Source organism: Dasypus novemcinctus, chromosome 21 (genome assembly GCF_030445035.2).
Source record: "Dasypus novemcinctus isolate mDasNov1 chromosome 21, mDasNov1.1.hap2, whole genome shotgun sequence".
Taxonomy (NCBI): Eukaryota; Metazoa; Chordata; class Mammalia; order Cingulata; family Dasypodidae; genus Dasypus; species Dasypus novemcinctus.
The window spans coordinates 54,902,546-55,042,466 of NC_080693.1; the positions used below are offsets into that span (position 1 = coordinate 54,902,546).

At 48.4% G+C, this 139,921-nt stretch overlaps 7 protein-coding genes across 13 annotated transcripts in view; 3 read left to right on the top strand and 4 right to left on the bottom strand.

Moving 5' to 3' along the window:
• Nucleotides 1–3,973: 3,973 nt before the first annotated feature.
• On the bottom strand, nucleotides 3,974–11,741 carry RSAD1 (radical S-adenosyl methionine domain containing 1). Its single transcript, XM_004446555.5, has 9 exons — nucleotides 11,119–11,741; nucleotides 10,588–10,721; nucleotides 10,283–10,487; nucleotides 7,644–8,009; nucleotides 7,378–7,441; nucleotides 6,859–7,006; nucleotides 6,589–6,643; nucleotides 5,798–5,901; nucleotides 3,974–5,651 (listed from the first exon to the last, which is right to left on the bottom strand). Exons 1-9 carry the CDS (start codon nucleotides 11,551–11,553, stop codon nucleotides 5,534–5,536), a joined length of 1,629 nt encoding a protein of 542 aa, XP_004446612.2. The 5' UTR covers nucleotides 11,554–11,741; the 3' UTR covers nucleotides 3,974–5,533.
• A 7,877-nt stretch (nucleotides 11,742–19,618) lies between these two features.
• On the bottom strand, nucleotides 19,619–74,159 carry ACSF2 (acyl-CoA synthetase family member 2). Of its 3 annotated transcripts, none has more exons than XM_004446558.5 (16): nucleotides 74,007–74,159; nucleotides 32,610–32,805; nucleotides 32,132–32,260; nucleotides 31,886–31,939; nucleotides 31,282–31,400; nucleotides 31,009–31,174; nucleotides 30,432–30,527; nucleotides 30,123–30,280; nucleotides 29,757–29,848; nucleotides 29,446–29,522; nucleotides 23,291–23,398; nucleotides 21,934–22,085; nucleotides 21,058–21,199; nucleotides 20,850–20,960; nucleotides 20,589–20,657; nucleotides 19,619–20,356 (listed from the first exon to the last, which is right to left on the bottom strand). In XM_004446558.5, exons 1-16 carry the CDS (start codon nucleotides 74,132–74,134, stop codon nucleotides 20,306–20,308), a joined length of 1,848 nt encoding a protein of 615 aa, XP_004446615.1. In that variant the 5' UTR covers nucleotides 74,135–74,159; the 3' UTR covers nucleotides 19,619–20,305. The 3 variants fall into 3 exon arrangements, with proteins under 3 accessions (XP_004446615.1, XP_058139980.1, XP_058139981.1); XM_058283997.2 differs by having other exon boundaries at nucleotides 21,073–21,199; nucleotides 74,007–74,157; XM_058283998.2 differs by lacking the exon at nucleotides 20,589–20,657 and having other exon boundaries at nucleotides 19,988–20,356; nucleotides 74,007–74,157.
• CHAD (chondroadherin) lies at nucleotides 25,342–40,335 on the top strand. 2 transcript variants are annotated; one of them, XM_071210602.1, is made up of 4 exons: nucleotides 25,342–26,181; nucleotides 27,897–28,060; nucleotides 28,332–28,477; nucleotides 40,236–40,335. In XM_071210602.1, exons 1-3 carry the CDS (start codon nucleotides 25,408–25,410, stop codon nucleotides 28,471–28,473), a joined length of 1,080 nt encoding a protein of 359 aa, XP_071066703.1. In that variant the 5' UTR covers nucleotides 25,342–25,407; the 3' UTR covers nucleotides 28,474–28,477; nucleotides 40,236–40,335. The 2 variants fall into 2 exon arrangements, with proteins under 2 accessions (XP_071066703.1, XP_004446614.1); XM_004446557.5 differs by lacking the exon at nucleotides 40,236–40,335 and adding an exon at nucleotides 28,707–28,812.
• An 18,404-nt stretch (nucleotides 74,160–92,563) lies between the features above and the next one.
• LRRC59 (leucine rich repeat containing 59) lies at nucleotides 92,564–109,585 on the top strand. Of its 2 annotated transcripts, none has more exons than XM_058284003.2 (8): nucleotides 92,564–92,835; nucleotides 95,908–96,048; nucleotides 97,777–97,836; nucleotides 99,785–99,943; nucleotides 100,166–100,270; nucleotides 103,288–103,360; nucleotides 106,044–106,217; nucleotides 107,655–109,585. In XM_058284003.2, exons 2-8 carry the CDS (start codon nucleotides 95,944–95,946, stop codon nucleotides 107,897–107,899), a joined length of 921 nt encoding a protein of 306 aa, XP_058139986.1. In that variant the 5' UTR covers nucleotides 92,564–92,835; nucleotides 95,908–95,943; the 3' UTR covers nucleotides 107,900–109,585. The 2 variants fall into 2 exon arrangements, with proteins under 2 accessions (XP_058139986.1, XP_004446617.1); XM_004446560.4 differs by lacking the exon at nucleotides 92,564–92,835 and adding an exon at nucleotides 95,412–95,761.
• Nucleotides 109,579–117,245, bottom strand: EME1 (essential meiotic structure-specific endonuclease 1). Its single transcript, XM_058284001.1, has 9 exons — nucleotides 117,169–117,245; nucleotides 114,811–115,618; nucleotides 114,598–114,725; nucleotides 112,621–112,707; nucleotides 112,403–112,524; nucleotides 111,551–111,680; nucleotides 111,205–111,320; nucleotides 110,309–110,498; nucleotides 109,579–110,058 (listed from the first exon to the last, which is right to left on the bottom strand). Exons 2-9 carry the CDS (start codon nucleotides 115,592–115,594, stop codon nucleotides 109,882–109,884), a joined length of 1,734 nt encoding a protein of 577 aa, XP_058139984.1. The 5' UTR covers nucleotides 115,595–115,618; nucleotides 117,169–117,245; the 3' UTR covers nucleotides 109,579–109,881.
• MRPL27 (mitochondrial ribosomal protein L27) lies at nucleotides 117,243–122,393 on the top strand. 3 transcript variants are annotated; one of them, XM_004446562.2, is made up of 5 exons: nucleotides 117,249–117,311; nucleotides 118,362–118,524; nucleotides 119,244–119,375; nucleotides 119,709–119,776; nucleotides 121,975–122,393. In XM_004446562.2, exons 2-5 carry the CDS (start codon nucleotides 118,434–118,436, stop codon nucleotides 122,179–122,181), a joined length of 498 nt encoding a protein of 165 aa, XP_004446619.1. In that variant the 5' UTR covers nucleotides 117,249–117,311; nucleotides 118,362–118,433; the 3' UTR covers nucleotides 122,182–122,393. The 3 variants fall into 3 exon arrangements, with proteins under 3 accessions (XP_004446620.1, XP_004446619.1, XP_058139987.1); XM_058284004.1 differs by having other exon boundaries at nucleotides 118,362–118,473; XM_004446563.3 differs by lacking the exon at nucleotides 118,362–118,524 and having other exon boundaries at nucleotides 117,243–117,311.
• Nucleotides 122,394–128,755: 6,362 nt separating this feature from the next.
• XYLT2 (xylosyltransferase 2) overlaps nucleotides 128,756–139,921 on the bottom strand; it is a 13,469-nt gene continuing 2,303 nt past the window's right edge. The window contains exons 2-11 of the mRNA XM_058284000.1: nucleotides 135,567–136,059; nucleotides 134,653–134,828; nucleotides 134,157–134,359; nucleotides 133,652–133,732; nucleotides 133,332–133,548; nucleotides 133,070–133,246; nucleotides 132,560–132,825; nucleotides 132,089–132,284; nucleotides 131,224–131,557; nucleotides 128,756–129,898 (exon numbers count right to left, since the gene is read on the bottom strand). Of these exons, the coding sequence (XP_058139983.1) occupies nucleotides 129,576–129,898; nucleotides 131,224–131,557; nucleotides 132,089–132,284; nucleotides 132,560–132,825; nucleotides 133,070–133,246; nucleotides 133,332–133,548; nucleotides 133,652–133,732; nucleotides 134,157–134,359; nucleotides 134,653–134,828; nucleotides 135,567–136,059 (2,466 nt within the window). The 3' untranslated portion in view covers nucleotides 128,756–129,575. The remainder of the gene's footprint in view (nucleotides 129,899–131,223; nucleotides 131,558–132,088; nucleotides 132,285–132,559; nucleotides 132,826–133,069; nucleotides 133,247–133,331; nucleotides 133,549–133,651; nucleotides 133,733–134,156; nucleotides 134,360–134,652; nucleotides 134,829–135,566; nucleotides 136,060–139,921) is intronic.

The window sequence follows — 139,921 nt, forward strand, 5'->3', positions numbered from 1 at the left end:
TGTTCTACTCATTTTAACTTGCCCCTTCCCTCAGCATAATATGACATCTTAACCCAACAGAATAAATCTCTGAGAATTTCAGGCACAGTGGCAAGACAATTACGTAGATATTTTAAGGCAGGGTGTCCTTTTAAGAGCTTCAAATTTTAACCTATAGTTTCAAATATGGTGCCTTAAGTACAGAATTTATTAATCATCTTACTTCAGTACTGCCACAGAATTCATTTCTTTTCGCAGCTAGCAATTACTTAAGGAGTGCTCATTGGGAAACGGATGTGGCTCAACCAATTGGGTTCCTGTCTACCATATAGGAAGTCCAGGATTTGATGCCCAGGGCCTCCTGGTGAGGGCAAGCTGGCCCATGCAGCAACTGGCCCACGTGGAGTGCCGGCCCATGCAGAAATGCAGCCCCGCAAAGGAGTGCCACTCCATGCTGGAGTGCCGGCTGATGCTGCAAGCCGGTACAACAAGATAATGCAACAAGAGACACAGAAGAAAGAAAATAAGACATAGCAGAACAGGGGAGCTGAGGTGGCACAAGAGAGTAATCAACTCTCTCCCACTCTGGAAGGTCCCAGGATCGGTTCCTGGAGCCACCTAATGAGTATACAAGCAGACACGGAAGAACACACAGTGAAATGGACACAGAGAGCAGACAACGGGGGGAATGGAGGAATGAGTATGGGGGCGGGGGGGGAGAAATACATAAATCTTAAAAAAAAAAAAAAAAGGAGTGCTTGCGAAGTATGCTGGACAGTGTTAGGCCCTGAAGAGGTTTGAAAAGAAGTTCAACATCTACCTGTCTGTCCACCCTTCTGCCTAGAGGGGGGATAAGGTGGATGCAACCTGAGGAGCCATCCTTTGTCTCTGAGGATGGAGCAGATACAGGTACTAGAGGCAATGCAGGTCAGCTCTGCATTGCTTCTCTCCAAATGTCTTTCAGAAAAGAAAAAAAACTTTTATCTTGTTTAGGCAGAAAAAGAAAAGAGAGAGAGGAGAGGAGAGGAGAGGAAAGGAGAGGAGAGGAGAAAAGAATAGAAAAATGCTCTTTAGATTGGAATCATTTGGAAAAATCAATCATGCTTGGTATTGACGAGCTTGTAGAGAAATGAGCACTAATAGCAAGCTGGCAGTCCTGTGAACCGGGCACACTTCCTGGAGGGCATTTTGCCATTGTGTATCCAAACAGAGGATGTGCTTATACTGAGAGTCAGCAAGTCCATTTCTTGGAATTTATCCTGCACCTAAGGAAATGATCAAACCAGTGCACAGAAATATTTATGTAAGCTGTTCATCACAGGGTTTAAAATAACAAAAAAATAAATTCTCAGTTTCATCAAAAGGAAATGGTAAACTAAATTTTGGCGCAACCATGCAGTGGAAACACAATGGAGCCACATTAAAAAATAGGATATAGATATAAATTTGACATGGGAAGAACCCACCACAGATCAGGCAAAACAAGAGTACAAAGCAAGAGATATATTATCCCACTTTTGTAAGATTATATATCAAAATATGTTCATTTGTAGATTTTTCAATTAATTGTAAGAATTTCTGGACAGATACATGCCGGATTCTTAACAGTGGCTATTTTTGAATGGCAGGATTACAGATCGCATCAGTCAGCTTAGCCTCAATTACTCGGCAACAACAACCTTCTCCCTCCCTCCCCCAATCTACTGGTTTACACCAGCAAATGTTGGTTTCTCCTTTTTGTTCATATCTATTGTGATCAGCCACACCCTGCTCAGTATCTTCTCTTTGGGACTGGGACTGACAAAACAGTTCTGTGTGAACAGGAGCTCACAGGCTGGAGAGATGAGAGCAGGGACCCCCCGCTGGCTCTTACAACCCCTGCTGGGCAAGCCACGTGGCCTCACCAGGTTCACCAGGGCAGGGATGTATAATCCTCCCACAGGCCTTGGGGGAGAGGATCCCCAGGAGAGGTGGCAAATATTTTGAACAATAATACAACCTATTACCCAAGCTGTCCCATCCTATTGTTTAAAGCTCTGTTCTTTGCGGATGGCGTGGAGAGGGTGCAGTTCTGGCTCAGGAAGAGATGGGGCCTTAGTCCTCAGCGGTAGTGCCCCACAGAGGGAATATACAGACCTGGAGTCCAGCTACCAAGCTCCAGGCAAGATGGCAGCTTCAAGACTGAGGCATAGAGGCCAGAGAAAGTACAGGATCTGGCTTCATTGAAGAGGCAGGACAATTGGCATGGCCCCAGAGTAAGTAAAAAACAAGCAACAGAATATTCTAGATATAACAGAAAGTTCTGGATGTCCAGAAGTGCCTGGCCAGCTCTGCTGCTACTTCTGACTGACATGACTTGAGAAAAGTTAGAGAATGTCTTTCAATGTGTGCCCCGTAAGGAGAGCTGCCCAGCATGAAAGAAAGCGCAGCCTGCCCAGGAATGGCGCCGCACACACAGAGAACTGACACAAGATGACGCAACAAAGAGAAAAAACACAGATTCCTGTGCCGCTGACAACAGAAGCAGACAAAGAAGACCCAGCAAATAGACACAGAGAATAGACAACCGGGGTTGGGGGGCAGGGAAGGGGAGAGAAATAAATAAAATAATAAATAAATCTTTAAAAAGAAAAACAAAAAAAACTGCCAGTGTCCATCACACGGAAGGTTTCGTTCTTCAGGCTGTAACCACACATGCACACTATTACATTTCCCCCAACTACTCTCATCATCTCTCATGGTCAAAGTAGGATGTCCACCGCTTTGAACTGAGATCATGTACTTTTCAGTCCGGCAGGTGAAAAGAGGAAAAGCAAAGTCCCAATATGGAGGAAGAGAAACCCTCTGATGGATGAGGCAAGGACGACCCGGGGTGTGGAGGGGCCACGGTGCCCCCTTCCTCCTGGCCCCAGCCTCTCGGGAGGGCTGACAAGCAGGTGGAGGAGGTGACAGTAACCAGAGTCCCCAAACCTGGCTGATCGTGAGCATTTAGGAAGCACTGAAAACCTAGACTCCACTCCCTGGAGACTGACTCACCTGGGAACGTTGGGATCAGGCTGAGTCATGGAAGGTGATCGGGGCCACCCCCACCTGGCCCTGGCTCCCATCCAGCCCCACCACAGAGGCCTGAGAGGTGCCCCTGCAGGGAGGGCCCGGGCATCTCAGGTGGCACGAGCCCTGGAAGCTGGGGGAAACCTGAGAGAGCCCCTGTTATCTGATGTCACACCTGCTCCGGCCCCATGGTCACTGCTAGAATATCAAGATTGGGGGAAGGCTCCCCCATTCTGCAAGCTGGCCCCAAGCTGACTCTCCAAGACACCAGGGGCGGAAGAGCTAGTGAGGTAAATGTGCCCCTTTCCACTCCCAGTCCCTTAGCCCCTAATGTGCCCCAGGCCCCTAGAGCTCGCCCATATACCTTTACTGACGACCCTGGAATTTATCTCTTTACACATCCATTGACGCCACGGTGAGTTCCTTGAGAGCAGGACAGGTCGTATTGCTCTCTGCCTGCCCAGTCAGTGCCTGGCACAACATTAGTGCTTGCTAAATATTTCAAGAATAAAGGAGAGGTAGTAACACCATATTACCACAGGGTCAGAGGACTGACAGTCACACCCACTTGCCGAGCACAAGGGAAATGCACGTGTGTCACCTCTGGTGATGGGGAGTTACCCAGCCAGAGGCCGAGCTTAACACATCTCAGTTGCAGCAGTACTAAATTAATTTTGGAATCGTGGTACCCTTTGATATAAGGTATCAAAGTTACAGAACTTCTTAGGAAAATGCCCTTCTCTTTCATTCTCTCTCTCACACACACACAATTTCCAGTATAAGAGAATCAGCCCGTCAAAAAGGGGCAAGCTTTGTTAAATAAGAATGTCAGTTCATGAATGTAGAAGGAATGAGAGTAGAAATTATCATTTTGCAGCCCCCAACTTAATAATTGATATAGGCAAGGATCATTAAAGGATGTCAAAATCACTGGGCAAATGAGTCTTGGAGAACACAGTATTTATTTGGTCTGAAGGCATTACAGATAGTGTATTAATTTCTAAGAGAAAGGTAACTGGAGAGTGGGCAGCCGCCACCTCCACCCAGTGATCAACATCTGCAATACTGATAGTGAGCTGACCTGATATTACGTACCCTGAGGTACTCAATATCTATGTATAATAGTATTCTTACCAAAAATATTTAACCTAAATCCAATCATTAGGAAACATTTAGACAAACCCAGAATGTGAGAATGTAGCACATTCTACCAGACCAGTGGTCTGGACTATAAAAAAAAATTCAGTGTATGAAAAACAAACAAAAAGGAAGGGGGCTGTTTTCAAAGATATTTAATTGAAAGTAAAGCGTAAAACTTAATTACACTCTGTATCCCCCAGAAAAGCCATGTGAGAGACACAGGAGGATATCTGCAAATGGACTGCATATTGTTGCACTGTTAATTTTCTCAGGTTGATAACAGTATTGTGGCTTTATAGAAGAATGTTCTTTCTCTCGATGTCTACAACTCCCTTCCAAATGGTTTGGGGAAAAAATTACGTATATGTAAAGTAAATATGGCAAAAGAGGAACAACTGGTGCATCTCTGGGGTGACCACAAAGTCTAAAATACGGGCATTTTATTTTTCATAGATTGAAGAGGTTCGTGACGACATCATGTGTATTTGTCTGTTTCCAGACATTGCGGACACCCTGTCGATGAAAGACACGGGGTTTATATTGACCTCTCCTGTCGACTTGTCTGTGGGTTTGAAATCTTTGAAAATAAAATGTGGGGGGAAGGGAGAAGGAATCTCAGTCCTAGACCGAGCCTCTGGCCCCAGCCCAGAACTCCACATTCCAGGAAGGCCGTGGACAGAGGACAGGATCACAGTCAAGGCAGGTTCTAGATGGATCCATCCGACAGTTCAGTAAGACTGAGCCGCTTGTGCAGGGACAATGACAGCGGAGGATTACAGACACCGCGGGTCTTCCCCAATTCTTCCCGCTCTCCTTTCCTTGGCTCCACCTACCTTTGTTCCATAGACAGCTCAGGGGGAGAGGAGAGGACCGCTCCAGAGGGTCCACGTGGCTCCCGCCCCCGGAACATACGTTGGCTGCCTGAGGAGAAGGGGCGAGGCTTGCTCTGGTCTTGCCTACTGTTCTCAGAACCCAGCAGACCGCTGTGCTGGACAGATGCATGAGAAGCCTCAGAACCTCACTCCAGAGTGAGGAAGGGTTCTCTTGGGGAGGTGATTCCCCGTAGAAAGATTTCCAAGATTCATTACTTGGTACCAAAAAGGCAAACAGAGGCTGATGCAGGAGATGAGCACTTCTAGCTGAGGAACCCAGGCTGGTCTGAGGGTCCGAGATGCTGGGTGGGATGCCAGGAACTGGACCAGGAATGTGCTCCCCTCACCACACTGTGGCCGTTCCCCTGGGGATGCCAGGGCCAGGTGATGACCACCCAGAGCAGCACGTGCCAGCAGCAGAGTGATGTCCGCAGTGCCCGCCCAGCCCTCAAAGTCCACCTGGCACTGCCCCAGGGTACAGCAACATCTGGTCACCCTCCTGGCACAGGGGAGGGGATTCTTTGCTGCCAGGCCTCTTGGAGTCGAGGCAGGAGAGTCAGCAACAGAGAGTCCAGCACAGCCAGACCCTCCCAGGAGCACCGAAGACCCCTGGAAAACCAAGAGGCCTGGATGTGATTGCCTTGTCTTACCACTTTCAATCCCCACCCTCTCCCAGTGCCCCTCCTGAGCCTGTGGGTCTGTAATCCAGGCTCCCCAGGACCCCGCGCGCCCCGCCTCCCACGTCCCCTACACACCTGTGATCTAGCAGCAAGAAGCCCTGTTCCAGCAGCACCTTCACCTCCTTGTTTGCCCCAAACACGCCCCACAGGGTCAGCTGGGGCTCAAACTGCTGCCAGTGCTGGGAAAACCAGAAGGTCAGGGGGTGCAGGGCCCTGAGGGCGGGGCGCTGACTGAACTACTCCAGGCCATGTGTCCGGAGGCGTGGCGGAGGGCAAGGGAGGGTCCAGCCCAGCGCGAGGATCTCGGCGCCTGCCTCTGGAGCACTGCTCAGCCAGGACCAGGTCAACGGGCCAGCAGGGAGGTGGGCAGCTTCGCTCCCACACCATGTCCAGGCTGAACCCAGCTCCCTCCACTCCTCCCCTCTGCCTGTCAGGGTATGGTCAGCTCTGGCCAGGGCGCTGTGGTCCCGACTTCATCTGAAGCAGCAATGTGTCTTATCTGTCGTTATCTTTTGAGCTTATTTTCTGAGATTTCTCTGCTGCTTAAAATATTTGGAAATCCTTTATCTAGTCTATTTCTGCACATCGTGGAGAAAAATGAGGTTCAGAGAGGTGAAAAGATTTGTGCCCCAGGTTACGGTGGAACAGGGACTAGAACCCAGGTCTGGCAGCCTGGCCTGTTTTCCCCACTGCACTGCTGCCCAGTGCCTGCCCAGCAGGCCTTGGCTGGACCAGCCCAGCCTCCAGCTGCCAACCCTAGGGCTGTGAGGTGTATTTGTGTGTGTGTAGGGGAGGGGGGCAGAGAGAAACTGATTCTGCAAGGCTAAGGAGGAGGGAGGGGTGTACCACAGCCCCTGACCCCTTACCTGGTGAGTGATCCCCACGTCTGTACGTAGCCCCATGGCCAAAACTTCCTCCAGCCTGAAAGAAAAGGCATCAAGGAGTCTTGGAGAGACCTGTGCCTCTCTCACTCTGTAAACCTTATGTTGGGATGTGTATAGGGGAAGCTTCTGGGGGCCATGCAGAACGGTGTGTGGGTGGGCTGGGGGCAAGGCCGGGAAACAAAGGTGTGCATGTGGGGGTGGTCTGGGGGTGCAGGGGACTCCCGGTGAAGGACGCTGCTCTCAGATGCTCACTGTTCCAGCTGGCCCAGGGGGACCCGCTTCCGGGTGCCATGACCCCACAGTTGCACCTCCTTCATCCAGTTGTCGGGCTCCAGGGTCTGGATGCGAGCCTCCCGGGTGTGGGCCCCGGCCCCCTGGGGTATGAATCGCCCATGGGCCCCTGGAAACATCAACCACCACCACGTGAACCGCAGCTAACGCCGTGTGCTTACCAGGGTGAAATCAGGGTTCTCCAAGTGTGGTCCCTGAACCAAGAGCAGCTCACAAGTTAAAAGGCAAAGCCTCGGGCCCCATCCCAGACCCCCGGGGCAGGATCGCCCTCCTGGCGATCCTGATGCAGGCTGGAGACTGAGAACATGCTCAACAGTGCCCCGAGATCCACGCTCTCTTGCTGCACTTGATATAGAAGGAAAGAGACGCGGAGAGGTTAAGTAACCCAAGATCACTCAGCCAGAAAGTGGCATGCCCACGACACTCCTCTCCTGAGTCACTCCTTCTAGTTCCTGTAGTTCCTCTCGTCACGGGACTCACCAGGACCAACACCCAGGTACTGTCCACACTGCCAGTAAGTCCAGTTGTGGGTACTGAGCGCTCCCTGTGGGGAGGGAGGGAATAGTCAGCGCAGCCTGAAGAGGGTGGGCCCGTTTCCGCTGGCGTGAGGGGCAGATGGGTAGAATGTCCCACTCTCTCAGATCCTGGGTACACCCAGCAGACTCCTCGCCCCAAAGAACCAGCAGTCCCCTGGTCACACCCCAGCCCAGCCGTTCCTCCCTTCAGCTGTCAGCCCCAGGACGTACGTTCCGGGCGAAGTTGGAGACCTCATACTGGCGGAAGCCCGCCTCCCGCAGGGCTGCCCGTCCCTCCTGGTACATCTCGGCGGCACGCTCAGGGTCAGGGCTTGGCAGGGTGCCCTCCTGCACCTGGGTGAAGAGGCTGGTGCCCCGCTCCAGGGACAGCTGGTAGAGGGAGATGTGGTCGTCACAGTGGCACAGAAGCTCCTGCAGCTGCCCGAGCCATGGCTCTACACGCTGGGCGGGCAGCCCCAGCATCAGGTCCACAGACACGCGCCCAGGGAAGAGGCGGCGGGCGGCGGCCAGTGTCCGCAGAGCCTCGCTGGCTGAGTGTGTTCGCCCCAGCAGCTGGAGCTCAGTGTCATCCAGGGACTGGAGAGAGAGGGCTGGGGGTAAGCACACGGGCCAGCTCAAGAGTGGGACAGGGTCAGCCAGACCTTCCTGTGGACACAGATACAGGGGAAACCGCGGGGTACAGCACAAGCCAGAAGGCAGGAGGGTGGGATGGTCGAGCCAGAACCAAGGGTACCATTCACTGAAGGGCGCATGGGTCTCAGGTCATCTTTACAACCCTCTGATATTAGCATATCCTACAAGTGAGGAAACTGAATCTCATACTTGGCCAATGACGTACAGTTGCAAAATTGGCCTGGAATTCAGGACCAAGTCCAAAGCCAACAAACATACAATTTTACTTTTTATTTTAAAATATTTCAGACCTACAGAAAAGTTGAAGGAAAATCACCTAGATTCACCAACTGACAGCATTTTGCCACATTTGCTTTGTCTTTCTGTAAATACACACATTATTGTTACTAAGTTGAATCATTCAAGACTACGTTACAGACCAGCACGGTACAAAAGACCCTTCTGCAGTGATAGACATGTTCTATATCTGCACTGTCCAATTCAATAGCCCTGGCACATGTGGCTACTGAGCACCTGAATTAAATTTTAAGTTAAATTTTAAAAAGCTACATGCGGCTAGTGGCTACTATATTAGACAATACAGTTACAGATACTGTACCTCTTTACTCATTAATATTTGAATGTGTACGTCCTAAGAACAAGAACATTCTCTTACCTAATCACAATCCAATTACACAGTTTGGGAAATGTAACAGCGATACAATACCATTATCTAATAACCAGTCATATTCAAATTTGGCTAATTGTCCCCACAATGACTACAGTAATAATTTTTTCCCTCTACCTAAGTCCAGGATGCATTGCATTGCATTCAGTCATCATTCTCTTTAGTCTCCTTCAATCTGGACTTTCATGACTTTGACATTTTTGAAGAGAATAGGCTAGTTGTTTTTTTAAATGTCTCTTAGTTTAGATTGTCCTGATGTTTCTTTGCAATTAGATTCAAGGTATGTATTTTGGGCAAAAATGCCTTGGAAATGGTGCATCCCTTTCACTACATTCCATCAGGAAAAGACCCAGATCCCAAGCCTGATGATAAACAGGCCATGTATTAGAAGGTGGGGCATACTGGACAAGGACACAGGGGTCAACCTTATGTTTCCTCCTACTTAAAAACCTTCAAGGGAAGCGGATGTGGCTCAAGTAATTGGGCTCCCGCCTACCACAAGGGAGGTCCAGGGTTCAGTTCCTGGTGCCTTCTAAAGAAGAGAGCGAGCTGGTGTGGTGGGCAGGCATGGCAAGCTGACACAAGAAGATGACGCAACAAGAGACATAAGAAGAAAAACATGATGAGAGACACAACAGAAAGGAACAGAGGCTGCCAGTGGCTCCTAGAGAAGATGGGCAAGACAGGCAGGCATGGCCAGATGATGCAACAAGAGACACAGGAGGAAGAACATGAGAGACACAACAAAGCAGGGAATGGAGGTAGCTGAAGTGATTAGGCACCTCCCTCCCATATAGGAGGTCCTGGGTTCTGTTTCTGGTGCCTCCTAAAAAAACAAAGACAATGAGGGGGTGCAAACAATGAGAGGGTGGGGAGAGATAAATAAAATTCTAAAACAAAAACAAAACACCCTTCAAGGGCTTCTCTATTACCCCTAGGATAACACGCAACCCTTTAGTGTGGTGCTGAAGGCTTTTGGGCCCTGCCTTGCAGCCTGGTCTCCAGCCTCTCCAGTGACAAGGAATCACTCACAGTTCCTCCAAAACGTGCAAGTTTCTTCCACATCCTGTGCCTTTTCCTGGAATGCTGACCTTCCACATCCTCTTACCTGGGGAACTCCTCTTCTTCATTCAAACATCACCTCCTCCAGAAAGTCTTCTCGATTTCTCCTGGCTGAACTGCCCTTCAGGCTAAACACTGAAAGCCCCTTGTAGAGATCCCCTTTCTGGGCAGCACTTACCATTGTTTCAATAATCTGACTACATGCTTGTCTCCTCCTTGTGTCTACTCATTCATGTAACAAATCTTTTTTAAGCACCTACTACGTGCCACAACTATGGTGGGTGCTTGGAATACAGTGATGAACAAAAAGGGCTGCTCCCTGCCTCATGGAGTTTATGTGTCACCATCGACTTTGGAGTGCCTACTGTGTCCCAGGCCTGGGCACCCAGAAGGGTTCAAGAGAGGTTTACCCAGTGAGTGGATGCAACCACAGGACAGTGAGCCCAGAGGTCCAGGTGCACGGGGGTGGGGTGGGAGAGAGGGTCACCTGGAGGCCTATGGACAGTCTGTTGACTCCTGCTTTCCCAAATGCAGCCAGCCTGGAGCCTGGGGCCGAGGTGGGGTTGGCTTCCAGAGTGACCTCCGTGTCTGCGGGCAGGTGGGCTGCCTGAGCCACTGCCTCCAGAACAGCAGCCACAGTGTAGGGACTGGCCAGGCTGGGGGTGCCCCCGCCAAAGAACACAGACTCCACGCTGGGAGAAGAGGAGGGAGGAGATGAGATCTGGGGGAGCCCTGTCCCATCCATCCCCCAAAGTAATTCCCAAGACCCCACCTACAGCCACCAGTACCCACCACCGCACTCCGCTGAGCCGCAGCAGCGTCTGAGCCTCTGTCACCAGACAGCTCCGCACCGCCGCCTCCTCCACGCCGCGAGGGATGTACTTGTTGAAGTTACAGTAACTGCAGCGCTTCTCGCAGTATGGCCACTGGGGGCAGGGGACGAATGGGCGGGGTGAGTGGTGACCCCCTGCGCGCTGGTCACTTCCAGGGCTCAGCTGCACACATCCCTATCCTCATTCCGAAGCCCCTCGACATGGGCTACAACTGAACCGCACAACTCCACTAGGTAGGTCAGACTGGCATTACTATGCCCACTACAAACAGAAAACTGAGGCTCAGGAAGGAAATGACTTGGTAAAGGTCACCCAGCTGATGAGCACAAGACTAATGGTCTTCGGACTCCCTGGCTGGGTTCTGAGCGAGACATCGCCCCGCCAGGGTACCGTGTCCAGTCCACGACCTCTTCCGGGGCAGGGATAGATGGTAGGGGGTTCACAGTGTGTCAGGCCGGCGCCCCGCCCCCCTCCCCTGCCCCCCACTCACGTGGACGTAAAGCGCCGCGCGCTGGCTCGGCGGCACGGAGCTCGGCTGTCCTCCAGCGCCCTCCGCGCGGTGGCGCCTCCGGGCCGCCAAGGCCGCTGCCGCCCTGCAGCGGGCCCGGGCTCCGGGGAGCGCCATGGCGCCGAGCGTGGCGGGGGGCGGTCTGGTGCGCGGGACAGGAACCCCCGCCCAGGGGCCGGGCCGGGGTGGGGGGACTGCCCGGCGGAAGGAGGAGGGGCTGCGTGGCCACGCGCCGGGCGGCCCCTCTCGCAGAGACGCGCCGGCGGCCCCGAGCCTTATCTGCGGCGCCACCTCCTGGGCAGCGGCGTCCTCACAGGAGGCGCTTTCCCGCCTGTCCCAGGTGGCCTTGGAGACGGGGCTCCCCGGGGTAGGTTCCCATCTGGGAACTCTTGGTTCGTCCACTCCGTTACTTCCCATTTGGTGTGCCTGGCCCAGAGCTGAGCACTGGGGACACGCAGGTGCGGAAGTCCAGGCCGCAGTCGGCCAGGAATGAGGCAAACCGGGGGCCAACACGAATTCAACACCTGCTGCGAGGGCGGGCTGTCCAAAGAGAGTCCTGGGAGTCAGTGCGAAAATTCTAGGGAATCGCCTTAGCCCGGAGGGGTCAGATCAACCCTGGCACCTCGGGCTGTACCTGCTCTGAAGGGAGCTGGAGATGTATGAAGGAGAGGCAGAGTACAGGTAAGTGGCTGGGAAAGTTCCCGAAGAACTATCTCAAGAAGTGACTCTCAGCAAGGCACTGAAGCTCTGTTTCCTCCTTTGTCAAGTGGAGCTAGTATTTACTTCATAGAGATGTTGGGAAGATTTCAAAAGAAAATATGTTTACGAAGGCACCTAACATAGTGCCTTCCACCTAGCACCCTAAACACCATCATTTTCTAAAAATGAAAAGAGGAGGCTGCCACTGCTGGGGGAAGACATAGGGGAATAAGGGGTGTGGACAAGAGGAAAGCTCCCCTATAACTGGGTACTCATATGCCTTTGGGGCCCCAGCTGTTTTTATTTCCGGAGTCCATCTGCATCCTCTTTATCTGGCCCTGCCCATCAGGAGAGCTCAAGGTTTAATGATTTTTAAAAAATGAAAATTGTGTTGGTTGGGGTGGATGGGAACCATGGGGGTCATAAAGGGTCTGGGGCTTCTTTTTACTCTTTTTCTTTTTTTTTTGGAGGTACAGGGGATTGAACCCGGACCTCACACATATGAAGCAGGCGCACAACAACTCAGCTACACCTGCTCCATCGGGGGCTTCTTTTTGAGGTGATAAAAATGTTCTAAAATTGACTGCAGTGCCGATTGCACATAGCTGTGAACATATAACCATTGAGTTGTACAATTTAAATGGATGAATTGTTTGGTATGTGACTTATACCTTAATAAAGCTGTTTTATATTTTTAAGAGAATACTTATTACCTGACTAATCTGTCAACAGTATGAAAAAGAATTAAATGAAATTTAATTTTAAAAATTGGGTTGGCTATGATAAACAGTTTGGTGGGTCCTCAGAAAGTTAAGTGTAGAATTACCATATGACCCAGCAATCCCACTTCTAGGTATATACCCAAAAGAATTGAAAGCAGAGACACAAACAGGTACCTGGACACCCATGTTTATAGTAGCATTATTCACAATAGTCAAAAAGTGGAAGCAATCCAAGTGTCTATCACTGGAGAATTATTAAACAAAATGTGGTATGTAGAAATAATGGAATATTATTCAGACATAAAAAGGAATGAAGTTCTCGCACATGGTACAAAATAGATGAATCTTGGGGGGCTTCTGGGAAGATGGCAGACTAGAAAGACATGGGACTCTTCTTTTCTCCCAGAAAAATAGCTAGAGGACAGGCAGAAATAGGCGGAAAAAAATCTTCTAGGGTTTAGGGCACCAGGCCCAGAAGAGAGAGGGACAAAGGAGAAAATCACGATGGCAAAACTTTGAGTTAAAAGCTGATGGCAGCTACTGCCCATCACCCTCCTCCACACTAAAGACACTTTCAATGCTCAAGCCTCTAGGCTGGTGGCTACAGACAAAGGGGGCCACGGGGATTCACCTCCCCAGGAAAGGGGAGAGAGAGGGACATAAGCTAAGGCTGACTCAGCTTCTGACACACAAATTTGGTCTGCTGTGTCCCAGGAGCCCTTTCAGGCCAGGTGGGGTCACATCATTGTTTTCCCAGGGAGCGAGCAGGGTACTAAAGAGATCTGATGGGAAGCAGATGTGGCTCAACTGATACAGCATCCGCCTACCATAGGGTTCAAACCCAGGGCCTCCTGGCCTGTGTGGTGAGCTGGCCCATGCGCAGTGCTGCCGTGCACAACAAGTGCCATGCCACACAGGGGCGCCCCCGCCTAGGGGAACCCCACGCACAAGAAGTGCACCCCCCAAGGAGAGCTGCCCCACGTGGAAAAAGCACAGCCTGCCCAGGAGTGTCACCGCACACACGGAGAGCTGATGCAGAAAGATGATGCAACAAAAAGAGACATAGATTCCCAGTGCCACTGAGAGTGCAGCAACACAGAACACACACAGCGATGGACACAAGAGAGCAGACAATGGGGGGGGGGGGGGGGAGGAGGAAGGGGAGAGAAATAAACAAATCTTAAAAAAAAAAGAAAAAGAGATCTGACCCTCTCAACCTCCCTCTATACTAATCAGGACTGTTTGTTGAGGACATACCTCCCCAGGACAACGGAGAGAGAGGGACACGGCCTAAGGGTACCTCAGCTTTTTTTTTTTAACTGAGATTGTTTATTATTTTTATTCCCACCGCCCCCCCCCCCCCCCCAAGATGGCTTCCTCATGTATCTGCTTGCTTTTGCTCATCTTTAGGAGGTACCGGGAACTGGACCCAGGACCTCCTGTGTGGGAAGTGCGTGCCAAATTGCTTAAGCCACTTCTGCTCCCCTGACACAGCTATTGACCCACAGATTTGGTCTGCTGTGTCCCACGAGCACTTCCAGGCTGGTTGTAGCCACACCATTGTCTGCCTTGGGAGCCAACTGGAGATTAAAGAGATCCAGGACTAAAGAGATCTGAACTTCTCAATCACCCTCTCTATAATACAAACTGGGGCTGACTGTTGAGGACACAGAAGGAATGGAATTATTTCCTACCTGGGGAAAGGGAGGAAGCTGCCAGTGAAGGTTGGAGAACTGTCTGGGAGAATGTTTGAATTACAAGGCTCTTAGCCTCCAGGCAGGAACCTATAAAACATTGATCCATGTTGGACAAACACATTCCTACCAGGCATTGAAGTGAGAGGGCTGCCAAAAAAAAAAGCACGGGCAGCTATACTAATATTAGACAAAACAGACTTTAAATGCAAATAAGTTATAAGAGATACAAAAGGCCATTATATAGTAATAAACGGGACAATCCATCAGGAAGACAAACATCTACGCACCTAACCAGGGTGCCCCAAAATACATGAGACAAACTCTGGCGAAACTAAAGGGAAAAATAGATATCTCTCGTTAAGGCTTCAACACACCACTCACACCATTAGATAGAATAACTAGACAAAAAATCAACAAGGAAGCAAAGAACTTGAACAATATGATAACCAAGTTAGACCTAACAGACTTTACAAAACACTGCATCCAAACTCAGTGTGTTATACATTCTTCTCAAGTGCTCATGGATCTTTCTCCAAGAGAGACCACATGTTATGTCACAACACAGCTCTCAATAAATATAAAAAGATTGAAAATTATACAAATAATCATGATGAAATGAAATAGATCATAATAGAAGAGATAAATTTGCAAATGTGTGGAGGCTAAACAACATATTCTTAAATAATCAGTGGGTCAAAGAAGAAATTGCAAGTGAAATCAGTAAATATATTTAGACAAATAAAAATGAGAACACAACTTATCAAAACTTATGGGATATACCAAAGGCAGTCCTGAGAGGGAAATTTATAGCCCTAAATGCCTATATTAAAAAAGAAGAGCTAAAATCAAAGATCTAACCAAACAAGTGGAGACATTAGAAAAAGAACAGCACACCAATCCCAATGCAAACAGAAGGAAAAAAAAAATAGAGCAGAAATAAATGAAATTGAGAACAACACACACACACGCAAAAAAGAGAAAATCAACAAAACCAAAAACCAGTTCTTTGAGATGGTCAATAAAATTGATAAACACCTAGCTAAACTAAAAAAGAAAAAAGAAGATGCAAATAAATAAAATCAGAAATGAAAGGGGTGAAGTTACAACTGACCCCCACAGAAATAAAAATGATCATAACAGGATATTATGAAAAACTGTATGCCAACAAACTAGACAACCTAGATGAAATGGACAAATTCCTAGAAATGCACAACCTACACTGATGCTACAAGAACTTAACCAAACAATCACATTTAAAGAGATTGAATCCATCATTAAAAATCTTCCAATAAAGAAAAGTCCAGGACTTTCATAGGTGAATTCTACCAAGGATTTCGAAAAATATTAACACCAATCCTGTTTAAATGCTTCCAAAAAATTGAAGCCAACATCACTCTAATACCAAAGCCAAATAAAGATATCTCAAGAGGGAAGCGGATGTGGATCAACCAGATGGACGCCCACGTACCACACGGGATGTCCTAGGTTCGGGTTCTGGTGACTCCTAAAGAAGACAAGCAGTGCACTCACTGCAGTGAGCTAGATGCCGCACCCACCTCAGTGAGCAGATGCCTAGGTGAGCAGATGCCACAAGCCAGCAGACGCCACAGCCCTTGGGGAGTGGATGTGGCTCAGGCTGTTGGGCACCCAACTCTTGTATGGGAGGTCCCAAGTTCAGTTCCTGGTGCCTCCTGGAGAGGATGAGTAAACAATGAGCAGACAGATGAGGGAGCCATCTGGGGAAGGGGAGGATTAAAAAAAGATCGAATGGCACACAGTTATATATAAATTTAAAAAAATTTTTAAAAGAACTACAAGAAGAGAAAATTATGGACCAATCTCTCTAATGAACATAGATGCAAAAATTCTCAACAAGGTAATTGCAAATTGAATCAAACCGCATATCAAAAGACTTATACATCATCACCAAGTAGAATTTATTCCTGGTATGCAAGGTTGGTTCAACATAAAAAAATCAACGTAATACAACACATTAACAAATTGAAGGGAAAGAACCATATGACAAAATCCAGCATCCTTTCTTGATAAGAACACTTTGAAAGATAGGAATAGAAGGAAAAAGCCTCAATATGATAAAAGGTATATATGGAAAACCCAGAGCCAACATTGTACTAAATGGGGAAAGGTTGAAAGCTTTCCCTCTAAGGTCGGACACAAGACAGAGATGCTCATTGTCATCATTGCTATTCAACACTGTACTAGAAGTTCTAGGGAAGCAGACTTGGCGCAGGGGTTAGGGCATCTGTCTACCACATGGGAGGTCCGCGGTTCAAACCCTGGGCCTCCTTGACCCATGTGCAGCTGGCCCACGCGCAGTGCTGATGTGCGCAAGGAGTGCCCTGCCATGCAGGGGTGATCCCGCGTAGGGGAGCCCCAAGTCAAGGAGTGTGCCCCGTAAGGAGAGCTGCCCAGTGCAAAAGTGCAGCCTGCCCAGGAATGGTGCCGCACACACGGAGAGCTGACACAACAAGATGACGCAGCAAAAAGAAACACAGATTCCCGTGCCACTGACAAAGCAGACAAAGAAAAACATGCAGCAAATAGACACAAAGAACAGACAACCAGGGCGGGGGGGAGGGGAGAGAAATAAATATATCTTTAAAAATAATAATAATAATATTAAGTTAAAAAAAATAGAAGTTCTAGCTAGAGAACTTAGATAAGACAAAAAAAATAAACTAAACTAAAGGCATCTAAATAGGAAAAGAGGAAGTAAAACTCTCACTATTTGCAGATGACATGATCCTATATTTACACAATTCTGAAATGTCTACAGCAAAGCTACTTGAGCTAATAAATGAGTTCGGCAAAGTGGCAGGATATAAGATCAATACACAAAAATCAGTAATGTTTTTGTACACTGCTATTGAACAATCTGAGGAGAAAATCGGGAAAAATTCCATTTACCATAGCAACAAAAAGACTCAAATACCTAGGAATCAATTTAGCCAAAGAATTATGGGACCCATATGCAGGAAACTACAAAATGATGCTAAAAGAAATCAATGAAGACTTAAACAAGTGGAAAGGCATTCTGCGTTCATGGAGTGGAAGACTAAATACCATGAAGATGTCAATGCTACCTAAACTGATTTGGAGATTCAGTGCAATACAAATCAAAATTTCAACCGCCTACTTTACAGAAATAGAAAAGGCAATTACCAAATTCATTTGGAAGGGAAAGTGTACCCAAATGGCCAAAAGCATTCTTAAAAAGAAGAGCAACATGGGAGGACTTTCACTGTCTGACCTTGAAACATATTGCAAAGCTACAGTGGTCTAAACAGCATAGTACTGGCATAAAGATAGACACATCAATCGGTGGAATAGAACTGAGAGTCCAAAAATAAATGCTCACCTCTACTGCCAAATGTTTTTTGAAAAACCTACCAAGACCATGTTAACAGGACAGAACAGTCTCTTCAACAAATGATGCTAGGAGAACTGGATATCCATAACCAAAAGAATGAAAGGGGACCCCTATCTCACTCCCTATATAAGAATCAACTCAAAATGGATCAAAGACCTAAATACAAAAGCTGGGACCATTAAACTACTAGAAGGAAATGTAGGGAAACATCTTAAAGACCTTGTGGTAGGTGGTGGCTTCTTAGGTCTTACACCTAAACCTAAAGCACATGTAACAAAAGAAAAAATAGATAAATGGTATATCCTCAAAATCAAACATTTTTGCACCTCACAGGATTTTGTCAAAAGGGTAAAAGGGCAGCTGATTCAATGGGAGAAAATATTTGGAAATCACATGTCTGATAAGGGTTTAATATCCATGATTCATAAAGTGATGTTACAATTGAACAATAAAAAGACAAATGACCTAATTGAAAAAATGGGCAAAAGACTTGAATAGATATTTGACCAAAGAAGGAATTCAAATGGCAAAAAAAAAAAAAATACATGAAAAAATGTTCAATATCACTAATGATTAGGGAAATGCAAATCAAAACTACAATGAGATATCATTTCACGCCTATCAGAATAGCCACTAATAAATAGAGAACTACAAGTGTTGTAGAGGATATGGAGAGATGGGAACACTTATTCACTGTTGGAGGGAATGTAGAATGGTACAGCCTCTATGTATGGGAGACTGTTTGGCAGTTCCTAAAACAGATAAATATAGATTTGCCATGTGACCCTGCAATACCACTACTGGGTATACCCAGAAGAACTGAGAGCAGTGACACAGACATCTGCACACTGATGTTCATATCAGCAATATTCATATTGCCAAAAGTTGGAAACAACCCAGTGTCTATCAATTGATGAATGGATAAACAAACTTTGGTGTTTTCTCATGATGGAATGTTTTACAGCTGTAAGAAGAAATGAAGTCGTAAAGCATATAACAACATGGATGAACCTGGAGAACATTATGTTGAGTGAAGCAAGCCAGACACAAAAGAAAAATAATGCATGATTGTGCCACTATGAACTAAATACATTGTGTAACATATTGTATGATTTCATTTATGTAAAATTTAAATATATATCAATTTATAAAGATGAAATTAGATTAGTGGTTATATAGGGCTGGGGAAAGCATGCTAAGGAATGTAGTTTTTCATTTTGGGGTAATAATGGTTCTAAAATTTTTTGTGGTGATGAATACAAAACATTGTGGATACTAAAAGCCATTGATTATTCACTTTGAATAGATCATATGGTATGTGAATATATCTCAATAAAACTGTTGAATAAATAAATTAATAACTGTGCAAGAATAGCCAGAAAGAGCAGTTATGTTTAGCAGGGGAAACATAGATTGAGAGGTAACGAATTTTCTTGTTTATTTGTTTTTTATTATTATCATAAAAATAATGAAAATGCTCTAATAATGATTAAATTGATGAATGCAAGGGAAACGGACTTGGCCCAATGGATAGGGCGTCCGCCTACCACATGGGAGGTCCAAGGTTCAAACCCTGGGCCTCCTTGACCCATGTGGAGCTGGCCCACGAGCAGTGCTGATGCGTGCAAGGAGTGTCCTGCCATGCAAGGGTGTCCCCCGTGTAGGGGAGCCCCACGTGCAAGGAGTGCGTCCTGTGAGGAGAGCCGCCCAGCATGAAAGAAAATGCAGCCTGCCCAAGAATGGTGCCACACACATGGAGAGCTGACACAACAAGATGACACAACAAAAAGAAACACAGATTTCCAGTGCCGCTGATAAGGATAGAAGCGGTCACAGAACACACAGCAAATAGACACAGAGAGCAGACAACAGGAGGGTGGGGACGGGGAGATAATAAAAAAATAAATCTTATAAATAAATAAGTTGATGAATGCACAACTATGTGATTATACCAAATACCATTGATTGTACACTTTGGATGAATTATTTGCTTTATTAATACGTACCAATAAAATTGATTTGTTTAAAAAAATAAACTGGATTTTTTGTACTTAACAAAAAAATATATATATAGATGACCCTTGAGAATGAAATAAGCCAGATACAAAAGGACAAATATTGTATGATTTCACATAAAGTAACTAGAATATGCAAATTCATAGAGGCAGAAGACAGATTACAGGGTACCAGGGGCGTGGGTAGGGTTAGGGGTGGGAAGTGCGGAGTTAATGCTTCATGGGTACAGAATTTCTATTTGGGGCAGTGTAAAAATGTTGGCAATGGTTGGTGGTGATGGTAGCACAACATTATGAATGTCATTAATGCCACTTGAGCGTATACTAGAAAGTAAAATGTTTATGTTGTATATGTTATCACAATACAAATTGTTTTTAAAAATTGGATTGCTATCTCAAAGGGATGAGATGAGGATTAAATTAAGTAGATAATGCATCTCAAAGTACATAGCACCATCATTGACAAGGAATAGGAGATCTGAAAATACTAGTCTTCCCTTTGGTCTTTTCCCATCTCCATCCCACAGTAGCTGCTGTGAGAGTACACCAGCCAGAGATGGTCAAAGAAAAGAGCTCTTTACGCTAAATCACCAAGACAAGGGGAGTGTGAGGAGGAGGGCTTGGGCATCTTTTACCCCTTCTTGTTCACAGGTTCAAATGCTGTTCCATCTGCTCTCGAAGTTTGAATTTCTGGACCTAGAGGAAAGAGAGAGGCATTAGAGCGAGGCTGGGAACTCTGCCAGCTATGGCGACCAACCTGGGACCCAGAGGTTTCTCAGGCTTTAAGTGCTAAAACCAGGAAGGTCCTGACAAACTGGGATGAGTCGGTCACCCAACACCCTACTGCTAGCCTCTCAACAGACCCTTGCCCCATGCCACTTGGCCCCAGGCTGCCCTGCCCCTCTTCAGCCTCCTCTGCCTTACACACCTTTCCTGAGGTGGTGAGGGGGTAGCTTGTGACAAACACGATGTATCGGGGAATCTTGAAGTGGGAGATCTGCAGAGCAGAAGGAGGTGAAGCATGAGGCTGGGTGCATCAGAGGGTTGGGAGGATGGGGCAGAGGGCTGGGCTGGGCCAGAAAGTCAGGTGCACCAAAGGGTCAGAGCCACCCCCACCCCTGGCCAGGAGGCTGGGAGAAGTGGGTAAAGAATCCAGCAGAGTCAGTATGGGGTGGGTTGAGGTTCCCACCTTCCCGTTGCAGAAAGCCTTGATCTCTTCCGCTGTGGTCTTCTCCCCTTTTTTGAGCCGGATGCAGGCACAGATTTCCTCCCCCATTCGGTCATCCTTCACTCCCACCACCTTCCAAGATCAGAGACCAATACCAGATATCACCATCACCATTCCCCCTCTCCAGCTCCTGCGGTCTCACCTGGCTCACCCTGGCAGGGCCCCCCACCTGCACTTCCTGCACCTGCGGGTGCATGTGAAAGAAGTCCTCGAGCTCCGCGGGGTAGATGTTCTCACCGCCCCGGATGATCATATCCTTGGAGCGGCCCACGATCTTGCAGAAGCCCTGCTCATCCATCGTGGCGATGTCTCTGCAGGGAAAGCCCAGAAATGGCCTCCCTCCTCTGCCTTGGCTGGCTCACTCACCTACCAAACATTTATCGAGCACCTATTATGTGTCTTCCGCTGCTCTAGGCTCTGGGGGATAGAGCATGAACAAGACATATTCCTGGAACTTACAGTTGAGGGGAGGAGGCAGACAGATAAACTAATACCTATAAAATTTTCTCTATATACTTTTCATGTCTGTTTTTATCATTTATGTCTCAAATGTTTCTACCTTAAAGAGGCCTTCTCTGATCATCCAACCTAAGGAAAACCCCCTCCCCATCTTAGCCACTTTCTCTCCTGTGACCCTATTTTATTTTCATTAAGTCTGAAATCGCCCTGTATGTTATCTGTCTCCCTGCACCAGACATGTGGGAGGTACGAGCAGGGTCCTTCCCTCTTGCTCCCTATCTAGAATGGCGCTGGTAGGTCCATAACAAGCATTAGTTGAACTAACAACTGAGTGATTAAATCTTGACTCAGGTGCTCTGGTCACTGTTCTAAGCACTTTCAGTTGTTTTATGTTTGATCCTCCAAAACCCTATGCAAGAAGTACAGTTATCCCCATTTTACGCATTTTAGAAATTAAGTCTCCAAGAAGTAGTGGGGTCATCTTGACCACATGCCCTCGCTGTCCTAGTTTAATGCTCGCAGCTCAGTCTTGGGGCCCCCAGCCTCCCCTCAGCAGCACCCCCTCTCCCCTGCCCCATCCTCTCACCCTGTCCGATACCACTTGTCCTGCCCGACTGCTTCCTCAGTCTTCTGGGGCTCACCCCAGTAGCCCAGCATGACGCAGTACCCCCGGATCAGCAGCTCCCCGGGGGTGTTCAGCTCCACCATTGTCCCTGTCTCCGTGTTCACGATCTGGGCCTGCAACAGGGCAGCTTCAGGCTGGGGCCTCCCACCCCTGCGCTCTGGGGTGGGGACCCTCGAGGAGGCAGAAGCTTTGCCTTCCTCCCCCTCTAACAACGGGGACCTCTGGCTCTGCTCATCCCAATCCAGGGAAGGGAGACAAAGGCCACCAGTCAGAGAGCTGAGCTGGGCATCAAGGAAGAGTGGAGGCCCAGGCCAACCACTACCCAGGAATGGAGCGGGCAGAGAAGGAGGCCTGTGGAGGGCCAGGCCAGCTGAAGAATTAAAAACTGCACAGAAGAGGGGTCTCCCCTGACTTCCTAAGAAGCAACACATTAGGAAGCCAAAGAGGGTGGTGTGGCAGTGCCCGGTGAACAGGAAAGACAGCAGAGAAGCAGACTCTGAACACCCAGGAGAGACGGGAACACAGCCAGCAAGCCAAGGATGGCTTAGCATCCGCATGCCTCAGGGTCTGCAACTGTGAAATGGGGAGAATTAATTACGCCTGCCCTGTCTTCCTTACAGATGGGCATCCCAATGAGTGTGGCCGTGAAGCTGGTGGACAGAGGGGAGGGGGCTTAACGTCACTGCCCACTCCTCAAAGGAGGGCCGGCAGGAGAGAGTTGCAGGAGAGGAGTTTGCTCCAGGGGAAGTGGCTGCCTGGGCACACTGGCTGTGACCCCAAAGGAGCCAGGAAGCAGGGACGGAATCAAGCACCTGCTTTGGAAGCAGGATGGAGTCACGACTGTGAACTTGAAGATTGCTCTGGGTTGGCCTTTCAGATGCCAGGGACCCCCAGAGGGACAGGCTGCTTGGGAAGGTGTTTATGCCGAGTAGAAAAAAGGAACATTGCTGAAGTGAGAGGCAGGATCTGTGGTGGAGAAAGAGCTGTGTAGGAAAAATCTCAGTGCTCTTGCTCCCGGGTGAGGCTGCCCTGGCTGCCCCAAACAGACAGTGGAGCTTGGCAAAAACACACCCCAGACAGGAAGGGAGGCTGAGGAGCAGTTCAGCTGGCGGTTGCTCAGGGCTGCTGCTCCAGCCCTTCCCCTCTCAGGCCTCAGCCCACAGAGAAAATCCAGGCGAGGCCCAGGGAAGAGAGATCCTGCTGCTGGGGCCTGGCCCGCCACCGCCTCTGTGCGCCCAGAGATTCTGACTGAAAGCCACAGCTGTGGAGGGAGGCGGCGGCGGGAGGCGGGAAGGGCTGCCCTCGGGCTGCGGCTCACCTCGGTGTGAGGCATGACTCTGCCCACACCTTCTGCCTTCTGCCCCACAGTGTCGTCAGGGAAGTTCATGAAGGTCACAGGACTGTTCTCAGTGGTTCCATAAGCAACCTGGAGGGTACAGAAAACCGGGAAGCAGTGAGCTACCCTGAGGGAAAACGGGAGAGAACTCGTCAAAGGGGAAGGCGGAGGGCAGCGGGGTGGTGGGAGCAGAGAGGAGAGGCAGAGGTGAGGGGTCAGGAGGCAAAGGCTGGGGCACTGAACAGGCCAGACGCCTGCAGGGGCCCCAGATCCGAAATGACACTGAGAGCAAGAAGCCGTTCTCTCCCGCCTGGGCTCTCCCAGCCTCCTTGTTTCCCTGGAGCAGACATCCCTAGGCCTCAGACTTCTCTCCCCCTCCCCTTCCTGATTTCAGGCCACAACATCCCCTGCCCCTCCCTTCCAAGCCCAAGGTCCCAAAAACCTGACGAGAAAGCCAGCCCGCCTGGCCAAGCTGGGAGCAGCGCAGACGCGCCACCACCACCCAAAACCCGGGACAAGTGCCTGGCCTTGGGGTGGAGACCCTCTCCAGAGCTCTGAAGGGTTTCCTGTGAATTTCTTTCCGTCAAAATAAAAATGCAGCCAAAGCAGGGATTTAAAAAGCCGGTAGCTCCCCCACCCCCACCCTTCTAGTGGTTGGAACATCCTGAGCAACAGAAAAACCAAAAGCCAGCCTTGGAGGAGCCCAAACACCACCAGGGAACATTCTGGGCCAAGTATGTCCTGCCCCCCGCCCAGGCAAGGGGTAAAAAGAGCCTGTGAGAGAGGCCTGCCCTGGAGACAAGGCCCCACACGTGGGTATTGGGTGAGGGGCAAGGGGCTAGCCACCCTCTACTCTCCTCCTCCTCTCCCTGCCCATCTGCAAAGACCAGACTCTTTGTCTGTTGTCACCCATTCCCCCAGCTTCCCCTGTGTCATTTGGCACATAGCTGGGGCCTGGGAGACCTCGTAGTCTTAGTGCTTACCCTCCCCCTGCCCAGGGCACTCCCTCTGTCAAGTAGCCTGGAGCTCACCCTGGACCCAGCTGTGCCACCTTCCTCTTCCCACTGGCATCAGACACTGTAACTGGCAAGTGGGCACCCAGAGGACTGGCCAGCTGGGATGGGGCTGTCCCCTGAACCTAGGATCTGTCGGCCTGAGCCATCCAGTGCTGGTCTCCTGTGGCCAGGAACAGCCCCTCTCACCCATCCCACAGTCCTGGGGCCTCCACCCAGTACATCTTGGCACCACTCAGCCACCACCCTCAGAGACCCTTCAAGGGGCTCTGACCACTGGGGTGGGATGAAGGGTTCAGGATATTTTAAGGAGATTATGATGGGGGGGGGCAATGGTGCTTGTTCAGCTGTGGGGACTGGGTGCCTGCGGTCTCCGGGTGTGGTCTCCAGGTGTGACTCTCCCCTTAACCGCGCCCCCAGCCCTCCCTGCTTCCCACTGGGTTAGTCTGGCAGTCAGGACAGGGAGGGGAGGGGCTCTCACGCTCGGCCGGCGCCATACAAAGCCCCATTAAAGCGCTGCCCGCCGGCTGACCGCGGCGAGACTCGCGTCCGCCCGGCCGTCCAGGCGCGCTTCCTCCCTCCTTATGGCCAGGGCACCGGGCCCAGGGCACCGGGCCCAGTGTGTATGGGTTGGGGGGAGGGAGGCGGTGGCATGGAGACTCAAACTTGAGCAGCGCAAACAAATAAGTTCAGGGAACGCCTCCCACCCGTGTAAACTCTGGCCTCTAAGACACACCCATATCTACCCACACCTCTCCCCAGCCCCCCCAAAAAACATGGGGAAAGGATGTAGGGAGAGAAGCAGGATCTGAGAGCAGGGGGTTCGGGGGTCGAGGTTCTGGGGCCATGGTCCTAGCTGCACACGGTCTCCAGCTGGGGACAGGGTCCCCGACCAGGGCGCGGGCGCATGTCCGGGCGCGAGGGGGTTAAGCCCGGTGGCCTCGACGCTCCACGTAGGAGCTGGCTCCATCTGCCGGCTGCGGTCAGGGCCGCTGTATAAGTAGGGCAGGAGACCAGAGGGCCGAGAGCGAGCCGCTGCCCGCGCCGCGCCGCCGCTGCCCCGGCCCCAGCCCAGGCGTCCCCGCCATGGCCCGCCCGGTGCTCTTGCTCAGCCTCGGCCTCCTGGCTGGCCTCCTGCCGTCGCTGGCCGCCTGCCCCCAGAACTGCCACTGCCACGGCGACCTGCAGCACGTCATCTGTGACAAGGTGGGATTGCAGAAGATCCCCAAGGTGTCGGAGAAGACCAAGCTGCTCAACCTACAGCGCAACAACTTCCCGGTGCTGGCTGCCAACTCTTTTCGCGCCATGCCGAACCTCGTGTCGCTGCACCTGCAGCACTGCCAGATCCGCGAGGTGGCGGCCGGCGCCTTCCGGGGCCTCAAGCAGCTCATCTACCTGTACCTGTCCCACAATGACATCCGCGTGCTGCACGCCGGCGCCTTCGACGATCTGACCGAGCTCACCTACCTCTACCTGGACCACAACAAGGTGACCGAGCTGCCCCGGGGCCTGCTCTCTCCGTTGGTCAACCTCTTTATCCTACAGCTCAATAACAACAAGATCCGCGAGCTGCGCGCCGGGGCCTTCCAGGGAGCCAAGGACCTGCGCTGGCTCTACCTGTCGGAAAACGCGCTCACTTCCCTGCAGCCCGGTGCCCTGGATGACGTCGAGAACCTCGCCAAGTTCCACCTGGACAGGAATCAGCTGTCCAGCTACCCCACAGCTGCTCTGAGCAAGCTGCGGGTGGTGGAGGAGCTCAAGCTATCCCACAACCCTCTGAAGGCCATTCCGGACGGTGCCTTCCAGTCCTTTGGCAGGTACCTGGACACCCTCTGGCTGGACAACACCAACCTGGAGAAGGTGAGCACCTGGTTGCAGAGCTCTGCTCTGGCCCCTTCTTCCCTCCTCGGAGGCCCAGCCCAGGGAGCCAAAGCCACAGCTGGGCATCCCCTCTCCTCTGCCCTCTGGTTACCTCAAAGGCGAGAGGCCTGGGTGACAGGCTCTGCCACCTCTGCCCCTCACCTTGTCACACTCCCGTACCCATACCTGCCCAGCTGCCTCTGGCCACTGCCCTTCAGGAGTCACGCTTATAAAAGGAGCGAGGGGCTGCCCTGGCCCCACGAACAGTGCCCCCACACCCACCACTGTGGGCAGCAGCCACCTTTTCCTACTGGGCCTTCTGCCCCTCCCCTGTTGTTTTTTTTTTTCCTGTCTCCAGTAAACCTACCACCCCATAAAGGGAGGTTTGTTTATTGAGGAGCTTTCCAGAGGAGCTGGGTGAATCAGGCCCACAAAGAGACCCTGTTCCTGGTGGGGGCTGGGCATGTGTGCTAAGGTGGGGAGGGGGTGGGACTGGGGGAGTGAGAGCAGAGCAAATACCTGAGAAAGATGCTTCTCCACCCCACCCAGAGGCCCTGGTGAATCTGCCCTTCATTGCTCAGGTTCATTTAAACTGAGTTAAGGAAGGCTGGGCAAGGGGACCAAGGGCTACCCCAAGCTGCAGATACAGTGCCCGTGGGTTCCACAAGGGGGCAAGGCAAGAGCTGAGCACCCTGGACAACCCTTGGCACAAAGCTCACATGTCTCCCCAGGGAAAACTGGCTGTGCCTCACTTTCCCCCTTTGCCCACCTCCTGGCTGCATCCCCAGTCCTTCCTCCCCAGTGATGTCCAGCTTAGGACTGGAAAACTGTCCCAGTACCAGAGGCTTTAGCCTGGAGGTTTGGGTGGGAGCCAGGGAAGGTGAAGAGGACAGTGACCAAGGCAGTCTGTTTACCAGGGAACTTCACACCCCAACCCCCTGGGCCATAGGCATGGAGACGAGGGCAGAAGCCAATCTGTGTGGATAGATGGAGCCTGCTGTAACCTGACCTTCAGCCTACCCACCCCCCCTCCAGCTGAAGTCAGGGGCCCCCGTGTCCCACCAGAGCCAGAATGGCCTTTTAGTGGGCAGGAGAGGCGGGTGTCAGGGAAGGCCAGGCAGGAACCATGGCGCCTGGGCCAAGATGTGGGCACCAATAGAACATTTCCTCTGGAGCCACCCAACCGAGCCAAAGTCTCCACCAAGGAGGCTCCACAAATAGTGTCTGGCAGGCAGTGAGGGAGCTGTGAGGATAGAATTTGGGGCAAGTCCCAGCACCCTGGGGCTGTGGGAAGCCTGGGCCCACTGCCCACCCCACCAAACACTGACCGGTTTCACCGTGTGCCAGCTTGGGCCACTGGGGCCAAACTCTGGCCGCCTCCCCAGGCCGTGTTTGTGCAGGGTGTGTAGTGCCAAGGGAAGAGGAGCTGGGTGGGGTCCTGCAGCTACTGTTTACTTGCTGGTGTGACCCTGGGCAAGGGACTTAACTTCTTAGCTTCTGAGAGCCTCCGTTTTCCCCTCTGCACATTGGAAATAGCATCACTTATCTCAAAGGGTGCTTGTATAGACTAGGTCATCTGACTCAGACAACTTGGTCACACTGCTTGGAAAACAGTGGAACACCTCACAGTGCCAACATGTATACCCAGGGGAAGATGGGACGGAGAGGCTGGGGGCCGGGGCTGGGTGCTCACTCATGCCCACCCCACTTCCCAGTTGTCGGACGGCGCCTTCCTGGGTGTGACCACATTGAAACACATCCATCTGGAGAACAACCGCCTGAGCCAGCTGCCCTCCAACTTCCCCTTCGATGGCCTGGAGACCCTCACTCTCACCAACAACCCCTGGAAGTGTTCCTGCCAACTCCAGGGTCTTCGGCGGTGAGAACAGTCCTCACCCCCTCCCAGAACCCACCCGCATGTGATGGAATGGGGACACACTGGCCTTGTCCTAGGACCCCTGGGCATATGTCCTAGGTTGGCTACCTAAGAGGTGTGGGACTCTGGGAGCCTCAGTTTCCCCAAAGGTAAAATGAGGATGACAGCCCTAGACTATCCTGGAGCCAAGTCAGCCTGGCCCCATGGCTCACTGTCCCCTCTCCCAGCATTCCGCCTTCTCTTTCCCAACCCCAGCAACTCTCTGTTTCTCCAGGTGGCTGGAAGCCAAGGCCTCCCGCCCAGATGCCACCTGCGCCTCACCTGCCAAGTTCAGGGGCCAGCACATCCGTGACACGGCTGCCTTCCGCGGCTGCAAGTTCCCCACCAAGAGGTCCAAGAAAGCCAGCCGCCACTGAACAGGTGAGGCCCGGGCGGGCAGTTGCCCCACTCCCCTCTCGGAAGGTGCCAGCAAGTAAGGAGGCTGTCCTAGGATACTCCCTCCTCTCCATTTGCAGGGAGTCGGGGAGGCTGGGACACCGCCTAAGGGAGAAAGCCATCCAGCCCAGGACTCCCACCATTCTCTCCAACCACGGTGCGGCTCCCGCGCCCGCTGCTGGAGTCCTGACCAGCGATGCTTTCCTCCCCGCAGGTCCTGACCCAGCCAGTCCTGGTGACTGGCCTCTGCCTTCTGCTGGAGAGACTACTGACCTTCCCCCCCGGCCCCCCCAAACTTCTCCTCACAGCCTCTGCTGATGCACAGAGCTGCCCACACCTAGACTCGTCCTGGCAGGGAGGCCTCAGACACCCCAGTACAAACCCAGCTCCCCTAACGCTGTCCAGGAGGGGACACGGAGCCCCTCTGTGACCGTTATTCCTGGCCCACTACCATGACTCTCTTGGAAGAGATGTTGCTGAGACCCCCGGGTTCCCCAGATCCAGAAGGAGCTGCCCTCAAGGACGGCCACCCCTCCGAACTGTCCTTACCTCTGCTCCCCTCTTCCCACCATTTGGAAACAAACCTCAGATTCTCGCCATCCCCCCTTCCTTCCAGAAAGGGTCTTAAGCCTGTTTCCCAACTCCGCCAGCCCCTGCCCGCCAGGACGCTCTAGCCGGATGCCTGTGCTGTGCCACATATCCTCCCAGGCTGCAATCTTTCCCCAGATTTCTATAAATATAAATATACGGATGTATAATATTCCCTCCCCTGTCACTTACGTCCATGCCCCGGGGGCTGCTGCTGAGGTCAGCCTGCATTCGCCCACACCTGCTCCCTGCAGTGAGGGCTGGCCGAGGCGCCACGGCAGGGCCCAGGGCTTGTGCTCGTTCGTCCCTACTCCTGTCATCCTGGCCTGGCCCAGCCTGCCACCCTGGCCCCCGCCGCCACTCACCACCAGCTCCTTCATGTTCAGCTTGTTGATGAGGGCTCGGATCAGCTCTGGGGGCGTAGAGGACCCAGCGATGACACCTGAATCGGACAGAGGGCTGGCACCGCTCCCCCTCTCCCCCATTCCTATACCTGGCAACTGGCCTGGGCCTGGCCACCCGGGGGCAATGGGGAGTTGCCTCCCTCCCACCCACATTTCTAAAGTGACCTTCATATCCCCTAAAAAAAGACTGGAGCAGATCTGGCTCACCCAGGCCAGCCCTGGGGGGGCAAGTCCCAAGCAGCTCCCTCCCCACGCCTTGGGCCCCACCCCACCTCCATTCAGGGATGAGATGTCGTAGCTGGAGAAATCTGGCTGGTTCAGGACGTCCACGAACATTGTGGGGGTGCCATAGAGGAAGGTGCCTCTGTACAAGGGGAAGGATCTCAAAGTTAGGCTTGGAAGTGGAAAGGAACTCCCTCTCCTGTCCCACCCCACCCCGAACCTGCAGCAAGGGCCAAGGCCAAAGTTGCAGATCCAGGCAGGAGAAGCTCTTCAGAGGCAAGACCTGGTCCTCTCCTGGGACCCCCACCCCACTTCCCTGCATCTCCTGGTTGGAGGAAGGAGGGAGCTTTGAAAGGGGCAGGCCCCAGGGGCAGGGGTTCTCACCAGTCTGAGTCAGCCTGTCCACCAATGCCCACCTCTCTTTGCTGATGGCCTCCAGGGCCTTCTTGCCATCGAAGATCGGAGAGGACAGGATGAGGGTGGCACCATGCACCATGCACACCATCGTGCCGCCCACGGAACCCAGGCAGTGGTACAGGGGGCAGGGCAGGACCAACCGCAGCTCCTCTGGCTTCTGGAGATGGTGGCACGAGGCTGGGTTTGTCATGGAGCCAGCAGCCCCAGAAGCCAGTGGCAGGGGAGCCCAGCAAGTCCCCTCTCCCTCCCCGCCGCCGCTTCTCTTGGGGGTGTCAGGAAGCCCCACCCCGGGCCACACAGCCCCTCACCTTCTGGTGCATTCTCAGGCGCTCCCCTATCATTCTGGAGTTGTTGACGATGTTGTAGTGGGACAGTGTGGCCCCCTTGGGCCTGCCTGTGGTCCCCTGACAAGAAAGCAGGCTGTAGGCATGCCCCCTTCTCCCCGTCTCCTCCCCACCCTGGGTCACTGCATGAAAGTGCACTGGGCTGGGATCGCTGCCCCAGATCCACTGTTTGTGTGGATTCACACAAGAGCCACCAGATGCCTGAACGGTGCTGGGTTTGTGTTAGATCAGGTCTTGGGCCATTAATTGCATGGGCACATTCCTTCTCTGAGCCTCAGTTTCCCCCACTGCTAAATGAGGGGGCAGGTTCTATCAGCTTTGACCTGAGGTGGCTCAGTGAATCTGTCCCTGCCCTGGGAACAAGAGGGCCAGGAGAGGGTGACGTGCTGCCTTCTGGGGAAGAGAGGAGAGCTAGGACCGGGCACCAAAGCCTTGACTTCGGGGCAGCCCCGGGAGTGTGTCTGCACTCCTGCCCTCCTCTGCTGCCTCCCCACTGCCAGGAAGGGTCACAGGGCCAGAGGCTAGTGTGCCAGCAGCCTACCGAGGTGAACTGGATGTTGATGGGGTCATGGCAGGACAGGAACTGCTGGGCGTGCTGGAGCCGGGCCAGATGCTGCTCAGTGCCGCCGGCCGCCACCACCTCCTCCAGGAGAAGGGTCCCGGGCAGCGGGGCATCCACCGAGATGATGGTGGTCAGATCAGGGAGCCTGGGGGCGGCCAGGAGGGAGAGGTCAGGGCTGAGGGAGACACCAGGTCCAGCCCTGGGGCAGGGGAGGGGGTGAGGGAGTCAGGGCGGCTGCCAGAACACTCGCACCTCTGACTCTGCAAGGCCCCGGGCTGGGCCTTCTCCAGCTCTGGGCAGACTTGCTTCAGGATGTTGTAGTACTGCTGGGTCTTGAATTGCCTGGGGAAGACGAGGGCCTTGCAGCCCACCTGTGGGAGGAGAGACGCCCCCACCATTAGCAGGAAGGCTCTCTCATGCACATGCACCACACCCTGAGACACACATGCACACCATGCCCCCAACACTCAGCACCCACGCAGAATGCACACCACGCACACGACCGCCCTGACACACACGCCACATGCTGAGACACACACGCAGTGTGCCCTGGGAGCCACACAAACACACCCCCAACTCACACACATGCACCACACTCCAAGACACATTCACACACATATGTCACTCCCAAGACACACACACCATGCCCTGAGATACGTACACCAGGACACACACCAACACACACACATATACCGACACACACCGCAGCCTCAGGTCTGACCAGCCATGGAATGGAAGCCTCCCCCCTCCCGCACACAGCCAGAAGAAGGGCAGACTGTGAGTGCCACCCACCTGTGCGTGCCCCCCCTCACCCCTTGACTGCCCCCCTTGACCCTCCCCCAGGAAGGGGTCTGACCTTCTTGAGGACAAACTCGAGTTCCATAGCCTGATAGGCTGGGTTCACCGACACCTGGTGGAGACAGCAAGGGCGTGTCACCATCTCGGGCAGATCCTGTCCCTCCCACGGCCCCGCCAGCCACAGGAGGCAGAGAATCAGTGTGTAGTTAGCACCCTGTGCACTTGGGGCCTCCGCAGTGGGCTCCAAGAGAAACCATCCAGGAACATACCCATCCCAGTTTGTGCCAGGCCAGCCCCTCCTCACCAGAATGATGCCTGCCTGGGCGGTGGCCAGTTGCATGAGCACCCATGCATACGAGTTGGGTCCCCACATGCCCAGCCGGTCGCCCTTGCAGAGGCCGATGCTCAGGAGCCCAGAAGCAGCTTTGTCCACCTGGTGTAAACAGATGGGCAAAAGGGGTGAGATGGGGACAAGCAGGCAAGGGCCTATGACCCCCACCCTCAGCCCAGGGGTTCCCAAGCTCAGTGTGCAGATTCCCAGGCCTCAGTGGGTCTGGAGTGGAGCCTGGGAATATGCATAATTAACAATGACCCCGGGAACTTCAGGGCCCCCTCTGCCTCAGCTCTGTCCCCTTCTACCATACGCCAGGGTTGTCAGGCAGCCCCAGTGAGCCGTCCCAAGCCAAGGACCCTCCCTCGCCCTCACCTTCCTGGCTCTGCTCAGGCAGGGCATCTCAGGGGCTAGCATCAGCCCACTTGGAGGTTTCCAGGTCAGGACCCACCTCCTCCTTAAGCTGTGCAAAGGTCAGCCTGATGTTTTCCTGGAGGACGATCAAGGCCTCCTGGTCTGGGACCCTCTGTGCTGTGGCTTCCAGGCACTGCCCCACGGTCTTGCTGATGAGATGCTGGCTGGTGTGGCCCTGGACATAGCTGAAGCCTCCGAGGGGCAGGGGGGCCATGCGGTCCACATCTCCAGAACTGTGGGGAAAGGGGATGTGGACTTGACTGCACCAGGCTGGGCCTCTGGCACCAAGGGCCTGTCCAGCTGGGCTTACAATGGGTTGGGGACAATTGGGTCTGGTTCAGATCTTCTTGAGAACCCCTGATGGGGTTCCCCTTTTCCCTATCTAAGCTTAATCCCAAGGCAGCAGGAAGGGGTTTGCCCCAAGCTGGGGGCAAAGGGCCTTCCCTCTCCCTCCTGGGAGGCCGACGTACTCCAGGCAAGACCCCCATATCCACCAGGCAGGATCCTACAAAGTGTGATGCACCCGCACCCCCATTCTCTGCCTCCTGGGGAAGGCCACTGGGGCCCGTCCTGAGGAGCCAGCCAACTCGTGCTTGGACCCAGAGCTGGAGCTCAAGGTTCCTGGCTCCTTGGTGGGCCCGTCTCTCTCCTCTGGGCCTGAAGCTCAAAGGCTGAATCAGAGATTCAGGAGGCAAAACAGAAGCCCTTGTAAGAGAGGCTCCTGTCACCCGCAGGCCCACCAGGGGCCGAGCGCCACCTAGAAGCTGGGCACCTGCAGGTGAGGACACCCTCTGGGCTCCAAAGGGCCCCCAGGCTAGGAGCTCCCACTCACACCTGAGGCCGCAAAGTGGGGACGTTCCGTCTCTAGTAAGAGGCTGGGCCAAAGCTGCCAGCCTGGGCAGAGAGGATGAGGCAGATGTCAGCCAAGCAAGGGGCAGCCAGAGTCCGAGAGGGCTGGGCTGGGGGTGGCATGGAGGGGAGGAAGCAGCCTGCCCAGGAGCCGGCTTGGGTCCTCGGCTGGGCCAGGGCTTTCTCTTGCCGCTGGAACTCCTTGCTCAGGAGCCTGCTCTACCCACCACTTATTAACTGCAGGACACTGGGAAAATTATCCAGAGTCTTTGTTGATTCTTCTGCATAATGGGGATGAATAGACTCGTTTTGCCTATTTGATAGGTTAACATGAGGTCCAAATGAGAACAGGCCTGCTAAGGCGCTTTGGAAACAATGAAGTGCTGCAGAGATGGGCATTTTACCCTCCGTCTGTGCATTTACTGAGCATTCATCCACTCGACACCCACTCACTGTGCACCCAAACATGCCAGGCCCTGTGCTAGGACTGGAGAAAGAATAAGGCACAGCCCTTCCCTTAAGGAGCTCACTCTCCTGGAGGGAATTAGACCTATCAGCTCCTTGTGGGTGGAGAGAGCCTGGTCAATGCGGCAGATAGAGCCGAGAGGCGGCCTGCAGGGTGAACCCTGCCCTCAAATGCCCCCCTCCCATCGTCTCAGGCAGAGGGTCAGGATCTCACTCTCTACCCACTGGCTGTCCCATCCAAGCTGGGTTAGAGTGACCTCTCTTAGACCCGGGCTCTGGAGCCACCCAAACTCGAGCCTCTTCAGCCCTACAGAATAATCTTTTCTTTTTTTTAAAGATTTATTTATTTATTTAATCCCCGGTTGTCTGTTCTCTGTGTCTATTTGCTGCGTCTTGTTTCTTTGTCGGCTTCTGTTGTCGTCAGCGGCACGGGAATCTGTGTTTCTTTTTGTTGTGTCATCTTGTTGTGTCAGCTCTCCATGTGTGTGGCGCCATTCCTGGGCAGGCTGCATTTTCTTTTGCGCTGGGCGGCTCTCCTCACGGGCGCACTCCTTGTGCGTGGGGCTCCCCTACGCGGGGGACACCCTGCGTGGCACGGCACTCCTTGCGCGCATCAGCACTGCGCATGGGCCAGCTCCACACGGGTCAAGGAGGCCCGGGGTTTGAACCGTGGACCTCCCATGTGGTAGACGGACGCCCTAATCAGTGGGCCAAGTCCGTTTCCCAGCCCTACAGAATAATTAACCAGTGTTTACTCCTACAACAAATATGGAGGGAAAACCCAGCATGCTCCAGGCCCTGTGCTAACAGAGCAACAAGACCAAATACTGTCCCTGTCCTTGCAGAGCAGAGTCTGATGGGAAAGAGGGAGGCTGCGTCAGCCTTGGTCATGATGAATGAATATTCAGAACCTGAGACAAGCCTTTTTCAAAGAGAGGGATCAGGTCCTACAAGCACCTGTAAGAAGGAAACTGGGATCACCTGGGGGTTTCAAGGAACACTTCATTGAGGAATGTTGTCTGAGCTGAGAGCTGCTGAGGAAGAGAAGTATTAACTAGCAAAGCATGGGGAGGAGAGCATGTCCAGCAAAGGAAAGCTTGTGCAAAGGCCCCGTGGCTGGAAGGTACACAGTGTTTGAAGAATTAAAAGTGGTAGTGTGGGGAAGAAGATGTGGCTCCCGCGTACCACATGGGAGGTCCCTGGTTCGATTCCCAGTGCCTCCTAAAGAAGACAGCAAGCTGGCATGACAGGCAGGCATGGCAACCTGACACAACAAGATGACACAACAAGAGAAACAGGGAGGAAAAACATAATGAGACACAACAAAAACAGGGAACGGAGGTGGCTCAAGCAATTGGGTGCCTTCCTCCCACATCAGAGGTCCTGGGTTTGGCTCCCAGTGCCTCCTAGAAGAACAAGAAAGATGAAAAGACACGGCAAGTGCAAACAATGAGAAGGTGGGGAGAAAAAAAAAAAGTGGCTGTGTCACTGGAGTACAGAGCAAGGGGGAATGCTGGGAGAGGTGAGTGGGAGCCAGGCCAGGCAGGCCTTTCTCCCAAGAGGAGAGACAACCACTGAAGGATGTGGGTGAGAGGGATGACTGGGAGGTACACCCACCTGAGGTCACAGGGTCCAGTGTAGATGCTGACCCTGCAGCAACCTACTCAACCCAGGTAACACAAGGCCAAGAAGGGCCAGGCCTCATCCTGTCCCTGCAGAGTGAGTTAGGCCCAGAAACTCCAGGGTCTGGGATTAGGTGCTTTCCCCAGCCACAGGCCGAGTGAGCACACAGTATTTATGAACCGAAGAGGGAGGATGGAGAGCTGTTGAGACAGGATCCATGACCACAGACTGAGCCCCTCAACGGCCCTCCCCTACCCTGCAGGGGCATAGACAAAGCTTCCTCCGCCAGTGTCACTCCCCTCCAGGCTTGTAGTCCATGGAGAGCTATATCAGAACCATCGCAGGAGATTAAAGAGAATGCACATTCCTGGGCCCCTCCAAGGTCTACTAATTTGGAACTTCTGAGGACTGCACCGAGGTATATGCACCCCTCCCCCCCAGTTGTCTGCTCTCTGTGTCCATTCACTGTGTGTTCTTCTGTGACCGCTTCTATCCTTATCAGCGGTACTGGGAATCTGTGCTTCTTTTTGTTGCATCATCTTGCTGTGTCAGCTCTCCGTGTGTGCGGCGCCATTCTTGGGCAGGCTACACTTTCTTTCACGCTGGGTGGCTCTCCTTACAGGGCACACTCCTTGTGCGGGGGGCTCCCCTACATGGGGGATACCCCTGCATGGCAGGGCACTCGTTGCACGCATCAGCACTGCACGTGGGCCAGCTCCACACGGGTCAAGGAGGCCCGGGGTTTGAACCGTGGACCTCCCATGTGGTAGGGGGATGCCCGATCCATTGGGCCAAGTGTGCTTCCCGGTATAGGGCATTTTTAAGACTCTCCAAGTAATTCTGATGTAGGAGTGGGAGGAGGAGTGGCTCGTGGACTACACCTTTCTGGGGGATGGGGTGGGGGGATTTTTTATCATCTATATATATCATAAAATTTGCCATTTTAACCACTTATAAATGTATAAGTCAGTGGCATTAATTACATTCAAAATGTTGTGCTACCATCACCACCTTCCATTACCAAAACTCTTTCATCACCCCAAATAGAATCTATGTACCCACTAAGCAATAACTGCTCATTCCACCTTCCCCCTCAACTCCTGGTAACCAACCACGAATCTCCTTTCAGTCTCTATGAATTTGCATAGTCTAGATATTTCAATAAGTGGAAATACGTAATATTTGTCCCTTTGGGTCTGGCTTATTTCACTCAGCAAAATGGTTTCAGAGTTCATCAGTGTTGCAGCACGTATCAGACCTCCACTCCTTTCTGTGGCTGAATTATATTCCATTATATGGATAGGCCACATCTTGCTCTTCCATTCATCTGTTGATATGTGGACGGACCACTCTTTGACAACCACTCTACTGGCAATCCAAGCATCCCCAACCTGCCTTTCACTCATTTATTTAGTAAGCACCTACTGTGTCAGCCCTGTGCCAGGAGTTGCATTTATTTAGTAAGCACCTACTGTGTCAGCCCTGTGCCAGGAGTTGCATTTATTTAGTAAGCACCTACTGTGTCAGCCCTGTGCCAGGAGTTGCATTTATTTAGTAAGCACCTACTGTGTCAGCCCTGAGCCAGGAGCTACGGATGCAGTGATGAGTAAGACCCGGCAGTGTCTGCTCTCTCCTAGGGGTGCTCGGGACCTCGTCAGGTTTCCTCTCTCCGACATCCTCCCTTCCACAACTGCCACCTTGACACCTTGAGACTCCTGAACGAGCCTGGCTTCCCTCCTCCTGGCCCCGGCCATGCAAAGACGCACTTACTTCCGTCTGGCCAGCAGGTTGGGGCATCCCCCAGGCCCCAGGCTCTCCTCAAGACAAAGTCTTATCGGGGCCTTCCAGCCCCTCCCTCCACAGGCAGCCCCTCCCATTTCATACTCTCCTTCAGCTCCACCTGCTGCCCTGCGTACTTCACTCAGATCCCACACTTCCTGGGGCCCTCGGGCCACCCTCTTCTGAGATCTGTCAAGGTCTCAAGCAGAAAGCAGGTCCTCTTTCCACCCCGCTCCTGCCGAAGGGAGGTCCTGCTTGTCCCTCTAAGTCCCCCTCCCCTTCAGCCAGGGACTGGCTACCAAGGGGTGCTTCTTAGCCCAATGGGCCCCCGGGCCCTCAGCCGGAGGACTGCCAGGCACATCTGAAGAGAGTCAGGGTCAATGTCAGGGCCCACACCACCCCATGATGGCCCATGGACCCTGGAGCAGGAACGGTCACCTATACACAGTCCCGAGTTTATTTTATATTTTTAGCATTTTTAGATTTTACCAAATAATTAAGCAGATAGTACACACCCACCCTACCCCCACCCCTGTTTCCCCTATTATTAACATCTTGTAGTTGTTACAATTAATGAACTGATGCTCATTATTATTATTATTCACAATAGTCCATAGTTTCCATTAAGGTTCATTCTTTGTATTGACATGATCTACAGGTTTAGACAAATGTCCAGGGACATTTTTGTTTTTTTTATCAGGAGGCAGCAGAGTGGTGAGATCAGGTTGTTTCTACTCCTCCTAGGTCACCGCTCTGCTTGAAAAAGCAGTGTGATTTACCTCAGTTTCCCTCTCCAGGGCTTCTGCACCAAGGGCACTGGGTATGGACAGGGAGGGCAACTTGGGGAAAAGAACCTTCTGGATTAAGGCTAGGAACTCAGCTTTGTAGTTTGGATCCCCCAAGTATCAACCAACTCCTAGGTTAAATGAGCACTGGTTCCTGGGGATGGGGTGGGTCAGACAGTTTCTGGAGAGGAGGGCTCAAAGCTGCTCATGACCCCTGAGGTTTAAATAGGAGTGGGCCACTTGGCCAACCATCCACAGCTGTTGTGATAAGCAAGGACCATGGATAGCTCCTGTTCACTGACTGCTTATGCCTTGTGGGGGAGAATTTCTGGGAAAAACAAGGTGTGCAGTGCAGGGGGGTCCCCTGTAAATGGGAAAGGAGACCCTGTCATCTCATGGGAGAGTCTGTGAAGACAGGGGCCGATGGGAAGGCTATTCTGAGTTGGACTCCAGAGCCTGGGAGGCTTCTGTCTGCACCTTCTCGGAGGTCCTAATGGAATAAAGCCCTTGTTGCCTGCGGCAGCAACTTCAGCGACACATCCCAAATTCCCTTCTCTTCCTCTGGGTCTCCCTCTTCCCGTTCCCTGGAATGACCTTCCAAATAAATTACTTGCATACAAGTCCTTGTCCTTGGGGGAGGAGGGAATCCAAATTAAGACAACAGATTTCTCCTCTCTGGGCCTCAGCTTCCCCATCTACAAAGTACAGGGACAGGATCAGTGATTATTCTCAAATGAAAGAAGATATATCAAAATTTCCTGGGGGAAGTTTTCTCAAAGAGTTGTAGTGATCCACTGACCTAAGCCAAGCTACTGGGGCAGAAAGTGAAGAATTGTCAGACTCTGTGGTTCTGCCAGCTCTCACACCGAACCATTCATAGGTTGACAAACCTAAAGAACTGTGGAGATTGTTCCAGATGGCCACCATGACTCCCCTTAAGAGAGGCTGTGTAGGGAAGCAGCTGTGGCTCAAGCAACTGAGCTCCAGTCTACCACATGGGAGGTCCCGGGTTCAGTTCTCACGCCTCCTAGAGAAGATGAGCAAGACAGTGAGCTGGTGTGATGGGCTGGCACAGCAAGCTGACACAACAAGATGGTGCAACAAGAGACACAAAGAGGAAACACAATTGGAGACACAACAAAGCAGGGAGTGGAGGTGGCTCAAGCGATTGAGTGCTCTCTCCCACGTGAGAGGTCCCAGGTTTGGTTCCCAGTGCCTCTTAAAGAGAAGACAAGCAGGCACAGGGAGTAGATAGCGAGTGCAAACAACAGGGGGGAAGGGGGATAGGAGAAAGGGGTATAAACAATAAAATAAATCTTTAAAAAAAAAAGAGAGGTTGTGTATTCCTAACTTCTACCTCATAGGCACATTTTTGCTCACTGGGAAATAAGCATGCTCTTTTTGGGGGGCAGCCGGGGGGGGGTGTGCTGAAGTGGTACTTGCCAGAGCAAACATGTGGAGAAAACCTGCTTAAGAAAGAAGCCAATACAGGGGAAAGTGGAGAGAAGATATATGGAGAGAAAGACAGGCAGTGACAGGCTGAACCTTGAGTCAATCTACTCCGGACTTTATACTTTCAAAAGCCAATAATTTCCTCTCTAAATTTAAGCCAGTTTGAGTTGTTTCTGTTGCTTACAATTACTGAATCCTGACTCTACGCATTCCACATTCCATGAATAACCATTGTCCTTGAAGGCCTAGCGGGCCACTCCCCATGGCCAGACATCTGCATTCGGAGGTAGTAGAGTGCAAATCTCAGCCACTTTTTTGGTTTCAAAGCACTGAAAGTCCCCCAGGCCTTCTGCCTCATAATAGGCATCCTTCCATTCTCACAACAGCCAGAACCACATTTGATTTGGAACTTGGTTTTCCATTCACTCACCATGGTTTTCAGATAGACAGTAGCAAACTAATAGGCTGGTTCATTTGGGGGGAAAAATCCAGTCTGTCACGTGTGCTATCTCCTTTATCCTCACAGCAGCTCTGACGGGTGGTGCAACAGTGGCCATGGGGAACCAAGACTACCCTTCCCAGCTTCCCTGGCAGCCGGTGGCCATATGGTGAAGTTCTGGCCAGTGGGATTTCAGGAGAGGCGTGTGCAATTCCTGAAAAGAATCCTTTAAGGGAAGGGGCATGTTCTCTTTCTTCTTCCTCCCTGAAAGGAATGCTGCCTGTGCCAGGAAAGGATGGCAACCTTGGGCACGACGAGCAACAAGAGAGAAGAAGCCCTGAAGCCTTGGCAGGTGATGTGCTGTACCAGCCAGAGATGGACTATCTCCCAGACAGAGAAACTTACATCTCCTTTAAGCCACCGTTCATTTTATTTCTTTATTGCAAATAAACCTAATTCTAAAAGAATATAAATGGGCATTATGAACTCTCATTCTACAGGTGAAGTTGAAGTACAAAGAAGCCAAGGGACCTGTCTGGATGGTAAAGAGCCGAGTTAGAAGTGGAGAGCCCAATGCACCTGCCTCAGCATTACAGTTCTGCCTGTGCACACCCAGCCCTGGACCTGTGGAGAAGGGAGTGGGTGTGGGCAGTTCTTGTTCTTTCTGGCTGGATTAATCCCCTATCTAGTCATCAGAAACTGTTTAACCTCAGTGTATTTTCCCCACAATTCATACTATCCAGTCCCAAGAAACTGGAGCTGAGGTAGGGCAGGGTGGAGGTAGAAACAGGACAGACAGCTCTTCCAGAGTTAAAAGGTTCTAGAAACTCATATCAACATAATTCCCCATAAACAAGAACCACCCATCATTTCAAAAGCCCAAGAGCAAACAGAACTAATTCTTTTTCCCTCCTCCACTGTACACACCCAAATGCCTGAGCAAAAAAGCAGTCACTTCTTTTTTTCTTAAACACAGATCCCTTTTACAACCTGAAAAAGACAAAGAGATTTGGTTTTAGAAAAAAAGAATTTTTGTTTTTTTGTTTTTTAAGGGTGGGAGTGGGAAACTTAAAGAGCTAGAGGAGGAGAGCCTTCAATACCAGTTTCTCCCAACTCAAAGAACTAAAGTAAATAGTGAGGCCTCAGCTCTGGCAATTGGGTATTATAAACCCAAAGACCCTCAGAGGCCAGGTGAAATCCCTGCTAAGTAAATCAGCCAGTACAGTTCCACTAAAGGCACCATGAGAGAGTTATACATGAGAATTCTATCCCAGATCTTTTGCTAGATTTAATTTTAAAAGTCAGGAAGCATGGAGTGTCTTTTTGTTGTCATTTTTAAAAAGAATTTTCCTGAGAAGCGACTTGGCCCAACGGATAGGGCGTCTGTCTACCTCATGGGAGGTCCAGGGATCAAACCCCGGGCCTCCTTGACCCGTGTGGAGCTGGCCATGCCCAGCGCTGATGCGCGCAAGGAGTGCTGTGCCACACAGGGGTGTCCCCCGCATAGGGAGCCCCACGTGCAAGGAGTGTGTCCCGTAAGGAGAGCCGCCCAGCGTGAAAGAAAGTGTAGCCTGCCCAGGAATGGTGCCACACACATGGAGAGGTGACACAACAAGGTGATGCAACAAAAAAAAAACACAGATTCCCGGATCTGCTGATAAGGATAGAAGCGGTCACAGAAGAACACACAGTGAATGGACACAGAAAGCAGACAACTGGGGGGGGGGGGGGGGGGTGAGGGGGGGGCGGGGAGAAGGAACAGGAGAGAAATAAATAAAAAGTAAAAAGAATTTTCCTGACTTTTCAGTATCGTTCAACTACTGTGTTCATGCCTTCTTCCCAGTGCATGAGTAGCTGAAACATAAAGAGAGCTCAACTGAATGACTAAATGAATGAATTATAAATAATGTGCATAAAAGTTCAAATAAAAAATGGGCAAAAGACTTGAATAGACATTTCTCCAAAGATGATATACAAATGACCAAAAAGCACATGAATGTACTCCCATCTGAGTAAATCCAAACAGACCAACTCTGAGACACATACTAATCAGAACGTCAAATGCCAAAGACAAAGAGAGAACTCTGAGAGCAGCAAGAGAAAAGCTATGCATAATATATAAGGAATACCCAATAAGAATAAGTGATGATTTATCATCAGAAACCATGGAGGCAAGAAGGCAATGGTATGATATATTTAAGATACTGCAAATCACACACACACAAAAAGCTGGAGCAGCAATATTTATATCAGATGAAATAGACTTTAAAAGCGAAACTGAAGGACTCTTTATATATAAATAACAGGGGCAATTCATCAGGAAGAAATAACAATCATAAATGTATATGCACCTAACCAGGATGCCCCAAGATACATGAGGCAAACACCAGCAAAACTGAAGGGAGAAATAGATATCTCTACAATAATAGTTGGAGACTTCAGCACACCACCTCAGAACATCTGAACAGAAGATCAATAAAGAAACAGAGGGTGGCAGACTTGGCCCAGTGGTTAGGGCGTCCGTCTGCCTCATGGGAGGTCTGCAGTTCAAACCCTGGGCCTCCTTGACCCGTGTGGAGCTGGCCCATGCGCAGTGCTGATGCGCACAGGGAGTGCCGTGCCACGCAGGGGTGTCCCCTGCATGGGGGAGCCCCACGTGCAGGGAGTGCACCCCGTGGGGAAAGTCACCCAGCGTGAAGGAGGGTGCAGCCTGCCCAGGAATGGCGCCGCACACACAGAAAGCTGACGCAGCACGATGATGCAACAAAAAGAAACACAGATTCCCATGCCGCTGACAACAACAGAAGCAGACAAAGAAGATGACGCAGCAAAGTGGACATGGAGAACAGACAACCTGGGTGGGGGGGGGAGGGGAGAGAAATAAATAAATAAATAAATCTTTAAAGGAAAAAAAAAGAAACAGAGAGCTTGAACAATATGATAAATGGACTAAACTTAATAGACATATACAGAACATTGTACCCCAAAACAGCAGGATCTAAATTCTTTTCATGTGTTCATGGATCTTTCTCCAGGATAGACCATATACTGGGTGACAGAGTAGATCTCAATAAATTCAACAAGTTCGAAATTATGGGGACCCAATATGGCTCAGTAGTTGAGCACTGGCTTCCCACATATGAGGTTCTGGGTTTGCTCCCTGGCCCCAGTACCTAAAAAAAAAAAAGATCAAAATCATACAAAGCAATTTTTCTGCATAGCAGAATGAAGTTGGAAATCAACAAGAGGCAGAAAAAGGGAAAATTCACAAATACATGGAATTTAAACAACACATTCTTAAATAATCAGCAGGTTAAAGAAGAAATTTTAAGAGAAACTGATAAATATCTTGAGATGAATGAAAACAAGAACACAACATATCAGAACCTATGGGATGCAGTGAAGGCAGTGCTGAGAGGGAAATGGATAGCCCTCAATGCTTAAAAAAGAAGAAAGAGCTAAAATCAATGACATAACTACACACCTGGAGGAACTAGAAAAACAGCAAATGAATCCCAAAGCAAGAAAAAGGAATGAAATAATGAATATCAGAGCAGAAATCAGTGAAATTAAGAACAAAAAATAAATAAAGGCAGCGGATTTGGCCCAGTGGTTAGGGCGTCCGTCTACCACATGGGAGGCCCATAGTTCAAATCCTGGGCCTTCTTGACCCGTGGGGAGCTGGCCCATGTGCAGTGCTAATGTGCGCAAGGAGTGCAGTGCCACGCAGGGGTGTCCCCCGCGAAAGGGAGCCCCACGCGCAAGGAGCGCGCCCCGTAAGGAGAGCTGCCCAGCGCGAAAGAAGGTGCAGCCTGCCCAGGAACGGTGCTGCACATACGGAGAGCTGACACAACAAGATGACGCAACAGAAAGAAACACAGATTCCCGCTGACAACAGAAATGGACAAAGAAGACGCAGCAAATAGACACAGAGAACAGACAACCCAGGTGGGGGTGGGGAAGGGGAGAGAAATAAATAAATAAATAAATCTTTAAAAATAAATAAATAAAGAGAATTAACAAAACCAAAAGATGGTTCTTGAGGAGATTAACAAAATCAACAAACCCTTCACTAGATTGACAAAGAAAAAAGAAAGATGCAAATAAATGAAATGAAAACAGGGACATTATTACTGACCTCACAGAAATAAAAGAGATCATAAGAGGATACTATGAACAACTGCACGCCAACAAACTAAACAATGTAGACAAAATGGAAACATTCCTAGGAATATACGAACAACCTACACTGACCTTAGGAGAAGTAGAAGACCTCAACAAACCAATCTCAAGAGATTGAAACAGTCATCAAACAATTCCCCAAAATGACAACCTCAAGATCAGATGGTTTCACAGGTGAGTTCTACCAAGCATTCAAAGAAGATTTAATACCAATCCTATTCAAGCTCTTCCAAAAATTGAAGAAGGAATGCTACCAAACACATTCTATGAAGTTAACATCACCCTAATACCAAAACGAGATAAAGATATTATAAAACAAGGAAATTACAAATCCATTTTCCTAATGAATATAGACACAAAAATCCTCAAGAAAATACTTGCTAATCAAATCTGACAACGCATTAAAAAAATTATTCATCATTATCAAGTGGGGTTTTTTTTTCAAACATTTATTATTTATTTATTTCTCTCCCCTTCCCTCCCCCCCGCCCCAACTGTCTGCTTTCTGTGTCCACTTGTATTCTTGTCAGTGGCACCAGGAATCTGTGTCTCTTTTTGTTGCATCATCTTGCAGTGTCAGCTCTCCATGTGTGCGGTGCTGCTCCTGGGCAGGCTGTGCTTTTTCGTGTGGGGCGGCTCTCCTTGCATGTGGGGATCCCCTACGCAGGGGACACCCCTGCATGGAATGGCACTCCTTGCATGAATCAGCACTGTGTGTAGGCCAGCTCATCACATGGGTCAGGAGGCCCTGGGTTTGAACCCTGGACCTCCTATGTGGTAGGTGGACGCTCTATCAGTTGAGCCAAATCTGCTTCCCCAAGTGGGTTTTATACCAGGCATGCAAGGGTGGCTCAACACAAGAAAATCAAACAGCATAATACACCACATTAATAAAATCAAAGATGAAAAGTTGCCATGAGCTAATCGATTGACACAGAAAAGGCATTGAACAAAATCCAACATCCTTTCTTGATGAAAATTACAGAAGATAGGAATTGAAGGAAACTTTCTCAACATGATAAAGGCCATATATGAAAAACCCACAGGTAACATTGCACTCAATGGTGAAAGTCTGAAACCTTTCCCGTCAAGATCAGGGACAAGATGCTAGCTGCCATCACTGTTGTTCAATATAGTACTAGAGGTTCTAGCTAGAGCAGTCAGGCAAGAAAAAGAAATAAAAGGCATCCAAATGAGAAAGGAAGAAATAAAACTTTCACTATTCACAGCTGAACAATCCTAGGAAGTCCTAAAAATCTACAACAAAGCTACTAGAGCAAATGAACGATTTCAGCATTGTGACAGGGTATAAGGTCAATACACAAAAATCAGTGGTATTTCTATATACTAGTAATGTGCAATCTGAAAAGCAGGAAAAAAATTCCATTTACAATAGCAACTTAAAGAATAAAATATTTAGGAATGAAGTTAACCAAGGATGTAAAGCAATTGTATTCAGAAAACTACAATGCATTGCTAAAAGAAATTTAAAAAGAACTAAAAATTGGAAGAACATGCCATGCTCATGGATTGAAAAACTAAATATCACTAAGATGTCAATTCTATCCAAATTGATAGACAGATTAAATGCAATCCCAGTAAAAATTCCACTAGCATTTTTTAAACAAGTGGAAAATACAATTATCAAATTTATTTGGATGGGTAAGGGGCCCCAAATAGCCAGAAACATCTTAAAAAGGAAAAACAAAGTTGGAGGACTCTCACTTCTGGACATTAAATCATATTACTTAGCTACTGTGATTTAAAAAAATAGCATGGTACTGGCATAAAGACAGACACTTAGACCAATGGAACCGAAATGATGGTTCAGAAACAGACCCTCACATCTATGCTCAAGAGATTTTGACAAGCCTGTCAAACCTGCCCAGCTGGGACAGAACAGTTTATTCAACAAATGGTGCTGGGAGGAGAACCAGCAAGATGGTTGCAGAGTAAGGAGCTCCTAGAGTCTGCTCCTGCTACAGGGCAGTTAGTAAACACCCAGAGCTCTCTGGAGCTAGCTGAAGCACCTGTTTGGAGGCTCCAGGAGGCGAGAAGGGCATCCTGCAACATCCTTGAAGGAGTAGAAGGAGAAGACTGCCCATCTGCAGAGAAGACTCGTGAGTAGAGTGCTCCATGCCGTGGAGGCCGGTACCCATCCTCCACTGGAGGCACAAGCTGCCTCGGGAGCTGTTCTGCAGCCGGAATTGAAAGCTCCACTTCCCCAAAACAGGGGAGGAAGAGACGGTTGGGCACCAATTTCAGCTACTGATGAGTAAATTCAGCGGGCTACAGTATGTATACTCCTGAGAACAGCTAAAGTTTGAGCCTGTCCAGGTCGGAAAGAGGCTGGGAGCCACCATCTTAACTCCGCGCCTGACACAAGGGGAAGTGGGGTGGACTGAAAATCTCAGTGCTGATGGGGACCGGCTTCTTTCCATCCAGGTCAGATTGCAGTCTAACCTAGGCCCCAGTGCCTCCTCCAGCAGGGAGGAACCTGCGGGAGCTGCACCAGCCTCTCTGGGAAATTACCCGCCAAGCCGTGGAGGCCTGTGACTATCCTACTCTGGTGGCACGAGCTGCCCCAGGAGCTGTTTTGTGACTGGAATTGGAAGCTCCATTTCCCAGAAACGGGAGGAGGAGATGGCTGGCTGCTGATTTCGGTTACTGATTGGTAACTCAGCTGACTAAGGTGTAACCCTGGGAACAGGTAGGGTGTGAACCAGCCCAAGTCAGAAAGAGGCCAGTAGCCACCATTCTGACTCCGCTCCCAGCCTGAGGGGAAGCAGGGCTGACTGAAACTCTAGAGTCAGCAGGAACCCGTTTCTTTCATGCAGATCAGCCTGCAGCCCGCCTAGGCTTCAGCCCCAGCTCTGGCAGGGAGGAGGCTAAGGAGCCCTGCACCAGCCTATACAGGTAACTGCAGGTAACTTTGGCTGGCATAGACTGAAAATCAGAAGTCTACCAAGGCAACTGCGGTCATCTTGGACCTGTACTGCATAGACTGCTGCCCACACCTGCAGCTCCATCCCTGCCCCAACAGGGGAGAAAGGGATGTGAAGCTTCATCAGTCTCTCTGGGCAACTACAGTCTAGGCCTGCGCTTGGATTATTCCACATAACTGTGACTCTGTCCCTACCCCTGGCAAAGGAGAAAGTTGGAAGAAGCTTCATTGGTCCCTGGAGCAATGAGGGCAGCTTGAGTCTCCACAGCTTACAGCACCAACTACATGCTTGGCTCCAACTGCACAACCAGCAAGGTAGAAAGGATAGGAAGCCCTAAACTAAAGAGAAAAACTTCACCCAGAATAAATACTCTAGTAAGCCAGATACGAAGACACCAACAAAAAATTACAATCCACACCAAGAAACAGGAAGCTATGGCCCAGTTAAAGGAAAAAGATAAGCCTCCAGATGGCATAAAGGAGTTGAGACAACTAATTATAGATGTTCAAACAAATCTTCATAAATTCAATGTAAAGAGATAAAGGATATTAAGAAGACATTGGATGAGCACAAAGAAGGATTTGAAAGCATACATAGAAAAATAGATCTTATGGGAATGAAAGGTGCAATCAATGAATTTAAAAAACATTGGAATCATATAATAGCATATTTGAGGAGGCAAAAGAAAGGATTGGTGAGCTTGAAGAAATGGCCTCTGAAAGTGAACATACAAAAAAAACAGATGAAGAAAAGAATGGAAAATATTGAACAAGGTCTCAGGGAACTAAATGACAGTAAAAGGCATGCAAACATACATGTCATGGGTGTCCCAGAAGGAGAAGAGAAGGGAAAAAGGGCAGAAGGAATATTTGAGGAAATAATGGCAGAAAATTTCCCAACCCTTTTGACGGAAATAGATATTCATGTCCAAGAAGCACAACATACTCCCATCCGAAAAAATCCAAACAGACCAACTCCAAGACACATACTCATCAGAATGTTAAAGGCCAAAGACAAAGAAAGAATTCTGAGAGCAGCAAGAGAAAAGCAATGCATAACATGTAAGGGATATACAATAAGATTAAGTGCTGATTTCTCACCAGAAACTATAGAGGTAAGAAGATAGTGGTCTGATATATTTAAGATACTACAAGAGAAAAACTTCCAGCCAAGTATCTTTTATCCAGCAAGACTGTCTTTCAAACCTGAGGGTGAAATTAGAATATTCACAGATAAACAGAAACTGAGAGAATTTCTAAGCAAGAGACCAGATTTTCAGGAAATACTAAAGGGTGTGCTAGAACCTGAAAAGAAAAGACAGGAGAGTGGGGCCTGGAAGAGTGTCTAGAAATGAAGATTATATCAGTAAAAGTAACTAAAAGTGTCAAAAGAGTGGTGAAAATAAAATATGACAGATAAAACTCAAATAGGAATAAACTTAACCAACGATGTAAAGTACTTGTATTCAGAAAACTGCAACTCAATGTTAAAACAAATCAAAAAAGCCCTAAATAACTGGAAGAACATTCTGTGCTCATGGATTAGAAGACTAAATATCATCAAGATGTCAATTCTACTCAAAATGATATATAGATTTAATGCAATCCTGATAAAAATTCCAGCAGCATTAAAGAAAAAATTGAAAACACAATCATTAAGTTTATTTGGAAGGGTAAGGAGTCCTGAATAGCCAGAAACATCATAAAAAGGAAACGTGAACCCTCATCTCCAGACTTGAAATCATAATACCTACCTATAGTGGTAAAAAGAGCATAGTACTAGCCTAAAGACAGACACAATAGACCAATGGAACCAAATTTATGGTTCAGAAACAGACCCTCACAGGTATGGTCTAAGTGATTTATGACTAGCCTGTCGAAGTCACACAGCTCGGGCAGAACAATCCATTCAACAAAAGGTGCTGAAAGAATTGGACATCTATACCTGAAAGAAGGAAAGAGGACCCCGATCTCATACCTTATCCAAAAATTAACTCAAAATGGATAAAAAAAATAAAAATAAAAGCAAGAACCATAAAACTTCTAGAAGAAATTGTAGGAAAATATCTTCAAAACCTGGTGGTAGATGGTGGATTCTTAAAGGAGATAAAAGAAGGACTGAGTGGACTACTGATGTTTAACGTACGTAGAAGTTTTAATTAGCTTTGCTGTAAAGGTATGGAAATGTGTGGATGGTAACACACAGTGAGTAACAGCTAGTTTATAAATGGGGATCTGACTGAAAATGGTAGTCTAGTTATGTAAATGCCAATTGACAGAATGCTAGAGAATAATCTAGGAAGCAGATAGCATGGTAAACCAAAAGGTAGGTGAGAATTGTGGTTGGTGGTACAGATGCAAGAGTGTCCTTTGTTAGCTGTAGCAGATGTATCTCACTACTGTGGGGTGTTGGGAATGTGGAGAAGCATGGGGAAAATGCAGCTGGAGTGACCTATGGACTCTTAATATAATATTCTTGCATCTATGTGAAAGATGTACTGTGTTGATATTGGGGCAGTATGGAAAATGTGAGCCAAATGTACACTATGGGCATGGTACAACAATCAGATGCTATTATTTTATCTGTAGCAAATGGCATACCACATTGTGGTGTGTTGATGGAGGGGTGTTGTTTGGGAATTCTGCATATGTGCATGATGTTTTATATGTTTACAACTTCTGTCATAAAAAATATATTTAAAAAATAATAATAGGGTGGGTTGGGGGAAAAACACATCAAATGTAAGATAAGGACTATGATTAGTAGTAAGATTTTGACAATATTCTTTCATAATTTGTAACAAATGTCTCATGACAATGCAAGGTGTTAGTGGAGGGTTGATGTATGGGATCCCTGTATGATGTTGCATGTTTGCTTTGTAAGTTCACAACTTTTACTATACACTTGATTGCTTATGTATGTTCATATATAAATGATATAAAGATAATAATAGGATTGGTTGGGGGAAAATATTTTGTTTAGTAGTAATATTTTGACAGTGCTCTAATTATTAGTTAAAAAGTTTTAACAACAATGCAAGTTATTGGTGGTAGGGTGAGAATGTTATATATGTTTGTTTGATGTTATATATGTTTGTTTTGTAAGTTCACAACTATTATGCACTTATTGTTTTTGTATGTTTATGTATGAGTGATATATTTCAATAAATTTAAAAAAAACACTGGTGCTGGAAGAACTGGATATTCTATCCAAAAGAAAAAAGAGGACTCTTATCTCACACTTTAAACAAAAATTAACTCAAAATGGATCAAAGACCTAAATATAAAAGCTACAACCATAAAGCTCATAGAAGGAAATGTAGGAATGTGGTAGGTGGTGCATTCTTTTTTTTTTTTTTTCTTTTTTAGGAGACACCGGGGATTGAACCTGGGACAGAGTACATGGGAAGCAGGCACTCAAACCACTGAGCTACATCCTCTCTCTAAGGTGAAGCATTCTTCTTCTTTTTTTTTTTTACCCCAGTCCTCCCTCATCAACAACCTCTTTCATCATCATGGCACATTCACTGCATTTGGTGAATACATTTTGGAGCACTGCTGCACCATATGGATAGTGGTTTACATTATAGTTTACACTCTCCCCCAGTCCACCCAGTGGGCCATGGCAGGACATACAATGTCCAGCATCTGTCCCTGCAGCACCACCCAGGACAACTCCCAGTCCTGAAAATGCCCCCACATCATATCTCTTCTTCCCTTTCCCTACCCTAAGCAGCTACCATGGCCACTTTCTCCACATCAATGCTAAAATTTCTTCCATTATTAATCACAATAGCTCCATAGTAGAATATCAGTAAGTCCTCTCTAATCCATACTCTATTCCTCCAGCCTGTGGACCCTGGGATGGTTATGTCCACTCCCCCTCTATATCAAGAAGGGGTTTAGATTCCACATGGTTGATGGATGCAGTTCTCCTGCTTGCAGTTGTAGGCACTCTTGGCTCCCTGGTGTGGTGGCTGACCTTCTTCACCTCCCTGTTAGCTGGCTGGGGTAAGTCCAATAAACCAGACAGTAGGAGTTGCAAGTCTGCTGAGGCTCAGAGCCTGGCTGGTCACATGGACAGTCCAGAGATTCAGGTCTCCTGAGTATACACCAACCCCAGCGCCAACCACAGGTCCAGTAAAAGTAACAGAAGAGGTATGTGTAGAAAGGTCATATCTAAGTCCAACTCCATCACCCTCAGGATCACAAACTCCAAAGTAAGGCCAGCTGACACGGCCCTGAACTCCAGAGCCATCTGCCATGACCGTTGAACCTGTGGGTCTCTGTAGTCCTTGGGAGAATCAGTACCTGGGCTTCTACCTACTTTGGCTGTCTCTGGGACCCTGCTGAGTTGTGCGTAAGCATTACCCCTCTGATGAACTCCTGACTCTTTTTTGGAAACAAGGACACAAACCGATACATGTACACCAATGTTCATAGGTGGTACATTCTTAAACCTTGCACTGAAAGCACGAGCAATGAAAGAAAGCATAGCTAAATGGGACTTCCTCAAACTTAAACACTTTCATGATTCAAAGGACATTGGCAAGAAGGTGAAAAGGAGAAGCGGACTTGGCCCAGTGGATAGGGTATCCGTCTACCATATGGGAGGTCCAAGGTTCAAACCCCGGGCCTCCTTGACCCACGTGGAGCTGGCCCACACGCAGTGCTGATGTGTGCAAGAAGTGCCGTGCCACTCAGGGGTGTCCCCCACATAGGGGAGCCCCATGCACAAGGAGTGCGCCCCGTAAGAAGAGCTGCCCAGTGTGAAAGAAGTTCAGCCTGCCCAAGAATGGCACCGCACACACAGAGAGCTGACGCAGCAAGATGACACAACAAAAAGAAACACAGATTCCCGGTGCCGCTGACAACAACAGAAGCGGACAAAAAAAAAAGAAGACGCAGCAAATGGACACAGAGAGCAGACAACTGGGATGGGGGGGGAGGGGAAAGAAAGAAATAAAAATAAATAAATCTTAAAAAAAAAAGTGAAAAGGCAGCCCACTCAATGAGAAAAAAATATCTGGAAAGCACATATCCAATAAGGGTTTGATTTCCATACCACATAAAGAGCTCATACAACTTAATAATAAAAGAGCAAGCAATCCAATTTAAAAATGGGTGAAAGATTTAAATAGACATTTCTCCGAAGAAGAAATACAAATGGCCAAAAAAACACATGAAAAAAAATGTTCCATATCAGTAGCTATTAGGGAACTGCAAATCAAAATGACAATGAGGGAAGCGGACGTGACCCAGTGGTTAGGGCGTCCGTCTACCACATGGGAGGTCCACGGTTCAAACCCTGGGCCACCTTGACCCATATGGAGCTGGCCCATGCACAGTGCTGCCCCGCAAGGAGTGCCGTGCCACGCAGGGGTGTCCCCCGCGTAAGGAGCCCCAAGTGCAAGGAGTGCGCCCCGTAAGGAAAGCCGCCCAGCGTGAAAGAAAAGTGCAGCCTGCCCAAGAATGGCGCTGCACACACGGAGAGCTGACACAGCAAGATGACGCAACAAAAAGAAACACAGATTCCTGTGCCACTGACAACAACAGAAGCAGACAAAAGAAGGTGGCGCAGCAAATAGATACAGAGAACAGACAACCGGGGTGGGGGGAGGGAAGGGGAGAGAAATAAATACATCTTTTTAAAAAATGACAATGAGATCTCTAACACCACGTAGAGTGGTCATTATTAAAAAAAAACTAAGTGCTGGAGAGGATATGGAGAAATAGGAACACTTCTTCACTGTTGGTAAGACTGTAAAATGGTACAACCTCTGGGGAAGACAGTATGGTAGTTCCTCAGGAAGATAAATATAGAACTGCCATATGATCCAGCAATTCCTCTATTAGGAATATGTCCAGAAGAACTGAAAACTGTGACAGGAACAAGACATCTGCACACCAATGTTCATAACAGCATTATTCACATTTGCCAAAAGATGTAAACAACACAAGTATTCATCAGCCAGTGAATGAATAAACAAAATGTGGTATAAACATATAATGTTATGCTATGCTGCAGTAAGAAGAAATAAAATTGGTGTACATACGATAACATGGATGAATCTTCAGGACATTATGCTGAGTGAAGTAAGCCAGACACAAAAGGACAAATATTGTATGGTCTCACTAATATGAACCAAATATCAAGAATAAACACATGGAGTTAAAACCTAGAGTACAGGTTATTAGGAGATAAGAGAAGGGCCCAGAAGGACTACTAATGCTTAATGTATGTAGAAGTTTTAATTAACTTGACTGTAAAAGTGTGGAAATGGATGGAGTTGATGGTAACACATTATAGTGAATAGGAGCTGGTTTATAAATGGAATTGAAGCTGAAAAGTTTAGTCTAGGGATGTAAATGTCAATTCAAAGAAAACTAAAGAATAATCTAGTCTGAATAACACAGAGGTGGATGAGAATTGTGGCTGATGGTACAGATGCAAGAGTGTCCTTCTGTGAGCTAGAGCAGATGTACGTCACTATTGCAGGTGGTGGGAATGTGGAGAAGCATGGGAAAAATACAACTGGTGGCTAAACAGTAATATTATAATATTCTTGCATCAATGCCAAAGATGTATTGTGTTGATAACAGGGATGTGGGAAAAAGTGTGCCAAATGGATGCTATGGACCATGGTTGGTGATAATAGTCTGATAATATTATCTCATAATCTGTAACAAATGTTCCACCACAGTGTTTTGCATTGGTGGAGGGTTGTTAAATGGGAATTCTATATACATGTGCATGATTGTTTTGTAAATTCACAACTTCTGTAATAAAAGTATATTTATAAAAATAATTACATAATTCCACACTTAAGTATTTATCCAATAGAAATCATATATATGCTCACCAAAAGACAGGAACTAGAATATTTGTATTATCTCCCAAATGTAAACAACCCAAATGTCCATCAACAATAGAATAAATGGTGCTTCATTATCTGGAAGATTTATAACATAGACTTATTATACAGAATGTTATACAGGAATGAGAACAAATGGACTATGACTATACCCAACAGCATGAATGAATCTCATAAAAATAACATTAAATATGAAGAGTATATACTGTCTGATTCCATTTATATAAAATACAAAGCAGGCAAAACTAGTCTATGCTGCTAGAAGTCAGGAGATTGTCAGCTAGGGGGACAATGACCTTAAAGAGATGATGGATGGGGTCCAGTGATGTTCTGTTTCTTGATCTGGATGTAGGTTACATGGGTGTGTTCAGTTTACAAAAATTCACCAAACTGTGCAGCTAAGATATGTTTACTTTTCTGAGTCTGTGTAATTCTTCAATATAAGGTTTAAAAAACACTTCTCAAATTTAAACCAGTGTTGATATAATCATGACTAATAAACTAAACTTAGGGACAGAGTGTACTATCTATATAGAATACTGCCAGGGAAAAAATGGCATGTATTACTTCTGTCCAAAATATGTACACACATACGTCCATACTTACAATTTTAATAAACATCCTGGGCAGACCAAGCAAACCCATGTTTGTGATCTCTGTCTTAGATATTATCTAAGAAAATAAATAATCCCAACTTGAAAAGCAGGAGAACCCCTCCCAAGAGTGAAAACACAGGGTGAAGTTCACATGCTCTATGTATAGCCGGCAGTGACCGTTAATTAGCCCAGTCAACGTGCTCTGCACACGGAGGACTGTTCAGCAGCCCACAGCAGCCTGTGCCACACCGCTTACTGTTGAGATCTTGACTTACGGGATGCAAAGCTTTTATACACAGGCAACTCCCACCTGGGTTACTGCTCCAGAGGGAAACTAGAATCCCCCTGAGGATGAAAATTTCCAGCAAGGTCTGTAAACTTTTTTTCCCCTTGCCCCTCCCCCAGCCCCCTGCCCTGCTGTTTTTTGCTGTGTCCATTTACTGTGTAATCTTCTGTATCTATTTCTCTTTTTGTCTTCTATTCTCGTTTTTCTCCTCTAGGATTCACTGGGATTCGATCCTGAGGACCTCTGATGTGGAGAGAGGTTCCCTGTCACTTGCACCTCCTCAGTTCCTGGTTTCTCTGGCGCCTCTCCTTGACTATCCCTTTCCTCTCTCTTTTGTTGCATCATTATCTTGCTGCGTGACTCACTTGGGTGGGTACTCATCTCGTCCTGTGGGCATGCTTTTTTTTTTTAACCAGGAGGCCCCAGGGATCGAACCCGGGTCCTCCCATATGGTAGGCAGAAGCTCAATCACTTGAGCAACATCTGCTTCCTTCTGAAGACATTTCATGACACATTGGAAGTATAATGTTCCGCTTCATGAGAAGGACAGACACCCTCAGTGGGGCAGGGCAGAGGTGGGTAAATCTCCTACAGGGCATATGAAGGAGGCAGAAAAGGGACATTGAGCACATCCTCTGTTGTAGACAGGTTTCCTCACAGAGATTCAAGCCTCCTGAGCATACACAAACCCCAGTGGCAGACACAGCTTCAGTCAAAGTGACAGAAGAGGCATGTGTAGAAAGGTCACATCTGCCATGAACCTAGACCTGTGTGTCAGCTTAGCCCTCAGGAGTACCAGGACCTGGGGCTCTATCTACTCAGCTGGTCCTTGGCGAGAAGGTAATGTGCTTTGAAATCTTGGCATGTACATGTACTAGAAGGTGATTTCAGCTAAATGAAAGTATCTCCTGGCAACCTCAGCCAACCTGTGTTTACTCTTGGCTTCCAGCAATCAATAAGAGTGTATCCAAAAATAAGGAGAGGGGGTGACCTAGTAGACAGCTAAAGCATGCAGATTATAAAGCTGCACTCAGGGCTGCCTAAATAAATCTCCCCAACTAGAGAAGATTAATAAAGTAACTATTAATCTTAACATAAAAACAAGGAAAATAGATAATACAGAATGTTGGCAAGGGTGGAGAGACATGGGCCAGAGTGTAAATTGTTAAAAGCATTTTAGAGGGCAATTAAGTGTAGAAGCCATGAAGGCAACGAAGCTCACACTTCAGGGTCCCTCATCAGATTGGGCCCGAGCATGCTGGGAGTTCCTGGGAGTTGGAGGAAGGAGGCTGGTTGCCAATCAAGAAGCATTTAGGTAGCAGAGTTTCTGGCCAAAAACATCGCATAAACAAAAAAAATTTTTTAAAGAGGGAAATGGATGTGGCTCAATCAATTGGGCTCCTGTCTACCATGAGGGAGACCCTGGGTTTGCTTCCCAGTAAAGGCAAGCTGACCTGCGCCCACGGAGAGCTGACGGCCCATGCCCCAGAGAGCTGATGCAGCAAGATGATGCAACAAAGGGAGACAAGCAGACAACACAGAAGAACGGGCAGCAAATGGACACAGAGAGCAGACAGCAAGCAAGCGGCAAGGTGGGGGGGGATAAATAGATAAAAATAAATCTTAAAAAAAAAAAAAAAAGACCTGAATCTTCAAGTCTCCAGCATTTTGTAGCAAATTCTTTTCTTGCTTTAAATTAATATTTGATTTGCACTATTTGGTGCTTGTAATTTTATATTCTTTTTCATAAAGAGGACACCCAAAATTGTTTAAATTTCAGACCCTATAAATCTGGATCCCTTCTGACTTGGTAATATCTATTAGCATTTTAAATATGTAACCCCTTTGCACCAGCAATTCTACTTTCAGGAATCTATCCTAAAACACAAAGAATAATGACAATAAGAAACTAACGAAAGACTAAAGGTATGAATAAAGACATTAATTCCTGCATAGTAAAGAATTGAAAAAAACTTTATTTCTGGGAAACAGATGTGGCTCAAGCAGTTGGGTTCCCATCTACCATATAGGAGGTCCTGTGTTCGATGCCCGGGGCCTCCTGGTGAAGGCAAGCTGGCCCACGTGGAGTGCTGGCCCACGCAGGAGTGCCACCCTGCACAGGATTGCCAGCCGACATGGAGAGCTGGCACAGCAAGATGATGCAACGAAAGACACAGAGGAGAGACAATAAGATGTAGCAGAACAGGGAGTTGAGGTGGCACAAGAGAATGATCTCCTCTCTCCCACTCTAGTAGGTCCCAGGATTGGTTCCCGGAGCTGCCTAATGAGAATACAGGCAGACACAGAAGAACACTCAGTGAATGGACAGAGAGAGCAGACAACGGGGATGAGGGTGGAGGGGAATAAATAAATAAATCTTTAAAAGAAAAAACAAAAAAAAAACTTTATTTCTATGACTAAGAGATTAGATAACCAAATTACAGGGCATCTGTAAAATGGGCATTATGCCATTTTTTAAAAATGAAGACAGTCTATTTGTAATGATATGGAAAAGGTCTACGTATTTTAGGTAAAAAAGGACATTTCAGAATAATGCGAGCTGACAGTTACTGGTGTGTCCCTCAGCTAGCGCTCCTCTAAACACTGCAGGAACACACAGCGGATGGCCTGTGATCATCATAACATCTCCCTAACCAGGGTAGGTGTCCATTTTACAGACAAGGGAATGAGGCGCAAAGAAACGCAGCTCCTCCCCCAAAGCCAGCGCCATAAGCCGCCAGGCTGTCATCCAAACCCAGGGCGGTCTGGCGCCCAAGGCCACGGTCTTGGAAGGCATGTGGACAGATCCGGGTGGCTTCCTCAAGGCTTCCATACAAAGCAAAATCAATCTATGCAGACCTGATGGCTTTAAAAGGGCTTCCGCTGCCTATCTCAAAGATCCTCACATCAGTCCTAGACTCCTGGTTCTTCCTTTGTATGGATGAAGAAACAGAAGCAGGGAGCAGATGTGGTTCGAGCAATTGGGTGCCCATCTCCCACATGGGAGGCCCCGGGTTCAGTTCCTGGTGCCTCCTAAAGAAGACGAGCAAGACACATGAGGGAGCCATCTTGCGGGAGGAGACGGAGGGGAATAAAAACAAGAAAGAAAAGAAAGAAACAACTGCAGTAAAAGGTTTTTTTTAAAAGGTGGCAATTCATTAAAAAATAAAAAAATAAAAGAACAAACAGCAAGAGGTTCGTTTTCTTAAGGTCCAACCCTGACCAGGGGGCCCCTTTCAGAGACTGCTGCTCTCCACCTCCTGAGAACCCCACATGGTTTGGGGCAGCAAACCTGAGGCTGACGGGGTCCAAGGAGAAGCCCCTCCTGGGAGGGTCCGTTCAGCAGCTACCCCCGTGGCTGTCAAGCTCACACGGCCCTTTTCCATGGTTTACTGGTGGCATCTGATCCAGCCTCTCCTCTGCCCGATGTGACTCCCCTTTCGCACGGTTCTAATTCACCTCTCCTGGCACCCCACCACAACGGTTTTGCCTCTTAACTCTGCAGCCCCTACTCTGACCAGCCCGGAAAGGCTGCCGAAAAGTCAGGGGCTCGAGGCCACCGTGGGCTCCAAGGACCACAGGGCTCTGACGGGGTCAGGTGGCGACCGCCAACCACAGAGAAGGGCCCCGGAGGCGCCACTGGAGGGAGGGAGGGTCTGACAGGCACAGATGCCACAGCCAACGGGTCTACAGGAGACATTCTACTTGGGAAGAAGCTGCTGCGGGTCTCTGAGGGGGGTGACTCTTCGAGCCAGGTCAGAGGCTTGCGGGTGGACGCTGCCCCTGCCAACACTGGGGTTGCCTCAGGCCCTGGGCAAGGTCTTAGTCCTCTCAGAGGCCGCTGGGGAGGGAGCACGGGGGAACCCCTCAGATCCATGACTAATCGTGAGGGGTCCACTGAGCTCCAGAAACACCAGCCAGCTGAGGCCAAGCCGCTGCCTCCCCAGAGAAGACACCCGTGTTCACCACCAGCGAGACTTTAAACAAAGCAGGAGACAGTCTTTGGCTTCTCTTCAGTCAGGGACCATACACGCCGCCTGCCCTGCCCTACCCCCACAGGCATTTTGTGCAAGGCAGGTCCCCAGGCCTGAAGAAAAACTGAATGAAAGCTGAAAGACAAGCAACTACCTGGGTTTATAAATTTCATTTTATATGCAAGAGGCAAGCACTAGTATCTGGCCTGTATTAAAAAACATAACAACCCACAAATCAGTAAGAAGAGGACAATCTAATACAATAAATGGACAAAGACTATGAGCAGTATATTCACAGAAGACACTAAAAACATACATTTCAAAATATGCCCGTCTCACTAGTAAACAGGGAAATGTAAAGTCAAACCACAATGAGACACCTTTTCACCCCACCCTCCTGTAAGCACTAAATCTGGCAATACCGTGTATTTGCAAGGATGTGGTAAAACAGCAACTCTAGGTCACCACAGCAGCACAGCTCCCTCAGGGCAATAGCTAAAAAGGTGAAAATGCCAACACTTCAACCCAGTAATTCTGCTGGTAAAGATATAGTCATGCAATGCACACAGGTGAAAGGAATAACCTAGATCTGCAGGTATCAATGAGAATAGATATCAATGACACACGTTGAGTAAAAAAAAAAAGTGCATATGAAACCATTTTTGAAAAAATTATGAAAGCATTATATGTATTGTTTATGGATATAAAGAAAACAGCAAAATTAAGAGTACTTATTACTTGCATGACAAGACTCTAGGTGTTTTCTGTGCTTTAACAAATTAAAATTAAAAAATAGACCAAATGATACAATAGATTGGCTTGTGCTCAAAGGCAAGCCTCAGTCCTCGATCAATACATTCACAGCTGTATGAGACTCACTTCTGTCTAAATGGGCCAAGGCATCTCCTGGCCCATGGAGGATGGGGGTCAGGCTCTCCCCTCCTGCCCACCCTATACCCTCTATCCCAAGAGTCATTGTCCCAATACACCATTCTTCCAACCCTGGGGCATCCTTGTGAAAAAGAAGAGAAAGCGTGCCCGCACGGCAAGCCAGTGCCCACGTGGCAAGTCGAGTGCCCACACGGTGAGCCAGTGCCCACACAAGTGAGTCACACAGCAAGATGATGACACAACAAAAGAGAGACGAAGGGGAGAGTCAAGGTGAAGTGCAGCAGAGACCAGGAACTGAGGTGGCACAGCTAACAGGGAACCTTTCTCCACATCAGAGGTCCCCAGGATCGAATCCTGGTAAACCCTAGAGGAGAAAGATGAGAAGACAAAAAGAGAAATAGATATAGAAGATCACACAGCAAATGGACACAGACAGCAAAAATAGCAGGGCAGGGGGAGAGGAAGGGGAAGGGGGAAATTAAAAAAAAACCTTTTTTTAAAAAGGTCAATATCCTGGTCATAATATCATACAACAGTTTTGCAAGATGTTACCATTAGGAAAAACCAGACAAAGAATATATGGAATCTTTCTGTATTATTTCTTACAACTGCTTGTGAATCTTTACTTATCTTAAAATAAAAAGGTTAATGAAAAAAATCTTCAGGGAGCAGATGTGGCTCAAGCAGGTGGGCACCTGCCTCCCACATGGGAGGTCCCAGGTTCAGCTCCTGGTGTCTCCTAAAGAAAAAACAGACAACGAGCAAAAAAAAAAAAAGAAAAGAAAAAAAACAAGCAGACAACGGGTGCAAAGAAAGAGCAAAACAATTGAGGCAGCCATCTCAGGGGTGGTGGTGCGGGGGGGGGACAGAAATCCTCAGACTGAAAAATACTGGCACTCATGAGGTGAAACCACGATGCCCACATTCACCTTTCTATTATCACACCCAAGAGGCAACATATTGGGCAGGTGAGATCTTGTCCATTTCCCTGTGGTAATCAAGGAAAACTAAGTGGTATAATGTTATAACCTGAACTTTTGTGATTTTTGGCAAGGTGAAATAAGGGCCCACTCTTCCCAAAAGCATCCCTTGATTCGTAAGTAAAAGAAGCCAGACACAAGAATATATACTCTATGACTCATATAAGTTCAAGAACAGCAAAATTAACCATTGGAGCTAGTTCACAACAGTGGTTGCCTCTGATTGAGGAAGGGAATTGACTGGAAGAGGGCACAAGAGAACTTTCTAGAGCTGCACTGTCTGTATGGTAACCATTAGTCATGTGTGCTTACAGAGTACCTGAAGTGTTGCTAGTCTGAGTTTAGATGTGCTGTAAGTGTAAACTTTTATAATATTAAAATTTTAACATAATGCAACATTTTAAAATATTGATTAATGCAGTAATGATATTTTGGATTTACTAAACTAAGTAAAATATATCATTAAAATTAATTTCTCCTGTTCTTTTTACCTTTTTAATGTGGCTACTAGGAAATTGAAAATTGCATATTTGGCTCACACCATATTTCTACTCACTAGTGCTATTCTAGTGTAATAGGTAAGTTCTCCATCTTGTTAAAATTCATCAAACTGTTTACTTAAGGTCTGTGTGTTTTACTGTATGTAATTATACCTCAAATTTTATTTTAAAATTTAAAGCTCTGTCATCTTTTTTTTTTTAAAGATTTGTTTATTTATTTAATTTCCCCCCCTCCCCTGGTTGTCTGTTCTTGGTGTCTATTTGCTGCGTCTTGTTTCTTTGTCCGCTTCTGTTGTCATCAGCGGCACGGGAAGTGTGGGCGGCGCCATTCCTGGGCAGGCTGCTCCCCCCTTCGCGCTGGGCGGCTTTCCTCACGGGCGCACTCCTTGCGCGTGGGGCTCCCCCACGCGGGGGACACCCTTGCGTGGCACGGCACTCCTTGCGCGCATCAGCACTGCGCATGGCCAGCTCCACACGGGTCAAGGAGGTCCGGGGTTTGAACCGCGGACCTCCCATGTGGTAGACGGACGCCCTAACCACTGGGCCAAAGTCCGTTTCCCTCCCTGTCATCTTTTTACCAAACATAACCTCCCGGAAGGAGTCGATAGCCTGGAGTAGACACAGGTAACAAAGAACTCCTAAGTTTTAAGAGCAACAATGATAAAGACTTTGAATCAGGGACTTGTATTGGTGGGAGCGTCTGTTTCCAGTATCTTGAGCAGAACTCCTGGTGTGTATGTAAAGAAAGTATGCAGGAAATTATTACTCAGATTCAGGAAACTCTTCCATGAAGCAGGGAACATTTCTGAAAGCCTGAAATACCAGGGCAAGGAAGCATCCATGTTGTTTCCCTCGGGAAATTTGTAGGGGGCAGCAATGGCTCCCAGGGAAGGAGCACTCGAGAATTAGTGTAGGTGCGGCCCAGGACACAGCACCTTGATGGGATCACCAAGGTACAGTCAAGCTCTAGACCTGAGAGCACTACCCCTCCCCAGAACAGAGTGCAAGTCTTTGGGTAATATTCACTCTTAAACTTGATATCTTATAACTTAAATACTATCATGTGAGGTTAATACAACTTATGTCATGTGATAAGAGGATAAGACAGGGAATAAAACAAAGACTTGTTTTATGTATCTACATACTCATAACACGACAAGGAAGAAATATTCAGAACCATTATAGCTCTTGTTTCTGTAATTGGTCATATGGTTGGTAGTTCATATTTAAAATAAACCTTCTTCCACTACCCATTCTGTATTCCCTTTACCCTCAGAAAGCACCTCACCTGTCCATGGTTCTTTGCACGGTGGGGTGACCCAAACCTCCATTCCTGAAATTTCTGGATCATTGGTAGTCCTGCCTGGACTGGGTTATTACAGTTTCCATTGCCTTTAATCACAGGACATGGCAGTACTACGAGACACCCTAGAGCAGGGGTTCTTAACCTTTTTTGTTCCACAGACCCTTTTCCCAGTCAGGTGAAAACCACAGACCCCTTACTAAGTCCACACTACACTGTGTATTATTGAAAAAAGATATCACACACTGAACCAACACGTTCCCACAAGAATACTTTTTTTTGAATTTCAGTTCAGGCTCATGAAACCCTGGTTAAGAAACCCTGCCCAGAGGATCTCCTGTATTCCAGGCACACTCTTCTTTACCTCCATTGCGTAGTGGCAGTCCTATTTCCCCTTGATAGGATCAATCACCCCAGCCAGTACAGTAATTCCCTTCTTTGCCTGTTGATTCAGAGGTCTGAGGAGCCCAAAGTGGCCAGATGGCTGTCTTAACTTTCAGTTCAATGGAATCACTGTTGTGTCTCCTGGTGGAAACATCCTCCTTTTGGAACTAAGACCTATCGACCAGCAGAGCTTAAGGTTGTAGGGGGACAGGAAGAAAAATGTTTCTAGTGGACAACTAGGGATAATAGTGAATGGTGGCACTCCCATTTCCACCCCTTGATTCCTGGACCCATGAATCCTGGTGATGGGAGAAAGAGCACCACATAGTGGAAGCTGATTTAGAGCATACACAGCCTCCTGAAGAACATTGCCACCTAATTGGTGCCATAACTGAATCTTCGAAAAACCATTCCACCGTTCTATCAATCCAGCTGCTTCAGGGTGATGGGGTATATGGTAAGGCCAGTGTATTCCATAACCATGTGCCCATTCCTGCACTTCCTTTGCTGTGGAGTGTGTTCCTTGGTCAGAATCAATGCTGTACGGAATACCATGACAATGAATAAAGTGTTCTGTAAGTCCATGGATGATAGTTTTGGCAGAAGCATTGCATACAGGGAAGGCAAGCCCATATCTGGAGTATATATCTATTCCAGTTAAAACAAAACCCTGCCCCTTTCATGATGGAAGTAGTCCAATGTAATCAACTTGCTACCAGGTAGCAGGCTGATCACCTCAGGGAATGGTGCCATATGGGACTCTGAGTGTTGGTCCCTGCTGCTGGCAGAATGAGCACTCACCAGTGGCTGTAGCCAGGTCAGCCTTGGTGAGTGCAAGACAATGTTAAAGCCCATACATAACCTCCATTCCTACTACCATGGCTACTTTGTTCATGAGCCCATTGGGCAATGACAGAAGTGGCTGGGGAAAGAGGCCAACTGGTATCCAGAGAATGGGTCATCTTATCCAATTGATTATTAAAATCCTCCTTTGCTGAAGCCACCCTCTGTGAGCATTCATATGGGACACAAATATCTTCATGTTTTTTGCCACTCAGAAAGGTCTATCCACATACCTCTTTGTCACCAATTTTCCAATTATGTTCCTTCAAAGTCCCTGACCATCCAGCCAAACCAATGGCAACGGCCCATGAATCAGATCAGAATACAAATCCCCTCTGGCTATTTCTCCTTCCAAGCAAAATGAAAAGCCATGTGCACTGCTCAAAGTTCTGCCCACTGGAGGATTTCACTTCATCACTGTTCTTCGGGGATGTCCCAGAAAGGGGCTGCGGTGCTGCAGCTGTCCATTTTTGGGTGGTACCTGTATATCGTGCAGAACCATCTGTAAACCAGGCCCAAGGTTTCTCGTCCTCAGTCAATTAATTGTAAGGAACATCCCAAGAGGTGTGGGCTGGGAAAGAGAAGGTAATGTGGCAGGAGTGGGGGCCATGGGCATTTGGGCCACTTCCTCATGTAACTTACTTGTGCCTTCAGGACCTGATTAAGCCACTTCCATTTTATGATGCAGTGCTGCTGTGCACGCCCTATTTTATGGCTTGGTGGGTCAGACAACACCCAGTTCATGAGAGGCAACTCAGGTCTCATGGTAATTGGTGGCCCATGGTTAAGTGTTCAGTCTCTACTAAGGTCCAGTGGCAAGCCGAAAGCTGTTTCTCAGGAGAGTAGTTATCTGCAGAGGATGGCAGGGCTTTGCTCCAAAATTCCAAGGGTCTGTGTTGTGATTCTTCAATAGAGGCCTGCCAAAGGCTCCAGACAGCATCTCTTTGAACACTCCCAGCACCACTGGATCTGCTGCATCTCTGCCCAAGTGGCAGAGCAGCTTGCAGAACAGCCTAGAACTGTTGCAGAGCCTCTTCTTGTTCTGGTCTGTACTCAAAACTAGCAACTTTTCAGGTCACTTGTTAAATGGACTGGAGTAGCACAGCCTAATGAGGAATGTGTTGTCTCCAGAATCCAAAGAAGCCAACTAGGTGTTGTGCCTCATTTTTGGTTGTAGGAGGGGCCAGAAGCGATACCTTATCCTTCACCTTAAAAGGGATAACTCTACATGCCCTGCACGACTGGACACCTAGAAATTTCACTGAGGTGGAAGGCCCCTGGACTTTCGTTGGATTTATTTCCCATCCTCACACAAATGCCTCACCAATACGTCTAGAGTATCTGCTACTTCTTGCTCAGTAGGTCCAATCACATGATATCATCAATATAATGGACCAATGTGATGTCTTGTGGAAAGGAGAAATGATCAAGGTCCTTGAGGACTAGATTATGACATAGGGCTGGAGAGTTGATATACCCCTGAAGTAGGACAGTGAAGGTATATTGCTGGCTTGCCAGCTAAAAGCAAACTGTTTCTGGTGGTCTTTATTAACAGCAATTGAGAAAAAAGCATTTGCCAGATTAATAGGTGCATACCAGTTACCAGCGGATGCATTGGTTTGTTCAAGCAATGATACCACAACTGGAACATCAGCTGCAATTAGAGTCACCACCTGGTTAAGTTTATGATATTTCACTGTCATCCTCCAAGATCCATCTGTTTTCTGCACAGGCCAAATAAGAGAGTGGAATAGGGATGTGGTGGAATTATGACCCTGCATACTTCAAGGTCTTGATGGTGTCTCTAATCCCTGCAATCCCTCCAGGAATCTGGTATGCTTTTGATTTAGGTAAAGACAGTTCTAGTGGTGGCCACTTGAACTTCCCTACCATAGTAGCTCTCACTCCACAAGTCAGGGAACCAATGTGGGATTCTGCCTGTTGCTGAGGCTGTCTATTCCCATTATGCCTTCCAGAACTGGGGAAATAACCACAGAATGGGTCCAGGGACCCATTAGACCCACTGTTAGATGGACCTGAGCTAAAAATTCATCAATCACCTGACATAGGCCACTACTCTGACTAGTGGACCACAGTGACATTTTGGGTCTCCTGGAATTAATGTCACTTCCAAGCCAATGTCTAGTAATCCCCTAAATGTCTGATCATTTCCTTCTCCCCAGTGCACAGCTACCCTGGTAAAAGGCCATAAGTCTCTTTGGGTAAGGCTGGGAGGAAGATTAACAAGTATAAATTTTTAGCTGTGTAGCAGGGTCTTTTTCCAAGGGGACCTGACATTCCCTCATTCAAGGGTCTCTGGATCTGCAAACTGTCTCAAATTGATTAAGGGGCTGTGACTCTTGTTTTTGTAATGCAAGTTAGACTTTTGGTCACTTGACCTAGAACTCTTCTGCTTATACAGATCAAGTAAGGATTTAGTGGATTACATATCATTTTATGTCTAGGTACCCCATTATCAACTAGCCAACAACATAGGTGGCTGTGAGTCAGACTATTTTGATTACAGCTCCGAACCTGCTGTCCATTATGGTAGCCATGCCCACCTTGACTTCGGTGATTAAATGTTGCCACTTGGCTTCTGTGAACCAAGGATCCTATCATCCCCATTGTGTTTAAGGATCCAAGTTCAGTGACACAGTTCCCACAATAATATCTGACCTACAGAGAAGAGTGACCACAGAGCTCTTCAGGGGTGATGAAGTTAGTCTCACAAATTTATTCCTCACAGTTTTGGTGAAAGATGTGTCCTCTGGACATTCCTGGGGTGGGTGAGCAGGTCTTAGATGATAAATCCACTCTAACATTCTAATCTCTCTAAGCCTTGGGATCTTATCTACAGTATATAAGGGCAGTGTGGGCCACCTTTTGGTCCATGCTTCTGCCAACCACCAGAACAAGCTGTTAGAGCCCTTTCTAACCCCTCAAGCTTCAATACTGAATACAGAATATCTGCATAATAGGCCCATATCAATAAAATCAGCCTGATCCAACTTTATGTTCCTTCCACCACTGACCCATACTCTTAATATGTATTCCCACACATATTTCCTGGTTTCTGTCCATAGAAATTGGAAAAATCATGCAGTTCTTTTGGAGTGAGGCACACCGCCTCCTAGGTCACACTTTGTACCTCACCTTTTAGGGCCTGTTGGGACTTCAGTCTAGTTGTAGGTCTGGAAGAAGATGTTTTGTGGGGTGTGGATCATGAAAACAATTACTAGTATCTTGCAAGCCAATTACCTCAGGGCATTCCATTGTAGTTTCATCTGGTAAAAGAGGATTCATCTCTTCAAATAAAGGAGTTAGGGCTGCTTCCTTAGGGAAGATGGTTACAGGTTTATCCAGGCACAGCAGAGTAAATCTTTCCAGGCAGAGGTTGGATGGTAGATTCCTGAGAGCTAACTTGAGGTCAGAAGGCTATTTCCTCAGGCTGGAGGTAGGGAAGCTGATTTCTCAGGGAAGACTGGAGGCTGGGAAACTAGATTTTCAGGGCATTACAGGTTTATCTGGCAAAGACTTAGCAGAATCTAGGGTTTCAATGTCCCCATATGACCACTTTCCAATTTTCAAGATCATACTTCTTTCCTATCAATGTTCTTACTTTAACAGCAGACATTCTACAAGGTTGGGAATTTAGTTTATGTTGTAATTCAGCCACTTGCACAACAAGACTCTGGGTCTGGTTTTCAGAAATCTCAAGTCCATGGCTACGTGAAATAAGATTTTCTTTCAGGGCACACATAGAAGCTTTCACATCCTTCATTCAGAGCTTAAGTTGAGAATTTGAAGCCATGAGTCCATTCTTTTCTTTTACAACTATATCCAGTATTTAGAACAACCAAGCCAACATCATTATGCCTTAACTCCACAAAACTCTGGTAGGATGTAAAAAACACTCTCACCCAGGGTCTCCTGGGGAGATGGCGGTGCAATATGTTGAGCCCCGAATCTCAGCTGCCACACCTACTGTCCAGTTCATTGGATTTACCTCAGACAACTAACAAGGAGATGATGATGGACAACATCAATCCCAAGGAACAGAGTGTCTGAAACTTTAAGCAAGATAGTTCCATCCATCTGTCCCATGGGATCTAAGCCCCCACTCAATTAGAAACAGAGTGGGCATCACCATCCCAAAATCCTCAAGATTGGGGGATGAACAAGGGACTAAAGTAGACTTAGTATTATTCTATTATAGATTTATTGTAGAAAAGGACACACTTTTTATCATTGATATAAAGGCAGTGGCTACCAGAGCTTTTGAGGGAAGGGGGAGGGAAGAATAGGTGTAACTTGGGGGCATTTTCGGGATATTGGAATTGTCCTGCATGACACTGCAATGAGGGATACAGGCCATTATACATTTTGTCATAATGTAACCTATAAAATTGTGCAGGGCAGAGTGTAATAAACTATAATGTAAACTATAGTCCATGGTTAGTAGCAATGCTTTAATATGTGTTCATCAAATGTAACAAATGTACCACACTAATAAAAGATGTTAATGTGGGAAAGTGTGGGAGGGGGAGGGATGGAGCATATGGGAATCCCCTATAGATATATAGATATATAGATATATTTTTTAACCCCCCCTTGTGACTTTGCTGTCTGCTCTCTGTGTCCATTAGCTGCACACTCTTCTGTGTTTTTACTTATCTCCCTTTTTTTGTTGTGTCACCTTGCTAAGTTGGCTCTCCAGGGTCTGGAGTCTCTCTCTGCAGCATGTGAGTAAGCCTGCCTTCACAAGGAGGCCCTGGGACGTGAACCCATATGGTAGAGAGGAGCCCAACTGATTGAGCCACAGCTACTTCCCTCCTCTGTATTTTTTATGTAACATTTATGTAATCTAAAGTTTCTTTAGGGAAACGGACTTTGGCCCAGTGGTTAGGGCGTCCGTCTACCATATGGGAGGTCCGCGGTTCAAACCCCAGGCCTCCTTGACCCGTGCGGAGCTGGCCATGCGCAGTGCTGATGCGCACAAGGAGTGCCGTGCCACGCAAGGGTGTCCCCCACGTGGGGGAGCCCCATGCGCAAGGAGTGCGCCCGTGAGGAAAGCCGCCCAGCGTGAAAAGAAAGAGCAGCCTGCCCAGGAATGGCGCCGCCCACACTTCCCGTGCTGCTGAGGACAACAGAAGCGGACAAAGAAACAAGACGCAGCAAATAGACACCAAGAACAGACAACCAGGGAAACGGACTTTGGCCCAGTGGTTAGGGCGTCCGTCTACCATATGGGAGGTCCGCGGTTCAAACCCTGGGCCTCCTTGACCCGTGTGGAGCTGGCCATGTGCAGCGCTGATGCGCGCAAGGAGTGCTCTGCCACGCAAAGGGTGTCCCCCGCGTGGGGGAGCCCCATGCGCAAGGAGTGCGCCCGTGAGGAAAGCCGCCCAGCGTGAAAAGAAAGTGCAGCCTGCCCAGGAATGGCGCCGCCCACACTTCCTGTGCTGCTGACGACAACAGAAGCGGACAAAGAAACAAGACACAGCAAATAGACACCAGTACAGACAACCAGGGGAGGGGGGAGGAATTAAATAAATCTTTAAAAAAAAAAAAACAGACAACCAGGGGAGGGGGGGAAATTAAATAAATAAATAAATCTTTTTAAAAAATTTTTTAAAAAAAGTTTCTTTAAAACAAAACAAAACAAAAAACCTCTCACCCAGACCCTTAACTCTTACTAAGCATTTGAGCAATCATATCCAGTGGTGATATTTTGCTTATCTCTCTTGCCAACTCATGCCAAGGACTATCTGTTCCAACTTGATTGTTGGGAATAGAGTCATTGGTGCCTTTGAATCTAATCAGATTAGAGAACAATTCTAAAACTTTCAAAACCAATTCAGAAATCTCGTCCTTAAGATTCTGTTTCACAAGAACCACTCCTGGTACCAAAGCTATATTAAGGTTCTCTAGGGAAACAGAACCAAGAATAAATATTTGTAAATATTATAGGATTTTTTATAATAATTCCATAGGGTAGGCTGCAAGCTCGGAACTCCAGTGAAGGTTTGTTTTTGTTTTTGTTTTTTAATTTATTTTATTTTTTTGTTTGTTTGTTTCTCTCCCCTTCCCACCCCTCCTGCCCCAGTTGTCTATTCGCTATGTCCATTTGCTGCGTGTTCTTCTTTTGTCCGCTTCTGTTGTTGTCAGCAGCACAGGAATCTGTGTCTCTTTGTTGCGTCATCTCACAGTGTCAGCTCTCCGTTTGTGCGGCGCCATTCTTGGGTAAGCTGCACTTTCTTTCGCGCTCAGCGGCTCTCCTTACAGGGCACACTCCTTGTGCGTGGGGCTCCCCTACGCAGGGGACACCCCTGCGTGGCAGGGCACTCCTTGTGCGCATCAGCACTGCGCGTGAGCCAGCTCCACACAGGTCAAGGAGGCCCGGGGTTTGAACCGCGGACCTCCCATGTGGTAGACGGACGCCCTAACCACTGGGCCAAGTCCGTTTCCCACCAGTGAAGGTTTTGATGAATTCCAAAGGAGAAGCTGGCTGGCTGAAATAGAGATGGAAATTCTCTCTCTGACTGATGAAATCATCACTTCTTTTAAAGCCTTCAATTGATTAGATGAGACTTCTCTTACTGCTGAAAGTAATCCCTCAGTTGATTGTAGATGTGAGTGGCGATACACACAGTCAAGTTACTATTGATTTAAGTTCACAGAATATCCTCACAGTAACAATCAGAACAGCGCTTGCTTGACCAAACAACTGGACACCATAATTTGGCCATCGTGATATATGAAATTAACCATCACAGCTTTCTAGGAGCAAAACCCTTGATGTTTTCTGTTCACTCACAGAGAATCACAGAATATGGGGGCTAGAAGGGAATACAGAGACCTCTTGTCCAACCAGCCTATTTTACAGGGAAACCAAGGTTCAGAGAGGCTGCATAACTTGCTTAATTAACACCAAGTTATAAGTGGTAGGGTTGGGACTTGCTTTCCTGTCATCTAAGTACCAAATTGAGAAACACACGCACACCAATTAGACTCACAGAACATGATTTGTAAGCTGGAAACAAAGCATGCTTACTTCCGAAGGGCGAGGCACCTGGCAGAATTATTACTACTTGTCATTAATCAGGACACTCCCCTAGCAAGGCCCACTCAAGAAACGAAATTATAGCCTGTATGCTGGCTTGTGGAACATATGATCAGCAAAAATGGCAGCTCTTTATCCAGTCAGCATAAGCCCCGCCTTTGCTTAGGGAGTCCCACCTGGTGGCACCCTCTCCCTCATACTTTCCAGGTGCTGTTCCTAAACTGTGGGCTGTGGAGTCATTGCAGAGAAGTGCCACTGCCATTGCTACAAGAGCACTACCTGGAAATAGCTCATCCCGGCAATGGACTGAACATCTCGTCCATACCAGGTTGTGTGCTTAGCATTTTCTTAATGTCACTTCATCTAATCCTCATGACAATGCTGTTTACACCTGAGAAAAGTAAAGATCAGGTTCCCCAAATGACTCAGCTAGAAAGTGGTTCATTTGAACCCAGATCTGTCTGGCTCCAAAGTTTCCATCTGTAGACTGATGGAAGGCTAGGAGAGCTGTAGTCTCAGGAAGGCTGGGAACCATGTCCCTATGGGTTTCAGGCATCATGCTCATACCCCAGCCTCTTTTAGAATGCCTTCCTTAATCCCCTTCCCACCAATCAAGTTCTTCCCTGCTTTGATTGACATCCTTAGTGGTACGATCACTTTCTGCCTGGAATCAGTGTGTCTGTGGTCTTCTCCCGTAACACCCCTATCAGGCAGCGAGCTCTTTGAATGAAAGCAAGTTCACTCATCTTTGCATCCCCCCACCGAACCTTCCAGGGTAGTTTGTACAGCTACTGTGTGCTAGGCTGAAGCTGCAGGAACAGGGAAAGGTTAACTAAAACAGATGTGCACTATTCACTGATCACAATATCCAAATTTAAAGTTTCTTTTCTATTGTTTAAATTAAGTTGGAATGTGTAGGAACATCATCGTCAAATCGTTAAGTCATCTTCTGGGGTTGAGAGAAGAGTTTTTTTTTTTTTTTTTTTGCAACAACTTATAGTTTCCACCCAAAACACTTCCTGGCTCAAACAAGCCCCCTATACAGGGACAGTGTGTCATCATTTCCAATGCATGTTTAAGTTCCAGGTCCCAATGCATGATAGCCAATCCCCTGGAGGTTGGTCCATGAAGCCCACTCTGCCCCTACCATCTATACCGAGTCACTGGAGCCCCACCTCTGAGCACCACACCCAATTTTGGGACGCTTAGGTCACTGTTCTTTCCCTCTTTCCCAGCACCAAGTATTCCCAATGCCCAGGATGCAGGCAGTCCCAGGTCAGCTTTAGTGGAGGTGTGGAGGTTTCTTCTTAAGTTCCTCCCTCCAAGTGTCCCTGAGTCCCAGACGAGCCCATCCAACTTTCCTTGGGGAAAAAGGTGCATGGACAAGTTGAAGGAGTTGGTGGTTCAGAGGATCTGAAGAGCAATGGACAGCCCCTCCTTTTCTCCCAAGAAGAAGGCTCTGGAAAAGCCTGAGCTGTAACCCAAGTCTGGCTACGAAGTTCTTGCTCTTTCTTATCAGGCAAACTGGGGATCTGATAAGTCATAGGCTGGAGTGTTGGGCACCAGCAGAGCAGACTGTGTGCGCAATCAAAACAGGAAGTGCAGAGGACAGAAGTCCAAGCTGTCTCTGCCTCAAGGCACTTAGAACACTGAAAGGTGACCAGCTCTTGGCTTAGCTCCCTTCGCTAGCCTGAAAGCTTGGGGGCCGACGATTGGCTTCTATATCCCCAGCACTTATTCTAGGAATGTTTGTCGACTGTTGTGAGACTTCTGAGGATCTCTGAGGAAGAACGTAAAAGAGGAGTCAGGCCAAACCACCACAGACAGGAGGAAAGGGTTCCAGCACAAGGAGGCGGAAGGGATAAGAAGGAGTTAGGCCACTCGCTCAGCAAGAGTAATCTCTCTGGGTATATGGGTCTCTTCCTGACACAGACAGAACTTCTCTGAGGCCTTCAGTACACCTGTAGCAGGTAAGTGAACCGCTTTGTTTATACTTCCCCCGGGAAAAGTCAAAGGTGGGCTAATTTAGCATCACAAAGCATGTGCACTTCAGGAGTCACTCCCATTAGATTCCTCCCCGCCTGTGGCGACACTCAGCGGCCCAGAGGTGGGGCTTGGGGGCTGGAGAGTGGGGGAGGGCAGAGCTTGCCTAGGGAGGAGCTGGGAGCTGGATGGCCACACAGCTAGAAGAGGACCTGGTGTTCTTCATCTACCTAATGATCAGCCTTAACCTTGACCCGCTGGGCTTTCCCAGAAAATTAGGCATAGTGATATTAAAGGGTTTGTTGTTGTTTTTTTTAACCAAATCCAGTTCTCTCAGACACGGCCCTGTTCAGGCTTCTCCACTTTTCACACTCAGGCCTGCACTTCATTTGTTGTCCAAAACTGTGTCCCAACGGCAGACTTAGTACTGTGGCTGGCGGGGGTAAGGCGATGCTCAGGGGTGCCCAGACCTCCCCCACTGCTGGGTGCTGAAGATAAAAACCACCACTGATAATATCAAAGGGAGCCAGCTCTGTTACCAAGGCATTTTTATATTTACAGTCTCATAGGATCCTCCCGAAAGACTGGTATAACAGGAAAGCGGTTTCTCCTACTATGCCATCACGCAGGCAGCAAGGCCTCTGAGAACTTCCATCCCCTTCGCCTGCCAGCTCCAATCCCACCCTTCGCACTGACAGAAGAACACAAGCCCAGAAGTAGGTGGCAAGGAGCAAAAGCAGTGTTTGTCAGCAGCTGCAGGGGAAAGCTGAGATTGCTAAGTTTAGTGGACTGGGGTGGGGAGACAGGGGCTGGAAATCCCCAACTTTATCCCTGCAGGGGGTCCAGCTCAGACGCAGGGGCCTTGGGACAGAGCCCTGGCCTTGGCCCTGCCCCTCCCCTCCTCTCCTCTCCCCCCCCCCCCCCCCCCCCGACTACACTAGAGGCCCTCTGTACCCATGAAGGGAAGACTCCAGAGTGCTGGACAAGAACTCCGGGTCAGAGCAGGACCACCGGCGGCCACCAGCCGCCGCTTCAGCCAGAGCGGGCCAGGCCAGCCTCCCAGCCGGTTAGGGGCTAGACTGCAGGGTGCCTGCTTGCCAGAACCCGCCACCCGGACAAGGCGCACCCGTAGACCTTCCAGCCCCAGTGGGATCGGGGCCCCCGCGTGAAGTTCTGCAGTACCCCAGAGCCGCCAACGCGGCCCGGGCCCGGTCTCCGCTCCTCCCGAGGCCCGGTACCTGAGGGGGCGGATGCCTGGCGAGCTCGCCTCCCGCCAGCCCCGAGCGAGGGCGGCGCGGGCCCCCAGCACGCCCCGGCCGCCGGCGCACAGCCTCCCGAGGCGCAGCATCCCGACGCGGACAGCCATGGCTCGCTCCGCCTCGCCGCCCGGCCCGAGTAAACTTTTAAAACGAGCAGAGGCGGGGCGAGCGCGGAGCAGCCCAGGAGGCGGGGAGGGTCGCGGCTGCCTATGGGTGTCCAAGACTCGGCCCGGCGGGCGGGGCGGGGCGAGGCGACGAGGAGGCGGCCGCGCGCCACGGCCACGTTCCCTTCGGACCTCCCGCCCTCCCCACCCTCGAGAACTTGCCCTGGTTTCTCCCTGGGTCCGCAGGCCCCGCCTGCAGGTCGAGGCTTGGGTCTGCTCGCGACCCTCAGGGGCCCGGACGTGGTGCGCGCAGCAGTTTCTTGAGGTCGCAGAGGGGGAGCCGGCGGTGCGTGACTGCGCAGCCGGGCGGCAAGACCAAGCCGTCCATCCTTCGAGCCCAGTTTAGGGCGCGGGTCACGTGCTGTCACGGGCTGGCACCCCGGGTTGCGAGGCAGAAGCCAAAGGAGCCCGGGCGAAGTCCCCGAGGTGTACCAGCTGGAGCAGAGAGCGGGGGTGGGGGTTAAGACGCCCCCTGGCGGGCAAGCGTGGGCCAAAGTCCGCTTTGGAGTCCCCCCCAGGTCGCCTTGGCCTGGTGCTTCCTCAGGGCCCGTCCCGTCTTCTTAGCTCCACCCGCACTCGCTCAGGGCCTGACCAGCGCTTCCCAGGGCTGAGTGGCAAACAGATGCCTGGGAGGCTCAGCTCGCCACTTCTCACTCTGTCCTGCACTCTGTCCTGTCCTTCCCTGAGGCCCAGGTGAGAGTGAGATGTGCAGATTGGGGCAGAAATGAGGGAGGGAAAGGTGACTTTCTAACCCTGGTCCTGCCTGGGAGAGGGGGCACTGGCCTGGCAGTCAGAGTAGCACAGCGCATGCCACACCCCCGGCCCCACCGTCTTGGCCTAGCCTTACCCTTCCTCCAGAGAGGAGGGGGAGAGGAACAGGAAAGGCCTCGGCAGGGTGACCCAGGTCTCCTGAACTGAGATGCGAACAGCCAAGGGGAGGGTGGTAGGGTTTGGCCTGAGGAGGCCTTGGTCCTTATCTGGGAACTTTGACTCAGCTGAGACCATGAGAAGAAATTCATGCTGTTGCTCTTTACCACCTGGACAGTGACCTCAAATACTCCAGGATCCCTGGCTCCTAGAGAGGGTCCTCCACACTTCAAATTGGAGGGGATGTGGGTGAGGGGGGGTGGTAGGAAGAAAAACAAAGGAGCAGGAGATTTTGAGGAGCTAGGCTTGCAAGGACAGGTCTCCCTAATAGACTCACTCACCAGAGAGGTTTCCAATCTGGGGTGTCTGCCCTGCCTGGCCGGCTCTGCCAACTAGCTTGCTGGATGCCCCTGGGTAAGTTGCTGCCTCTTTCTGTGAATTGAGGGGTGGGTCCTGATCGTGGAGGCCCTTCCACTCTCCTTGCTGGTCTGCATGTCTGTAGTGGGGAAAGGTGGGTTCTTCCGTGAACTTTCCTCTGGCCTTGGCTTTCCGAGACATTGAGATTTCCTGACGCTTCCTGCTTCCAGCTGGTGAGATCAGACACCCATGCTAGGGAATCACAGCCTAGGATATCTCCCACATCCCAGGCTCTTCAGTGACATCATCTCTGGTCCTTGCCCTGCAAGGAATGGGCACATTTTGGAAGGTATATCTGCTTTTATTGATGAAGAAACCTGGGTTCCAGAGAGGTTTAGCTGCTTGCCTGAGGTCAAAGTAGGCTAAGTGAACTCACTTTGTAGCTTTGGGCAAGTCCTGGGCCTTTTCCAGCCTCAGTCCTTATCTATAAAGTGGGGATAATAGTCCCAACTTCATGGGAACTGGGACTTGGCCACTACTCAGTGATGCTAGTTTCTTTCCCCATCCTCTCCTTTCTCCTGTGTCTACACTCTTAGACCTTCCTCCATGCACAATACTACAAACCTTTTTTAGGAGGAGAAATTATTATTCATCTCTCCAAAGCCTTGAAAGACGTGGCAGGCACTGGTTCTGTGGAGGGGGAGGAAGGCTGGGAGGAAGAGAAGTGAAGACAGCTGACAATATCCTTCCTTCCTGTGCTTCAAAAACAAGCTCTACATGTAAACACTATTTGTCATTTTTAAAATTCTTAGCATCGACCTATAAATGAAAGCCAGAGAAGTTCATCACAGACAAGAGAATGTAAATGTTTCTAAAATTGGCAGTGTACACCTGACAGTAGTTGAGAGAGGTAAAGGAGGGGCTGGTATCCTTACAAATTGAGGTGTCAAGAGATCCTGTTGATTGGTTATGGAATATGAAATAAAGGGGTAAAGTTACAAAGGCAACCAGTATATGTACAAAAATAACAATACAGCTATATAGGAGGGAGTGGATGTGACTCAAACAGTTGAGCTCCCACCTCCCACATGGGAGGTCCCAGGTTCAGTTCCCAGTACCTCCTGAAAAATAAACAATCAACAAGCAAAACAAATGAAAAAACCAACTCAGGGAAGCTGATGTGGCTCAGTGGTTGGGCTCTGGCTTCCCACATACGAGGTCCTGGGATCAATCCCAGCCCCTGGTACCTCAAAAAACAAACAAACAAAAAACTGTATAGGATAAAAAGGCATATTAGGAGAACTTGGGAAGGTGTAAAATATTCCCTACCAAATAGAAAATAAAAAATAGCAGAATAAGTATAGTATGTATTTAGAGGTAAATGGCAGAAGTTTAAACAGGAATGGCTGAAATAGTTAAAAATGGTTCCCATTTGGGGCATGGGATTGGGAGAAGGGGTGGTGCAAAAAACTTGCATTTTACTAAGAACTCTTTTTCTTATTTTGTTTTCCTAAGAATGTGCATTTTTTTTCCTTAATAAAAATGTTTATTAACTGGCCCAGGGGGAAGCTTCCTAACTAGCACCCTTAATTAGTTACAGGGACTAGTAAATTTCATGAAATTGCAACCTTAAAGCAATGAGTCCAAAAGGGTTAGATCTGGAGTCAACCTTGGAGTCAGATCTGGATAGAATCCCAACTCTGATCTTTGTCAATGACCTTGAGCAAATCTCTTTTCTGTATTGTAGTTGACTGTTTTGAAACAGTTTGAAACAGTCCCGCTGGAGTTTTTGTGTTCTCCATTATAATGTCTTAAAGCAGGTTGCGTTAAAGGCTCCCGTTTGTCACCCTTCCCTGCCATGACTTTGCAGTTTCTCTCCCTAAAGAGGTGGAGTCCATTTCCCTGCCCCTTGATTCTGATTTGGGTCGTGTTACTTGCCTTGGCAAGTATGTGTTAGATCTGATGCCCGCAGAGCCTGGAGAAAGCTCCTCTGCATTTCCTCCTGTGTTCTTGCTCCTCCGCTCTCACCATGAGAAGGACACGTCCAGGATAGTCCACGGGTTCCAGGATGAGGCACACTCCCGACATCCAGTAATTTTTACTTGGTGAATGAAGGAATGCCCTGCTCTAAACCTCAATTTCCAATTGCTTATGAGGATTAGAAAATCATGAAGGTAAATGACTAGAACATAGCAAGCATTCAACAAATGGCAACAAGTGTTTTTATTAAAAATTTCAAACCTATGGGAAGCAGATGTGGCTCCAGTGATAGAGCTTCTGCCTACCATATGGGAGGACCTGGTTCGATCCCTGGGGCCTCCTGGTGAAAAAGAAGAAGAGAAAGCATGCCCACATGTCAAGCCAGTGCCCACACGAGTGCCCGCATGGTGAGCCAGTGCCCACATGAGTGCCCGCATGGTGAGCCAGTGCCTTGCGCAAGTGAGTCATGCAGCAAGAGGATGATGCATCAAAACAGAGACAAGGGGAGAGTCAAGGTGAAGCACAGCAGAGACTAGGAACTGAGGTGGCACAATTGGGAACCTCTCTCCTCGTCAGAGGTTTCCAGGATTGAATCCTGGTGAATCCTAGAGGAGAGAAAATGAGAATAAAAAACAACACAGACAGCAAAAAACAGCAAGGCGGGAGGAGGGAAAGGGGGGAAAATAATTAAATTTTTTAAAAAAGTTCAAACCTAGAGAAAAGTTGAAAGATTTTACAGTACTCATGTAAATTGTACCATTAACTTTTTTCTATGCTTCCTTTATGACATAATGCATTAGTTTTCTATTTCTGCTATAACAGCTTATCACAAACTTAATGGCTTAAAATAAGGCAAATTTGTTATTTTACAGTCCCATAGGTAAGAAGTTTAACATGGGTCTCACAGGGCTAAGATCAGGAAGTTGGCAAGGCTGCATTCCTTCTGGGAACTTTAGAGGAGAATATGTTTTCTTTCCTTTTCCAGCTTCTAGAGGTTGCCCATATTCCTTGGCTCATGGCCCCTTCCTCCCTCTTCAAATATCTCTGACCCACTCTTCTACTTCTCTTTTCCACTGTTAAGTACTCATGTGGTTATATAGGATGCTCTGAGATAAACCAGGATAATCTCTTCATCTCAAGGTCCAGACCCTTAACCACATCTGCAAAGTCCCTTTTGCCATGTAATGTAGCATATTCACAAGTTCTGGGAATTAAGACATGAACATCTTCGGGGAACCATTACTCTATCTACTTCACACAGCTATCCATCCATCTTATTTTTATTTATTTCAAAATAAATAGCTATTAGTACACTTATCCCCAAATATGTCACCATTCATATCATAAGAGTTCAGCATTTCTTTATTTTTTGTTCTGAGCAAAAATTTACACACATATCCAGATAAAAATAAGGGACTCAATATGGTACAATAGAAAAATAAAATAAAATGAATATGAAAGTAGGCATTAACGAAAGAATTGAGGGAAAAAGCAGGTATAATACTTACAAAAACCAAATAGCAAAATGGCAGAAGAAAGTCCTGCATCGTCAGTAATGACTTTAAATGTAAGTGGATTAGACTTTCCAGCCAAAAAGCAAAGATTGGCAGAATGGATTAAAGAGCATGACCCAGTTCTATGCTATCTACAATCGACTCACCTTAAATTCAAAGACATAAGTAGTTTGAAAGTGAAAAGATGGAAAAGATATATACATATAAACTATGAAAGTGGTAACCAAAAAAGCTGGGGTTGCTATACAAATATCTTATAAAATAGGCTTTAAGTAAAAAAACAGTTACAAGGGACAAAGATCCCTGATAAAGGAGTCAATTCAACAAGAAGATATAACAATGATAAATGTGCACCTAAAAGTAAAGCACCAAAATATATGAAGCAAGTACTGACAGATTTGAGGGGTTCTACATTAATAGTAGGGGACTTTAATATACCACTCTCAATAATGGATAGAACACCTAGACAGAAGAGCAATAAGAATACAAGACTTGAACAGTATTCTAGACTTAAAAGACATATATAGAACAATATCCAACAACAACAGAATACACATTCTTCTCGAGTACACATAGGTCATTCTCCAGGAGATACCATATCTTAGGTCACGAAACAAGTCTCAGCATATTAAAAAATATTAGGAATCATACAACATATTTTCTCCATCCACAAAAAAAATGAATGGAAAATTCACAAGTATGTGGAAATTATACAATATATTTTTAAATAACCGATGGGTTAAAGAGGAAATCACAAGAGAAATTGGGAACTATCTGAAGGCAAATGAAAATGAAAACACAACATACCAAAACTTATGGGAAGAAGCAAAAGCAGCGCTGAGAGGGAAATATATAGTTCTAAATGCTTATAATAAAAAAGAAGAAAGATTTCAAACCAGAGACCTAACTTCAGAAATGCAAGAGCTAGAAAAAGAACAATAAACTAAATGCAAAGCAAATGGAAGGAAATAAAGATTAGAGGGGGATAAATGAAACAGAGAACAAAAATCAATAGAATCGACAAAACCAAAAGTTGGTTCTTTGAAAAGATCAATAAAATTGAGAAACCTATAGCTAGACTGAAAGAGAAAAAGAGAGAGGACACAAATGACTAAAATCAGAAATGTAAAGGGAGACATTACTACTGATTCCATGAAATAAAAAGGACTGTAAGAGGATACTATGTACAATGGTATTCCAACAAACTAGATAACCTAGTTATGAACAAATTCCTGGAAACACATAAACTACCTATACTAACTTATGAAGAAATAGAAAATTTCAACAGACCAATAACTAGTAAAGAGAGTGAATCAGTAATTAAAAACCTCCCAACAAAGAAAAGCCCAGGACCAGATGGCTTCACAGGGGAATTTTAATAAACGTTCTGAGAAGAATTAAGACCAATCCTGCTCAAACTCTTCCAAAAAATTGAAGACGATGGAACACTCCCTTATTCATTCTACAAGGCCAACATCATCCTCATACCAAAGCCAGATAAGGATACCACAATAAAAGAAAAGTACAGACCTATACTTATTATGAATATAGATGCAAAATCAACAAAATACTAGGTAACTGAATCCAATGGCACTTTATTTTTTTATTTTTTATTTTTTATTTTTCCAAATTCTACTCAATTTATTCATTTTTTAAAAGATATTACATTAAAAAAAATGAGGTCCCCGTTCACCCCCACTGCCCCCACCCCACCACTCCCCCCACAGTAACACTCTCCCCCATCATCATGACACATCCATTGCATCTGGTGAGTACATCTCTGGGCATCGCTGCACCCCATGTCCCGTGTTCCACACCATAGCCCACACTCTCCCATGTTCCATCCAGTGGGCCATGGGAGGACGTACAACATCCGGCAATTGTCCCTGGAGCACCACCCAGGACAACTCCAAGTCCCGAGAATGCCTCCACATATCATCTCTTCCTCCCATTCCCTGCACCCAGCAGCCACCATGGCCACTTTTTCCACACCAATGCCACATTTTCTCGATTATTAACCACAATAGTTCATGAATAGGATATCATTAAGTCCACTCTGATCCTTACTGTATTCCTCCTTCCTGTGGACCTTGGCTTGGTTGTGTCCATTCCACATCTATGTCAAGAGGGAGTTTAGATTCCACATGGATATTGGATGCAATCCTCCTGCTTTCAGTTGTAGGCACTCTAGGCTCCATGGTGTGGTGGTTGACATTCTTCAACTCCATGTTAGCTGAGTGGGGTAAGTCCAATAAATCACAGTGTTGGAGCTGAAGTCTGTTGAGGCTCAGGGCCTGGCTATCATATTGTCAGTCCAGAGATTCAAATTCCCTAGATATATCTTAAGCCCCAGCACTAACTACAATTCCAGTAAAGTAGCATGAAAGGCTTGTGAAAAAAGATCCCATCTGAGTCCAGCTCCATCATGCAGAAACACCAGCTCCAAAGAAGGGCCAACTGGCATGACAGAGAACCCCATCTGCCATGACCATAGAACCTGTGGGTCTCTTTAGCCCTCAAAAGGACCAGTATCTGGGGTTGTATCTACTTTATCTGTCTCTGAGACTCTGCTCAGGTGTGCATAAAGGCAATCCTTCTGACAACCTCCAGACTCTTTTTTAGAGACTCATAGCCATATGAACTCATTTGTCTTTTCCATTTCCCCCTTACTTTAGGTCAAACAGCATTTTTAACTCCTGTTATTATATGTAGACAGGGATATTCTGCTGGTCCGTGTTGAACCTTTAATTTAAGGTCATTTTCTAGTTACGTCATCAGCTGGTACTTGGTAGTGATCCCTCGGTGCCAGGGAGGCTCATCCCCGGGTGTCATGTCCCATGCTGGGGGAAAGGCATTGCATTTACATGCTGAGTTTGGCTTTGAGACTGGCCAATGGCACTTTAAAACAAATATATACTATGATCAAGGGGGATCTATCCCAGGTATTCAAGGGGGGTTTAACATAAGGAAATCAATTTAATGTACTATACCACATTAACAAAACAAAGGGAATTACCTGTGATGGAGAAAAGGCATTTGACAAAATCTAGCACTGCTTCTTGATAAAAAATACTTAGAAAACTAGAAATAGAAGGTGTGATGGTTAGGCTAATGTGTCACCTTGGCCAGGTAATGGTGCCCAGTTGTTTGGTAAAGCCAGCACTGAGCTAATTGTAAAACAAGGGCATTTCATGTATTTTAATCATCAGTGAGTTGATTGAATAGATGGCTAGTTACATCTACAATCAGCTATGGAGATTGCTTCTTTTTTTTTAAGATTTATTTCTTATTTATTTCTCTCCCATCCCCCTCCATTGTCTGCTCTCTGTGTCCATATGCTGTGTGTTCTTCTGCATCTGCTTGCATTATCCAATGGCACTGGGAAACTGAGTCTCTTTTTTGTTGCATCATCTTGCTGCGCCAGCTCTCTATGTGTGCGGTGCCATTCCTGGGCGGGCTGCACTTTTATCATATGGGGCAGCCCTCCTTGCGAGGTGTACTCCTTGTGCATGGAGCTCCCCTACCCGGGGATGCCCCTGTGTGGCATGGCACTCCTTGTGTGCCACAGCACTGCGTGTGGGCCAGCTTACCACATGGGTCAGGAAAGTTCTGGGGATCGAACCCTGGACCTTCCATATGGTAGACGGACACTCTATCAGTTGAGCCACGTCTCCTTCCTGAGATTGCCTCTTAATGAGTGATGTCTCATCCAATTAGTTAAAGACCTTAAAAGGGAAAGTGATTTCAGAATTCAGAGAAAGAATTCTGATCTCTACTTCAGACAGCCAGTGTATCCTAGGAATTTGGACGTATGCATCGCCATGGTGGTGTGAGAGAATTTTGTAAAATCTCATATTATTTACAGATATCTCCTGTCAGTTCTGTTTTCCTAGAGAGCCCTGACTAATAGAGAAAGAAAATTCCTCAAGGTGATGAAGGTCATATATGAAAAACCCACAGCTAATAATATTTATTGGTGAAAGAATGAAAACTTTCCCTCTAAGATCAGGAAAAAGACGAGGAGGCCCACTTTCACCAGTTAGTCAAAATTGTATTAGAAGTTCTAGCCAGAGCAATTAGGCAAGGAAAAGAAATAAAAAGCATCCAATTGAAAATGAAGGAGTAAAACTTTCCCTATTTGCAGATGACATGATCCTATATACAGAAAGTCCTAAAAAATCCACAACTAAGTCTCTAGAGGTAATATATGAAATCAGCAAAATGGCATGTTACAAGATCAACACCCCCAAATCAGTAGTGTGTCTATACACTTGTTATGAACAATCAGAAGAAACCAAGAAGAAAAAATTCCATTTACAATAACAACTAAAAGAAGCAAATATCTATGAATAAATCTAACCAAGGATATAAAGGACTTGTACGCAGAAAACTGAAAAATGTTGTTAAAAGAGATCACTGAAGATCTAAATAAATGGAAGCGTATTCTATAGTCATGGATTGGAAGACTAAATATTGTTAAGATGTCAATTCTACCCACAGCAACTTAAAAATTCAATGCAATCCCAATAAAAATTCCAATAACTTGCTTTGCGAAAATGGAAAAGCCAATCATCAAATTTATATGGAAGGGTAAGAGGCCCCAAATAACCAAAAGCCATCATGATAAAGAAGAACTAAATTAGAGGACTCACACTTCCCAATCTTAAAACTTATCAGAAAGCCACAGTGTTCAAAACAGCATGGTACTGACACAAAGACAAACATATAGACTAATGGAATTGTATTGAGAGCTCAGGAATCAATGCTTGCATTTGTGGCCAACTGATTTTTTTAAAAAAGATTTATTTATTTATTTAATCCCCCCCCTCCCCTGGTTGTCTGTTCTCTGTGTCTGTTTTGCTGCATCTTGTTTCTTTGTCCACTTCTGTTGTCGTCAGCGGCACAGGAAGTGTGGGCAGCGCCATTCCTGGGCAGGCTGCACTCTCCCTCGCGCTGGGCGGCTCTCCTTAAGGGGCATACTTCTTGCGTGTGGGGCTCCCCTATGCGGGGGACACCCCTGCATGGCAGGGCACTCCTTGCGCGCATCAGCACTGCACACGGGCCAGCTCCACACGGGTCAAGGAGGCCCGGGGCTTGAACCGTGGACCTCCCATGCGGTAGATGGATGCCCCAACCACTGGGCCAAGTCCATTTCCCCCCAACTGATATTTGACAAAGGGACAAAGACCACTCAATTGCAAAAGAATAGTCTCTTTGACAAATGGTGCTGGGAAAACTGAGTCTCCATCTGCAAAAGAATAAATGTCACCTATACCTTATACCATATACAAAAATCAACTCAAAATGGATCAAAGACCTAAATATAAGAGCCAGAACCATAAAACTCCTAGAAGAAAATGTAGGGAAATGTTAGGACCTTGTGTTAGGTTTCTTAGACCCAAAGCACAAGCAACAACAACAAAAATAAATAAATGGGATCTCATCAAAATTAAAACCTTTTGTCTGGAAGTGAATGCAGCACAAGTGGTAAGGCCTCCGCCTACCATATGGGAAGACTGGGGTTCGATACCTGGGGCCTCCTGGTGAAAAAGAAGAGAAAACATGCCTGTGCGGCAAACCAGTGCCCGAATGGTGAGCTGAGTACCTACGCGGTGAGCCAAGTGCCCAAAGTGAGCTGAGTGCCTGTGCGAGTGCCTGCATGGTGAGCTGAGTGCTCATGTGAGTGCCCGCGTAGTGAGCCAGTGCCTGTGCAGTGAGCCAGTGCCCATGCAGTGAGCCAAGTGCCTGCATGAGTGCCCATGTGGCGAGCTGAGAGCCCACACAGCAAGCCAAGTGCCTGTGCAGAAAGCCAGTACCCGCATAATTGAGTCATGCAGCAAGATGATGACGCATCAAAAGAGAGATAAGGGGAGAGTAAAGGTGAAGCGCAGCAGAGACCAGGAACTGGTGCAATCGACAGGGAACCTCTTTCCACATCAGAGGTCCCCAGGATTTAATCCCAGTGAATCCTAGAGGAGAAAGACAAGAAGAGAAGACAAAAAGAGAAATAGATACAGAAGCTCACACAGTGAACAGACAGCAAAAACAGCATGGTAGGGGAAGGGAAAGGAAACATAAATAAATAAATAAATATTTTAAAAGATGCTACTACTTATCAGTGTTCCTTCAAGAAAATTTTTTTGTGTGCTTTAAACAACTTTATTATGAAAGTAAAATGACAACCTACACAATGGGATAAAATATTTGGAAAACACATACCCAATAAGGGTTTAATGTCAAGAATATATAAAGAAATCCTTCAAGTCAACAACAAAGGGACAAACAACCCAGTTTAAAAATGGACATTTCTCCAAAGAAGATATAAAGTGGCCAAAAAGCACATGAAAATATGTTCAACATCATTAACCATCAGGGAAATGCTAATCAAAACCACAATGACATTTGACCCACCCAGGACAACTAACAAGGAGGTGAGGATGTACAACTACCACACTAAGGAACCAAGAGAGTCCACAATTGCAAGCAAGAGAGTCCTATCTATCAGCCATATGGGATCAAAGCACCCTCAAAACTAGAGGTAGAGTGGGCATCACCATACCAGAATCCTCAGGACTGGGAGAAAAATATGGACTAAGTAGACTTACTGGTATTCTGCTATAGACTTATTGTGATTCTAGCAATTGAAGAAATATATCATTGATGTGGAGACAGTAGCCATTGGAGTTGCTGAAGGCAGGGAGAAGGAAAAAGAGGTGTAATACGGGAGAATTTTAGGACTTGGAATTGTCCTGAATGACATTGCAAAGACAGATACAGGCCATTATATATCCTGCCCTAACCTACAGAATGGACTGGGAGAGAGTGTAAACTACAGTGTAGACTATAATCCATGCTGTGTGGCAATGCTCCAAAATGTGTTTATCAATTGCATTGAATGTACCACACTAATGAAAGAAGTTTTTAATGTGGGAAAAGTAGGAGGTGTGGGGAGTGGGGCATGTGGGAATGCCCTGTATTTTTAATATAACATTTTATGTAATCTATATATCTATTAAAAATAAATAAAAAATATATTAATTTTTTTAAAGTTTGATTTGGGAAAAAAACCACAATGAGATACTATTTCATACCCACTACGATGGCAATTATTTTAAAAATGGAAAATTACAAGTGTTGGAAAGAATGTGGAGAAATAGGAACATTCATTCCTTGCCAATGGGAATGTAAAGTGGTGTAGCTACTGTGGAAGTCAGTTTGACAGCTACTTGGAAAGTTAAGTATAGAACTACCATATGACTCAGCAATCTCACTTCTAGGTATATATCCAAATGAGTCAAAAGCAGGGACTCCAACAGATATTTGCAAATGGATGTTAATAGTGGCATTATTCACAATTGCCAAAAAAATGGAAGCAACCCAAGTGTCCATCAATCAATGAATGAATAAACAAAATGGAATATTATTCAGTTGTCAAAAGGAATGCAGTTCTAATACATGCCACAGCATGGCTGAACCTTGAAAATATCACATTGAATGAAATAAGCCAGACAAAAAAGACAAACATTGATATGAAATAATCAGAATAAGCAAATTCAGAGTCAGAAACTAGATATAAGTTATCAGGGATCAGGGTAGGGGTTAGGAACAGGGAATTAAGGCTTAAAAGGTACAGTTTCTATTTGGGATGATGAAAAAGTTTTGGTAATGGATGGTGATTGTAGCACAACATTATGAATGTAATTAGCAGCACTGAATTATATACTTGAATGTGGTTAAAGGGGAAATTTTAGGCTGTGTGTATGTTATTAGAATAAAATTTTCTTTTAATTCCGTGGAATTGCACAACACAATGAACCCTGTTAAACCATTGACTATAGTTAATAGTACAATTATAAAAATGTTTATTTTTCATCATTTGTGACAAGTGCAGCACACCAATGCAATGTGTTAATAATAGGATGGTATATGGGTATCCTGTATTTTATGCATGATTGATCTATAAACTCACAATTTCTCTAAAAAATTTTTGCACACCAAGAAATGCACAAATCTCCCTACTTTGGAATTTGTGTTCCTGAGTGTGATAGAGCTGGACTCAGATGTGACCTTTCTACACATGCTTCTCCTGTCACTTTTACTGAACCTGTGGTGGTGCTAGGATTGTGTATACCCAGGAGACCTGAATCTCGGGTCAGGCCATGTGCCAGCTGGGCCCTGAGCCTCAGCAGAGTTGCAACTCCTACTCTCTGGTTCGTTGGACTTACCCAGGTCAGCTAACAGGGAGGTGAAGAAGGTCAACCACCATCACAACAGGGAACCAAGAGTGCCTACAACTGCAAGCAGAAGAATTGCATCCATCATCCATGTGGAGTCTAAGCCCCATCTTGATCTAAAGGTGAAGTAGACATCACCAACCCAGGGTCCACAGAATGGAGGAATAAAATATGGATTAGAATGGACTTACTAATATTCTACTATAAAACTATTGTGACTAGTAATAGAAGAAATTGTAGCTTTGAGGTGGAGAAAGTGGTCACAGTAGTTGCTGAGGGAAGAAGAGATGTCATGTGGGGGCATTTTGGGGACTTGGAGTTGTCCTAAATGATATTGCAGGGTCAGATGCTGGACAGTATATATCCTGCCATAACCCACTGAATGTACCGGGGGAGAGTGTGAACTACAGAGTAAACTATTATCCACGTGGTACAGCAGTGCTCCAAAATGTGTTCACCGTGTGCAATGAGTGTGTCACAAAGATGGGGGAGGTGGTTGGTGTGGGAGGAGTGGGGTGGGGAGGTGGGGGGTATACAGGAACCTCTTATGTTTTTTAATGTAACATGCTTTGTGATCTATTAACTTTAATAAAAATAAAAGAAGTACACAAATCTTAATTAAATGTATCTTTGCTGAGTTTTGACAAACTCATATTCCTGTGTAACCCAAATCTATCAAAATACAGAATATTGCAATCACCCCCGAAAATTCTTTCGGATCCCTTCTCAGTCAGTGGCCACCCCCACCCCACCCCCACCCCACCCCCACCCCACCCCCACCCCCAGGGGCAACTGCCTTTCTGATTCTTTCCACCACAGATTAGTTTGGCTTGTTTAGCCTGTTCTTCATGTAAACAGAAATGTAAAATATGAACTCTTGTCTAAAACAAACAAAAGGCCCTTTCGAGGAATTTTCTGCATTGGATATCTGAGAAGGGAATTGCCTGATAAGAAATGCAGTAATCATGACCGAGAGGTGGGAAAAGGGGACTCTGCTAGCAGCCACATAAAGAAGAAGGGAGAGGAGGAGAGTTTTAATTTTGAAAGCAATTGAAGTGACTTGGAACGTAATGCTTTACTCTACCAATCAGATCCAGTAGCCAATACTGAAAAAAATGAGACTGATAAAAATAGTTCTAAAACCGGATGTTTCTGATTTTCAAACTAAAGTGAAAATAAGGAACTTGCTCTGAACTGCAGTGTAAAGTAAAATTATTTTAATCACAACCAATAATCAAGGGCAGATACAGCAGATGTGATCTGAAAAGATCAGTATTTTCTTGCTGACAACCCAAAATTGAAAAACTAAATAACTCCCAGTCCCAGCAACTGAAAAAAGTTGTGAAAGCCCTGCTTTTGAAAATAGTATAGGACAAGAAGCTCTTTCTTTGGATGATATAATTTTTTACTTTTCTTGGGTCAGAGACAGGGTCAGGAGCTAAAGTCCATGGGGGAAGTGGATGTGGCTCAAGTGATAAGGCCTCTGCCTACCATATGGGAGGACCCAGGTTTGATCCCTGGGACCTCCTGGTGAAAAAGAAAAAGAGAAAGCGTGCCTGCACGGTGAGCCAGTGACCACGCAGTGAGCCGACTGCCTGAGTGAGTGCCCACATGGTAAGTCAGTGCCCGTGCGGTGACCCAGTGCCCTCGCAAGTGAGTCACACAGGAAGATGACAACACAACAAAAGAGAGATGGAGGGGAGAGTCAAAGCAAAGCACAGCAGAGACCAGGAACTGAGGTGGTGCAGTTGACAGGAAACCTCTCTCCACATCAGTGATCCCCAGGATGAAATCCCTCTGAATCCTAGAGGAGAAAGATGAGAAGAGAAGACAAAAAGAAATAGATACAAAAGATCACACAGTGAATGGACACAGACAGCAAAAAAACAAAGCAAAACAACACAAAAAACCCAGCAGGGTGTGAGTAGGGAAAAATAAAGAAATCTTTAAAAAGATAAAAAAATAAAGTCAACTGGGAAATCTTGGATGAAGACCCAGTATTATTACCAGGCCAAATCTAATATTTCTTCCTTTATTCATTCATTGGTTCAGTAGACACTCATTGAGTGCCCACTTGGCACAGTGCTGAGCCCTGGGGCTGGAGATATGAACACGACATTGTCTAGTAGGGAACACTGACTCTGAGATCATGGTGACATATGTGTGGCCACTGTCATGCAAGAGGGGACACAGGAGCAAGACACCTACCCTCGGCATATTGCAGAAGTTCTCTTGGAGCTCAGAGTTGAGTCTTGAGAAATGTGTAGTATATTAGTGTCCTATTGCTGCCATAACAAATTACTACAAACTTAGTCACTTCAAACAAAAAAATGTGTTCTCTTACAGTTCTGGAGGCCAGAAGTCTGAAATGAGGCTGATGGGGCTAAAGTCAAGGTGTTGGTAAGGCTGGTTCTCTCTAGAGGCTCCAGGGGAGAATCCGTTCCTTGCATCTTCTGGTTTCTGGTGGCAACCAGCATTCCTGGGCTTGTGGCCACATTGCTTTCTCCTCTTCGATGTCAAATCTCCCTCTGCTTTCTTTTAAATGATGTTTGTGGTTACATTTAAGTCTCATCTAGATAATCCAGATAATCTCACCATCTCAGAATCCTTAATTTAATCACATGGCAAGATCCCTTTTGCCATGTAAGATGGCATTCACAGATTCCAGGGAATAGGAGGTGGATACCTTTGGGGACCATTTTCATCCCACCAGAAACAGGATTTGCAGGGCAAATGGGGCAGTCAGTAGGATGTTCTGAGTATAGGGGAAAGTATCTGTAAAGCAGATAGCATGTAAGTTCTGGCAGTGGCTAGTTATTTTGTTGTGGGAACAAAGAGTGCTTATTTTGATGAGAGATAAGGCAGGACTTTATGAGAGAGGCAGGCAGGACATATGTTATAATAACGATTATGGAATTCATTTCCAGCAACCCCTAGTTAGTGTGTGGCATGTGATGTGCATTCAATACATGCTGGGTGATTTGAGTTGAATGAATGACTCAAACAAATAATATTCTTAGAATGCCTACCTTCCATTTGTTGGAGGCATACGTATAAATCCCATTTGGTGGGATTCAAGCTTTATGACCTAGTGATAAAGACTTCCAGGACTGTGCTGTGTATCTGAAAGTTTCTAGATGCTGGTACTATGCCCACACAAATCCGTCTTGCCTCCTGCCATTCTCGGTGTGTAGGCAGTGTCTTCCCTCATGGGCTCAAGATGGCAGTTCCAGGCATCACACACAGACACAACCAGCAAAGAAGCGTGGCAGCCAGCCTTTGTTTAGCAAGGAAAGCCTTTCTCTGGAGCCCCGCAGCAGATTTCCTTTGGTGACTGTGGTGACTCTGGCCCTTTTTGTTATCACTGCCAAGAACTCTAACGCAAAGCAAGATATGGAGAGTGTGCCAGGCATAGCAGTCAAGAAGCACCACAGGCCAGCAGTGGAAAAGGCTCACTTTCCATCAGGATGATCAGTCAAGTCTTGAAGGGAGAAAAATGATGTTGACCACAGAGCGGCAAGAGAGGGCATTCCAAGCTGAATGGCGTGGGAAGAAGGGGGAACATGCAAGAGGAAATGAGTTGTTGAAGAGTTTTACAGAAACCATTTTTTTAATGTGATCTGAGGCTGGGAATGTTCCTTTTTTTTTTTTTTTCTTATTTAATCTTATTAAATATCTAGGTTCCTCTACAAGTGGGGATTTATGATTGAGAAAATCCAGGCTTAGAGAAATTAGGCAATGTGTCCAAAACTGGCAGAACCAGGATTTGATCTCAGGTCTGTTTCCGTTCATTCATTCATTGCTTATTTATATTAAACTTTTCTACGTTATAATTTATTACAAATGTAATACATTACTTGTTGTGATAAGTCTCCAGGGTAAACAAGGTTAAAAGTATGGATATCCTTCCACATGTTTTCCTAGGATCATACAAACATGTAGGCACACATACAAGTATTTCTCTGGCCCCCCTTATATATATATATTTACAAAACCTTATGCTGGATAATGATGAACTCTGAGTCCAAAGATTAGATAGTATCAATCAATGTTAATTTGTTGATTTTTATAATTGTCCTGAGATTTTACAAGAGAGTTCTTTGTATTCGGGAAATACAAAGTGATGTATTTAGGGGTAAAGGGACATTATGTCTGCAACACACTCAAACAGGGGGGAAAATATGTGTGTGTGTGTATATATATATATATATATATATATATATATATAAAAAGAGAGAGGGAAAGATAAACCAATTGTAGTAAAACGTTAACAGTTGGGAAATATGGGTGAAGGGTATTTGAGAATTCTTCCTTTTATTCATGCAACTTTTCTGTAAGTTTAAAATAATGTCAAAACTGAAAACTGAAAATGAAAAGAAAAGAGATCATGCTATGCATCTTACTCAGTGACTTGCATTTTTTACTTGATGGTATACAACAAACACTTTTTTCCAGGTCAATACAAATAGTTCCTACTCATTCTCTTTAATAGCAGAATAATACTCCAAAGTAAAATTCCAGTATATAAATATATTCTAATTTATTCAACTACTCCCTTATTGATGGACTTGACTTTAAATACAACCTTAATTATAGATTAAGGACTCAATCACATTTGTATCTGTTTCTAGCCTTTCTGTTTTTTTCTGTTGATCCATTTGTCTATGAAAATGTCATACTGTTTTGAGCTTTATAATAAGGTCTAATACCTGATTGGGCAGGACACCCTTATTGCTATTCTTTTATTTTATGAAATTCTTGCACATTTATCCTCCCATATGAACTTGAATTTGTTCCTCTTTTTGCATTTTAAGGTCGTTTTGCCTACTGCACAAAACAAAAATATTGTTGGGATTTCTAATTGAAATCGCATTAAATTTGCAGTTTACTTTGGGAGGCACTAACTTGCAGGAACAAGGTATATTGCTACATGTGGAGGTATTTAAGGCAAACCTAAACAAATAAGTAAATTATATAAACAGAGATCACTTGGATTAAAAAGTCCCTGGGGCCTTCCTTTATCAAGGCCCTAACAGTTCTGCCTTTCTCACTCTGCTCCATCTGGGAGGACCAACCATGAGAAGACAAGCTGTCCTTAGCAAGGGTGGCTCGTGTCGCATGGGGCTAGTTGGCTCTTTCTCACGTGTCACTCTTGTGGGTCCTTGACACACTTGCCCATATTATTTCTCCACTTGACAGAGCTTGGAGAGCTGACTTCCTGGGATCACACCAGATCTCCTGTGACGGTGCCGGCCGGATGTCCAGAGTTTTCTCAGGAAACTCCTGCATCCTGTCCTCGCTCTGATCTGTGGCTCCTCAAGCGCCGCTGTTATTTGTGTTCTCTTTGGCAGCTCTTCAGCCTCAGACATCCAGGCACAAAGTGGCACGTGGTCTGGATGGGGGTGGGACGGGGTCAGTCCACCATTCCCACAAAAAAGGCTGCCTACAGGATGTAGGGCTTCACTTTCTCACAAAGCTGCAGGTTTCCAACCTTAGGGATTGAAGACTAATCGTTCCCAAAGGGAATATCTGCTGTCACTTCCTGGTTCTGCTGCCCTGCTTTCCCGGGATGGCTTCTCTGACATTCTGAATCGGACCCATTCTTCAAAGCCCAACACAAGCGCCACCTCCTCCACGGAGCCTTTTCTGATTTCTTCCTTCCTCCCAGGCTCCCCGCTCCCTGCCATGCAAGGTAGGAACCCATCTTTTTGGGAATGCATTCACTTACTGGCTGTGACTGTGGTTAAATAGTTGACCTTTCTGAACCTCAATTACTTTATCTATAAAACTGAAAAAATATCTACCATGTAGAGCTGCTGTGAGGACTGAGTTAAAAGAAGTCATATAATTATAGCAGAGAGCTAGGCACACAAAATGCGCTCAGCCTGTGCCAGATGGTCATTCTCACACCCAAACACACCTAAGACACTTATCCTTTCTGCCTTATATAATAAGTATTTGTGTGGTAACTGAGTTCTTTGTGGGTAGGAAAAATAAGGTATAGTGGAAAGAAACAGGATTTGGAATCAAAAGATCTGGGTCTGGAAATTTTAGGTTGCACATATATTACCAGAATAAAAATGTTTAAAAAGACCATAGACCTGTACAACACATTAAACCATGGGCTATAGTTAATAGTATAATTATGGGAGGTAGATTTGGCTTAAGAGATTGGGCTTCTACCTACCACATTGGAGGGCCTGGGTTCGGTTCTCTGTGCCTCCTGGAAAAGGCAAGCTGGCAGGGTGGGCAGGCATGGCAAGCTGACGCAACAAGATGATGCAACAAAAGAGATGCAAAAGAGGAAAGACAATGAGAGACACAACAAACCAGGGAGCTGAAGTGGCTCAGGTGATTGAGCACCTCTCTCCCACATGGGAGGTCCTGGGTTCAGTTCCTGGTACCTCCTAAAGAGAAGACGAGCAGACACAGAGAGCACACAGCAAATGGACACAGAGAGCAGATGGTGACTGCAAACAACGAGGGGGTAGGGATAAATAAATAAAATAAATCCTTTAAAAAAGTGTAATTATAATAATATTATCTCATCAGTTAGCAAAGATACCACACTAAAGCAAAATGTTAATAATAGGAAGACGATGTATGTGAGGGAGAAGGGAATATGGGAACTCTATATTTACTGCATAATTATTCTGTAAACTTACAATTGCTCTAAAAAAAGGGGGGGGGGGCTGTCCCTCAACCAGCTGTGTGACTGAGAACAAGTTACTTTTCCTCCCTAAAAGCAGGATGACAATAAAACAAGCCTCAGTCCCCTCATGTGCATTAACGGAATAAGAGAATGGATGCTCAGGGGCTTTAGAGGCTGCCAAGTGCTAATGTATTATTGCCCTATTGTCCTTGTCTGTTTCCCAGAAAGCCCTGCACAGTGCCTTGTTCTGGTGGGGGTGGCGTCAGGGGCACAAGGAAAGTTTGTGAGTTGAGTAAGTCATTGCACTGACTTCATTTGGTCTTCACAGATCCCCTCTGAGATAAGCTTTAATTGTCCCCACTTCAAAGATGAGCAAACTGAGATTCGGAGTAAAGTGGGCAAAGTGCTTCGTTCATTTATTCATTCATTCATTCAGCAGACACTTATAAAAAAACTACCATGCATCAGACACGTGGACAGTTGGGATACAAAGATGATGAAGACAGAATTCCTGCTCTCAAGGAACTCACAAGCCAGGGTGGAGGACAGACACATAAAGATAACACAAGGTCGGAAGCGGACTTGGCCCAGTGGATAGGGCATCCGTCTACCACATGGGAGGTCTGCGGTTCAAACCCCAGGCCTCCTTGGCCCGTGTGGAGCTGGTCCACATGCACTGCTGATGTGCACAAGGAGTGCCCCCGTGTAGGGGAGCCCCATGCACAAGGAGTGCGTGCCGTAAAGAGAGCCGCCCAGCGCGAAAGAAATGCAGCCTGCCCAAGAACGGCACCACACACATGGAGAGGTGACGCAACAAAAAGAAACACAGATTCCCGGTGCTGCTGACAACAACAGAAGCGGACAAAGAAGAACATGCAGCAAATGGACACAGAACAGACAACTGGGGTGGGGGGGAGGAAGGGGAGAGAAATAAAATAAATCTTAAAAAAAAAAAAAAGATAACACAAGGTAGAACACGAATTATAACTATTATTTACTGGGTTCTTCCTAAGTACCAGTCATTGCTGTAAGCTCTTCATGAATTTTACTCATCCAATTCTCCCCAAACTCTGAGCTGGGTTCCATTAGTATCCATTTTCTCCTATACACACACATGAGAAAACAAGTGTGGCCAGTGCCCAAGGTTTCACAACTAGCAAGTGACAGAGCCAGGTTGAATACCCAGTCTCTCCATGGCCTCTGCCTAAGGGTATATTATCCCTGATAATAAGGCCACCCACTGGGTACCGCCAGAGCCCCAGGAAGGGGCCTCTAAATCCAGGATCCATGTCAGGGGAGGGTCCCTGAAGGACTAGGAATTAGCTAGGCAGAAGAGGAGAGTGGGGAGGGCAGGGGCATTGCAAGAGAGGCCAAGGGGTGCTTCTAGCACAGCAAGTCCCGGCAGGAGTGGGTCTGGGGAAGAACCTGCAGCAGCAGGCAGGGCCCAGGCTAGCAAGAAGTTTGGGCCATATCCTAGAGAGAGCTGGAGAACTGAGGGGTTTTAAGGAGAGAAATGACTTGGCCTGATTTTTATAACGATCATCTGGGCAGCTGGGTGGTGGTAAAAGGGAGGGTGAGAGACTCTGAGTAAGCCAGGAGCGGGTCTGTAGCGGCCTGGACAAGGGTTTAGAGCAGTGGGGAGGCGAGAAGCGAATTCAGAATGCCGCTCTTTTCCCAGCCTTCTGGCGCCTAGTCGCGCGCCCTTCCGCCTCCTCGCGCTGCCAGCCATGATGCCCGCGGGCGCGCTCGCCAGGCCGCCGGGGAAGACCGGAGCGGGCCTTCGTGCCAGGCAACCAAGCTCAGAGCCCTGACCGTCGCCCTTCGGGCGGCGGCGGCGACTTGTGGTGGGCTCGCCTTGGCGCCAGAGGGCGCCCAAGGGCATGCTCGGGCGGCTCGGGCCCAGCCCGTCTCGGTGGCCGCGGAAGGTGACGTGGACACGGAAGTGATCGTCGTCGCGGCAGCACCGGTGGGACCTAGGCGCGGGGCCCAGAGTGCGGCCGGCGAGCGGGCGGACGGGCGGTGGAGGCCTCGCACCGGCGGCGGCGTTGTCGGTTGGGTGCGAGTCCGCTGAACGGACGAGCGGCCTCTCAGCCTCCTTTTTTTATTCGTCAGAGTCCCGGAGCCGGGGCCCGTTCAGCCGGCGTCACCATGACCAAGGCCGGCAGCAAGGGCGGGAGCCTCCGCGACAAGCTGGACGGCAACGAACTGGACCTGAGCCTCAGCGATCTGAACGAGGTCCCCGTCAAGGAGCTGGTCAGTAGAGACCCACAAGGCCCAGCACCCACCCGCGCCTGGCGCTGGCGCTGGCCGCTGCGTGGGCCTCCTCCCTTCCCCTGCTTCATTTTCCTCGTCTTTAAAACGAGAAGGATGGGACTGGGTCTCAGGGGAGGCCGCGTCCGCCCCCTGTGTTCTCCCCGGGATGTACACGTGTCACTTTGGCGCAGTTCCAGGAGGTGGGGGGGCCCGCCCCCCACCCTTGGGCTTTTTACGGGCCAGGAGCATTATCTGCCCCATTTTTAGGGCGCCCATAGCGCTTAGCTCCGAGTCCGACCCAAATTAGGCGACCAGAAGGGGCTGCGGGATGTATCCTAGAATGAATGAACAAATGAATGAATGACTGGGCCTGGGAAGGAGGCCTCCGGGTAGGTTTGGGTGTGGCCCAGCCTGGCCTTTTTTAAGAAGCCAACATTTCCCAGCTGGCTGCCCAGCCTGGAGGTGGCCTTTCTTGAATATAACTCTCACTGCTTGGCTGGCTGGAATCTCATACCAATCCTCCAACCCCACCTCCCATACCCCCTCCCACCTCTCCTAAGAAACTGAAGCCCCTGGGATATTACAAAACAACTCCACCCCACATCACCTGCTTTTCCCACTTCCCCAGGCTATCCTCATTTTGGATGGCCTATACTTTTCTCACTACCTTTAATGAAATTACATTTGTTTTTGGCACTTGGCACATAGTGCCTTCCCCATTGCTATGTAGTATAGTGGTTAAAACTGTATTCCCAAGTTCAATTCCCAGTTCTATTGCTTAGTGGCTGAGTGCCCTTGGCAAGCCAGCTAACCTTTATGCCTAGATTTCTACATTTACAAAAGAGGAATAATAGTTCCCATCTCTTAGGGTTATTGAGAGGATTAACTAGCATTATATATGTAAAATGTGTGGCAGGTACGTCACCCATGATGCATGTTGCTGTTATGGAGTTCTCACTGTAACATTTAAACTTCTTCAGGTGGTTCGAACTTTATTCTTGGGACTTTCTGACAATTGCAGAGTGTAGGTTGGCCTAGGGTCCTTAACTGAATGCTCGCCGCCATCCCTTCCCTGGGAAGGCGGCCAGCCTTGTTTCAGTTTTGGCCTGACCTTAAGACTATCTGAAAATGTGAACTACAGGCCCCTGGTCACCACATCACTGCCCCTAGGGAGAAAGAAGGGTCAGTTGTGCTGAGCTGCTCCAGCCCTGAACACCATGGGGACTGTAGGTGGGCTATGAGGCCCTTGTTTTTACCCTGGCATTTACTCATTTACTCTTTTATTAAGTCATGATGCAGCCAACATATATGAGTGCCTGAGGAAGGCCCTGAGCTGGGGAATATGGGAGTAGCAAACTTGTATTAGACACAGTCGTTGCCCTGGAGCCAAATAAGGAGAATGGTCCATGCAAGCATAAAAATGTTATATATAAGGTGACAGGGGCTGCTAGAGAAAAATTTCAAAGTGCAGCAAAGAATTTCTAAGAATCTTAGTTTTCTTTTCTTGGATGTTCCATAACCAAACCCCTACTCTTTGCATTCTTCCCTTGGTTGCTGCCTGGCACATTGTTTCCCCTCTCCTTTCCCCAGGAACATTATACTTAATGCCAGTTTTTAAAAGGCCCTTCTTAACCTTGGGAACCTTGTTCTGGAAAATGTTTTATTAGCAGATGTCACCAAATCATTCCAGGTGTTGGTTTGATGTTTTTTTCTCATCTCCTTTTCTAGGCTGCACTCCCAAAGGCCACCATACTGGATCTGTCCTGCAATAAACTGACGGCTCTGCCGGTAAGACTGGCAAGCCCCCAACTCCTTCTGGAGCCCTGGATGCTTCTCTTTCTGGTTTGGAGGTTGTGCCATAAGGCCTGCATTCTGGATAGGCCCCCAAGTAGGCTGCACTAAATCTGAGTGTGGTGGGGGTTGGGGTGGGGTTGGCCTCTGTGGCAAAGGAAGGAGGTAGTGCTTCATTCTTCAGAAGAGTGGGAACGTTGGCCCACAGATCAGCAGGAAGCTGGCTGTGTCACTTCTTGGAGTCATCCTATTTCTTATTTTATTCCTTGGAAAAATGTATTACCTCCCTATTATTAATACATAGAAGAGACTAGAAACTGTTTTGTAAGTTGCTCGGTATTCCAGAGAGAAGGCTGTCTGTGGACAGCTTCCTTATACATCTTTTGAAGGAGAAGAAGAAAGAATTTGGATTTAAAGGGCTACCTTGTCATCACAGGCAGGGACTTGAATTACTTGGGATTTGTTAGTTTTTTGTGCATACCTCCAGTCTGTGGCAAGACCCTTTTGATTTTTCTTGCACAACTTCTCTCAGTTCACCTTTTGCTCCACCTGTGTAGGCACTAGATTCATTCACACACTTGACTTCGCCCGCATAATGGCTGGCCTTTCTTCCATAGCGCTGCTCTTAGGCCTAAAGTTTGTGTCATTGTTGTCTTTTCCACCCATCACTCTGGCTCTGTCACTTCCTCCCTGTACCCTAGGACAGTGTCTTACTGGGCTTTGGATCAGGGATTGAGTCTCAGAAGTTAGCAGGTTCTCTACTGGATCATTAGTCCACTCCTCTCTCAGTGTTCTCTGGAATCTCACCCGTTCTCTATAGCATCTTCCTACAGCTCATCAAGAACTTCCGACATTCAAGAACATCTAAAATCCAAGATGTATTTTGCCAAGAAATATTTTGTGTCCAATTAAAGAAGGGTAGCAATTCCCTACGGCCTTACACTTGCTGTACACCTTGCCAGGTGGCCATTCACCACGCCTCAGGTGTACTTCTTAGTCTGAGTTTGCTTAGTTTTCTTTGCCTCCTGTCTCTCTCTGCAGTGCAGACCCACTGGCGCTTACAGGTCTCCAGAGAGCATGACTAGTGCCTCATTAGCCGAGGTTGTGCCATCACTTGGAGATGAGCACTTAGCAAAGGTTTAATGACAAGGGGGATGTTTTGGTCCATGCTGAAGAAGAGCTAGAATATGGTAGGATGGGCCTGGCCTATTCACTCAGCCAGTGAGTTATTCAGACAGCACTTGGCGAGCACACGTGCTAAGTACTGTGCTAGGTGCTGCAGATAACAAAGAGAAGCCTGGGTACTCAAGGGGTACCTGATCTCTAGGAAATGGATAGTTAAGTTACACTGTGTTGTTTTTTGGTTTCCTAAGGTATCGGGGCCAGAGATTGAACCAGGATTCCATATGTGGGAAGCTGGCACTCAACCACTGAGCCACATTGGCTCCCCTTAGTTTTTTCATTTGTTTCCTTGTTGTTTGGTTTTTTTGTTTTTGTTTTTAGAGGAACTGGGCATCCAACCCGGGACCTCCCGGGTTGCAGGAACTCACCCACTGAGCCACATCCACTCCCCACACTGCATTTTGACAGATTCTATGAAAGGTGAACATAGGATGCTATGGGAAGGCAGAATCATTTCCTAACCACAGTAGCAACGTGGAGGACAGGTTAGAGGGAGAACTAAAGGTGAAGGAATGCACTTATTTTGTGCCTACTCTCTGCTAGGCCCTTTTACATACAGTAGCTCACTGGTTACCACCTGGAATAGGAAGTGTTATCTCCTTCTGTTTTAGATGAGGAAATTCAGGCTTGTATATGATAAGTATACATTTGAAGTGAAATAGCTGGTAAGAGGTAGAGTCAGGATTTATACATTGGTGCCTCTGACTCTTCGGCTCCCGGACTAATACCCCAAAGACTTATGTAGTTTCTCTTTGGGTCCTAGTCGGATTTCTGTGGCCTCACACACCTGGTGAAACTGGACCTGAGTAAGAACAAGCTGCAGCAGTTGCCAGCGGACTTTGGCCGTCTGGCCAACCTCCAGCACTTGGATCTCCTCAACAACAGGCTGGTCACCCTGCCTGTCAGCTTTGCTCAGCTCAAGGTAACAATCCATGAACCAGAGTTTTACAGCCAAGTGTGACAAAGGGCTCAGGAACTGATGGGGCATGAAAGGCTGACGGAAATATATCTTGTCAATCCTGCCTCAGGTGGCTGTTCCTTGCAACTGGAACACAGAGGGGCTTTCTTGCTTATTTTCCTGTTCATCTTGGGGGACTCTTTCTGTGAACTTGGACTTAGTGGGCTTCTTTGTCCATCTTTTTAGAGCCTGAAGTGGCTGGACCTGAAGGATAATCCCCTGGATCCTGTCCTGGCCAAAGTGGCAGGTGACTGCTTGGATGAGAAGCAGTGTAAGCAGTGTGCAAATAAGGTAAACATATGCCACCCAGTGTTTCCTTCACACAGTCCCCAGGGGCTTGCCTCCTTGTTTTTCCCTCCCAGGGCGCCCGTAGCTATGTGTTGATTACAGTATTAAGGGCTCAGTGAAATCTGTCCACTATGAGCCTGTCGAGCAGAGACCTTTGTTTTTACATTTACTTTACAGGTTGTAGAATACTGTCTTCTGCTATAGTGCTATAGTCCATTCTTAAGAAACCAGGACATTGCATGACCTAACACTGCACTATGTTGACAGTTTTAATGGGATAAGAGGGTTTGAGGCTGTGGCATTTCAAGTCAATAATTGGAGGAATTTTTGTAATAAAGGCACTGTTAATATTTATGAATGTATACCTATAAATGGACACATCAAAGATAGATCTGGCATTTGTGGAACTAAAATCAGCATGTAAGGCAAACACTGTTGGTGGCCTTCAAGATGCCTTGAGCTGCTCCTTAAGAACAGCAATATACCCATCTCTCAATCACTGCCAACTACAGTCATTTTGTCCTTAGCTTTGGAACAGATTGCTGTTTCTTTAGCTGAGCACCAGATGACTATGCTGACCAAAAAAAAAAAAAAAACCTTAACTTTTAATCCTGGAATTAATAGGCTAAGTATGTGTGTGCTGGGTCTCTGCTATGAAACTCAAGAGTAATGGCCTTTCTCAGTGAAGACCTACCATCAATTACTCTTCCTTTCAAACACATGATCTCATAATCCTCAGAACCCTGGTACAGAGGTGTTACTACCATTTCTTTGACATGAGAAACCTTCAGCATGCAAACACCTTTCATTTATTCATTCATTCATTCAACAAATAAATGTTGAACAATATCAAACTGATGATATCCCAGTTTTTGAACTACTACTTGATAATTTTTATTTAGTGCTGCAAACACCTTTTTACTTGTAAAGTCTTCCACACGAAGCTCCAGGCAATACAGTGCATTGCAGCAATGGTAACTAAAGCAGTGGTCTCTGGCACCAATGCCTCAGTGCTTTAGCTGTCTCCTGCAGCACATCTTGAGGCATTGTAGAGGGGTGACTTGGACAAGGCAGAATGAGGGCACTTGTCTCCAGGAGTTAGTTTAGGTATCACTAGCTCTAACCTTATAGGTGTGTGTGCTAGTTATGATAACTTAACAGCTTTGGTGCATAGCAAAGCATCTTTTAAAAATAATTTGTTCAGCAATATTATGTCTACTGTGCTATGAACTGGGATAGGTAGACAAAATCTACCATCAAGGAGTTCACTGTTTAGACTAGGGGAATCTTTTCCATTTCTGAACTGCCTGCATTTTCTGTTCATCCCTGATGGTAGCTAATGTAACCAAGGTAAAAAGGGATGTTTCTGTAAATTCCTAGCTCTTTAGTCAACTGTATACCACCGAAAGCCAACTGCGTGGTGTTTACTTAATATTAAGAGTATTTAAGAAAAGAGTGTTTACTTAATATTAATAGCTCAGGGTGAGACAGGGACTTTTGGACTGCTTCCCCCATTGTGCTTGACCTTCACATCCTCTGCTTCTTGCTGCACAGCCACTTGTAGTGTTGGCTCTCTACAGAGTGGTGCCAGCAAGTTCAAGTCCTAGGTTACCCAGGAGTTACCTGTGGCTTCAAACTAGGCTCTTGAAAGCTGCTTTTGCGAGCCTGCTCCTGAGCTGCTCTTATAATGGGTGTATACATGTCTGAACTTTCCAAGAAATAAAAGGAATTCCATTTGAATATACTTCTATCCTGCAGGTTGCTTAGTGTAGCAGTGAAACACTCTTTTGCTGTCTTCATTTAGTTTAGATTTTCTTTTTAATGCAGCAAAAAAGATAAAGCAATAAAGCAGCAATATTTTTTTAGTACATAGCCAGGAGTCATGTTAAGCAACTGGCAAAAGTTATGTAATTTTTTCTTGACAGTAGGCCAGAGAAATATATCTTTTCTCCATTTTCCAGATGAGAAAATTGACACAACATGTTAAGTAACTTGACAAGGTCACGCAGTAATGGTAGAGTCGGGATTCTTCTGTTTAACTTCAGCTTACACTGTTACCTACAGCCAAGGAAAACCATCTAATAATAACAAAAAAGGAAAAAATGGTCTTTCACCTCCTAACCCCAACCATGCCCATAGTGAGACGCTTGGTGGCTATTTTAGTTAGAGGTCATCCATGACTGAGACAAGGATTTGGGGTGCTCGGAGCTGTGTACATTTGGGTGGTATTTGGGCTGAATGGCTCTTTCCCTTTCTCTTAGAGCTCCCCTTCCTCTGTGCATGAGTCACAGTCCCAGCTATAGTTAAGGATGGCTTAATGCAGTGGAACTAGCTCTGGCCTAGGAATTTGAAACTGCACTTGGTTCTTAGTTCTGCTACTTTCTAGCCCTGTGAAGGAGACAGATCATTCTATTGGAGTCTTGGTTTTATTGCTTTTGAAATGGGAGTTCCTTCATTCATCAAACATGTTCTGAGTGCCTCTGATGACCTCAGCTCTTTTTAGCCACTTGGGATACCTATAAGCAGTTCAATAGTCCCTGCCCTTAAGGAACTTACAGTAACAGGTCACTTCAGTTTCCTGTGTTAAATTCTAAAGAAGTGAGAGGCCAAGGACCTAACGTAGTCAAAGGAGGGAAGTTAGGAAAGCCTCCCTGAGGAGCAGCTGTCTGTGCCTATCACAAGAATTGCTGGGGGGGGGCGGGGGCGGATATGAAATGATGTGTGTGAGTGATTGTAAATAGAACTTTTCACAGATTAGAGTTGGTGTTGTTTCTCAAACTTTTTTCCTGACAGGTTTAGTGAACTGATCTCACACAACTAAAATTGATACATTAATTTAGGATACAAAGACCTAATGCACTAGTTCTGCATTGCTGCAGGGGCCCATGGTGACCTGGGGTCCTGAAAAGGGCAGTCTTTTTTTTTATGTTTTAATTTTTAAGCTGAGACTCCCCTGAGCAAGTATGTGAGCTATGAATACTACTTTGAGTAATTCAGAGCTTTTTCCTCACCCTTTGCAGGTCCTACAGCACATGAAGGCTGTGCAGGCTGATCAGGAGCGAGAGAGGCAGCGGCGGCTGGAGGCAGAACGAGGTAGGTAGCCATCCCGTTTCTAGTCACTTCCAGGGCCTTAGTCCAGGCAGTTGGTTCTCATGCTAGAATGTAATGGAAGAGACATGAAGAGTAGTGGGGCACTGTATGGTTGCAGATGGCACCATCTCCACTGATGTGGGTCTCCAGTCCTGGCTACTCCACTTAGTTCAAGTCATTCTCATCTGCTTGTCAAACATGGCAAAAACAGACCCATGGTCCCCCTTCATTCTTTCCTAGTGCCTCCCACCCCCATAATAGGAAATCACTGCCCATAGTTATTTAAGCCTGAAATTGAAGGATGTCCATGATTCCTCATCTCCAGTCTGTCTGCAGGTCCCTTACCTGACGATTTCTTTTCACCTCTAATGCCACCACCATCAAGCTTCCATCCTGTGGTCTATCACGGTATCTCCTAACATGATATCCTGTCTCCAGGCTTGTGCCATTTCCACAAATCCATTCTCCACACAGCAGCCATAGAGATCTTTTTAAAACATAAATTCTGCTATTTGCTTAAATTCTGTTTGGTTCCCCTTGAACTCAGAATGAAATTCAAACTTAGTAACATGGCTCATGAGGCCGTGTGACCCCAGCCTGCCTGCTTCTCTGGCCTTGTTCTATCAACAAGGGAGAGAACGCTATTAATTTCAGCCACAGGAACCTTTCTGCTTGTTCCTTGAACCCCGAGTAGTCTCACTAGGGGCTTAGGGGACTTTTCTTGGTTTCCTTTCCTCTCAGATCCTTACTTGGTTGGCTTCTTAGAATCCCTATGTTTCTGTTCATGTTACCTTTTGGTAACATGTGAACAGAGACATGTGTTAACCTTTTGGAACCACCCAAACTAGAGTTGCCATTTCTCCTGTCATATCCTATTATTTTGTTGGGCACTTACCACTCATTATCTTTTTAAGTATTTGTTCACTTGTTTATTGTCTGTCTAGAAAGTAAATGTCTTAGGAGCTAGAACCTTACCTGTCTTCTTCACTGCTATATTTCAATCACTTAGAACAACAATGCCTGGCACACAGTAGCGCTCTGTTAACCAGCTGGCTGACTTCGGAGCCCTTTTACTGAAGGACTACTATGGCTGGCGAAGGGATGTGTAGGTACTGACTACAGACCATCCCTGAGGTCAAAATACCTGAATTCCAAATGAACACCCCTTAACTATGAATGGCTACTGTTGCAAGAGATACCCATGTTTACTTTGACCATTGTGGTTTTCACTTCTCAAGTGGCATATGCTCTCTAGAAGACTGGGTATCGTGTGTTCTTGGCATTCTCGGTGCCCTGCTGGAACTCGGAGCTTGCTGTTTATATAGAGAAGCACTGGAAAGCTACAGCACTTACAGTGCTATTGTTCAGCCACATGAGGGCTTAACCACCATGTACGCATTCTGGCTTTGGAAAAATATATTTCAGGCTTCCAAATAACTAATTTGGAAATGCATTCTTAGAACCCAATAATTTGTCAGTTAGGTACAGCATATAAACACACTTGAGCTATTAAATAAATCTCTAAGTTTCATAGATTGCCGAGTTAAGGGCTAGAGATTTCCCTGACAAACTATTGGTCTTACTTTTCAATGAAACATGTAGGAAAACACTTATATTGTCTTTAATCCTAACGTGAATGCTCACTTTCTTATTTGTCCTCTCCAAGCCACATTCATTTCTTAAGCTTGGGAAGCTAAGAATCCATAGAATCATTGTGTCCATTGTTTCTTCTTTTCAATTCTGGTTTCTGCAGGTTGTCAGTGCTGTGCCTTCAGGATTATTACCTAATACCAGAAGGGCACCAGACTCATCACCCATGCCTTTTTTCCCTCAGTTCACTAATTTTAAGATTTATTCCATACATTTTACTCACTCAGCATATTTTAATGAGTACCTTTCGTAGCCAGGAACAGCACTAGACATTTGGGAGCACAAGGGCCAGTGCCCTGGTAGAGCTACCATTTGTGCAAGGTCTCACCAAATGTCACCAAACTGACACTTTGTGAGGATTAGAATCATAAAATTCAAAGCATCTTTGGGTTCCTTAATAAACTCCTGTAAGGGAATATATAAGTACAATATCATAGTTCCTAATCTGAAAAGTATGTCTTGGTGTTCCATTTTGGAAATAAAAATTTCTAATACCAAATGTTTTTGTAATTTATTTGTATATATTTAAATACACCAATTTTTCTTTCCTTTTCTTCCAGACCCAGATTCTTTCACAATTACTTTGCGCCATATTTCTGTAGGTTTAGTCCTATGCAAAGTCTTCCCTCAACCCCCCTGCCTAGTCTCTTTGGCCTTTATACCATCCTGCCCATACCCAAGCTCACGCTCTCTCGTCTGCTTTCTTCCCTTCAGCCCTGCCCTCTCTTTCCCACAGCTCCAGGGAAAAAAAGGTTGAGTAGAGAGCCATGCTTTGTTGTATTACCCTGATGTCTCTACTGCTTGTAGCTAGGGCCTCTTAATAGGAATCTAGTCAGCAAACCCTGAAAGCTTCCTGTGTTTTAGGGAGGGCTGGCTTACTGGTGAGCAGAAGAGCAACTTGTTAGCTTTTAATATTTCTTACATGACCCAAAGCATAAGGGAAAAGAAGGCTGGATCCACTCTTTGGCTCTTTTGGGAAATCAAACTGGAGGGAGTTTAAGGGAGAGAAGTCATTTTTTGGTATCTTTTGTTGTAGAAGCAGAGAAGAAACGGGAGGCCAAACAGCGAGCCAAGGAAGCCCAGGAACGGGAAGTGCGGAAGCGGGAGAAGGCAGAAGAGAAGGAGCGTCGGAGAAAAGAGTATGATGCCCTCAAAGCTTCCAAACGGGAACAAGAAAAGAAACCTAAGAAGGAAACAAATCAGGCCCCAAGTAAGTTTTCTTTTTAAGGTTCCAGCAGGGATGCAGTGGATTCACTCACATTTTCGGGCACAGATGAGTGAGTTTGCAGACCGTAGTCAGAGTAGCATGGCAGAATTTGAACACCAGACCCTACTGGGGATGGGGGATGCCCTGAGGGCTGGTTTGTTTCCTCAGTACCACATAGTTCTAAGCAGGTGTTTTGTACTAATGTGCAGATGTTGCTTAGGGCATCGCCAGAACAGGGAGTCAGGCTTTCACTAGGGGTTAGGTACCAAAGTCACGGAGAATAGAGATGATTGCATGTGGTCATATTAACCCTTAAAAACGCCTCATATTATCTGTGAAGTAGACTGTGCATGTTTTAAGTATGCGGTACACTTTCTCAATATGTTTTTCTCAGTACTATGGCGAGCATTGCCATAGTATTTTTTCCCTGAGTTGGAACAGATCAGATCACTCTCTTTACTTGAACACCAGAGGAATCATTTGGCCTACATTTAGGGAGCCATTTGTATGAAAAAGGTTTAGTTTTTGCTTGAATATGTCCAGCTGGATCTGCTTCAGTCATGTGCATGCAGTGATGTGGCTCCATGTATAAGGGATAATTGTAGACCTTCTGGGTCCAGAGAGACCCCTGAGAGGGGAAGGAGCTCTGCACATGAGCAAGTCACCTAACCTCACAACCTCTCATTTCCTTATGTAAGTAAGGATCATGTCTACTTAAAGGGCAGTCTTAAGGATTATATGAAAAATTTCATATGACAAGATTATGCACTTTTTTAATATGGGTACTCAAGTTGAGTTTGAAAAGATTTTGCCTGAAATCTCAAAACCCATTTTTTTCTAATTATAAACCTAATAATTGTGCATTGGAAAAAATTTTTTAAATGTTATATATCACTATATGCGTGTATATGTACATATATATATACACACACACACATACACAGCAGAAAATTGCAATCACCTATAATGTCCATTCTCAGCAATATAATCACTGTTAAATATGGTGTATTACCTTCCAGGTATTTTTTTGTGTTATGTAATAATTTACATTAGCAATAATATTAATAAACCTTCAACATGTTTCCCCAACCTTTCCCTTTCCTGGTCTGATGCCTCCTGATAAGCCCTACCCTCTGCAACCAAGAACTTTGGACCCTGGGTGCTGTGTTAGCTTTATGAGTCTTACAAAATGAATTCCAGTTTAGAATGTACTCTTTTGACATCCAAGGGAAGAGTTTATGATGTTTCATTCTCTGGGTAGCAAAGTTTTAAGAACTCAGGTACTCTTAAAGCAGTCTTCTCTCAGGGTGGGGAGTTTTTGTTTGAGAAAGGGTGTAAGTGGGTCAGTTTGGAAGAGATTAGCATAGATTGGTTGAGGATGGGTCTCCTCAAGATGGCTGGATGTGGTTTTTTTTGCCTAATGTAACTTTGTTCCTCCAGAATCGAAATCTGGCTCCCGTCCCCGCAAGCCACCACCCCGGAAACACACTCGGTCCTGGGCTGTGCTGAAGCTGCTGCTGTTGTTGCTGTTCTGTGTGGCAGGTGGGCTGATTGCCTGTCGGGTAACGGAGCTGCAGCAGCAGCCCCTCTGCGCCAGCGTGAACACCCTCTACGACAACGCCCTCCGGGGTCTGCGCAGCCACAAGATCCTCCAGTGGGTCCTCCAGACCGAGTCTCAGCAGTGAGCTTGTCCTCAAAACCTGCTGCCTCCCCAGCCTTGGAGCTTGGATTCCTATGGAATTGGGTTCTGCTGGACACAACCTCTTTTTAGCGTCAGACCTACCTGCCATCACCAAATGGCTGCTGATTGGTACTTGAGACCTCCTCTTTGTTGGACTTCTTTGTTCCTTGGTCAGGGTTCCCTGGTGGAATAAGGAAAAACGGGAGGTGGGGGCACAGTTACCTGCATGCCTAAAGGAATAGGCTTGGTGGGGAGAGGCAAAAACAGCCTTTTCTAGTTGATGCACAAAGCTGTGTAAAGGCAAGGCTTGATTCTACTAAATGGTCAGCTGTCACTACATTTATACTTTTATATGTCACAAACCCTTTTCTTCATCCCTCCCTGGGTAGCCAGGGCAGATCAGGAGGCAGTGTGTTATTGGGGACTAGGGAGAACAACACATTCAGCAAATCTAGCCTAAATTTGGGGGTGGGTGGGTTGGGGGAACATACCTATTTTCTTAAGGACCTCAGACATTCAGACATTTTAGTGACCACACAGAATCTTAGGCTGTGAAAGGGACTTAAAGACCATTCAGTCCAAAATGACACTTGCAGGCAGAAACCGAGGCTTTTCATGACTTGCCTATAGTCTCACAACTAGTTTGAGGCACAAGTGGACTCTGACTCTTTTACATCATTTTACCTCCTTTATAATGTCCTGAAAGAATAGAACTTACACCAGAATTGAGTATGTGCCAGCCAAAGCATAGAATTTTTTGCAGTAGACAGGTTTCTGCTTACAAATGGAAATCTCAGTCATGAGGGTCTTGGGCAGCCAACTAGTGTGGTTCCCATTCAACAGGAGCAGTCCAGGCTCCTTGCCGTGCTTCTAGAGCATTAACTCCCTGAAGGCCGATAAGCCAAGAGGCAGGTCCTGGCAGAGCCACATTGTCTGTGACATCTGTTTGTAGATGGTGACTAAATACTTCAAAGGCCACTTTATTTCACGAAACCGAGATTTAGAATATCTGATTTTTGACTTATAACTATACTTACTCAACTAAGGGAAACAAGTAGTGTCAGGGAATTTAACTGTAATGGCCCAAATAAAGGTAGGACTATCCATTCTTCTGTCTGTCAGATTAAGCATTTTCTTGCTTTGTGGCCTCCTTTGCCTCATCTTTTTCACATCAGCTGGATGGAGGGGTCAGCAATGGCTGTTGTGGTGCTTACTCACTGAAACTTTCTTGCCTCTCCCCAGAGAGAGCAAGAACCTGTCACAGTTCAGAGACAGAGGGGTCCAGGATTATAGCCCTAGTGGCCTCTATGAGGAGGACTTCCACTCAGGACTGTCCTGACTCTGGAAAAAACAACTTTGTTCTTTTTTCTCCAATGACAGTTTCTGCTTTGTAGGTCCACACCTTCCTCAGAATCACTACTCATTCCTTTAGTCTTCCTCCAAGCTCCAGAGCCGCTTGTACAAATGCTTTATTGAAACTAAACACACAATACATAAGATCAGTACATAAGTCAGCACATGACCATGCCATTCCTTTGCTGGCTGAGGCAGCTGAGGGTGAGGTCGGGGTGAGGGGATGGCTACAGTACCCCAGCCCAGTCAAGTCAACCTGCAGGTGTCGGTTCACGAATTTAGATTTGATGCTGAGGTTCTTTGAGATTTCTACAATTATTAAATATAATATGTCTGAGTGGTCTGTGTCTGTCTTGCTTTTTAAGGGTTGGCTGGGGTGGGGTGGTTTGTCCATGACAGCTGATTTTTGCTAGGAGAGGACCACTAAATGCTGATGAAGGTAGATGCAAATATCTAAGCCTTCTGCCTTGAGCTGACAGGAAGACTTGCACAAATAGTTAATGGAGTCTGTTGTGGGCCTGACTTGGACTTGTGCTCTAAGAGGCACTTCCAGGCTGGTGGTGTGCCCATGTGATTCCAACGAGAGTGAGGGACAAATCTGTACCTTTTCATCCTTCTCCCTGCGGGGTGGTGTCAGTCTGTACTGTCTAAAGAGAAATCTGGCTGCAGCATTGTCATCTGAAGGTAGATTCGCCTGGATAGTACTGGTCCAATACAGCGAGACGTGGATGTCACGCCCTCCCCACGGCGTACCTGTATGTCTGCAAGCAAATTCTGGCGCTCTTGCTCTGAAAAACACTGCCGATAGGCCTGTAAGTGGTAAATGACCTGTTAGTACCACACCATCCATAGTCATCCCTGTCTCTGAGCAAGGAAGGTGATAAGCTTGGGGTGGGGGTAAAAGCCTGTCCTCCCTCCCCAGGTCAGTATAACCATGCTGGTCTTAGCAGGCCCACCACTGCTGACCCAGAATTTCTTGGACCCCAAGGCTTTCCATGGGAAATATCTGGGGGCCACTAATCCCACAGGGCACTGAGCACTGACCTCTGGAATAGCTTACCTGGACCAGGAGCTGGGGGGAGGGATAGGCATCCACAATAGCACTGGCCATTTCCAGGCTGACTCGGTTGAGCTGCTGAATCTGTCTCCTCCAGACCAGTGCAAGTCCCCTGCCAGAGCAATCTACCTTCACCCCTCCAGCCCAGTCACTCTCCAGGCAGAAAGAGAAGCTCGTTTCATCTCGGAGCTTCCTGCAAACAGCACATTTGGCGAGCTAGAGCTATGCATAGCTCGCTACTCTCCACTTATCAATTGTGGAAGGGAAAAATTCTCCCTTCACAGAAGAGGGGGACACGTGTTATATCTGGTCCATTTGAGCCTTCACCAGTTTGAATGCTCTGTTTCAAAGAACAAGTTCCCTTAAAAAGAAAAAAACTAGATGTTTTCATTGACAGAGAAAGTGGCACAAGCCCAGATTCTTTTGCTTGTGTTGAAACTGGGTTGTAATGACCAGAGAGGCAGGGTGGTACGGAGGTAAGCATGAGAGACTGTATTGGGCAATTTGGAACTCTGGGCCCATTGATTTGCTCGGTGCTTATAAGGCAATCTCTTCAGGCCTCAGTTATCTCTGAGGTCCCTTTTTAATTTTATGTATTGATTATGAACATTTCTTGACTCAGGACTGAAAATGTGTTTTAGTAGGCTTATTACACTGGGATCCCATCTGTAATGAACCCTGGTAACTTGGCCTAAGGTAAAGGAAATCACTGAGAAAGGGACTGGGCTTGAGAGCTTGTCCCAAGAATTCCCAGCTTGAGGTCAGCTCCTTTGACCTCAAGCTTGAGAGATAAGGGGTTGACCTCAGAGTTTAGGGGACAGGGACTTTCTCTTTGGCTACAAAAAACTGCGGTAAAGGACAAACCCAGCAATGGAGCTGAACTTGATGCCAGCACTCACTTGAAGGGTGCCTCAGCCACAGCCTTTGTGAATGCACACGCAAAGTCAGCCAGCTCTTTCCAGCTCTGCAGAATTTGAGCCTGGGCTTCTGTATGTAACTGCAGCTCCACCAGTGCCTAGAGACGCAAGAGCAGTAATAGGTGGAGAAAGACCAGTTGGCAGGCAGTCTCCTCTCACTGTTCACGGAAGACAGCCCCCACCTCTTGGTTCCCTGATTGGCCCTTCTCTCTTACTCACTGCCAAGGCAGAAAGCAGTATTCAACAGGCATTTTATTTTCTGTCAATAGCAAATCTGGTCAAATGACCAGTGAGTGCCCAGCTTAACTCAGGCTTGGGAAGGTCTTACCTCTTCCACATCCACCCTGGATACCAGAGGCATGGAGCCCATATTGGCCTCCGGCCGTCTCTGCTTCTTCTCCTTGGCCTGTTTTCTATTTGTCATTTCCTGTTTCCTTCTCCTTGGAATACATTGAGCACTAGAGCAGAAAAGGAAATCAAAGAAGGTTAGCAGTCCACAGGATGGAGGAACAGAGTAAGGATTAGAGTGGACTTACTAATATTCTACTCATGAACTAATGTGGTTAGTAATCAAAGAAAATGTGGCATTGGCGTGGAAAAAGTGGCCACGGTGGCTGCTGGGTGCGGGGAATGGGAGGAAGAGATGAAATGTGGAGGCATTTTCGGGACTTGGAGTTGTCCTGGGTGGTGCTGCAGGGACAATTACCGGACATTGTAGATCCTCCCATGGCCCACTGGATGGAACGTGGGAGAGTGTGGGCTATGATGTGGACCATTGACCATGAGGTGCAGCGATGCCCAGAAATGTATTCACCAAATGCAATGGATGTGTCATGATAATAAGGGAGAGTGTTGCTATGGGGGAAGTGTGGGGGGGTGGGGGGTGAGTGGGGACCTCATATTTTTTTAATGTAATATTTTTTAAAAATGAATTTTTAAAAAATGTGGTATATACATTCTATGGATTACTATTTGGGTGTAAGAAGAAAGGAAATCAGGATTCATGTGACAAGGATGAACCTTGATGATATTATGTTGAATGAAATAAGATAGACACACACAAAAAAAGAAGGCAGCTAGTTCCACACTTAGCTCAGACAGAAGAGAAGCAAGGAAAAAATTCACCTGTTGGCCCAACAACTGCCCCTTTTAACACTGATTCTCAAAGGCAAATCCAAACCTGAAGCATTTCTCCTGATCCACAATCACCAGCGAGAGAGTTTTCCCTGCCGTCTTTGCTGTGATGTCAGTTACAAAGCTCCACAGCGTTCGCTTCCCCTCCTCAGTGTTGCCCAGACTTCCCTGCAAAAAGGGGCAGAAACTGCATTAATACTTGCTCCCTAGTAAGAACTGGCCCTCTGTTCCATGCCTCAGCCCCACGGCTCAGGGTCTGCCCACCTGCTTAAAGTTATAGATCATGGAGATGGCTGTCTCTGCCAGGAGCAGCACCAGGACCGTTGGCTCCTCCACCCAGTCCTCTCCGTCCTGCCAAATGACCCAGAACACAGCAGAGAGGTAGGTCAGCAGATTCTGAGGACCTGTGAGAGTCACCCAGACCTTCTGGGTGAATGAACTCATCCTGTTTGCCTAGCCCATTATGCATTATCCATTTTCTTGAATGAAATCAAGGTGGCAGAAACCACAATCCTGTGACCCAATGCCCTCATTCTCCCCAGTCTTCAATCTTCAACCTTGATGTAATCAATTAAGACGTGGTAAATACAAAAGAAATATTAGCAAAGTGAAATGGACTGAGAAGCAACTGCCAATTTTTCTATGCAGTTTGAATAGGCAAGTGGTAGGAAACTCTAATAAGAGTTTGGTACAAATGTGTAACTCTGGCTTTGAAGGTAGATGTTAACTATAAACAGCTTACAAATACAGGTTACCCCCACCTGATTTAGAGGTGAAGTAGACATCACCATCCCAGGGTCCATAGGATGGAAGAATAAAATATGGATTGCAGTGGACTTACTGGTATTCTACTACAAAACTATTGTGACTCTAGCAATGTATCACAGATGTGGAGGCAGTGGCCACGGGAGTTGCTGAGGGCCGGGAGACGGAACAAGAGGTGTGATATGGGGTTATTTTTAGGACTTGGAGTTGTCCTGGGTGATATTGCAGGGACAGATGCAGGACATTATATATCCTGCCAAAACCCACCGAATGGACTGGGGGAGAGTGTAAACTACAATGTAAACTATAATCCGTGTGGTATAGCAGTGCTCCAAAATGTATTCACCAGATGCAATGAATGTGCCACACTGATGAAAGAGGTTGTTGATGTGGGAGGATCCGAAAAAGAGAGGACTAAATTTTAATGTCTCATCTATAGACTCTTGAAAATGAGGGGAGGAGTATTTTGGACTCACAGATAAGAGGAGTGAAGGCAGTCGTGAGAGCCTGGGGAGCCTGGCAGGGGAAGGAACATTTCCTTCCCCTGCCTACAATGGGCTCTGTGCTGGCTTAGCTTTTCATACTCAGTCTGCACAGCAGGGAGCACTGAACGGGATATGTGTCCTCACTTTACACATGCACATCAAAGAGATTAAATAAGTTGCCCAGGGTTGAGCAATGGAGCTGGGATTCAAACCCAAGCCCACCCCATCACAAAACTCAATGAGAAAAAAAAAATCCCACATAGATTACCTTCCATTCATCCTATCCCACTCTGTGCTTGCCTGAGGAGGCTGGTTTGTAGGCCCGCTGGCTTCTAGGTGTGTAGCCAGTGGGAACCCCAGGAGGAGATTGGAGGGAGGGAGGGAGGAGAGTGAAGTCAGGGTATTCTTTCCCTGACTCCCTCCCAATGGATCATCTAAGGTTTGTTATACCCCTCTACTAGAGGTCACAACTTCTCTTAAGGTACATTTCTCTTTCCTTCCAGATTCTGGTAACCACTCCCTCCCAACATCCCTCTGGGCTTAGTGATGGAGACAGGGTTATCAATCAGTGGCAATTCTCCCCTCCACCCACCAAGGGTCGTTTGGCAATTATTGGGAAACATTTCTGAGTATCATGACTGGGAGGGATACAACTGGCATCTAGTGGGTAGAGACCATGGATGCTGCTAAACATCCTATAAAGGTCAGCCTTCACGCCAAAGGATCATCTGGTCTAAAACATCAACAGTACTGGAGGTAAAGAAATCCCGAGCTCTTATTAGCCTGAGGTACTGAGCTGTCCCTTATAGTTTCCTTGTACCCTGTCTACCCCTTGAAAAACAGTCCCTTTGTTAAAGCCTCCTCAAATTATTCCAAGTTGAACATGCCATCCGTTTTACTACTGGGGTTCTGATATCTACCCTTTAAAATGAAGAGCATATTTACCCTGGAACTCAAAGGAGAGGAGAGATACCCAACAGGAAAACCCTACCTCAGAGGACCCAGCCCTCCTCCTCCAAGTGATGCTGCAAGGCACGGTCTGCGCCTCAATCACACAGCGGCACTCCATGGACTGCAGAGCCCCGAGGAGTTGGCCCCCGCCTTCTGTCTGCAAAAGTACTGCAAGAGATGGGAAAGAGACTGTCAGTAGGTAGGCCAGAAAGCAGATAACTCATCACAAAGTGAAGAAAGATGCTAGGACAACCTGGGTCTAGCACAACAGCAATGTGCTTTAAGCATTCCTCGGGCCTCTGGGCTTTCCGTTGGTTAATCAATGCTGCCTTCTTCTTCCTTTCCTGTTGCCTCAGGGTGTTTTCCTTCTGGTTTGCTTGTCCCTGCTGCCAGGATCCCTGCCAGCCTCTTCCACAGACTTTCTGACTGTGCTTGGATCTCTTCTGAGGTGGGGGGACCTCCAAATTTTTTTTTGTTATTGTCAAGCTGTTGCCTGGGACAGGGCAGGCAGATTGGTAGGATGGAAGCTGATGGCATGGGTTGTCTAAGGTAAGGTCCTTGTTATTTGAAGCACACCACTCTAAATTAGCATGGAGAACATCAGGGATCTTAGAACAAAGCTGTTTTTTCCAGTCACACGATGCTCCTTCTGTATTTTGATGATCCAAAACACTTGTAATGGGAGAGCCTGAGTCCTTCAGACTTAGCGGCGTATGAGTCAGAAACTTACATGTAAGCCTTTCAGCCAGGGGAACAAATTCCTCTTCATCCTCACTTCCACTGCTTAACACCCTGACTGGTTCTGTTTGTGTGACAGCTTCAGACGTGTCTGGGAAAGGCGGTAGATCTTTCCACCTTGGGGATGGAGAACCGGAGGCCTCAGCATCTGAGATATCAACCACTACAAGCTTCTCCTCCCTCTGAAGCTGCCTCCTTTTTGCTGAAGATGGTGCCTTCTTCAGAAAGGCAAATGTTGGCAACTCTTCAGAATCACTCTCACTGGAATCCAATGAGAGTGATGACTTCTTCAGAGACATCTGTGCACACTATCAAATTTTCCCCTAAAAAACAGAACAGAAACACAGACTGTAACATTCAATTCAGGTCACTAAATGTGTTCTATGGCCAAGGTTTATGGAAATAATTACGAGAAACAGAGAAATAGGACATGGTCCCAACCTGGTACACAGAACAGCTACATCTGTACTCTAACAGGAACCCTCCTCAAATCCATTCTAGGGCAAGATGAAGTATAAACAAAATGGAAGTTACTATTACAAAAATTTAATGGGAATAGTAGCAATATTCAAAACCACCCCCTGAGCATTTGAGATGGAGATGTCAACAGCCATGTTTTTTTGAGATGTAATTTACATATCATAAAATCCATCTTTTTAAAGAGTTCAGTAGTTTTTAGTATATTTACAAGGTTATACAAATATCACTACTATCTAACTCCATAACATTTTCATCATTCCAAAAAGAAATACCAGAGAAGCAGACGTGACTCAACTGATACAGCGTCCGCCTACCATATAGGAGGTCCAGGACTCGGCACCCAGGGCCTCCTGGCCTGTGTGGTTAGCTGGCCCACACGCAGTGCTGCTGCAAGCAAGGAATGCCATACCACGCAGGGGTGCCCCCCACATAGGTGTGCCCCACGCACAAGGAGTGTGTCCTGCAAGGAGAGCCTCCCTGCACGAAAAAAAAAAGCACAACCCACCCAGGTATGGCACTGCACACACAGAGAGCTGACGCAGCAAGATGATGCAACAAAGAGACGGTGCCGCCTCACAAGAACACACAGTGAATGGACACAGAAAGCAGACAACGGCCAGGAAGGGGGCAGAGGGAAGGGGAGAAAAAGAAATAAAAATAAATCTTTAAAAAAAGAAATATCATACCCAGTAGCAGTCCCTCCCCATTCCTTCCTACCCCCAACCCCTGGCAACCACTAATTTACTTCTGACTCTATGGCTTTGCCTATTCTAGACATTTCACATAAATGGAATCATACAGTATGTGGCCTTTTGTATCTGGCTGCAAATGTCCTTCAGTGTTTTTATGGCTGATTATACATTTTGTTTATCCATGTACTAGGTAAAGTTTTTGTGTGAATTGGTTTTCATTTCTCTTATGCATATATCTAGGAGTGGAATTGCTGGGTCATATGCAAGAGTCATATTTTGAACAAACATTTAATAACACTGTGAATGTGAACCTGGATGAACCATGTAACCTTCCTGGGCCTCAGTTTCTTCTTGGTAACATAGGAATAATAATAATACCTACTTTAAAGGACTGTGAGAACTAAGTGAAATAATGCATCTCCGGGGCTTAGTATAGTATCTGGCGCACAGTAAGTGCTCAATAAATAAAGCTGAATGACGAAGAACGGGAGCCGCATCCCGTTCCCTCGCTAGGCCTCGGTTTACTCCTGCAAAATGTGTCACACAAGCCTGCCCCAGCTAAGCACGCTCCGCGCCTCCAGGGCGGAGGCCTTTCGTGCAATATCTCCCACACTCTCCTGCAGAGGGCCGTGGGTACCCTGGCCACGAAGCCCCTGCACAGCAGCCCGCCCGCCGCTCCGCGATGGGGAGGGAGCACTCACCGGCAACTTCCCGCGCCACTTTTTCAACCGCCACGCGAGATCCGGAAGTAGATCCCCGTAGCGGAAGCACATTTGTGAGACCGGAAGTGAATGTAAGGAAAACATGGCGTCGGGAGTGCTGGCGCTGAGGATGCGGACAGCGGGTAATGGGACCCTGTCGCCTTTGCGGGGCGCGGCGTTGGGGCGGAGTGGAAACCCAGCAGGGAGGCCGGAGAGTATAGCACATTCTCTCCGATGATCCTGGGACCGCAGGCAGCGTGCGGGCCACAATACGCCGAGCGTTAAGCTTGAGAGACGACTTTGTCGTCGATCACGCGACATCCCCGGGGGCGGGGCAGTGGGCGGTTGTTCGTAGGCACGTGACCTTCCTGGCCTTGCCTGAAAATTCACCTTTCTTGGTGATGTGGGTGTGCCCCCGCCCCTCTAGTTCTTTGTGGATCCCTTCACCTGTAAAATGGGTTAGTAACATTGGCACATTGAACCTCAAAAAGTGAATCTGTTCACTCAAAAGATTGAAGTTTTATTTTGTGCTAGATACAGTGGTAGGTGTTGGGGATCGCAGCAGAGAATCTGAAGACATGGTCCCTACATCCTGGACGGTGCTTTCTAGTAGGCGAGCCAGTAAATAAATAAACAAAATGGATGTAAATTGTGACAAATGCTGCCAAGGAAACAGGAAAAATATGTGTATCTTTTTTTAGACTGGGTGGTCCGGGAGGTCCTGTAAGGAGGACTTAACCATGTAAATTAAGACCTAAAAGATGACAGGAGGCCTAGCCCTGTATAGAATGAGCGCCAGGAGAGTGGCTTGACTGGATTTTACATTTTGAGATTCTGGTGTGGATTTTAAAAGGCTGGAATGGAAATGAGGAAACCAGGTGGGAAACATAGTAGCCCCAGTGAGTTTGAACGGAATATGTGATGTGAACAAAGGGAAAAAATCTGCAAAGACTCCTTGGTTTCTGCCTGAGCAACTGGATAAACAGTGGCACCATTTACTTTCAGAGGGGTGAACAGGAGTAGGGTGAAGGGCAAAGTCAATGAATGAGATAAGGGAGGTAAAGTGAAAGCCCAGCTTCCGAACTTAATAACTGAATGAACAAATAAGTATTTGAAAGTAGGTAGATTGTGGTGCTGGGTGTTTAACATATGTTTCTCTTAAGTCCCTATCTCTGTTCTTTTACCCGAGTTAGTCCCTGCTCTCAATGAAACTTCAGAAACTGAGGCTCCAGAGACCCATGAGGCTTTTCTAAAGACCCCCTGACATGTTCCTGATTAACAATGGCTGTGTCTGGAGACCTGAAGGCAAGGACTGCCAGCCCTGGGCATGTTATACAGCAAGCGGCCTTCATCTTGGTTAATATGAATTTCAGTTCATTTTCCTTTTTAAATAAATCCTGTTGAGCACTTTGGAATGAGTATGGAGAGGTCATATTAACAAGGGCAGGGTGCTGGTCTTCTTGGCTGGGCCTTTGCTTATTGGGCTTTGGGGAGAAAGGGCCCAGTCTTCTGAAGTGGCCAGGACCCTGTGGGAGCTGCCCTTTTTATTTACAAGTATCTGATATGTTGGTGTACAGTGGATGAGTAGAGAGCCAAGAGAGGGGCTTATGGTCGGTAAGGCCAAAGCAAAAGACTTTTCTCTGGGTGTCCTCTTGCTGGGCTCTCCCAAGTCTGTGTTCTGGTATGTCCATAGTACATGGAGCCTTGAAGGCATATAGTGAGTGAGGCTGAAGCAGGCAGCCCTATGATGTCCTCTTGTTGGTGTCTTCTCTTTCCCTCAGCAGGACTGAATGTCAGGACCCAGGGCACATGGTGTTTATATATATATTTTTTCCATTTATATTTGCCTATCCACTGACCCTACCACTACCACACAAAAATACACACCTCACCCAGTGCTTACACCCTGGACAGTACAAGGAGTGAGTTGTCTCCTGCCTTGGGAGAAGGCCAAGGATTTCCAAATACTCCCTGAAAACCAATTCATTCAAGTGACATTTTCGCTCCCCCTCACACTCTTCCTCACCACCCCTGCCACTGCCTCCCTTGACACCACTTCTGTTCTCTTTCTGCAGTGACAACCCTGTTGAACCCCCCTCAGGCTACAGCTCTTACTGTCAGATATGCATCCAAGAAGACAGGTGGCAGCTCCAAAAACCTCGGTGGAAAGTCACCAGGCAAACGCTTTGGCATCAAGAAAATGGAGGGTGAGGCTTCCATTTCCCAGCTGTAACCTACCCTGCTGCCCTTGGTGTTCCTTTGAAGGCTCTATACTCTCATCTTAGCTCACCAGAAGCATTTGGTTCAGGATTAAGGGGGCAGACAAGACCTGGGGAGGTGTGACCCTTGGCCATGTGACTGGAAGGAAGAAACTTTTGGGTGAGGGGACAGGCCAGCTTGTGCAGGACCTTCTGGGAGTTGTTTCCAGCCCAGAGTAAGTTCAGAGGTTGGCATGCAGCCTTGGGGCCAGCAAAGTGAGGACTGTCGTGCTGCCCTGATAATGGGTCCAGAGTCAGTGCACTTGTGGACTTCTCTTCTAGGTCACTACGTTCATGCTGGCAACATCCTTGGGACTCAGCGCCAGTTCCGCTGGCACCCAGGAGCCCATGTGAGTTCTCTGTAACCTCCTCTTTTTCTTCCCGAAGACCACCCCTCCCTGCCTTTAAGCACGGTAATCAGAATAACAGTTGCATTTATTGGACTTTTACCAAATGCTAGACATTATGCTGAGCCCCATTCCTACATTATTTTCTTTTTCTTGTGAGGTGTATATCTCATCTCCCTTTTATAGGTGAGGTGACGGAGACTTAGAGAATGGAGGGGCCCATGTGTCAGAACTGGGATTTGAACCAGGTCTGCCTGACTCACAGATCACCATGTTTTGCCTTAGTGTAGAGTTAACTTGGTTCCCTTAGTTCCCTTGTTGATCCCCAAGTTCGTAGAGGAAGAGATGCCTAGTGATATAAGGTATGTTTTGAATCTCGGGAAAATAGTATGTTTTTTTCATTTATTTCTAAGAACTCACCCTTTATGTAAACTTATTAGATGATATATAGTTTGAAATTAATAAAATATAATTCACTGTATGGGCCAGAAATTAGGTCCATTCAAGGCAGGATCCATTCAGTTTTAGCAAGTTGGGGTTACTCTATGAAGGAAAGGAATGTTCTTTGTTCAAAGACAGAACTATACTCTTTACATTATTTTAAGTATTAATTTAGTTTACTATATCAGTTTGCCCTCTCCTCCTCTGTGTTTGGTAATTTGAGTAGACATAGAAAGGCTGACAGTAATCGGTAATTTCAAAGATGCTAAGTTGTATGTGGATTAATTTTGTATGTAGTAGCTTGATTTTTTAGATATTGGTTGGTTGGCTATGTTAACTTCCTGGATTTGCTGAAATAATACCAACAACAACAACAAAAAACAAGCATGTTTTGAGCACGGCAGTATTCTGAGCTCAAGACGAGCCTCTAAAGTTGTTAAGATTATTCCTATTTTGCAGGTGAAAAGTATGAGATATTGTCAAGTAGAGAAACTGGCCCAAGACTCCGTAGTCATAAGTAGTAGTACTGGCATTTGAACCAAGCATCCTGGCTCAAAACCCCATTCCTTTAATGAGAAAGACATCATAGAAGAATGCTGGCCTACCTGGGTAAAAGTAGCCTTGCATTCAGTAACTCAAGTTCTAACAAGAAAAATAGGGAAACAGAAGTGGCTCTAGCAGTTCAGCTCCCATCTACCATATGGGAGGTCCCTGGTTCTGTTCCTTGTGCCTCCTAAAGAAGAGAGTGAGCTGGCGCTGCAGACACAAGAAAGCAGGGAGCAGAGGTTCCTATTGCCTCCTAAAGAAGAGGAGCAAGAGAGTGAGCTGGTGCGATGGGCAGGTGTGGCAGGCTGATGCAACAAGATGACAACAAGAAATAAGAAAAACCTTGAGAGACACAAGAAAGCAGGAAATGGAGGTGGCTCAAGTGATTAGGCACCTCCCTCCCACGTGGGAGGTCCCAGGTTTGGTTCCAAGTGCTTCCTAAACAAGGAAGACAAACAAACACAGCAAGTGCAAACCATGGTGTGGCAGGAGTGGATACATAAGTAAATCTTAAGAAAAAAAAGAAAGCTATAATATTAAACACTGCGTACACTGCCTATAGAATATACAGGTTACTTAATCTTTGCTTTGTATTTCTCTTCTGAAAAATGGAGTTAAATAGTACCCACCTCACAGGTAAGGATTAAATGAGTCAATGCATATAAAAATTTACACATAGTAAGCACTGTTAAGTATTTAGCTAATGTTATTATTACTGTTTTATTAGCATATGCATTATCCATATAGCTTTGGCCTATACTTTTTCATAGAGCCTAACTTTATACATGAATGTGTACCAAGCTAGTGTTTGATGTGACAACTCTGGTGGTTTTTAAGTCCAAGTGAGCAAGCTCCTGGAACAATGATTTGGGGCCTCTCTTGGGCCTGTTTGGGATCTTCCCAGTGTGTCTTCTGACCAGCTGCACAGAGAGAGCTACAAGGAATCAGCCCTCTAGGACCGAGCAGCCACCATGATTGGCTGCTGGAGATTTCTTTTCCCTTCTCAGTCATGGAGTTAGAAAGAAGCAAAAGGCAAGGAAGTACCAGGCAGTGGAAAAGGGAGCCCAAGATGGAACTTTCTGAACCTTTCCCTGCTGCCCTGCTGCCCTGCTGCCCTGCTGCCCAGGGTCTGAAACCTTGTCAGAATTCTGCCCTGAAATCCTGGGACAGATTACTTGGCTGGCTGTTTGGCTGACCATGTCTTTGTGTTACAGGTTGGACTGGGGAGGAGGAAGTGCCTGTATGCCCTGGAGGAGGGGGTGGTCCACTATACTAAGGAAGTCTACGTGCCCAGTCCCAGCAATTCTGAGGCTATGGATCTGGTCACCAAGCTGCCCAAGGGTGCTGTGCTCTACAAGACTTTTGTCCACGTAGTTCCTGCCAAGCCTGAGGGCACCTTCAAATTGGTAACCATGCTTTGAGGTCCTGATCAAGGCCACCAAACAGAGTCTGGAGCCCAGATGCCGGGAGAGGGTGATGCCAGAAGAGGTCAAGGATTGGGGGTGACGAAAGGCGTTCTGAGTAAGAGCTCTGCTTGATGCTGACTCTTCAGGAGGCTCTCTGAAGTGATGGGCTTGGAAGCCCTTGGGGAACCTGACCTGGGGCCAGAAATAAAGTTGACTGGAGTCATGAATCTGTGCTATTTGGGGACAAATCTGAATGGAACTATTAATACTGATTTGGTGGTCCTTACCCATGTTCTTTGGTACAAACCTCCCAGCAGGTCAGAGTGAGATGAGAAGAGGGAGCTTTCTTTTGAGGAGGGGGTTACTTTGAAACCATCCCCCAGAGGGAAAGGAAAAGAAGTGCTTGTGCTTGAGTGTGTCACTGCTTTCCCCTCTTGGAGCCTACAAAAATCCAGTTACCAGGCCTGGGAGCAGTGGGCAGGAGGGGGCCTGTAGAGGAAGCAGTACAGTCATGCTCCTCTCCCGGACCATGTTCTAAGGGAGCTGGGGCTGCAGCCCCAGAGGTGGCCGTGTGGTAGACCCCGCTGTGCCTCGGGGCCCAAGGCAGAGAGGGCACTTGTGGGACAGCAGCAGACCCTCTTAGAGCTCATTCAGGCCCCATTTGCCTAGGAAAATGGGTCTTTCCGAAGATGAGGCAGAACTGGTGACAAAATGGGCTTCTCACCCACCCAGAGAGAGTCTTGTCAAACTCACATTCTCTTCTGGTTCTTTTTTGTCTCAAACCATAACCAGCAGTGTTTTAGTCAGGGTTCTCTAGGGAAACAGAATCAACAAGAGATATCAGTAATATGCAATTTTATTATCACATGACCGTGGGGATGCACAAGTCCAGATTCCGCGGGCAGGCTACAACCAGGGGCTCCAGTGAAGGTCCTTGATGAGTTCTGGGAGATGTTGGCTATCCAAAGACAAGCTGGGGAATTCTCACTCACTGCTGGAATCACTTTCCCTTTTAAGGCATTAAACTGATTGGATAAAGCATCACTCATTGCTGATGGCAATCTCCCTGATTGACATAATTGTAATCAGCTATTTATGATTTACCACTGCAGTAAACTCAATGGTGATTATAAAGTCCATAAATGCCCTTGTATTACAGTTAGCCCAAATTACTGGCACCAAATTACTGGGCACATTTCCTGGCTGAGTTGACACAATAGCCTAGCCATCACAAGCAGCAAAGAATCTGACTTCAAGAATCTGGCTTGAGTAGGGACCTAGAGGGGGCCAGGGGAAAAGTCTCCATTGTCAAACCAACCCAAGACTTTTAGAGGCTGGATTTCAGAGTGGAGGGGCTGGGGGAGACAATCACTCCTGGTCATTGGAGGTAGGCAGTGTTGGCTGCAGCCAGAGAGAGGGACTTTGCAGCTTCCTTCCAAGGATTCCCCTTTATCTTGAAGGCAGATGCTTAAGGGAGTGAGGGTAGGGATATCGGAATGTCTTCCAGTTTTGAGTTCTGTCTTGAACTTGTCACCTTGTTATCTTGGCATGACCTGATTCTTCACATCCTACACATCCTTGGCAAAGGTAATGTGGGGATTGTTGAGGTTTTATTTGACTTTATTCTGCTTGAGGTCTCAGGAACCAAGGTCCAGCTGGACTCGTCATCAGGCAAGCGGGGATTGGTGAGGGCTGTCTCCCCTGGCCTGGTGCTGTTTCTGCCAGTCCTCTGGAGAAGCAGGAAAGGGCAGGGTGGGGATGGTTGCTCCTTCCTATGCAGTGGTATTTTCCTGAGCAGGGTAGGTAGCTGCTTCCTGACATGAGCGAGCGGTTAGCTGGTGACACGCCCTAATGACGTGGTTGAATCAAAGCCTAATTTTTTTTTTTTTTAGATTTATTTATTTAATCTCCCCCTCCCCTGGTTGTCTATTCTCTGTGTCTATTTGCTGCGTCTTGTTTCTTTGTCTGCTTCTGTTGTCGTCAGCAGCACGGGAAGTGTGGGCGGCGCCATTCCTGGGCAGGCTGCACTTTCTTTTGCACTGGGCAGCTCTCCTTATGGGGTGCACTCCTTGCGCATGGGGCTCCCCTACGCGGGGACACCCCTGCGTGGCAGGGCACTCCTTGCGCGCATCAGCACTGCGCATGGGTCAGCTCCACACGGGTCAAGGAGGCCCGGGGTTTGAACCGCGGACCTCCCATGTGGTAGACGGACGCCCTAACCACTGGGCCAAGTACGTTTCCCGCAAAGCCTAATCTTAATTTAACCAAAGGCATTTCAGCCAAATCTAATACAATCAAAGGGTATCATGCCCAGAGGAACAGACAAGTTTACAAATATAATCAAATATCTTTTTTGGAATTCATAAATAATAGCTAACTGCCACACAACTGCTGTCTACGTCTCCTCTCCCCCAATGACTGGTCCCATCCTTCCCCTCCCCTGCTTTGTTTTCTTTGCTTTTTTTTTTTATTAGAGAAGTTGTGAGTTTACAAAACAATCATTTTTTAACATACAGGATTCCCATGTATCACCCCTCTCCACCACCACCTTGCATTGTTGTGGGATACTTGTTCCCCTGCTTTGTTTTAGACCCCCTTACCACACTAAGTCCCCCTACCTAGCTGCAGGACCTCAGCCCACACCACTTCCCCCATTCCCAGGTGGCAGCCCCAGGATCCCCCTCACTTTGTCCCCCAGACTCTTGGCTCCTTTCCACTGGCTGGACCTTGGTGCCGAAGTAGGGAGGGGGCCAGTCCTGGGGATCATGAAGGACAGCTTGGGATGAAGCTCGTGATGTAGGGCCAGTGAGCAAGACAGCAGAGATCAAACCCTCATGTCCCCCATGTCCCTTTCCCCATTCCTTGAGTCCTCTCCACCAAGTGCAAGACACCAAGCTCAGACCCTCAGCAGTTCTGAAATGCTCTTTCTGGCTACTAGTTCATTCTCTCATGATATATTAGCCAGCTCTGGTGACCTTCGTGAGAGTCAGAGAAAACCTGTCTAACCCCTGCCCCCTTAGGATGTGAAGTTGGGAGCTGGAGCCTGAGGAGGCTGCAGCTCAGAAGATTTCTTTTGCTTTCTATACCCAGAATTCCCTATGGGCCCACTGCTCAGAGAGAGGACTGACAGTACTGTGGCTGCACACCGCCCCTTACCCTGGGCCTTCCCCAGAGAGCCAGGCAGGGGGAGGGACTCCAGCTGCTCAGAAAGCTGGGAAAAGCCCTTTGTCTTCACCGAGCAGCTCACACAGTTTACCACTGGCCACAGGGAGGCAGCGGGCCAGGATGGTGTGGACACTTTGCACACTGCTGCACTGGCCCTGAGGGCCCCAGGTTGGAGGGTGAGGGGTCCACTAAACGGAGATTCCAAAGGGCCCTTCCTCACTCAGCAGTTGCTTCTTTCAGCCAGAAAGCAGCTGTCCACTTGGCAGGACTGGAGGGGAGAGGGGGTGTTTACACATTGGCTGGGGCTCCAGAAGTGGCGGAGCAGAGGACCTGGCAGCACTGGGAGTCCCGCTGGTAGAGCAGTAGCAGGATGGCCCTGAGGAAAGCCAGGGACGAAGCTGAGTGGAATTCCTGGCTGGGTCTAGCATTGTCTGGGCAAGCAAGAAAGGTCTGAGCCCTGGCTTCTTGCTGCCGCATCAGCTGTGTGGCAGAGACTTGTGAAGGGCTTTATCCCGTCTCTCCCTTGAGCCCAGGGAAGCAGGGGTGCGTGTAAGGGAGATTTGCCAGAGGGAGAGAGTTTGGGACAGGAAAGAACTTGTAGTGGAGCAGACATCAGCAACAGTGGCTCTGCGGAGGCAGGGGAGGGCCCAGGTGCCTGAACCCAGCCCCGACGGTTGTCCAGCCCTCTCCTGCTGTTCCAAGCTGTGGGATCATAGGACTGGGTACCCACAGGGAAGGGATGTGGCTCTGGGTGACCCTGTAGGTGAAGAGGCTGGGCTTTCGGCCTTTGGTGAGGACCCAAGAGTGTGTCTGCCCCACTCCTGGGACTTGGAGCAGCAGTAGGTACTCAGCAGTGGCCACAACTATGGTTAGAAGGCTGTTCATGGTATCAGCACGCAGCGCCCTGGGGAACGGCCAGGGCCAGCCCTTCCCCAGGTGTCACCTAGACCCTGGCCCAGAGGAGCAGCTCTCCAAGCTTGCCGCCTCCCCTTGCCACTGCTTTTCCTGCTCAGTGCCCTGCCATGCCCATCTGTGTGCCCGGCAGCCATGAGGGCACCTCTGCAACCTTCCAGAGAAGGGGCTGGTGGGAACAGTCTGGGCTGCTGAGCCTGACATCCAGCCAACTCGGATCTCTGCCCTTCTCAGCCCCAGACCCCTCCCCGCCCAGCTTTGCCCATCTCCACTTTCCATTGGCCCAGGGAACTGGGCTCTGGGTAGATTGGCTCTCCTCTGGTCTTGGCTCCCACCCCTTACGGAACCCTCCTGTCCATGGCTGCCGTGGGAATCAGGCATGCGGGCCATAAAACACAGAAGCTTCCCTGCCCAAGCTCTCCCCCTCCCTCCAAAGGAATTCATGTTCAGCTCCAGGGGCCCAGCCTGCCAGTGCAGGCCAGCACTCCTAGTCCTGCCTAGCCCAGGATCCGAACCCTGATCTTGACCCCAGGGGTCCAGCCAGGGGAGGAATTTCAAAGCAGCTCAAATCGCCCAAACCTCCAGGCTGAGCAAACTACAGAATGCTGAGCAGGCTGAGCAAACTACAGAATGCTGAGGGGTGGGGAAGCTACCCTCATACTTGACCTGACGGGTGGGGAAAGGACAAGCCTCTCCTCTGAACCTGTCGAAAGGTGTCTGATGGCTTGGTCCCCAGTCCTGCGCTTCTAACTCTGTCGGGGGGAGGGGGGGGTGGCTTAAAATTCAGTAGTTCTCAAAACGGCCTGCAAAGTAGGACCCTCTGGGGAGCTTTGAGAGCCTGCCATTGCTAAGTTGCCACCTCAGACCAATTAAATCCAAAGCCTGGTCAGGATCATGACCTGCTGGGCTAAGAGGGTGAATGCAAAATGCTCATTGCACGTGACGAGTGGGCAGGACCTGGTGTGGCGTGCTAGGGGATGCAACACAGTGTATGCCCTCCCAAAGTTCAAAAAGTAGTAGGAAGCCGTAATTATCTCAGTCTCCAAACTCATACACCATTTCCTTGGAACTCTTGCTGCCACAGAGCCCACCTTCCGCCACTGCTCCCCAAATCCCGTCCAGCCAGGCTCTTAGAGAGGCAAGAGGATGAAGTGACAATGCCTGGCTCAGGAGTCTGCCTTCCTATGTCTGCAGCCTCTTCCACCCCCCACACAGCCATTTCTCTGGGTCAAGTCGATTCACAGCTCAAAGGCTCTGTTTCCTGTTCTAACTGAAGGTAAGAAAAACTCTGCCCGCCTTACCAAGTTGTGAGGACTGAGACGGTGCACACAAAAGGTCAGCATGGTGGCTGGCACAAGCAGGCAGTCAAGGGAAGCAGATGTGGCTCAACTGATAAGAGCGTCTGTCTACCATATAGAGGGTCTAGGGTTCGATCCCTAGGGCCTCCTGACCCATGTGGGAGCTGGCCCACACAAAGTGCTGCCATGTGCAAGGAGTGCCATGCCACGCAGAGGTGCCCCCACATAGGGTGCCCCACGCACAAGGTGTGCGCCCTGCAAGGAGAGCCACTCCACGTGAAAAAAGCGCAGCCTGCCCAGGAGTGGCACTGCACACACATAGAACTGACACAGCATGATGATGCAACAAAGAGACACAGATTCCTGGTGCCACCAGATAATGCAAGTGGATGCAGAATAACACACAGCAAATGGACACAGAGAACAAGACAACAGGGGAAGGGGAGAGAAATAAAATCTTAAAAAAAAAAAAAAAAAAAGCAAGACAGAAAACTCCAGTGCTGTCTGGTCAGGGGTGCCCTCTCCTGTCAACTAGAACTTGACCTGTGGCAGCCAAGGCAAGATTTGAACCCTTTGTCCCCCAAGCTGAGCTGTCAGGGGCAAGAGCTGAGAGGGTGATTTTAGAGGTCTGAGAAATTTACATCCTTGTCCCCGCTTAAGGTGTGCAGGACCAAGATCTAGGCCTTGCTGAAAGTGGGAGGAGAAACAGAGGGGAGAAAGAGCTGGAGAAAGGGAGGATGGTCAAAATGGCCAGCACGACCATCCCAGGTCCTAGGGCCAAGCCCCCAAGCCACCAGTCCACCCCTAAAGGAACAAGCCCTGATGGCCACCACCACACCATAGCTGGTTGTGAGGGGGTCCAATGAGGCAGGGCTGGGATGGGCTCTGGTGACGCTGAAAGCAGAGAAGCCACCTCTGCCACAGCCCAGGGGCAGGGGAGAGACTACTGGGCTCTAGTCCCAGCTCTCCTTGGCCTGCTGGATGGCAACAAGGAAGTCACTGGGCCTCTCTGGGCCTTTCACTCCTTGGAAAAAGAGGGATCTGATTCAGTGGGCTCCTGTGATCTCCGGCTCTTAGATGGACTGTGTGTTCCCACGCTGGGGGAATGAGACTTCCATCTTACCTTGGCTGCCGAAGTACCGGCTGAGACGTGTAAGAGAACACCTACAGTAATGACTCCACAGCACCCAGGAGAAAAAACACCAAGACTGAGCTTACAGAGATAGAGATATATTTCTTCTGTTGCATATTTCAGACTTCACACTGAGCTTCAGGCACAAGTCTACTCCAGGCTCTTCTGCTCATGAGGACTCCACCCTTCAGGGTGGAGCCCAGGCCCTGCTTGCAGTTCTGGGGTGCCCCTTCTCAGTAGCCCTGATGTCCTGCCTGTCCCGTCAAGGGGAAGCCTTAGAACCAGCCCCACTCCTCCTCTAGGGTTCCTTGGCTGCAGGAGAGGCTGTCCCGCCAGAATCCAGCTCTGCAGTGCCCCCCCATATTACCTCTCTTCCTGGCCTTGTCACCTGGCAGGGACTGGGCAGCCCTGCAGACCAGTGCCTCAGCCTCGGCCGTGAACACCGCTGGTCCAGGCCGGGGGAAAGAGGCCCTGGAGAGAGGCAGCCCCACCTCCTCCAGAGCACCAGCAGATGGGCTCGGCGGGCCCCTGCTCCCCAGGGCCATGGCCCACTTCCTGGGGCTGCTCTGAGCCCTATTGCACATCTTTTGTTTCCAGTTCTTCCCCCCACCACCCATTTTCCTTTTTAAATAAAAAAATACAAACTAGAGGGGAAGGTAAGGAAGAGCCAGGCGTGGAAGGCTGGAGCCCTTCTCCCTGCGTTCCTGCCAGTCCTCTGGTCCCTAGCAGAGAGTCAGCAATATAAACACTGCGTCCACCTTCCCTGCCGACTACTGCGGGCTCTTGATGGCTGGAATGGCTGTCCTGCTGGGCGCCTTGGTTCTTGCTGTGGGAGGAGACATCCCTCCACTGTCCATAAGGTGCAATTCCCCGGGTCCTCGGGGGTGCTGGCTGGGGCCCTGCTACCTGAGTCGCCCGTCTCCTTTGACGGGCCCCAGCTCCGATTTGGGGTCAGGGGACAGAGAGCTCCAGCTGGTCAGTCTGCAGGCCTCCAGGGAGGGGCAGGTGGAGGGGCCCACGGCACACAGCCCTGCCACAGACCAGAAGGCGCTCAGTTCCCCATCTGTCCAGGCCTCCAGTGCGGGGCCGGTGAGCTCTGCGTGCCGCCGAGCAGCCTCCTCCATGGGCTCCGGCTGAGGCAGGTTCAGGATGCCGCTCAGGCCCTGGAAACTCTGCTCCATGTACTCGTTGTGAGGCGGCCCGGCGTGCAACCAGCTGGCATCATCTGGGGGTGCAGGACAGGCTGTCAGCACACCCTGCCCAAGAGAGGCCATAGAGCCAGACCCCAGCAGTCAGGTCCGGGGACCCCTGTTCCTGTTCCAGCTCTCCTATGGGGTCACTCTTGCTGAGGGACTTTGGGCTAATTCATGGAACATTCTGTGCCTTGGTTTTACCCGCCTCCCCACTATGGATTCAAGGCACTTAATTAGGAAGGTGAGGTTACTTTCCTCTAACAGTCTGGTTTGTGTCGTCCATGCCCCTCCCAACCACCAGCTGTGGCAAGCCCATGCCCCCAGGCTCCCCACCCGGTTCTACACCTGTTGCCCAGCCTGCCTCACACTTCCGTCTCTCTTGCAACAGATACCTCACGTCTTTATTCCTCCACTTAGAGTACCCTTTTCTGTCTATAAAAACCCTGCCCATTCCTTAAGGCTCAGCTCAAATTTCCACCCGCTATAACGCTTGCCCCATTTCTCCCCTATCTGTCTCCTTCACTAGACTGCCAAGTTCCAGATCAGAGAACATGGCTTGCCTAACAGGGACTCACCAAACCCTGGCGCTCAGAACTGTATACTGAGTCCCCCCACCAGCACCCCCGCTCCTGTGGACAACTTGCTCTGACCCGTGTTCTCTGTGATAGGGTGCAGTATGGGGAAGAAGCACCAGCCACTTGTCCCCACACTCGTCCCTAATACACTCATCTGATAAGTCCCTGAAATTAGGTCCCCTGAGGGAAGCTCCGGCCCATCGCTGCCTCTGTTCAGAGCCTGCTGCCTTCACCTCAGCCAACCGGTGGAGCTACTCAGTAGACTGGCAAGGCCAAGCAGACAGAGAACAGCAAAGCCTGTGGCCACCAGGCAGAGAGGACGGGACGAGGGAGAGAGACGAGGGGAGCCCCTCTGGCTCCCAGTGAGACCTGGCTGTTTCCTTAGTCTGTGAGGAGAAAAGAGGAACATTCTTCCAAAGAGTTCCTCTTTTCAACCTGCACTAGTTTGAGTGGATTTGTGTTCCATGCACCAAGTCACAGAGTAGGGCTGCTTATGCGGTACACCTGCTAAGACAGGCTCAGGAAGGCCAAGGAATTTGCCAAGGATAAAACCCCAATTAAGTGCCAGAGCTACGTTCCAAGCCTAGGTCTACGTGACTCCGAAGCTTCCCCTTCTATCGTACCACAGTGCAGGGGCCTGGGGTGCTCGGGATGGAAGCAGATGAACCCAACCTCCCCTCGCACTCTCCTGGGGGTGGGGGTCAGCTCAGACGGTGGCCTCTTGGGGTCACCTGCCTAGAAAATCCTATCGCCTGGCTTCTGGGCATCACTTGGGATCTTACCTTTCCTGAGAGGTAGTTTGCGGTTGAAGGTCAAGGGCAGCACGAGGAAGTGGGTCTCACCCAGGGGCTCCCAGAACTGAAGAAGTCGAACAGTCCAGGCCCCAGGCCGCAGGGGCCGGCTCAGCAGGGGCTTGTACTGCGTGACCTCGGTCTCCGTGTCTACGGTGATGTCATAAGACGTGGCCACCACGTAGGTCGGGTCAATCCAGACCACGGTGGCTGTGAGGTTGGGGCCCCGGGCCCAGCGCTGGATGGCCACAGGCTCGTCCAGAGGCCCCAGCAACCCCCCAAAGTTCCGGAAAAGACGCTCTTTAGGGTCCCACTCGGTGCCAACCTGTAGGGAAGGAGGCAGCTAGGCAGAAGCCTGGGGCAAAGTCCTTCCCTCTAGCCTGGAGCTGCCTCTAACTCACTGTGTAGCCTCAGGCCAGGCACTATCTCTTCCTGAACCTGTTTCCTCAGACCAGGAGAGCGTAGCATCTCTCCCCTCCGAGATCCATTCTAGGCTCCTTTTCTGAACTCCCCACATGAAGCCAAAGCCTCCAGGAAAGGGACACTCCAGAGCTTGACTTTGGGGCCCGACTAGGAATGGTCAAGTCTCTCTAGAAGAAAATCCCTGCCGTCTAGAAGACTGGGCTCGCGCTGCCGAGGGACGGGCAGTTTCCTCCCTGCTAACGCCACGTCGACCTTGTACCCCAGACAGGAGGCACTCCTCGGTGTGCGCCCGTGGGTGGGGAGGGCATGCGCACCAGGAGCCCCGGCCTAAAGCCTTAACCGAGCCCTCCCTGCCCCTGGCTTTCTGTCACTTTCTCCCCACCACCCGGGGCCCTGCTGGGGATCAGGAGACAACAAGGAGGACCTGGCCCACCTCCAAACTCTGGAGCCGGCTGGCCTGGTCACTGCGTCTCAACAACTTCAGCGACCCCTGGGGCATCAGCCACATCTCGAGCGTCTCTGCTGGCCCTTGGGCTGAGGGCTGCACCGCCTGCGTCACCAGGTAGCCCTGGAAATGGTCGTCATAGAAATACAGGTGCACGCTGGACGGCAAGCCCCTGGGCTCAAACCTAAGAAGGTTCCAGCAGGGAGAAAGGGAGATGCCATCAACACACCCAACTTGGCCTGGAGTCCCAGGAGGGGTCTGGGAGTCCCATCCCCTGGCCCAACTCTCATACCCCACAGCACCTATTTGCCTGGTTCTCACCGCCTTTTCTTAATTTGCATTTTCAAATAAAATGCCTTAGACTGGAAGCGCCCTGTGGGCAGGGGCTAACTCTTTCCAATTGGCTCCCCCAATAGGGCAGCACACACTGAGGGCCTGTTATGTGTCAGGAGGCCTCACCTGCAGAGCGGGGTGGCCCGTGGGAGTGCGGCAGTGGCAGCATGGTGCAGGCTGAGGCGGGCAAAGGCGGTGTACGCCGTGAGCATGACATCACTGAGCCCGCTGGGGCCATCGGCCGCGTCGTCGTAGGTGTTCTCCCAGTAGGCCTTGAGGGCTGGTGTGCCTGGTGGGTAGCTGCCATACAGATGGAAGTCCAGGATTTCCAGCACCTCCTGGTTCACGGTTGACTCAAACTTCCGGGCGAAGAAAGTGGGTCTGGAGACTTGCTGGAGCAGGAGAGGCAAGGAGGGTGAGGGGCCTGGATGATCCAAGAGCTCAGCAGGCAGGTGGCCCAGCTTCCTGGCTCCTGGAGATCAAGACTGGGGGAGCCTCCTGGGCTGCTGTCCTGCAGAAGGCCCCCAGATTCGCTGGCTGGCCCCCCCGAAACCTTTCCACCCCTGGGAAGGCGCAGGGTAAAAACCCAGGGGACGCCCTAGCAGGGGGCAGCACTCAGGACCTCGGGGAAGGCACCTGCAGCCGGAGGAAGTCCGAGGGCTTGAAGTCGTTGGGGGAGCAGCCACACCAGTCCACGATGTGCTTGTACTGGCACTTGCAGCCCAGCTTGCGGTTCCAGTTTGTGACCCGCAGGTTGTTGTCCACGAGGGTCTCACAGGCCGGACCGTTCTCCAGCACGGTGTGGAAGAAGGACTGCGGGTTGCCGCGAGGGTGAGCTGGGGCACCCCGCCGCACCCTGTGCCCTCCCTGGCCTGTGGGCCTGCCCGGGGCCACCCACCTCCGCAGGGAGCAGGGTGTACGTGTAGAACTGGCGTAGCTGGGCCACAAGCGGGTCATCTGTGTACACCACGTACTCCACAAAGCCGCGTGTCAGCACGAACCAGTCAGAGCCGCCATCCACCACGATGCCCGCTGGGATCTGCCGCTCGCCCAGGCGCCACATGTGTGAGTCGCACTCATGGAAAAGCCGGTCCAGGCCCTGTTTCTTAATGAACCTGGGGGTGGCAGGCCGGCCCGTGGATGAGGGTCTGCTGAGCCCCCCTGGGTGGGAGGGTGGCGACAAGACCTGGGGGCTGGGCTCCCCACCCGCACCCTCACCTAGAGTTGTCCCGGCCATGAGACTTGAGGAAATTCTTGTCCCGGTTCTTGGACAGGAAAGCCACCAGCTCCTCATTAGTCCTGGAGAGGGAACGGGTCAGTGGAAAGCAGCAAGGGAGGGGGCTGAGCTCAGATACCAGCCAAGGCAGCCTCGCTCCAGCACCCTTACCTTCACCCCTCGGCCCTTCCTTCTCAGAGAGCTGCCCTGGGTGGGTGCCCCCGCTTAGGAAGGCTGCCCCACCCTCCTCCAGCCCTTGCTGTTGGACCCTGCACCTCCCCCATCTCTTGTCACACTCAACCCTCAGATGGTCTTTTATTGACCCCTCTCTTAAAACACGGCTGGGGCCACAGGAGCCACGGGAGCCACGTGGGCTGTGCAGACCCTAGCCTGAGCTCGGTGGAGGGGAAGGAGCCTGTCTGGGTCCTCTCTCCCCACAGATCCCCAGACGGAGCTCTGGCAGCTGAGCTGAGCCCCCACCAAGTGTGCAGAGCACGGACCCCACACCTGGTTGGGTAGTCGGTGGCGCTGAGGTTGATGAAGAAGTCCCAGGTCCAACCAGGAACCTCCAGCAGGTCCCGCATGCTCCGCAGGTACATCCGCAGCAGGCTGGCCCCGCCCCAGATGGTGACCATGCGCCAGGGTGTCACCCGCATGTTGTCGTACTGCCGGGCCAGCTCCACCACCTCGCGGTGCAGGTAGTTGGAGCGCTGGGGGCGGAGTGGGGCCCCTCAGCAGCCGGGCCCAGGCTCAGCATTACAATCCCACCCCCTACCCCCAGCCCCGAGACAGGGCACAAGTGACGTGGAATGGAGAAGGCACAGGGCAGGCTCCAGCCCCTCAACGGCTGGGTGACTCTGTGCCACCTGCACCTCCATTCTGGGGCTCAGTTTCCCTATGTGTAAAGCAAGGAGGCCCCGAGCCTGGTCCGAGGCCCTGTCTACCTGTGGCCTCCTGGGTCTCTGTCCTGCCAACCCCAGGTCTCCCTGGCCTCCACCTCTACCTTGTCCACGTGGATGTAAAAGAAGTGCTGCTCGTGATACACCGCCTTGAGGAGCCGCTTCAGCTGGCGGACAGCTCGGCCATGGACCACCAGCATGTAGGCGATCCGTACCGGGGGGCTGGCCACAGGCTGCTGCACCCGCGTCTCGTCCCACTGGACACCCAGGCTCACCTTCCCTGTGAGGAGAGAACAGGGGACGGTGGTGAGGCACCACCCCAGGCCACAGGGCAGGGTGAGGTCAGAAGAGGGGCTGCCCGCCTTCCAAACAAAGACCTTGGGGGGAAGTGGATTTGGCTCAACGGATAGGGTGTCTGCCTACCAGACGGAGTCCAGGGTTCAAACCCCAGGCCTCCTGACCCATGTGGAGCTGGCCCATGCGCAGTGCTGATGCGTGCAAGGAGTGCTGTGCCATGCAGGGGTGTCCCCTGTGTAGGGGAGCCCTATGCTCAAGGAGTGCACCCCATAAGGAGAGCCACCCTGTGTGAAAAAAGCATAGCCTGCCCAGGAGTGGCGCCGCACGCTCGGAGAGCTGACAGAGCAAGATGATGCAACAAAAAGAGACACAGATTCCCAGTGCTGCAGGATAATGCAAGTGGACGCAGAAGGACACACAGCGGATGGACACAGAGAGCAGACAACGGGGGAGAGGAGAGAAATAAATAAAAAATAAATCTTTAGGAAAAAAAAAAAAAAGGAAAGCCCTCAGATGGAGCCTGACCCTCCTGGGTCCCAGCTCTGCCTCAGCTACTCGGCACAATGAATGTAAAGCTGGACAGGAAGCAGGGTCCCTCTGGACTGAGTTTCTCTGAGAAACGTGGGTAAGAATCCCTGCCCTGCCACCTCCCAGGGCCGCCACTTCTCCACCCCAGGCCCGGGAAGAACGGGAGCATCCCTGGAGCGTCCCTGCCCCTCACCAGCCAGCTGGCAGTGCCGGGGCACCGCCTTGGGCATGAGGCTCCCGGCCTGGTGCAGGCACACCACGTTGGCGATCTCCTGCCAGCACTGCTTGGTGCTGACCCGGGCCAGCGCAGACAGCGCGTCCTTGCCTACGATCTCGCACTTGGGGGTGAAGCTGTTGTCCGTGGGCTGGGGGGCTCCCTCCACGCTCCCGGTGTCTCCGTGCGGTGGGAAGCCGGCTGCCCCTACCAGCCCGTCCCCGGCGGCTGCCCCGCTCAGGTTTTGTCGGCCTGGGGCTTCCGGGGGTGGGGCAGGGGGCACCCGCCGGCCAGCTCGGTGCCGGCTCGTTGCCGCCCGTACCACCTTGGCCACTGGCACGCCCGGGCTCTCGGCGCGGCCCCGCCAGCGCCCGTGCCTCCGGCCTGCGCTGCCCCGCCGCCCTGCCGAACTGTCTGTGTCTTTGGAGCCCTCGCCAGGGTCCAGCGGCCGTGGCTTCCTCTGCCTTCCTTTCTGTAAAAGATAGGGAGACACAGGTCACTGGGATGGTCACTTGCCTCCCACTGCTCCTTCAGCTCCATCTTGGCCAGCGCACCCTCAGACCTGGAAGCCCCTGCCCACAGGCACCTAGAGAAGCCCTGCTCACCTGTGCGCTCGACACCAGCAGCACCTCCCCGGGTCAGAGGGAGCACCACGCTCCCTGCGCCGCAGCCCCCCCCCCACTGCGCTGTCACCAGCAGTTAGGGCACCTCCGCAGGCCCTGCTATCTCAGGGATCCCAAGGCCCTGTCTTTCTCAACCGATGAGCACACATGTCCTAAGGGAAGGGTGTGGCGACCTGCCCAGGACACAGGAGTGTCCACCTGAGGTCCAACACAGCCGCCGCGGCCTGGCTGGGAAGACAGTGTTCTTATAGTTTCCAGGTAAATCCCAAGCATTTCCATGTGGGAGTTCCAAGGCCAGAAAGTGGGGAGTAGAGCTGGAGGTGATGAACTCAGCCCCTGTACTGGTTGGGTCCTCAGGGAAGGAGACATGGAGGCAGGGTCAGAGGTGCTGGTGCAGCACCCGGGGCGGGACCTGTGGACACCCGCATCCTCTGAGGCGCCAGGGTCCCAAGCCCAGCTCTGCCCCTCACAGGCAGTGCCTTAACGTCTCTGGTTCTTTCCTCAGCTGTACAACGTGGTAGGGCAGTGTGAGAACCAGCTGAGGTAAAGCTCTGGAGAACGCAGCCAGAAAGCGCTGTCCCACCGGCTGACTCATTCCTCTCCCCCCCTCTTGTCCACCCACACCCTGCCCTTCCCCTCCACTATCCACAGACTTCAGGGGCACGTGGCCGGCTTCTGGCTTCACCTTCTGGCAGCATAACTTACCGGATCACTCCCTGTTCCCTGAAACACCTTCCTGCACATGCCTCGTTTTCCCCCTTCCTTCGAGGCCACTCCTCTCAGCTGACATCCCGGGGCCTTCGTTTCTGAGGGAACTCCACTCCCCAGATGACCTCATTCCGTCTGTTTTCAACTCCATCCACCTCCCGACACTTCCAGACTTTTCCCTCTGGCCTGGGTGGCTGCCTGGAACCTCCCGGCAGCCCCCACCAGTCTCCCTGACAGCTGCACCTGACGAACCTCTCACAACCTCAAGTCCCGGAGGCAACACCTCACCCTCCTCCCCAAACCTGCCCGTTTCACTTAACGACTCAGTCCTCGGCTGCTCAGGCTGGAAGCTCTGCGGAGTCACCTCTGACTCTTCCCTTTCCCCACATCCCACACCCACTCCATCGGTAACGCCTCTTGGCGCTACCCTAAAACGGAGCAAGAACCTGGCCGCTTCTTACCCCTCCATCACGCGCACCCTAACCGGAGCCCCCCCCCCTCCTGCTGGGTTCCTGGTCTCCCCGCTCCGACTCGTGTTCCCCCATAGCCCAGCCAGTATGGCCGTGAAGTCCCACCTCACCACTCAGCAGCTCGAAACTGCCACTGCTTTCTCATTTAGAAAAGCCAGCATCCTTCCAACAGCTACAAGAGCTCTGTGGCCTGTCAGGCTGCCCTCCTGACCTCGGCTCCTACGAAGCCTCTCATATTCATTCCACTCCAGCCACCAAGTTCTTCCCAGGGCCCCCATCTCACCTGGCACGCCGCTAGCCTTCTAGCTCAGGCTTTTTTATTTCTTCCAGGAGGTACCAGGGATTGAACCCAGGACCTTGTACATGGGAAGCAGGCGCTCAGCCACGTGAGCTACATCCACTCCCCTCTAGCTCAGGCTTTTGACTTGCTGTCCCGTATCTGGGACATCCTCACCTGGACATCCCCCCAGCTCATCCCTCGCCTCCTTAATTCCTTATGTAGATGGCTTCATCTCAGCAAGGCCCACTCTGACCACTGTATTTACAACGCCAGCCCTACCTCATTTCCTGCTTCATCTTCCCCAAAGTACGTACCACCTTCTAATACCCTATACTTTATATTACATCACTGTGCATATCTCCCTCACAAGAATGTAAGCGCCACAAGCGAAGGGATTTTTCTTGTTTTGTTCACTGATGTATTCCCAGAGCTCAGAAGAGCATCTAGCAATACTAGACATTCAATGACTCTATGTTGAATAAATGCCATTCTTATCATTACTGAAAGTGGAATGAGAAATAGTCAACCATGTGGAGCTGGCCCACGCGCAGTGCTGATGCGCGCAAGGAGTGCCGCGCCACACAGGGGTGTCCCCGGCATAGGGGAGCCCCACGCGCAAGGAGTGTGCCCCGTAAGGAGAGCCGCCCAGCGTGAAAGAAAGTGCAGCCTGCCCAGGAATGGCGCCGCCCACACTTCCCATGCCGCTGACGACAACAGAAGCGGACAAAGAAACAAGACACAGCAAATAGACATAGAGAACTGACAACCGGGGAGGGGGGGAGGAATTAAATAAATAAATCTTAAAAAAAAAGAAGAAATAGTCAAATGTCAAGTCAGGAGAGGGGCCCAGGCCCTCAAACAACCTAGACTCCATTAGGCTGGGTGCTTCTTGCCCCTCACCGTCTAGGACCTTCCTTCCCTCCGCTCTCTGAGCAAGGCAGAAACCTCGCAGTCAGACCGGCAGCCACCCTTGGGCCAGAGCCCCACACCTACACCCTGGGACCCATGTCCTACCTCTTGGGAGATGCCCAGTGAAGGCTGGGGGTACCTGCCCCAATCTGAGAAGAGATGCTTGCAAGAGGGAGAGTTGAGGTAGGACAAGAGGCAACACACCCCATTCTGTACCCACACGGAGGAGGGCACTCTGGGCTGGGCAGCCCCCTGGAGAGGCTACTGCAGCCCCACTGAGCTGGGCATATACCAACTTGGCAACATGTGACCTGGCCACAGAGAGGCAGAGACACTCCCCAGCTTAGGGGGATAAAGGTGGCAGAGGAGCTGTGGGCTTTCTGGGGTAGAAGCCAGTATCAGTAAGGCAGGAAGCTGGTCAGAAGGGCAAGGCATGGGGCACCAGGCCAGGCTGGCTGCGGTGGGGCACGGAGGTGGGAGGAGATGGACACGGTGGGGCCCTGCACTGCAGCAGGGAGCCGGCTGACCCTGAGAAGGACAAGCCCAGAGGAAGTCAGGGGACCAGGAGGCAGTGGTGGGGAGTCAGGAGGCCACACGCATCCCCTCCCAGGCTTCAGGCCAAGTGGGCATCAGCAGGGCCCATGCTTGTGCCCTGGAGGAGCTGCCCCAGGAGCCCCTGAGGTTAGGGGGCAGGGCTGCCCCTCTGACCTCTGCATTCTGGCCTCCTAGACCGCCTCCTCCCCACTGAGGACACACTTAATGTTCTCAGCCACTTCCTGGCCCGCAGCTCCTCCTCCCCAGAATCCTTCTCTGAGCCAGAGAGACAGGGAACGCACCCCACCTCCTTCGGACTTCTCAGACTGCAATTCAAACAAGCGGTGAGACAAGGCCTGTGAAAGCCCTGAAAACTACCAAGTGCCTCTCTGGATGCTAATTATCTTCGCTGGTATCCACGCTCTCCAAAGACAGAGTGTGCGTCTTAAGTGTACGTCTGAAAATCCTTCAGCGCTCTCCACAGCACTTAGAACGAAGCCCCGGCCCTTCCTGTGCTCTCTTCCACCACGCAGGACCCGCCCTGGACCAATTCTCTAGCCTTTCTCCAGGGAGCCCACCACGCCCTCCTTTCCATTCTCAAAGGTGCCCGGCCCCTTCTCCCCAGGGCGCTCGTCAGACCTCTCCTGCCCCTGGCTCCTGCAGCTAACACGCTACCCAGCGTGAGAAGCCTTCCCCCGCCACCTGAGCTAAACCAGCCCCCTTGTTATGTCAGTGCAGCAGCCCCCATCTTGGTTTGTAATTCTATGGTTGAGTTTCCTTTTCACTGTCTGCGCACGGGGGCTGGGACCA

Coding starts and splice junctions, on each gene's coding strand:
- LRRC59 (XM_058284003.2), top strand. CDS start 95,944: ATGACCAAGGCCGGCAGCAAGGGCGGGAGCCTCCGCGACAAGCTGGAC. Junction 96,049..97,776: donor AGGTCCCCGTCAAGGAGCTG/GTCAGTAGAGAC, acceptor CTCCTTTTCTAG/GCTGCACTCCCAAAGGCCAC. Junction 103,361..106,043: donor GCGGCTGGAGGCAGAACGAG/GTAGGTAGCCAT, acceptor CTTTTGTTGTAG/AAGCAGAGAAGAAACGGGAG.
- ACSF2 (XM_004446558.5), bottom strand. CDS start 74,134: ATGGCTGTCCGCGTCGGGATGCTGCGCCTCGGGAGGCTGTGCGCCGGC. Junction 31,401..31,885: donor TCGAGTTTGTCCTCAAGAAG/GTCAGACCCCTT, acceptor CTCCTCCCACAG/GTGGGCTGCAAGGCCCTCGT. Junction 21,200..21,933: donor GACAAGTGGTATCGGACAGG/GTGAGAGGATGG, acceptor CTTTCCCTGCAG/AGACATCGCCACGATGGATG.
- EME1 (XM_058284001.1), bottom strand. CDS start 115,594: ATGTCTCTGAAGAAGTCATCACTCTCATTGGATTCCAGTGAGAGTGAT. Junction 114,726..114,810: donor TGCTGTTGTGCTAGACCCAG/GTTGTCCTAGCA, acceptor CATCTCTTGCAG/TACTTTTGCAGACAGAAGGC. Junction 110,499..111,204: donor GTGGCTGAGGCACCCTTCAA/GTGAGTGCTGGC, acceptor TGCTGTTTGCAG/GAAGCTCCGAGATGAAACGA.
- MRPL27 (XM_004446562.2), top strand. CDS start 118,434: ATGTTCCTGATTAACAATGGCTGTGTCTGGAGACCTGAAGGCAAGGAC. Junction 119,376..119,708: donor TGGCATCAAGAAAATGGAGG/GTGAGGCTTCCA, acceptor CTTCTCTTCTAG/GTCACTACGTTCATGCTGGC. Junction 119,777..121,974: donor GCTGGCACCCAGGAGCCCAT/GTGAGTTCTCTG, acceptor TTTGTGTTACAG/GTTGGACTGGGGAGGAGGAA.
- RSAD1 (XM_004446555.5), bottom strand. CDS start 11,553: ATGGGAAGTAACGGAGTGGACGAACCAAGAGTTCCCAGATGGGAACCT. Junction 8,010..10,282: donor GACTGTCCATAGGCCTCCAG/GTGACCCTCTCT, acceptor CTCTCTCTCCAG/TCCCTGGATGACACTGAGCT. Junction 7,007..7,377: donor GTACCTGGGTGTTGGTCCTG/GTGAGTCCCGTG, acceptor TGATGTTTCCAG/GGGCCCATGGGCGATTCATA.
- CHAD (XM_071210602.1), top strand. CDS start 25,408: ATGGCCCGCCCGGTGCTCTTGCTCAGCCTCGGCCTCCTGGCTGGCCTC. Junction 26,182..27,896: donor ACAACACCAACCTGGAGAAG/GTGAGCACCTGG, acceptor CCCACTTCCCAG/TTGTCGGACGGCGCCTTCCT. Junction 28,061..28,331: donor CAACTCCAGGGTCTTCGGCG/GTGAGAACAGTC, acceptor CTGTTTCTCCAG/GTGGCTGGAAGCCAAGGCCT.